Source organism: Candoia aspera, chromosome 1, assembly GCF_035149785.1.
Source record: "Candoia aspera isolate rCanAsp1 chromosome 1, rCanAsp1.hap2, whole genome shotgun sequence".
NCBI classification, from domain to species: Eukaryota; Metazoa; Chordata; class Lepidosauria; order Squamata; family Boidae; genus Candoia; species Candoia aspera.
The window spans coordinates 72,142,717-72,263,052 of NC_086153.1; the positions used below are offsets into that span (position 1 = coordinate 72,142,717).

Consider the following 120,336-nt stretch of genomic DNA (forward strand, 5'->3'; position numbering starts at 1 on the left):
TCTGTTCTTTATCAGAACCGCCAGGAACTTCAGTGTAGAGATCTCACTCATGTTATGACAAACCTGGAGGTTATGTTGTATTTGTCAACCGGATATGGGGGGAAATTCACAATATAGAATAAGAGTTTGCGTATGAGATCAGGCCTGAGGAACCTCCTGAGAATCAATGTGGCTGTCCTACATGAAGAGACCCTATCATACTGGGTGAAATTATGCCTTCATGTTCCCCAACCTTTGAGTTTTCAGTCCCATGCCTTGAGTGGAGACATGCTACAGCAGGAGGGATGACTGCCTTAAAGATAACAAAACAGAATAGTGGTAGATCAGAGATTTCTCCAAGAATGGAAAGAATGGAAAAGAAATATCTAAAACCAAGACCCAAGTGAATCAGAGATAAAGATGAGTGTGTTAACTTAAAACAGAATAGCAACTCTTTCTTTTATATTATCTACCTTTAGTGATAGAATTTTGTTTGCGTATGGTAGAGCTCCCAAAGGAATCTAGTTTTTAGAAATAAGTTTACTTATAAACAAGAAATGAAGAAGCAAAAACAGAATAGATAACACTCTTTTAATTTCATTAATTTTTAAATAAATTAAGAACTAGTGGGGGAAATTTTAGTGGCAGTGGATTAATTAGCATATTCAGAGAAGTCCAAAAGTCTGTCCTACTCAAAGTTTCTGTAAAGATAAAAGATAAAGCACAGGTGGGAACGCAGCTGTCATAAGATCCCTGGAGGAAGAATCTATTTGTTTGGCTGTAATTTATTTTTTTATTTTGAATTACTTTTAATCTGACTTATCGTAGAATACTAGAACATGTTACAAGGGGCATAAAAAAGCAAACAATGTCTTACTATTGTATATAAAGCAATAAAATGTCCAAATAAGTCCAAATAACAAAACAGCAAACTAAGGAAACTAACCTAACAGTTTAGAATGCCAGGACAAATAAGGAAATTCTCACCTTATTTATTTTTTTATTTCTTCATCAAATTTATATGGCCGCCCATCTCATGAAAGAGTGACTCTGGGCAGCATACAATAAAACTATAGAACAGTAATATATACAAAACAATTATTATCTAGAAAATTTTTAAAATTGTGATTAAAGGCTAAGAGAAGGCATCAGATGTCAACAACAATGGAGCCACATCAGTACCTCTCCCGTTGCCTGGGGCCCCCAGGCCTGATGGCAGAACAAGATTTTGAGGTACTTCCAGAAAATCAACAGGGATGGAGACAGCCTCACTTCGAGGAGGGGGAGGATGTTCCTCCTGGGTCCCACCAAGTGTAGCTTCCTAGCAGACAGGACCTGTACCGTACCTCTTCTGCTGGATCTGATGGGATAGGCAGATGTAATCGGGGAGAAGTGGTCCCTCAAATAACCCAGCCCCAAGCCATGAAGGGCTTTAAAGGTCAAAACCAGCACCTTGAATTGGACTGGAAGCAAACTGACAACCAACACAGCTAGTGGAGCAGAGGTGACATGTGCTGTTCTAGAGGTACACATCACTGCCCGTGCCACTGCATTTTGCACCAGCTGAAGCTTCCAGATACTCTTCAAGGGCAGCCCTATGTAGAACACATTACAGTAGTCCAATCGGGAGGTGACTAGGGCGTGAGTGACCTTGAGCAGAGCTTCCCAATCTAGGAACAGGTGCAGCTGGTGCACAAAACAAAACTGTGCAAAGGCCCTCCTAGCTATGACTGCAACCTTCTCCTTGAGCAGGAGTCACAAGTCCAGGAGGACCCCCAAGTTGTGCACTGGGTCTGTTTGGGGCAGTGCAACCCCATCTAACACCAAAGATGGCATCGTCTTAGAACTGGCAGGCCCCAAAACCCAAAGCTACTCAATCTTCCCAGGGTTCAGCTGAAGCCTGTTCTTCCCCATCCAGACCCCCACAGCCTCCAGGCATGGAATAAGACGTCTACGGCATCGCTTAATTTGCCAGGGGCAGAGATGTATAATTGGGTATCATCAGCATACTGATGATATCTCACCCCATGGCGACGGATTAGCTCACCCAGTGGCCTCATGTAGATGTTAAAAGAAGCGGAGAGAGCACTGAACCCTGTGGCACCCCACACAGTAGGGGCTTAGGGTGGGATCTCTCCTCCCCAATCACTACCAACTGGAATTGACCCCAGAGAAATGTGCCAAAGCAATAGTATTTCTGCCATTTGAACTTTATTGGTAAAGATGTTTTAGCAATGAGTCATCCTAGAGAAATTATTCTGTCCTTCACCACAAGCTTGCTTTGGAGACTGGTGGGAACTTTGGGAATGTAAAGAGGATGTCATGGATTTTTGAATAAACTGCCTGCTATGGAAAGAGCTTGTTTATTCATGAAATAGCTGCAATAGTGGGCATGGCCAGCAAACAGTTGTGATTGCTTCCTACCATGTCCTTGGTCCCCCCTGCAGATGCCCCCCTGCAGATGCCCCCTGCAGATACCCCCTTTGGCTCGAGTAATTATGTGCCATCAAGTCAATGTTGACTCTTAACAACCACATAGATAGACCTTTAGAATGACCTATTCCCAACCTGGACCTTCAGGCCTTCCAGTGGTCCATCCATCTCTGCTGTAAACTAGTCCATCGACCTTGCTGTTGATTATCTTCCCCAGCATTATGGATTTCTGAAGGGAGCTGGGCTTTTGCATAATGTGTCCAAAATATGACAATTTGAGCATGGTCACTATGGCCTATATCTTTTTCCTGGGCACTTTCAAATGAATCATTGGGTTTCCCACCATTTTTATTTTTTAAGAGGCATTGTTTGAAATAAAGTTGAAGGTAGAAGCTGGTATTATGTAATAGTCAAGCTTCCCATGCATAACAGTTGTTAATTTTTTTTTAAGTAATAAAGTCAGGTAGGACAAGAAACCACAGGATATCACATTGCCTTTATCAAACTCTATACAAAAATGTCCCCCTTGTTTGTAATGAGGAACCACAGAATATTCATTCTGAAATTCTTAGAATATGGACATGTTGTTGAAGGAGTATTTGCTTAGACAGAAGATAAATACTATCATCTTGTCTGGGGTTAGAAAACAAACAGGGAGCTGATAAAGTGATTCAGTGGTTAATATATTAGACTGGATGAAGAAGACTCAGGTTAATATATTAGACTAGATGAGGAAGACTCAGGTTCAAGTCTCCTATTCAACCAGAAGTTCACAGGATGAGTTTCAGACAGTCCAATCTCTCTGATCAGTCTTTTTCTTGGGTTGCCATGTGGGTAAAATGAGGTGGGGAACTCTCCCCCATGCATGTTCATAAAAGAAAGGTGGGATAAAAATAAAGGTTCTGCTGTAATGTGAGCCTTGCCATGTCCAACAATATAAATGCAATAAATCATCCATCCTGTAGAACCACTTCATCAAAATGCCTTTGCTGGTGGCACCTAAAGTCACTGAGATATCAAAATACAAGCCACCTGTTGGGCCCCTTAGCTTCTTGTTAAAACCAAGGCAGGTAAGAGTAAAGATAAAATATAAAGACTAAAGTATATTGGTGAACATCTGAGCTCCTGTAAACAAGATATCTACACTTTACACTAGAACAACTGAAACTAGACTAGGTAATGCTGTGTGCATCTTCAGAGAGATTGCAGAAAAGGAGTGATTTCACCCTTGAAGTATTTTGGAAAATTGTCATAACAGACCTCTCCAGCTTTTTCTGTTACAATCCTATTGTAAAATCTGGGTGTATCAAATATTTTATTCTGATATAACATTTTGACCCCAAAGTCCAAGATATCTCAGTATTTTCCTTTTGTTACTTAAACTAAGCCACAGTCTGTTTAACTGTAGTTCGTTAATTTAACCACAATTGGCTAGGGTCACACAATGCCAAATGCTAAGCCATAAGTTTATATAGCACAACTATGAATCACATTATGTTGCATTTGTGAAATGCATGAACATTAATTAGCAAAAAAAGAAAATCTCTTACCAGCCCAGAATCCTTGTGACTAAAATGACTGCTTCTCATTTTCGGATCACTTGTTTTTATCTAATGTATGGCTTTGTATAACATTTCTTACTCAATGTATTAGCTGGGTTCTTCTCAATTTGGGAGAACTATATGTGTTTGGAGGTGAAATTATAAGATTCTGAAGTTACATAATATGTTCCTGAAGTTAGTGTAAACATTAACATCTCTTGAGCTATGTTCACATGACATATAACCACAAATTAGCCAAGTGTGTTGGGTGAACTCAGCCAATGTAACCAGTGTTTCATTTAGTGTGCTGTATAAGCTTAGAGAGTTGGGTTAATTGAATAAACCATAGCTAGATTAATCATGGGTAAGCTCATCATGTGAACTCAGCCTTATCATCAGCCAGTTGGTTCCAAATAGCAGCCCAGAGCTTCAAAGTATGTGGGACTGACTTCAATTTTCCAAAAGCATGTTTGAAGTTAGGAACCAACCCCAGAGTCCTGTGAGCTGCTGGGACAAGATGGAAACCAACCTGTAATCATGGAAACACCACTTACTTTTGCTCCAATATTTCTTATTTTATGTGTGTGGGACAGGGAGTCCTGGTTTCCTTGAGCCTAGAGGCTGGGAGGTGGGTGAGGCAAGAGTTTTGCTTAGGTAGACAGTTCTTTCACAGGGATTAGGAAACTCATTAGAAGCCTTAAGACAGTATTTCTCAATCTCAGCAACTTTAAGATGTGTGGACTTCAGCTGGGGCCAGCTGAGGAATTCTGGGAGTTGAAGTCCATACACCTTAAAATTGTTGAGCCTGAGGAACGTTGCATTAAGACGATGCAGTTCACTAAGAAGATAGCCCATGAAACCTACTACTGTAGAGACCTCCAAGTTCAGACAGCGAAGGTGGGAAAAACAAGAAAAAGACTGCTGTTTTTCAAAGGAGAAACCCCCCCCAACAGAATTTGGTACAGTTCTAGTTAGTACCTAATGTTTAATCCTGACACATTCTGGATGTGTGAAAGCCTCTGAAGATTCATTTTCACTCCCCGCTCACTCACACATAAAATAAGAAATATTTTAGACTGCCCTGCTTTATGCTTTACACATCACATTGGAGCAAAGAGTAAGTGGTGTTTCCATGATTGCAGGTTGGTGTCATCTGGTCACAGCCACCTACAGGGCTCAGGGACTGGTTGCTCTCAGCCAGGTTACTGCTCTGTCTCTGAGCGCAGACATGCTTTTGGAAAATTGGGAGTGGTTTAATAACAGAAACCAGTAGGTGTCTCTAGAGTTACTTTTTTCTGCTGTGGAAAATCATGGGGGAGGGGGATTTTTCACATTTTAGGCATTGTGTGATATGTAGAGGGTTTTTTAATACATCCCACAGAAATCTGCAAATAAATAGCAGATGCTCTTCCCAAAACTTCATTCTAAAATTCCTGATCTTCAAGGATATGGTACCAGCATAGTATAGCGTAGCTGATGCAGCAGATCTCTGAATAGCTTGCACTGTTTCCTTCTTATGCAGAAACAGGATATGTAAGAGCTTTCAGTTCCTGTGTAACAACATTACATCGAAATATTGCCTTAATATCTAGCATATAGTCCCGAGATCAGACTAATCCAAATATATGCCATATACTGTCAACAAGGATGAAAACAGGAAGATGTTTCAATAATTGTTGAAGATTTCTGATTGAAGCCAAACACAAGCTGCTTATACTTTATAATTGGTTTGCTTGCCTCAAGTTTCATAATGTTTGTTGGTATTTCTTTTGGATCTCCTCAGGCTCCCTGGGCCACATGACTTGATTTGTTTTAGGTTCTTTCAATTAATAAATAGGAAGCTAGCTTGCTGCAAAGCAAAGCACTATCCTCCAACCTCACCTTTATCTCCCAAACTGCTTTCCATAGAAGGATTCTTTAAAAACGAAAATGCTTGTTTGCTTACATAAACCATGAAAAGCACATTGACCCAAGCTTGAGAAGGGGATGTGCCCACTTGCCCAGAAAAATGACTGCTGCAACATGGAGGAGAACATATTGGTGGAAGGAGAAAGGGGGATGAGGAAAGGCCTTTGCAGTTTGCCTTTTGGTAAACGGGCATTTTGTGACTGGCCTTACTTCCCATGACAACCATTTTGTGAGGACACGCGTGACACACGGTCAACATTCCAGAGCATCTGTTGTCCTCCAAAGGATCTTCTCTCTCTCAGCTTAGCCTATTTCACCTCTCTGTGCCTGTTTCATTATGCTGCCTTTAAACTATCGGAGGATTATAATGGCAGCATATAAATACATAAATATACTTTTAAAAACAAGCAAGTTTAGGACTGCAAACAATAAATGTAGATGTGTAGCTTCAGGACACTACAAATATATACAACACAGGTCCACTTCACTAAGTTCCCCCCAAATATTTTTAGTTTATAATATCCTGATGTCAAATAATGAACCCTTCAATTTTAAATAAGAAAGAAGAAAAGATAGGCATAGACAAAATGAATGAAAGTAAAGGAATGCAGGAGTTAGACACTTTTACAGAAGTCTGCATTTCTATTCTTGATCTGTATGTCTATTAACTCCATCTATGGGAGGTGGAGGTGGGAGGGGGAACAGACAAAAATATTAAATATGAGTTAATGGCTAAAGGGCAACATCATCTGAATGTCCCATGAATTATCATGATTAACCTCATCGATATACAGGTAGTCCTTGCTTAACTACCACAATTGGGACCGGAATTTCAGTTGCTAAACAAAGTGGTCATTAAGCGAATCTGACCTGACTTTACGACCTTTTTTACAGCGGTCATTAAGTGAATCACCATGGGTGTTAAGCAAACCACATGGTCATTAAGCAAGTCACATAGTTCCCCATTTTTTGCTTGCCAGAAGCTGGCCTTGAAGATTGAAAATGGCAATCACATGACCACAGGACATTGCAATGGTTGTAAATGTGAACTGGTTGCAAAGTGTCCAAATCATGATCACATGACTGTAGGGACATTGTGATGGTCATAAGTGTGGGGACTGTTCATAAGTCATTTTTTCCAGTACCATCTTAAGTCCGAACTGTCACTAAATGAATGGTTGTTAAGCGAGGACTACCTGTACATGACTGCACAAGGAATAAACATGATAACAACTTTACTGTGGTTGCACCACCTATTTTATAACAGTAATGCAAGTCAATAACAGCATCTAATTGACCTTGGTGACTTCAAAAGAAAAATTAAGCAAAGTGAGCCCTGTCTAATAGTTTGATGGGAGACCGCAAGGAAATCCCAGGGATGTAGGCTAGACTGGGAAGTTGAAAAAACTTCCTTGGAAGAAGATAAAGTAAATCACTTCCACATTGTTTGTAAGAAAACTGTATGGACATGTAGTCATCAGGAATTCTATCTGATGAGGGAGTCTTTAATGGATAACTTCTAGACCTGAAAAAATGGTAAATTGCTCTGACTCACACAACAGTTGTGTGCCCACACACACACACACACACACAGATTTTGCCACTTTGTAAATCCACACATTCTGTTTAAAGGCAATTGTTAACTTTCCACATAATTTGTTGTGGAACAATTGAGTGTTGAAACCTGTTTTTGTAGGACTGTTCAGCAGCAGATTACAATATGCAAGCACATATACAGTGTATACACACACACACACACACACAAATACAGTCTATATGCAATACTGTTCCCAGATCAGTCCTTCCTAAACAAATTCACTATTTGCACATGTCTGTGATCCTTAATCAGAGAAGCACTTCATTTAAACAGCAGACCTCTCTCTTAGCAGGAGTGTTTCATCAGTTTCCAATAAGTTGTTATTTTTAATCGAACATTTTGTTCTGTTGACTTCAACTTCAAAAATTCAGAATATTTATGAAGCAAGAAAATGGAGGATATATCTGAAGGCACATACCATGTTCAGTACCAGAAACTAGGATCAAAGAACGACGTGGGCTGCAAGATATTTTGCTGTTGGTCTCCCCATCTGACTGATACAATTATGTTGCACTAAAACAAGGGAAGCTGAATTACTTTGGTAATCTAAGAACAAAATCTCACAAATGTGTACCCTCCCCATCTTCTCAATCTATTACCTGTTTCAGTGGCACTTTAGTATGGGTTAACTAACACTTTGTCTTTGTTCTGCCCCCATATGGAGCCAGAAACATTTGGCTTTTTGATATTCTACTGTGTTGATCAGATAGAATAGAAAATGCTTCTTTGAAAAGACTGTTCAAACACATTATTTCTGCTTTTTGAAATCTCTGCACAGGGCTATTATTGTACGTTGTTTAAAAACTTATATTTTATAAGATTTTCAGATTTTCACAATTCTAGCTTCTGTAGTCTTTCCACCAATGAATAGCAGGCCTACAGGAAAATGTAGCATCAGTCTTCTTTATTGCAAAAGCTTGTGTTCTTTCTCAGGAGTTGATTGTCAAATAATTGCTTTACAAAGCAGGCCATTGCCTTAGGGCAAATGTACAGTGTGTATAGTCTACAAAAGAATGTCAAGCCATATTTGGAAAAATGTGTGGGTGTTTATTTTGAATTGTAACTTCTAAATAGAATGAGCTGCTTTATAGCCAAGAAGACTAAAGTCAAGAAGGATAAATAGTTGTAATTCATGGAATTGTGGTCTCATTCCTGGATCTGGACAATGTTATACTAAAAAATTTTTTAAAAGTTGGCTACATTTGAAAGTATATTTCTATCACAAGCTTAGCCAATAACACAATTTTATCTGGATATGTATTTAATCCATATTAACATGAATGCATTTTATTGAAAAGCAAATGGTCATTTAACACTTTCTTCTCTGATTGACAAAGACAGGATATAATAAAAATTCATTTTAGGTTTTTTTTTTTAAACCCAAGTCTAAACTGAAGGAATACAACATAACCTACTCTGAGTTCAGGGATACTGTTAAATACATTACTCCTACTAAGACTTGTCTTGCACAGTAACATGTTCAGTCTTTTGTTTGGAAAAACAACCACTTTAGGATATTATAGTTTTTCCCAATCCAGTGGCTTCCAAAAGTTTTAGGCTACAGTTCCTTGGCTGGTGCTACCCATGTCTTGTGCTGGCAAAAAACACTGCCATCAGGAATGTGGGTGTCTGGATCATCAATTCCTTCCTGGCTCTATAGCAGCTCGGGGCTGAATTGCACTGTCTTCATTGGAGGGTGTTCCCATGCACCCCCTACTTTGCCTCCCCTCCCTTCTGGTATGATCACCCTACCCATGGGGACAGAAGCACTTATCTTAAAAACATTGTGTTTTTTTGCAAGTGTTAGGCAGTTGCTTCGAAAGCCAGGTCCGTCTGTCTCCCCATGCTTATCCACATGTGCATGAATTTTTCTGGAAGGCTGGAGGGTTTCCTATCCCTGCTAAAGCTCAGGAAGTTTAGAGATACCTACCTAGAGATACCTACAAGTCTAGCAAGCTGCTGATTGATGAATATTCAATGGATTGGCTGCTGACTGACAGCTCCTGCCTTTTTCACAGTCATCTTGGTCTACTTCATACACCTATGCAGGAGAGAGAGAGACCAATAAAACGGTGGGGGGATGGAATGTGCTGTTCTAAAGAGAATTCTGCTCCCAGTAAGGATTGCATTTCTTCATACTGTAAATAATGCTCCAGAATACTGGAATGAAGAAAGTTTTTCCAGGAATCATGAAACTGTGACACACACGCTCTGTACTACTACAAGGACAAGCACCGTACATTTCTCCCTTTCTTTTCTTTCTCTCCACAGAGAAGGAAACAATTAATTTAAATGATGTAATGAATCTGAGGCTCCCAAATGGGAAATATCAGAAGGCTATCCCAATTTTATGGAGAATGTAAGCTTCTTAGATCTTGATTTCCTGGCAATAATTCCACAATGGCTTCCTTCCTTGATTTGAAGAAAGATACTGGCCTGTAAACCAGTAAACTAAGAGGAAATGGAATGTGGTGACTGTTTCCCACTCAGTTTATAATGAGCTGTGTTTGATGCATCAAGCACAATTCCTCTTTCAGTGAGCTGATGCCCCGTTCTATAGCAGCTTTTTATACTTGTCAAAGCACTACATTTAGTTAAATACTTTAAAACCAGGATGTTTGGGGGGTGGTAACTAGATACATTCTTGCAGAATTTCTTATATATTTTTCAACCAGCTCAGAAATAAATGCATTTCCATCCTCAAAAGAAGCTTCCATTACTGACCAGCAGAGACAGCTTGATGAGAGCTGCAAATATACTTAGTAGTTTTTAAGTAATAAACAATATAATTTGGTTGTCGTTCTCCTTATTCTTTACCCTGCTACAATATAGTCAAAATATGTGCTCAAACCCTAAACATTTTCCTAAACGTTTTTAAGACTGTACTTCAAGAAGTAATTTGTTCTTTTTTTCATTTCATCTTATTAAACTCAAACTCTGCTATAAAACTAAAAGTGCATGTGTTTATGTGTGCACACGCCCATGCAGAAGATGGGTGAATCATTTCACTGAGTTAAAAGGCCATGAGTGGGACACACAAGACTTCTGTCCACCTGGGATTACCTGATAAACAACTAATTGGGGGCAAAGGAGACTGCAGAAGTCAATAGATAAGGTTTAATTCTTTACTGCATCTGTATTTTGTCTGCTAGACAAACTTTTTCTTAAGTGTGTGGTAAACCAAAGTATATTTCCATCTTAAAGCATTTCAGGTAGCTAAAGGAATAAAAACAGACACAAATAAACATGGGTGTCCTTATTTAATTTGTATGCTGCTTTTCAATTTGAAATGAACACTCAAGATGAGTTGTAGTTTAAAACAAAATACACATTAAAACAAGTAAAATAAGTATCTTTAAATATAAATTATTGATCTTTAAAGGCTTAGTTAAAGAGGTATATCTTCTCTAAAGGTAGAGTGAGTGGGGAGCATCAAAGAGAATGCATTCTTAGAGAGACTCAGGAGAAGGTCCATTGGATGGGCTTCTGTGAGAATGGACATCTTTAAGGGTCCTCCTCTTGTTGCAAATCTCTGTTCCTGAGGTTGCTAACAGGAGAGGTGATCTTTCAAATAATGAAGCCCTAAGCTGTCTAATGCTTCAGAGGTCAGCACCAACACTTTATGATGCCCAAGCAGCAAAGAGTCCCTCTTTTGGGGGAGATGGGCAGTAATTAAATTTGAATAATAAATAAATAAATTGGCAAGCTGTTAATTGCCCAGAACAGTTATCAGCCTAGATCCTAGACTTTGCACCAGGTGAAACATCCAAACACTTTCAAAGGGAGTCCTACATAAAGCACCCTACAATAACCAAGACAGGATACAACTAAAACATGAATAGCTATTGCCAAATCCAACTGACTTGATATACTAGGATTGGTTGTAGAAATGATCTCCTTGCCACAACTACCACTGTTAGTGCCAAAATCTTGCCAAAATCCTGATGACCATTAGGTAGTAGCATGCTCTGACATTTAATGGTCATCCAGATTTTTGCCACCTTGATTAGTGAGCATCATCACTGTGAATCTACTGACAGTTGAGGATAAAGAAGTACTCCCAGGCTGCAGACCTGATTTTTTTTAGTGGGAGTGCCACCTTATTCAGAACAACCTTATTCATCCTAGAGCCCATTTTTTATAGATCAATGGCACCTCCAATTAATCTGGTTTAATTCCAGCTTGCTGTCCATCTCCATCATCATTTTCCCCAGCCTTGATATCTCCTAAATATGTGAAGCAATTCCAGGATGCTTAGCAGTGTCTTTGCTTGTTTAGGAATTCTGGGACTTGTAGTCAGTATATCAGGAGGGCAGAAAGTTTGGGGAACATTATTATATGGTGAGCCTTGCTCTTCATGCCTTTGCTAATTGGACCCTATGGACCATATATGTGCATAAGGTGGTCAGTGTTCATTTCTCTGGCAAAAAACATTTCTGTGATAATCAAAGCATGAAATTTGTACTGTAACCACAATGGGTATGTAAAACATAGATGTTAGGTTCTTATCTCATTAAAGCCTGATTTTTTTTGCAATTTTATGTTCTCGTCTTTCTTCAAGGGCCAGTTCCAGTTGGTCTTGATACGGGGAGAGAGAGATCTAGCCTAAGTCCCCTTCTTTGTGGTCTCCCTCAGGGCTCTATGTTCTCCTCCCTCCTATTGAACATTTACACAAAGCCGCTGTGGGATCTCATTTGCTGGCACAGCGTGAAGTAATATCAATATGCTGATATTACTCAGCCATACATGTCAACCCCAGGCGGATCAAGTGATGCGGTTGGGGTATTATGTCAGTGCCTGGAGGCTGTGGGGATCTAGATGGGGAATAACAGGCTTCAGCTCAACCCTAGCAAGACCAAGAAGCGTTGGATTTTAAGGTCTCCTGGATCTGATGATTTTCCATTGTTAGTTCTTTTTTTTTTAATAAAGCTTTATTAATTTTTTCAACGTATAAATAAAATACATAAAAACTAAAAAGAATGAAATAAAGAATACTACAAGAAAAAAGAAAACGAAAAAAGTGTGAAAATACAGAGAAGACTTACATGGTGGCTTCTGACTTTCTACAACGAAGATATATATAACTCATTATCAATCTCTTACTGTAATTTAAACTAAGATAAACATTTCTATAAAGCATTTCCATCTCTATATGACATTCTCCTCTAAAACAAACTCTCTCTCCCTCTTAAAAAAAATAAAAAAAACCTTTTCTAACATAACTATTCACCTAATAAGCAAATACTCAAATATTATCCTACTTCACTAAAATTTTATTCCTCTCTGCCTACTAGAATAACAAAAAATAAATTGTCTATATTGGTTAATGTCCTTTCACCCAAGGTAAAATCATTATCCCCAAAACAAAAACATCAGTCTAAACCTTTAAGGGACCATCCTGATAAACACATTTAAACAATTATCCCACTTCAAAATAGACTGAGGCATTTACATATCTCGGTATTACACACAAAGCTTTCCCCTTACAGGTCTCAAATTCAGCAGCCAGCCTTGATTCTCGGTCTCAGTTTTCCAGGAACTCAGCCAATCATATCTCTCCCTTTGCACCTGAAACTTTTCTTTCTTCAGAATCAACGTTAACTTTCCACAGTCCTATTTTTCTCCCTTCACTTTTTGACTTGGAAACGTTAATCTTCATTTTCTTCTCTAAAGAAGGAGCACTACTCTCAAAGAAGTGTCACTTTTGTCTTCTTCTTCAAGTTGTTGGTAGGCTTTAGGCTCCACAAGTTCTAGGAGACGATCCAGGGCTTGGGTGACGTCAAGACAGAGTTCTTTAAAGATCGCTTTCATTTCTTCCACGTCTCTCCACAGTGTGTTATCAGGAGAAAAAAGATGTAAACAAGAGCCGTTCTCACAGGAAAGCAGAGGCAGATAGCTTGAAATTCAACTCTGCAGATTAAGTGAAGTAGATAAATCCTTTATAATCCTCAAACATTAAGAAAATGGCACAAAACAGCAAAAATCTTTAAATCCCAATATTAGAATTTAAATATTAAAAAAGTCAACTTTCCAAATTAATACATTCCAAAAATAATGAAAATCACCAAGAGCTTCGCATTTCTTCGTTGCAAAAGGCCTCTCTTCAGTAACAAATAAACAAAAAAAACCCTTGGTGTTTTAGAAATGGGGGTGGCAAGATTTAGTGTCCATTTTACAGCTTTGGTGTAGCCCCAAACTTCATGACATCCATGCCTCCCAGCATTCTCAGTCACGGATTGATCGCAGGGACTCCGTTCCATGATACCCCCGCAAGAAAATGCTGTCCAGAGAACAAAAGGGGTGACTTCCTGGGTTCTCCTTACCTGGAGAATTCTTCAGGCTGCAGGGACCCAGCCTGCGCCCAGAAAATGCTGTGCTGTTGGCGCTGCTTCAAAAAGCAGTGCCACTCAGTCTGCCATTCCCCACAGGAAGCCGATCTTCCATTGTTAGTTCTTGATGGGGTAGCTCTGCCCCAGGCAGAACTGGTGTGCAATGAGGGAGTCATCCTAGACTCATGATTCCTGTTTGAAGAGCAGGTGGCAGCCTTGGCTCTTGCACAAACCCATCTTTTGTGCCAATTGTACCCCTTCCCGGATCAGGATGCACTGACCACAGTCACTTGTCTTGGTCACCTCCTGAGTGGAGTACTGCAGTGTGCTCTACATGAAGCTGTCCATGAAGGTATTTGGAAGCTACAACTGGTCCAGAATTCAGCGACATGAGCAGTTATAAGCAAACCTCAGTATGCTCTTGTTATACCACTGCTCCGTGAGCTGCATTGGCTTCCAATGGACTTCCAGGTACAATTCAAGGTGATGGGACCAGATTATTTGTGGGACCACTTCTCTCCAGTTGTTTCTGCCCATCTCACTAGATCCAGCAAAGTTTACAACTTCCAAGTCCCATCTATTAAACAGTGCTATGTGGCGGGACCCAGGCAGCATGCCTTCTCTGTTGCAGCATCTGCCCTCTGGAAGACCTTATCCCCTAAGATTCATGGATCTCCAACCCTGCCAGCATTTTGGAAGTCTTTGGAGACTTGAATTTATTTATTTAAGCATTTATATGGCTACTCAACTTAAACTATGTGATTCTGGGCTTTGTACAAACAAGGAGAAAACCATAATCAATTAATACAGAAATAACGTATTTCATTAAACAGTAAAATGGTGATGAAGTTAAATCTTCATTGATTGGGGACTCAACTCACCCTGATCCAAAGGCCAGGGGTGTTGCCTTGGGCATGAGGTGGTTAGGGAAGCCCATCAGTGTTTGTCTTTTATATGATTGGAGTTGGGTTTGGTTCTGGCCACCATTACTTTGGTTGGCTGGTTTTATCCCTATGTGTGCCGCACAGTGTCAGAATTGTCAGATGGGCAGCTATGTAAATTGTTTTAATTTAATTAATTAAATAATGTTTCTTCCCACACATTTACAGAGGACTCTACTGAATATAAAATCACTTAGTGAATGGTATTTGTACTCCTCATTCATTTCACTGGATGGTGCTGAAAGTAGTCAATAAATTAAAACAATGTGATTCAACCATGAAGATTAAACACATAAAACCATGCCATTAAAATAACAATAACTCATTTCCTTCCTCTTTACAAAAAATATAATGGATATTTAAACCTATGTGTTCAATGCATTTTGGGGGGCAGTTTACTGTCATATGATACAAAGAAATGCACAGGATCTCAGGATTACATAGTCAAAGTTGTTCTGTTCTTGAGTCATAAATGTTTGCAGTTTATGGTAGTAACAGTCTTCAGATTCATCTTATTGGAGCTGCCCTTATCATTAACAGTATGATTTTATACATGGCCATTCAAAGTATATCCTACTGTACTGTCTGGAGCAAAACTTATGCTTTTCTTTGAATTTTCTCAGTTATCTATGAAATAGTGTCATCCAGACTGGACTACTGTAAGCACAGTCTGTATAGAGCTGAAATTTCTTTTAGGGGGAGATTCCATCTTCCCATCCGACTTTGCTGCTTATTTTTCTGTACTTACATATAGTACAATACATACAGTAAAGTAATGTCCAGTTTAAAACTTCAGTTATTTTCTTTGAATTTGGGGAGTACTGATTCCCAGTTTTTTAATCACAACAACCACATGATTCCCAACCTCTGCCCTAAATTATACTGTTGAAATGAAGAAAGACTGAAGTAAAATTTACTAAATTTTCTTGCAGAAGAATCATGAGCTTTGCTCAGTTCTGATACTCAGAACAAAGACTTGGGCTGAGAATTCATTAATTTTAAGTGCATGTCTTAGTAGAGACTAGAGTAGATCTCTCATGTCTGAAGTAAGTACGCTAGCCAATATATGCAACCTGAGATGATGGATTTCCCATGTAAGTTTCTTGCACCATTCCAGAATCAGTTTGACACCTACATGATAAATCCTGTCATGTCCAGAAGACAATCCATGTAGCTCAGGCTTAAACTGTGGAATTCTTGGCGCTCTCTGAGCTTGGTTGTTGCATCCACACAAAAAAATGAAATTTTCTATTTGCAGGATGAATGTTTTGCAGCTTGTGGGTGGCTGTTTTCACTTTGGCTGGAACTTGCCTCATCCTGGTTCTAAATACCTGACTTTTCTCCCTTCCATTCCAGAGATTCAGCTGCCATGGTGCCTTGACATCTCACATTTCTCTTTATAAATAACAGCTACAGGTGTAAGGGCAGAAATCACACGAAAAATGCAGCCTGCATGAACTGAAGATGGAAGGGAGGACAAGAAACTGAATGCCATTCTTTACACATTTCTATTTGTCAGCTGGAAGGAAGAATAGATTTGCCTGTGCTGGTCCTCATTTGTTTTTAGATTGGTGACGGAGATGACAGTGGCTTGGCCACAAACCACTCATCAGGGTTTGCTGTCAAAGTGCCTCAAGTCTAAGATGAGATGGCCCTGAGCACTTTTTCAGCCAATTTTTCTGCCATTAATCTGAAAAGCGTTTCCAGATGCTTTTTCTAAAGAGAAGGGTTAAGCAAATCCACAGAAGATAAATGATCATCCTAACCTGAGCCATTAAATAACTACAAACAGGGACGGTTCATAATAGGGATGTTACTTTATTGGAGCTGCAAAAATTCAGAACATTCAAAACAATCATAAACGCTCAGCGAAAACGAGTCTTTTTTATTACAATCGATAGACCATAGCGTAATCCAGCCGGGCAGTTCCTCCGGCAAAAAATGACATATGTCCCATACAACTTTTTATATGCAACTATTCACGCGATGGATAGGAAGCAGAACAACCTATTTTACAGAATGTGAGCATAGGCGCTCGTGGAAGAAGGCGGGAAACGAGGACTGGTGAGACGGGAGGAAGGAAAATGATCCCACGCTTCGACTTTTTTTTCTTTTATGGATTTGGGATGGCGGGGGAGGGAAGCAAAAGCAAGTCCTCGCATTGCGATAGGATAGTTTTTTCTAAACCCTCTGTTGATTGGTTGGCTCCCCATTCTAGCAGCGTGTCCCCCTCCTCTTTTTTCTTCGCAGCCCCGGCGGGGTTAAAACTGGCTGTGTGTCCTGCCGCCTCGCCCTAGAGCTGACTCGAGAAGGAGCGGGATCATGGGCAGTCTGTGGGGGCTGAGTTTGTGGGCGCTGCTGGCGCTGCTGGCGCCCGGGGGCTGCTCTCCTCGCGAGGGGTTCCTCTTCCCCTTCGGCTTGGAACGAGGCGACGAGGAGTTGGAACCCGGGGACGATGTGAGCTCCGCGCCTCTGTTGCTCGACACCCCGCTGCACTTCTACGGCTCTAGCGTCTACTCCCTCTATGTAAGTGCCTGGAGGCGAGGGGGAGGGATCGGGCTGAATAGAGCTGGAAGAGGAAGGAAAGGAGGGGCAACGGCGAGGGAATTCGGACAAGAACGCGATCCTGAACGATGAGGGGGAGGGGGGAGGAAGGCAGTCTCTCGGAATGTAATTTCCAAACTAAGGAGCGCGTGAGGATGGGGAGGGGGGAGAGAGTGAGCCGGAGTTGCTGTCACTGGTGGGGGTCATACGTGTGGAGAGTCTGCTGCTGCCCAGGCTGCCGGCCAAGGAGGAACAAGCTTGCCTTGATAAGCGGCTGCTTCATTCCTAAAAGGGAGAATTGCTGGATTTGGTGTAGTGTTGAAGGTATCAGGCTAGAAACCGGGAGCCGTGAGTTCTAGTCCCGCCTGAGGCACGAAGCCAGCTGGGTAACCCTGGGCCAGTCGCGCTCTCTCAGCCCTAGGAAACAGGCAAGGGCAGACCACTTCCGAAGAACCTTGCCAAGAAAACTGCAGGGACTAGTCAAGGTGGTCACCAGGAGTCAAAAAACTGATTTGAAAGCATAATAATAATAAAATAATCCCATATTAGATTTGTGTCTTTCCAGTTTAGGGCAGCTAGCAAAACAGGGTTCAAAGTGCTTGGAGACCCCTAGGAAATGCCAGCCCATAGGTTAGTCTGGGGAATTGAAATCTTCGGTATTGTTCTCCAGAAAGCTAGGTAGATGTCTACCTCAACTCAAGGGAGACTTTTCCCTTCCTGATTCTTTGATGAGAATCTCTTTTCCCTATTGCAGAGGCATGGCTGCAGTTGGTTTGTGTCTTGGGCAAACCTGTCTGTGCCTGTGTTCAGGGCATTGCCTACAGTATGTTCAGGGCACTGTCATTCTTCCATCTGAATTAGTTGTAATTCCGTATGTGTAATAGAAGTAATAGAATTAGTTGTAATTCTATTAGTTGTATTCTGTACAGTTCACTGCTAAGACTCATAACCGAAAACTGAATCTTGGGACAAAACTTGGAATGTGGTTTTGTAAATAAACATTCTTAATACAGAAGAAATGTCTATGTTCTTTGTAGTTATCTGACATCAGGCTGTTCTAAACTGAATGGTGTCCCTTGAATTTCCTTGAACCTGGGGTGATCTGATATAAGTAGAGTTATTTCATTAAAATGTCAGTCCCTGAGAAATTGCATGGGATATCAGAAGGAGAAATTATGTAGGAGGAAGGCAAGGAGATGTTTTGGATGGGATGGGAAGGATTTGTTCAGAACTGTTTTGGCAACTAGGATAGCCTTTTGTTAATTCCAAACAAAATAGAAAGCAGATGGCCTTAGTTTTTTTCCAAGATTTACAGCCCTAGCTAGAAAAGGCATTGTTGCTATCATTTCAGCGGTTGAATCCCTTGCGCTGCAGGTCATGCAAATAAAATAATGACCATGCATGTCAGTACAAAAAGGCAGACCCTGTTCTGTTCTAAATATTTACATTCCTTTCTCAGCACTGTCTCAGCCATGGATGTAATCCATGGTTACTCTTCATGCTGAATGCTGGTTTGATTTGCTGTTTATTCCAGACTTGATCTCAGTTTCTCTCAGCATGGTAGGAATTGGAACTATGGTAGGTTAGGTTACCTTGCTTTTCTTCTGGTACTTAAAATTATGCATTCAAAGTTTTCAGAATATGTTGTTCTATGCTCCGGCACGTTCTAGTCTCATTCAAACAGCCAGATCCTATAAAATCTTTTTAACTATGCACCTAACTAGGCAGCACCTAACTGGCTTTGGCTGTTCTTGAAAAACTAAGCAGAGGTGCAACTTGGTTAATATTTGGATGGGAAGCCACTGAGAAATCATAGGTTTGTAGGCTGGACTGAGGAGCTGAAAAAAAAAATCCCAGAAGTCAAGCTCCTTCCATATTGCTGCTTAAAAAGTGATATGGACGTGTCACTGAAGTCACCAGGAATCCAGCTTGATGAGGAGGAAACTTTACATTAGTAAATAATGAAAGGCATCCATTTGGGGGGTGTATATGAGCTTTATTTTCATAAAGCTCTCTCATTCATTCATTCATTCATTCATCCATTCATTCATTTTTGTGCTAAATCTTCAGGAAAGCCCAGGTTTACACTACTCTTCAAAGCAGTTTGGTCTGTGATCCTAAATGGCAGCAAGGGTAAGCCATAATTATGTCAGTTTGGGCAAAATGACAAATCATGGTTTGTCCCAGGCAAGGATAACATGATGTGTAAAATAAAGGAGAAAGAAAATAGGAATATGCCAGCTTGACTCTTATACTTATTTGCTTAATGATATGGTATTGTTTGCTATTGTACTTAACAGTATTTCTTAGTGGCACTCTGTATGCCAGTGTTTATTCTTTGGAGATCTAGATTGCATGGACGCAGGAGTTCAAGGGATTACTGTCTTCTACTCAACATGCTTGTATATCAAGTTCCATGTATTAGTCCCTCCTATACTGGGAAGACTGTAAATCTCTACTAGTGTCATGTTCGTCGTTGCAATGTTCAATGTACATCGTAACATTTCGCATGCCATGGTGCTGACGCGCGTTCCGGTTGGGAGGGAGCTGCTGGGAGACCTTGTACCAGGCTTTCTATCTCTCTTCATTGGGATGGAATGTGTTTGGGTTATCATTTGTGTTCAAGGTCCTTTTTACCTGTTGATTAGCAGAACTCGTTAGGAGCACCTGGGATGGGGAATTTGAAACAGTTGTATGAGGGGGGAGGGATTACATTCGCACCAAGGGTTTTTAGTTTGTATTTGGCGTGCTTTTGCTCATTCTCAGCTTTCTTTGTACTTGCATACTATTCTTAAATAAACCAGATTTTATTCAAGCTCTTGCTTGTGAGTCTGAGAATACTTTAGGATAAGCAACCGTTACATAAAGCTGAGAATCTTTTTTGTGATACCCATTAACTCCTTCCAAGTGCAATTCTTGTGAGGAAAATAGTTAACGATGGCAGAGATGAAACCAACGTCCGGGGTACTGGAACCGCAAGCTGATCCAGTACCGCAGAGCCCCCTTCCCCCCGACATTTTGTCCTACCCGAGGGGCTTCAGCTCAAGCCCTGAACTGGGGGGATCTAGCGATGAGGGAGAACCCAAGGCAGAGACAGCTGGTGCTTCCTGGAAGTACAGGTTCCCACTGACCCCAGAGGGGGAATCGACCAAAGTGGCACCAGAGAGACAGCCTGACGTCTGACGGAGGGAGGAATCAGTGACCCCTGAAAGGATGAGAAGGTTGGAGGAGAGGATGGATTTGGTGGAGGACCTGTTGAAAACCCTGTCTATCATGATGGGTGACCAGGGAAGCCGAGACGAGAGTCCTCGCTCCACACAACCCTCTCCCCTTCCTCCCAATGATCCATTTGGAGGCAACATTGCGACAGAGCTTCGCCCCGAAGAGGGTCCTCTGGGGTGACCTGGGGCCCTGCCACTCAGCCCGCAGTTGGTTCCCCTCCAGCAGGGAAGGTGGTAAAAGACTTTGCTGTCAAATTCGATGGGGACCCCACCAAACTATCCTTTTTCTTAACCAACATGAAGACCTACATGAAACAATTCAGGTCATATTTCACATCAGAAGAGGCTAAGATATCAGCCATCACCCCTAAGCTGAAAGGCAGAGCAGCGGACTGGTACGTCCAATTGACGGAGGCTGATGCTCCTGAACTCAGGTCATTTGAAGACTTCATGTTCGCCTTGAAGCTGTTTTTTGAGGACCCCCTGGCCAAGGCCAGGGCTAAGGAAGCACTCAAGGAGCTTACACAAGGACACAGGTCAGTGGCCGACTATGCCCTAGAATTCAAAGCTTTGGCGGGCAAGGTTCCTGGCTGGTCCCAGTCAACGCTCATTGAGCGATTTAAGGCAGGACTTAACCGAGACGTCCTCAGATGGGTGCTAGGCAGAGACAACCCGGAGTCGCTATATGAGTGGATCTGTTTGGCCGGTAAGGCTGAGCATGCCCAACGCACCTACATGCAGATCCGGTGAACCGAGAAACCAACAACCCTGATGCGGGGACCCTGGAGCAGAGCGATGGCTGCCCCACCGGGCTACCAAGCAGGAGACGAGGAGAAGGATCGCTGCTATGCACGAGGACAGTGTCTCCGCCGGAAAAGGAGGCCATTGAGCCGCAGATTGCCCGAAGTTCAAGACCGGAGATCGAGCGACGAAAGTCCCAGCCAAGTCGCCCCCAGCATCGCACCAAATGACCGTGGCCAAGGGGGCTGCTGACGTCAAAGAAGACATATACCTCTTCGCAGAGGTCAAGGATGCTGCAAAAGAACCAGCGGGAAACACCAGCCACCTGCCCTGAACTGCACCCTGGAGCAGGTGGAGGAAGATGGGCATGAGGACGCTATGGTGAGTGCTGATCGCCCCACTCTAGCAGTGAAAGTGAAGCTGGGCTCCTGCACTAGAACCACGGATGTTTGGGCTCTGGTTGACTCTGGGTGTTCAAGGTGCCTCATCCACCCCGATCTAGTCGCTGCATTAGACCTGCCTAGTTTTCCACTCCAGCAGCCCTTGATCTTCACCCAGCTAGACGGGTCAATGGTGGGGGCTGGGGGTCCAGCAACTCATTTCACTGGAAATGTAGCAATGCAAAGAGGCAGCCACAAAGAGGCTTTAAAATTCATCATTGCGCCTGTGGGCGATCCCATGGTAATTCTGGGGATCCCCTGGTTAACTTGGTGAAGCCCATATATAAATTGGGAGCACTGGACCATTACATTTAGAGATGGGTTTTACCAAGCCCCTACAGTGGGGTGACCCTTAACTGTGGGGGGGCAAGGGCTGTGATCGCCGCGTCGCACCCCAGCTTGCCGCAGTTGGAAGGGCTGCCGGACCATTATCAAGACTTTGCAGATGTCTTTGGGGAAATAGAGGCAGACCAACTGCCACCCCATCGCAAAACTGACTGTGCAATTGAGTTGCTTCCCAACGCGCAACTGCCCAAACCAAAAATTTACCCAATGACTAAGAAAGAACTAGAGGCATTGCGCGATTTCATTGACAAAAACCTGTCACGGGGATTCATTGAAACTGCCAATTCCCCAGTTGGAGCTCCTGTGCTCTTCCGGGAAAAGAAAGATGGTACGCTCAGACTTTGTACGGACTATCGGGGGTTAAATTCAGTCTCCCTATGTAAGAAATATCCTCTGCCTCTAATGAAAGACATGTTAGCCCACCTATCAAAAGGGAAAATTTTCTCCAAGCTCGACCTTCGCGAAGCCTACTTTCGCATCTGCATACGAGCTGGAGACGAGTGGAAAACCGCTTTTAATTGCCCGTTAGGCTCCTTCCAATACAAAGTCCTCCTGTTCGGCTTAGCCGGTGCACCTGGAGTGTTCATGCAATTGATTAATGAAGTATTGCATGATCACTTATTTAAAGGGGTCTTGGTCTACTTGGACGATGTTCTTATTTACTCTGAAAATGAGAAGGAGCATGAACACCTTCTTAAGCAGGTGTTGGAAAAACTTAGGGCGGCCAAGCTGTATGCCAAGCTGTCCAAATGTGAATTCCACAAAACCCAACTGGACTACTTGGGCTATCGGGTCTCTGACAAGGGAATCAAAATGGACCCTGAAAAAATTAGGGCCATCTTAAATTGGGAATGCTCTCGTACCCGACGGCAACTGCAGAGTCTTCTGGGGTTCAGCAACTATTACCGCCAGTTCATCCAGGGGTTTGCTGAAATTGCCTTGCCCCTCACCGACCTGCTGTGCACGAAGGGGTTGGGGGAAACCCGCAAGGTGAAAAATCCTGAGGCAGTGTTAAATTGGACACCAGAATGCCAGGCTGCATTCGAGAAATTAAAGACTTTCTTTCCCGCAGAGCCTATTTTGAGGCACCCAGATCCTGAATGCCCCTTCGTAGTACAAGTAGACGCTTCTGACTTTTCTATTTGGGCTCTATTGTTGCAAAAAGACTCTGACAGCATCCTGAAACCCTGCAGTTATCTATCCAGGAAATTTTCTGAGACTGAGCACCGGTGGCATGTTTGGGAAAAAGGCTTTTGCTGTAAAAGCCGCTTTAGAAACTTGGCACCACCTCCTTGAGGGTGCTTCCTGCCCATTCAAAGTTTGGACGGACCATAGGAATTTAGAGGCTCTCCGCACCCCCCGGCGCCTTAGCCCAAAACAAATTCACTGGGCTCAATTTTTCAGTCGTTTTAACTTCCAATTGAAGTTCATCCCCGGCAAGATAAACTTTCTCGTGGACGCTTTGTCCCGCTTGCCTCAGGACATTGACCAAAGCCCTCAAGTGGTTGGCTGCTGTCACCCAAAGCCAGACTCACGCTCCGCCACCTCAGGGCTCCACCCCTTCCCCGGAGCGAAGGGCGCCGGTTCCTTGTCAGTTACAAACAGACTTTCTCCAGGCAGTGAAATCTGACACTTGGTTGCTGGCTAATAGAGACAAAGTTTCCTTCAAAGATGATCTCGCATGGGTGGTCCACCGCCTTTATGTGCCTGAAGCCTTGTGAGCTTCGGTGTTACAATGTTCCCATGATGATAAATTGGTGGGCCATTTCGGTTTCGTGAAAACCCTGCATTTAGTCCGCCGCCAATTTTGGTGGCCCTCGCTGCGGCGGGATGCTAAAGACTATGTTGCCTCTTGTCCTGTCTGTGCCATGTCAAAGCGAAAAATGGGCAAACCACAAGGGCTTCTCCAGCCTGTCACCAGCCCATCTCGTCCTTGGGTTGAGATCTCTATGGACTTTATCGTTGACCTCCCACCCAGTCAAAAGAAAACTGTCATTTGGGTCGTAAAAGATTTTTTCTCAAAACAAGCCCATTTTATTCCATGCACCTCTCTGCCTTCTGCCCAGCAGCTGGCTCGCCTCTTTCTATTCCACATTTACCGTTTACATGGCTGCCCCTCCCGTTTGGTGACTGACTGCGGCACACAATTTACCTCCCAATTTTGGCGGTCCTTTTTGAAATTAATTGGCACTGAACAAGCGTTGTTGACGGCGTCACATCCGGAGACGGACAGATCTACTGAGATTCTTAACTCAACCCTGGAGCAGTTTCTTCGTGCCTACACCAACTACCATCAGGACAATTGGGTCGATTTGCTGACCTTTGCAGAAGTGGCTTATAACAACGCTGTTCACCAGAGTACTGGACAGACCCCTTTCCGGGTTGTTTTCAGCCAGGACTTTGTTCCCATCCCTCAATTGCCACAGCCCCCCTCTGCATCCTACTCGGCTCACAATTGGGCTGCTCAGCTTGCTGATTCTTGGCTGGTAATTAAGCAAGCTCTGGGTGATGCTCAAGCTGCCTACAAACTCCACGCCGACAAACACTGTTCTCTGCAGCACACCTTCAAAATCAGGGATCAGGTTTATCTGTCTACTAAGTTCATAAAATCCCCTCAACCTTCCAAGAAGCTTGCCCCTAAATTCATCGGCCCATTCCCCATTGTTGCTCTTATCAATTCTGTTACTGTCAAGCTCAACTTGCCCCACAATTTGAAACGCTTACACCCTGTTTTCCATTGCAGCTTACTCAAGCCAGTCCACCACTCTGCCCACTGGCACCCCCAACCTCCTCCACCTGCTCCAATCATGATCGATGGCCAGCAACACTTTGAAGTCAAGGAGGTCGTTGATTCCCGCAAACTTCGCAACTCCCTCCAGTACCTAGTTCGTTGGAAGTACTTCCCCCAGTGGGTGCCTGCTCGCCATGTTAATGCCTAGTGGGAGCAAGTGGGTGCCTGCTCACCATGTTAATGCTCCTGATTTACTTCACCGCTTCCACTTAGCATACCCTTTGAAGCCTGCTGCTTATCTGTTCCTTTTTCTGTAATGGTTTATTGGATTTTCTTGTGCATTTTTTTCGGGGGGGCGGTATGTCATGTTCGTCATTGCAATGTTCAATGTACATCGTAACGTTTCGCATGCCATGGTGCTGACGCGCGTTCCGGTTGGGAGGGAGCTGCTGGGAGACCTTGTACCAGGCTTTCTATCTCTCTTCATTGGGATGGAATGTGTTTGGGTTATCGTTTGTGTTCAAGGTCCTTTTTACCTGTTGATTAGCAGAACTCGTTAGGGGCACCTGGGATGGGGAATTTGAAACAGTTGTACGAGGGGGGAGGGATTACATTCGCACCGAGGGTTTTTAGTTTGTATTTGGCGCGCTTTTGCTCATTCTCAGCTTTCTTTGTACTTGCATACTATTCTTAAATAAACCAGATTTTATTCAAGCTCTTGCTTGTGAGTCTGAGAATACTTTAGGATAGGCAACCATTACAACTAGATTACATATACCAGTCAGGACAGGGAAAAGTTTTTGTTTTTTATTGCTGTGGTTGCATTGCAGTTGAAGAATTATCTGCCCGAATTTACTCACCGGGGATCTTCAGTAATGTCTTTTACGTGCCATCAGATGAAGAAATCTAGTTTGCCATATATTTAAACTGTTGAGGATTTATCTTGTTCTTATTTTGATGCTGCTCTATATTCCTACATTATTATTGGTTGTTTGAGTCATTGTTATTTTATGAGATATCCTGAACATTTTCAAATCTGTAGAAAAGATTTAAGGTCGGTAAAATGAGTACCCACTTCAGCAAAGGATCGTTACCTTGTCGTGGTGCTGGAGCTTGACCACCTCAATGATGCCATGAGCTAAACCGTGAAGGGCCACCCAAGACGGGAAGGTCAGGACAGAGAGGTCAGACTAAATGCAATCCCTGGGGAAGGTAATGGCAACCCACCCCAGTATTCTTGCCGTGAAAACTAAATGGATCAGTACAACCAGAGATATGTCGGTATACCATCGGAAGATGAGACCCCCAGGTTGGAAGATGGTCAAAATGCTACTGGGGAGGAACAGAGGATGAGCTCAACTAGCCCCAGACATGATGACGCAGCTAGCTCAAAACTGAAAGGACGGCTAGCGGCCGACGGTGCTGGTGGTGAACGGCGAATCCGATGTTCTAAGGATCAACACACCATTGGAACCTGGAATGTAAGATCTATGAGCCAGGGCAAATTAGATGTGGTTATTGGTGAGATGTCAAGATTAAAGATAGACATTTTGGGCGTCAGTGAACTGAAATGGACTGGAATGGGCCACTTCACATCAAATGACCACCAGATCTACTACTGTGGACAAGAGGACCACAGAAGAAATGGAGTAGCCTTCATAATTAATAGTAAAGTGGCTAAAGCAGTGCTTGGATACAACCCAAAAAACGACAGAATGATCTCAATTCGAATTCAGGGCAAGCCATCTAACATCACAGTGATCCAAATATACGCCCCAACCACAAATGCTGAAGAAGCTGAAATAGAGCAGTTCTATGAGGATCTGCAGCACCTACTGGACAAGACGCCTAAAAGAGATGTTATTTTCATCACAGGAGACTGGAATGCTAAGGTGGGCAGTCAAATGACACCTGGAATTACAGGTAAGCATGGCCTGGGAGAACAAAACGAAGCAGGACATAGGCTGATAGAATTTTGCCAAGACAACTCACTCTGCATAACAAACACTCTCTTCCAACAACCTAAGAGATGGCTTTATACATGGACTTCCCCAGATGGACAACACCGAAACCAGATTGACTACATCCTTTGCAGCCAAAGGTGGCGGACATCTATACAGTCGGTAAAAACAAGACCTGGAGCTGACTGTAGTTCAGATCACGAACTTCTTCTTGCACAATTTAGGATCAGACTAAAGAGATTAGGGAAGACCCACGGATCAGCTAGATATGAGCTCACTAATATTCCTAAGGAATATGCAGTGGAGGTGAAGAATAGATTTAAGGGACTGGACTTAGTAGATAGGGTCCCGGAAGAACTCTGGACAGAAGTTGGCAGCATTGTTCAGGAGGCGGCAACAAAATACATCCCAAAGAAAGAGAAAAGCAAGAAGGCAAAATGGCTGTCTGCTGAGACACTAGAAGTAGCCCAAGAAAGAAGGAAAGCAAAAGGCAGCAGTGATAGGGGGAGATATGCCCAATTAAATGCAAAATTCCAGAGGTTAGCCAGAAGAGATAAGGAATTATTTTTAAACAAGCAATGCGTGGAAGTGGAAGAAGACAATAGAATAGGAAGGACAAGAGACCTCTTCCAGAAAATTAGAAACATCGGAGGTAAATTCCAGGCCAAAATGGGTATGATCAAAAACAAAGATGGCAAGGACCTAACAGAAGAAGAAGAGATCAAGAAAAGGTGGCAAGAATATACAGAAGACCTGTATAGGAAGGATAACAATATCGGGGATAGCTTTGACGGTGTGGTCAGTGAGCTAGAGCCAGACATCCTGAAGAGTGAGGTTGAGTGGGCCTTAAGAAGCATTGCTAATAACAAGGCAGCAGGAGATGATGGCATCCCAGCTGAACTGCTCAAAATCTTGCAAGATGATGCTGTCAAGGTAATGCATGCTATATGCCAGCAAATTTGGAAAACACAAGAATGGCCATCAGATTGGAAAAAATCAACTTATATCCCCATACCAAAAAAGGAAACACTAAAGACTGTTCAAACTATCAAACAGTGGCACTCATTTCACATGCCAGTAAGGTAATGCTCAAGATCCTGCAAGGTAGACTTCAGCAGTTCATGGAGCGAGAATTGCCAGATGTACAAGCTGGGTTTAGAAAAGGCAGAGGAACTAGGGACCAAATTGCCAATATCCGCTGGATAATGGAAAAAGCCAGGGAGTTTCAGGAAAACATCTATTTCTGTTTTATTGACTATTCTAAAGCCTTTGACTGTGTGGACCATAACAAATTGTGGCAAGTTCTTAGTGGTATGGGGATACCAAGTCATCTTGTCTGCCTCCTGAAGAATCTGTATAACGACCAAGTAGCAACAGTAAGAACAGACGACGGAACAACGGACTGGTTTAAGATTGGGAAAGGAGTACGGCAGGGGTGTATACTCTCACCCTACCTATTCAACTTGGATGCAGAACACATCATGCGACAAGCTGGCCTTGAGGAATCCAAGGCTGGAGTTAAAATTGCTGGAAGAAACATTAACAATCTCAGATATGCAGATGATACCACTTTGATGGCTGAAAGCGAAGAGGAACTGAGGAGCCTTATGATGAAGGTGAAAGAAGAAAGTGCAAAAGCTGGTTTGCAGCTAAACCTCAAAAAAACCAAGATTATGGCAACCAGCTTGATTGATAACTGGCAAATAGAGGGAGAAAATGTAGAAGCAGTGAAAGACTTTGTATTCCTAGGTGCGAAGATTACTGCAGATGCTGACTGCAGTCAGGAAATCAGAAGACGCTTAATCCTTGGGAGAAGAGCAATGACCAATCTCGATAAAATAGTTAAGAGCAGAGACATCACACTGACAACAAAGGTCCGCATCGTTAAAGCAATGGTGTTCCCCGTAGTAACATATGGCTGCGAGAGCTGGACCATAAGGAAGGCTGAGAGAAGGAAGATCGATGCTTTTGAACTGTGGTGTTGGAGGAAAATTCTGAGAGTGCCTTGGACTGCAAGAAGATCAAACCAGTCCATCCTCCAGGAAATAAAGCCAGACTGCTCACTTGAGGGAATGGTATTAAAGGCAAAACTGAAATACTTTGGCCACATAATGAGAAGACAGGACACCCTGGAGAAGATGCTGATGCTAGGGAGAGTGGAAGGCAAAAGGAAGAGGGGCCGACCAAGGGCAAGGTGGATGGATGATATTCTAGAGGTGACGGACTCGTCCCTGGGGGAGCTGGGAATGTTGACGACCAACAGGAAACTCTGGCGTGGGCTGGTCCATGAAGTCACGAAGAGTCGGAAGCGACTAAACGAATAAACAACAACAACAAAATGAGTACCCAGCTTGCTGGGGAAGGTAATGACGGGGAAGGCAATGGCAAACCTTGGCTATAGTCTGCCAAGAAAATGTTACAAAAGCGGCATCCCCCCAAGGGTCAGACATGACTCGGTGCTTGCACAGGGGACCAAGATTACAATAGCATACACTATTATTGCAGGTCACAGCATTGCTGTAAGGCTATCAATAGTTACTAGACAAAATGTAGATACTATATTGGTATAAAACAGTCAGGCTGGAGGCTGATATGGGTGGTTCCTGGGGCAGAAGTGGCCATTATGTGTGCATGCAACAGTTGTTTGGCTTTAAGAGCATTGAGTGCTATGCCAGGTATCCACTAATTCAGAAAGACAGGAGGAAGGAATCAAAAGTTGAAGCGTACAGTATATAAATCATTTACATCTTTTTACTCATGGTGAGCTATCAGTTGTTGTGTACTGTATAGCTTCATTCTTGTTTGCAATAAAGATTCTAATCTAGCTAAGCTGTGTCTTAGAGTCTTCTGCTGAATCTAGACAAGCTAAGTCTTGGAAGTATCAGGGATGTGATTTACTGTTGATAATGGTTGGGGAGTCTCACAAAAAGTTCTTATGTTGTTTCCTGGGACACACAAACGTGATAATGTAAAGAGGATGTCATGGATTTTTGAATAAACTGCCTGCTATGGAAAGAGCTTGTTTATTCATGAAATAGCTGCAATAGTGGGCATGGCCAGCAAACAGTTGTGATTGCTTCCTACCATGTCCTTGGTCCCCCCTGCAGATGCCCCCCTGCAGATGCCCCCTGCAGATACCCCCTTTGGCTCGAGTAATTATGTGCCATCAAGTCAATGTTGACTCTTAACAACCACATAGATAGACCTTTAGAATGACCTATTCCCAACCTGGACCTTCAGGCCTTCCAGTGGTCCATCCATCTCTGCTGTAAACTAGTCCATCGACCTTGCTGTTGATTATCTTCCCCAGCATTATGGATTTCTGAAGGGAGCTGGGCTTTTGCATAATGTGTCCAAAATATGACAATTTGAGCATGGTCACTATGGCCTATATCTTTTTCCTGGGCACTTTCAAATGAATCATTGGGTTTCCCACCATTTTTATTTTTTAAGAGGCATTGTTTGAAATAAAGTTGAAGGTAGAAGCTGGTATTATGTAATAGTCAAGCTTCCCATGCATAACAGTTGTTAATTTTTTTTTAAGTAATAAAGTCAGGTAGGACAAGAAACCACAGGATATCACATTGCCTTTATCAAACTCTATACAAAAATGTCCCCCTTGTTTGTAATGAGGAACCACAGAATATTCATTCTGAAATTCTTAGAATATGGACATGTTGTTGAAGGAGTATTTGCTTAGACAGAAGATAAATACTATCATCTTGTCTGGGGTTAGAAAACAAACAGGGAGCTGATAAAGTGATTCAGTGGTTAATATATTAGACTGGATGAAGAAGACTCAGGTTAATATATTAGACTAGATGAGGAAGACTCAGGTTCAAGTCTCCTATTCAACCAGAAGTTCACAGGATGAGTTTCAGACAGTCCAATCTCTCTGATCAGTCTTTTTCTTGGGTTGCCATGTGGGTAAAATGAGGTGGGGAACTCTCCCCCATGCATGTTCATAAAAGAAAGGTGGGATAAAAATAAAGGTTCTGCTGTAATGTGAGCCTTGCCATGTCCAACAATATAAATGCAATAAATCATCCATCCTGTAGAACCACTTCATCAAAATGCCTTTGCTGGTGGCACCTAAAGTCACTGAGATATCAAAATACAAGCCACCTGTTGGGCCCCTTAGCTTCTTGTTAAAACCAAGGCAGGTAAGAGTAAAGATAAAATATAAAGACTAAAGTATATTGGTGAACATCTGAGCTCCTGTAAACAAGATATCTACACTTTACACTAGAACAACTGAAACTAGACTAGGTAATGCTGTGTGCATCTTCAGAGAGATTGCAGAAAAGGAGTGATTTCACCCTTGAAGTATTTTGGAAAATTGTCATAACAGACCTCTCCAGCTTTTTCTGTTACAATCCTATTGTAAAATCTGGGTGTATCAAATATTTTATTCTGATATAACATTTTGACCCCAAAGTCCAAGATATCTCAGTATTTTCCTTTTGTTACTTAAACTAAGCCACAGTCTGTTTAACTGTAGTTCGTTAATTTAACCACAATTGGCTAGGGTCACACAATGCCAAATGCTAAGCCATAAGTTTATATAGCACAACTATGAATCACATTATGTTGCATTTGTGAAATGCATGAACATTAATTAGCAAAAAAAGAAAATCTCTTACCAGCCCAGAATCCTTGTGACTAAAATGACTGCTTCTCATTTTCGGATCACTTGTTTTTATCTAATGTATGGCTTTGTATAACATTTCTTACTCAATGTATTAGCTGGGTTCTTCTCAATTTGGGAGAACTATATGTGTTTGGAGGTGAAATTATAAGATTCTGAAGTTACATAATATGTTCCTGAAGTTAGTGTAAACATTAACATCTCTTGAGCTATGTTCACATGACATATAACCACAAATTAGCCAAGTGTGTTGGGTGAACTCAGCCAATGTAACCAGTGTTTCATTTAGTGTGCTGTATAAGCTTAGAGAGTTGGGTTAATTGAATAAACCATAGCTAGATTAATCATGGGTAAGCTCATCATGTGAACTCAGCCTTATCATCAGCCAGTTGGTTCCAAATAGCAGCCCAGAGCTTCAAAGTATGTGGGACTGACTTCAATTTTCCAAAAGCATGTTTGAAGTTAGGAACCAACCCCAGAGTCCTGTGAGCTGCTGGGACAAGATGGAAACCAACCTGTAATCATGGAAACACCACTTACTTTTGCTCCAATATTTCTTATTTTATGTGTGTGGGACAGGGAGTCCTGGTTTCCTTGAGCCTAGAGGCTGGGAGGTGGGTGAGGCAAGAGTTTTGCTTAGGTAGACAGTTCTTTCACAGGGATTAGGAAACTCATTAGAAGCCTTAAGACAGTATTTCTCAATCTCAGCAACTTTAAGATGTGTGGACTTCAGCTGGGGCCAGCTGAGGAATTCTGGGAGTTGAAGTCCATACACCTTAAAATTGTTGAGCCTGAGGAACGTTGCATTAAGACGATGCAGTTCACTAAGAAGATAGCCCATGAAACCTACTACTGTAGAGACCTCCAAGTTCAGACAGCGAAGGTGGGAAAAACAAGAAAAAGACTGCTGTTTTTCAAAGGAGAAACCCCCCCCAACAGAATTTGGTACAGTTCTAGTTAGTACCTAATGTTTAATCCTGACACATTCTGGATGTGTGAAAGCCTCTGAAGATTCATTTTCACTCCCCGCTCACTCACACATAAAATAAGAAATATTTTAGACTGCCCTGCTTTATGCTTTACACATCACATTGGAGCAAAGAGTAAGTGGTGTTTCCATGATTGCAGGTTGGTGTCATCTGGTCACAGCCACCTACAGGGCTCAGGGACTGGTTGCTCTCAGCCAGGTTACTGCTCTGTCTCTGAGCGCAGACATGCTTTTGGAAAATTGGGAGTGGTTTAATAACAGAAACCAGTAGGTGTCTCTAGAGTTACTTTTTTCTGCTGTGGAAAATCATGGGGGAGGGGGATTTTTCACATTTTAGGCATTGTGTGATATGTAGAGGGTTTTTTAATACATCCCACAGAAATCTGCAAATAAATAGCAGATGCTCTTCCCAAAACTTCATTCTAAAATTCCTGATCTTCAAGGATATGGTACCAGCATAGTATAGCGTAGCTGATGCAGCAGATCTCTGAATAGCTTGCACTGTTTCCTTCTTATGCAGAAACAGGATATGTAAGAGCTTTCAGTTCCTGTGTAACAACATTACATCGAAATATTGCCTTAATATCTAGCATATAGTCCCGAGATCAGACTAATCCAAATATATGCCATATACTGTCAACAAGGATGAAAACAGGAAGATGTTTCAATAATTGTTGAAGATTTCTGATTGAAGCCAAACACAAGCTGCTTATACTTTATAATTGGTTTGCTTGCCTCAAGTTTCATAATGTTTGTTGGTATTTCTTTTGGATCTCCTCAGGCTCCCTGGGCCACATGACTTGATTTGTTTTAGGTTCTTTCAATTAATAAATAGGAAGCTAGCTTGCTGCAAAGCAAAGCACTATCCTCCAACCTCACCTTTATCTCCCAAACTGCTTTCCATAGAAGGATTCTTTAAAAACGAAAATGCTTGTTTGCTTACATAAACCATGAAAAGCACATTGACCCAAGCTTGAGAAGGGGATGTGCCCACTTGCCCAGAAAAATGACTGCTGCAACATGGAGGAGAACATATTGGTGGAAGGAGAAAGGGGGATGAGGAAAGGCCTTTGCAGTTTGCCTTTTGGTAAACGGGCATTTTGTGACTGGCCTTACTTCCCATGACAACCATTTTGTGAGGACACGCGTGACACACGGTCAACATTCCAGAGCATCTGTTGTCCTCCAAAGGATCTTCTCTCTCTCAGCTTAGCCTATTTCACCTCTCTGTGCCTGTTTCATTATGCTGCCTTTAAACTATCGGAGGATTATAATGGCAGCATATAAATACATAAATATACTTTTAAAAACAAGCAAGTTTAGGACTGCAAACAATAAATGTAGATGTGTAGCTTCAGGACACTACAAATATATACAACACAGGTCCACTTCACTAAGTTCCCCCCAAATATTTTTAGTTTATAATATCCTGATGTCAAATAATGAACCCTTCAATTTTAAATAAGAAAGAAGAAAAGATAGGCATAGACAAAATGAATGAAAGTAAAGGAATGCAGGAGTTAGACACTTTTACAGAAGTCTGCATTTCTATTCTTGATCTGTATGTCTATTAACTCCATCTATGGGAGGTGGAGGTGGGAGGGGGAACAGACAAAAATATTAAATATGAGTTAATGGCTAAAGGGCAACATCATCTGAATGTCCCATGAATTATCATGATTAACCTCATCGATATACAGGTAGTCCTTGCTTAACTACCACAATTGGGACCGGAATTTCAGTTGCTAAACAAAGTGGTCATTAAGCGAATCTGACCTGACTTTACGACCTTTTTTACAGCGGTCATTAAGTGAATCACCATGGGTGTTAAGCAAACCACATGGTCATTAAGCAAGTCACATAGTTCCCCATTTTTTGCTTGCCAGAAGCTGGCCTTGAAGATTGAAAATGGCAATCACATGACCACAGGACATTGCAATGGTTGTAAATGTGAACTGGTTGCAAAGTGTCCAAATCATGATCACATGACTGTAGGGACATTGTGATGGTCATAAGTGTGGGGACTGTTCATAAGTCATTTTTTCCAGTACCATCTTAAGTCCGAACTGTCACTAAATGAATGGTTGTTAAGCGAGGACTACCTGTACATGACTGCACAAGGAATAAACATGATAACAACTTTACTGTGGTTGCACCACCTATTTTATAACAGTAATGCAAGTCAATAACAGCATCTAATTGACCTTGGTGACTTCAAAAGAAAAATTAAGCAAAGTGAGCCCTGTCTAATAGTTTGATGGGAGACCGCAAGGAAATCCCAGGGATGTAGGCTAGACTGGGAAGTTGAAAAAACTTCCTTGGAAGAAGATAAAGTAAATCACTTCCACATTGTTTGTAAGAAAACTGTATGGACATGTAGTCATCAGGAATTCTATCTGATGAGGGAGTCTTTAATGGATAACTTCTAGACCTGAAAAAATGGTAAATTGCTCTGACTCACACAACAGTTGTGTGCCCACACACACACACACACACACAGATTTTGCCACTTTGTAAATCCACACATTCTGTTTAAAGGCAATTGTTAACTTTCCACATAATTTGTTGTGGAACAATTGAGTGTTGAAACCTGTTTTTGTAGGACTGTTCAGCAGCAGATTACAATATGCAAGCACATATACAGTGTATACACACACACACACACACACAAATACAGTCTATATGCAATACTGTTCCCAGATCAGTCCTTCCTAAACAAATTCACTATTTGCACATGTCTGTGATCCTTAATCAGAGAAGCACTTCATTTAAACAGCAGACCTCTCTCTTAGCAGGAGTGTTTCATCAGTTTCCAATAAGTTGTTATTTTTAATCGAACATTTTGTTCTGTTGACTTCAACTTCAAAAATTCAGAATATTTATGAAGCAAGAAAATGGAGGATATATCTGAAGGCACATACCATGTTCAGTACCAGAAACTAGGATCAAAGAACGACGTGGGCTGCAAGATATTTTGCTGTTGGTCTCCCCATCTGACTGATACAATTATGTTGCACTAAAACAAGGGAAGCTGAATTACTTTGGTAATCTAAGAACAAAATCTCACAAATGTGTACCCTCCCCATCTTCTCAATCTATTACCTGTTTCAGTGGCACTTTAGTATGGGTTAACTAACACTTTGTCTTTGTTCTGCCCCCATATGGAGCCAGAAACATTTGGCTTTTTGATATTCTACTGTGTTGATCAGATAGAATAGAAAATGCTTCTTTGAAAAGACTGTTCAAACACATTATTTCTGCTTTTTGAAATCTCTGCACAGGGCTATTATTGTACGTTGTTTAAAAACTTATATTTTATAAGATTTTCAGATTTTCACAATTCTAGCTTCTGTAGTCTTTCCACCAATGAATAGCAGGCCTACAGGAAAATGTAGCATCAGTCTTCTTTATTGCAAAAGCTTGTGTTCTTTCTCAGGAGTTGATTGTCAAATAATTGCTTTACAAAGCAGGCCATTGCCTTAGGGCAAATGTACAGTGTGTATAGTCTACAAAAGAATGTCAAGCCATATTTGGAAAAATGTGTGGGTGTTTATTTTGAATTGTAACTTCTAAATAGAATGAGCTGCTTTATAGCCAAGAAGACTAAAGTCAAGAAGGATAAATAGTTGTAATTCATGGAATTGTGGTCTCATTCCTGGATCTGGACAATGTTATACTAAAAAATTTTTTAAAAGTTGGCTACATTTGAAAGTATATTTCTATCACAAGCTTAGCCAATAACACAATTTTATCTGGATATGTATTTAATCCATATTAACATGAATGCATTTTATTGAAAAGCAAATGGTCATTTAACACTTTCTTCTCTGATTGACAAAGACAGGATATAATAAAAATTCATTTTAGGTTTTTTTTTTTAAACCCAAGTCTAAACTGAAGGAATACAACATAACCTACTCTGAGTTCAGGGATACTGTTAAATACATTACTCCTACTAAGACTTGTCTTGCACAGTAACATGTTCAGTCTTTTGTTTGGAAAAACAACCACTTTAGGATATTATAGTTTTTCCCAATCCAGTGGCTTCCAAAAGTTTTAGGCTACAGTTCCTTGGCTGGTGCTACCCATGTCTTGTGCTGGCAAAAAACACTGCCATCAGGAATGTGGGTGTCTGGATCATCAATTCCTTCCTGGCTCTATAGCAGCTCGGGGCTGAATTGCACTGTCTTCATTGGAGGGTGTTCCCATGCACCCCCTACTTTGCCTCCCCTCCCTTCTGGTATGATCACCCTACCCATGGGGACAGAAGCACTTATCTTAAAAACATTGTGTTTTTTTGCAAGTGTTAGGCAGTTGCTTCGAAAGCCAGGTCCGTCTGTCTCCCCATGCTTATCCACATGTGCATGAATTTTTCTGGAAGGCTGGAGGGTTTCCTATCCCTGCTAAAGCTCAGGAAGTTTAGAGATACCTACCTAGAGATACCTACAAGTCTAGCAAGCTGCTGATTGATGAATATTCAATGGATTGGCTGCTGACTGACAGCTCCTGCCTTTTTCACAGTCATCTTGGTCTACTTCATACACCTATGCAGGAGAGAGAGAGACCAATAAAACGGTGGGGGGATGGAATGTGCTGTTCTAAAGAGAATTCTGCTCCCAGTAAGGATTGCATTTCTTCATACTGTAAATAATGCTCCAGAATACTGGAATGAAGAAAGTTTTTCCAGGAATCATGAAACTGTGACACACACGCTCTGTACTACTACAAGGACAAGCACCGTACATTTCTCCCTTTCTTTTCTTTCTCTCCACAGAGAAGGAAACAATTAATTTAAATGATGTAATGAATCTGAGGCTCCCAAATGGGAAATATCAGAAGGCTATCCCAATTTTATGGAGAATGTAAGCTTCTTAGATCTTGATTTCCTGGCAATAATTCCACAATGGCTTCCTTCCTTGATTTGAAGAAAGATACTGGCCTGTAAACCAGTAAACTAAGAGGAAATGGAATGTGGTGACTGTTTCCCACTCAGTTTATAATGAGCTGTGTTTGATGCATCAAGCACAATTCCTCTTTCAGTGAGCTGATGCCCCGTTCTATAGCAGCTTTTTATACTTGTCAAAGCACTACATTTAGTTAAATACTTTAAAACCAGGATGTTTGGGGGGTGGTAACTAGATACATTCTTGCAGAATTTCTTATATATTTTTCAACCAGCTCAGAAATAAATGCATTTCCATCCTCAAAAGAAGCTTCCATTACTGACCAGCAGAGACAGCTTGATGAGAGCTGCAAATATACTTAGTAGTTTTTAAGTAATAAACAATATAATTTGGTTGTCGTTCTCCTTATTCTTTACCCTGCTACAATATAGTCAAAATATGTGCTCAAACCCTAAACATTTTCCTAAACGTTTTTAAGACTGTACTTCAAGAAGTAATTTGTTCTTTTTTTCATTTCATCTTATTAAACTCAAACTCTGCTATAAAACTAAAAGTGCATGTGTTTATGTGTGCACACGCCCATGCAGAAGATGGGTGAATCATTTCACTGAGTTAAAAGGCCATGAGTGGGACACACAAGACTTCTGTCCACCTGGGATTACCTGATAAACAACTAATTGGGGGCAAAGGAGACTGCAGAAGTCAATAGATAAGGTTTAATTCTTTACTGCATCTGTATTTTGTCTGCTAGACAAACTTTTTCTTAAGTGTGTGGTAAACCAAAGTATATTTCCATCTTAAAGCATTTCAGGTAGCTAAAGGAATAAAAACAGACACAAATAAACATGGGTGTCCTTATTTAATTTGTATGCTGCTTTTCAATTTGAAATGAACACTCAAGATGAGTTGTAGTTTAAAACAAAATACACATTAAAACAAGTAAAATAAGTATCTTTAAATATAAATTATTGATCTTTAAAGGCTTAGTTAAAGAGGTATATCTTCTCTAAAGGTAGAGTGAGTGGGGAGCATCAAAGAGAATGCATTCTTAGAGAGACTCAGGAGAAGGTCCATTGGATGGGCTTCTGTGAGAATGGACATCTTTAAGGGTCCTCCTCTTGTTGCAAATCTCTGTTCCTGAGGTTGCTAACAGGAGAGGTGATCTTTCAAATAATGAAGCCCTAAGCTGTCTAATGCTTCAGAGGTCAGCACCAACACTTTATGATGCCCAAGCAGCAAAGAGTCCCTCTTTTGGGGGAGATGGGCAGTAATTAAATTTGAATAATAAATAAATAAATTGGCAAGCTGTTAATTGCCCAGAACAGTTATCAGCCTAGATCCTAGACTTTGCACCAGGTGAAACATCCAAACACTTTCAAAGGGAGTCCTACATAAAGCACCCTACAATAACCAAGACAGGATACAACTAAAACATGAATAGCTATTGCCAAATCCAACTGACTTGATATACTAGGATTGGTTGTAGAAATGATCTCCTTGCCACAACTACCACTGTTAGTGCCAAAATCTTGCCAAAATCCTGATGACCATTAGGTAGTAGCATGCTCTGACATTTAATGGTCATCCAGATTTTTGCCACCTTGATTAGTGAGCATCATCACTGTGAATCTACTGACAGTTGAGGATAAAGAAGTACTCCCAGGCTGCAGACCTGATTTTTTTTAGTGGGAGTGCCACCTTATTCAGAACAACCTTATTCATCCTAGAGCCCATTTTTTATAGATCAATGGCACCTCCAATTAATCTGGTTTAATTCCAGCTTGCTGTCCATCTCCATCATCATTTTCCCCAGCCTTGATATCTCCTAAATATGTGAAGCAATTCCAGGATGCTTAGCAGTGTCTTTGCTTGTTTAGGAATTCTGGGACTTGTAGTCAGTATATCAGGAGGGCAGAAAGTTTGGGGAACATTATTATATGGTGAGCCTTGCTCTTCATGCCTTTGCTAATTGGACCCTATGGACCATATATGTGCATAAGGTGGTCAGTGTTCATTTCTCTGGCAAAAAACATTTCTGTGATAATCAAAGCATGAAATTTGTACTGTAACCACAATGGGTATGTAAAACATAGATGTTAGGTTCTTATCTCATTAAAGCCTGATTTTTTTTGCAATTTTATGTTCTCGTCTTTCTTCAAGGGCCAGTTCCAGTTGGTCTTGATACGGGGAGAGAGAGATCTAGCCTAAGTCCCCTTCTTTGTGGTCTCCCTCAGGGCTCTATGTTCTCCTCCCTCCTATTGAACATTTACACAAAGCCGCTGTGGGATCTCATTTGCTGGCACAGCGTGAAGTAATATCAATATGCTGATATTACTCAGCCATACATGTCAACCCCAGGCGGATCAAGTGATGCGGTTGGGGTATTATGTCAGTGCCTGGAGGCTGTGGGGATCTAGATGGGGAATAACAGGCTTCAGCTCAACCCTAGCAAGACCAAGAAGCGTTGGATTTTAAGGTCTCCTGGATCTGATGATTTTCCATTGTTAGTTCTTTTTTTTTTAATAAAGCTTTATTAATTTTTTCAACGTATAAATAAAATACATAAAAACTAAAAAGAATGAAATAAAGAATACTACAAGAAAAAAGAAAACGAAAAAAGTGTGAAAATACAGAGAAGACTTACATGGTGGCTTCTGACTTTCTACAACGAAGATATATATAACTCATTATCAATCTCTTACTGTAATTTAAACTAAGATAAACATTTCTATAAAGCATTTCCATCTCTATATGACATTCTCCTCTAAAACAAACTCTCTCTCCCTCTTAAAAAAAATAAAAAAAACCTTTTCTAACATAACTATTCACCTAATAAGCAAATACTCAAATATTATCCTACTTCACTAAAATTTTATTCCTCTCTGCCTACTAGAATAACAAAAAATAAATTGTCTATATTGGTTAATGTCCTTTCACCCAAGGTAAAATCATTATCCCCAAAACAAAAACATCAGTCTAAACCTTTAAGGGACCATCCTGATAAACACATTTAAACAATTATCCCACTTCAAAATAGACTGAGGCATTTACATATCTCGGTATTACACACAAAGCTTTCCCCTTACAGGTCTCAAATTCAGCAGCCAGCCTTGATTCTCGGTCTCAGTTTTCCAGGAACTCAGCCAATCATATCTCTCCCTTTGCACCTGAAACTTTTCTTTCTTCAGAATCAACGTTAACTTTCCACAGTCCTATTTTTCTCCCTTCACTTTTTGACTTGGAAACGTTAATCTTCATTTTCTTCTCTAAAGAAGGAGCACTACTCTCAAAGAAGTGTCACTTTTGTCTTCTTCTTCAAGTTGTTGGTAGGCTTTAGGCTCCACAAGTTCTAGGAGACGATCCAGGGCTTGGGTGACGTCAAGACAGAGTTCTTTAAAGATCGCTTTCATTTCTTCCACGTCTCTCCACAGTGTGTTATCAGGAGAAAAAAGATGTAAACAAGAGCCGTTCTCACAGGAAAGCAGAGGCAGATAGCTTGAAATTCAACTCTGCAGATTAAGTGAAGTAGATAAATCCTTTATAATCCTCAAACATTAAGAAAATGGCACAAAACAGCAAAAATCTTTAAATCCCAATATTAGAATTTAAATATTAAAAAAGTCAACTTTCCAAATTAATACATTCCAAAAATAATGAAAATCACCAAGAGCTTCGCATTTCTTCGTTGCAAAAGGCCTCTCTTCAGTAACAAATAAACAAAAAAAACCCTTGGTGTTTTAGAAATGGGGGTGGCAAGATTTAGTGTCCATTTTACAGCTTTGGTGTAGCCCCAAACTTCATGACATCCATGCCTCCCAGCATTCTCAGTCACGGATTGATCGCAGGGACTCCGTTCCATGATACCCCCGCAAGAAAATGCTGTCCAGAGAACAAAAGGGGTGACTTCCTGGGTTCTCCTTACCTGGAGAATTCTTCAGGCTGCAGGGACCCAGCCTGCGCCCAGAAAATGCTGTGCTGTTGGCGCTGCTTCAAAAAGCAGTGCCACTCAGTCTGCCATTCCCCACAGGAAGCCGATCTTCCATTGTTAGTTCTTGATGGGGTAGCTCTGCCCCAGGCAGAACTGGTGTGCAATGAGGGAGTCATCCTAGACTCATGATTCCTGTTTGAAGAGCAGGTGGCAGCCTTGGCTCTTGCACAAACCCATCTTTTGTGCCAATTGTACCCCTTCCCGGATCAGGATGCACTGACCACAGTCACTTGTCTTGGTCACCTCCTGAGTGGAGTACTGCAGTGTGCTCTACATGAAGCTGTCCATGAAGGTATTTGGAAGCTACAACTGGTCCAGAATTCAGCGACATGAGCAGTTATAAGCAAACCTCAGTATGCTCTTGTTATACCACTGCTCCGTGAGCTGCATTGGCTTCCAATGGACTTCCAGGTACAATTCAAGGTGATGGGACCAGATTATTTGTGGGACCACTTCTCTCCAGTTGTTTCTGCCCATCTCACTAGATCCAGCAAAGTTTACAACTTCCAAGTCCCATCTATTAAACAGTGCTATGTGGCGGGACCCAGGCAGCATGCCTTCTCTGTTGCAGCATCTGCCCTCTGGAAGACCTTATCCCCTAAGATTCATGGATCTCCAACCCTGCCAGCATTTTGGAAGTCTTTGGAGACTTGAATTTATTTATTTAAGCATTTATATGGCTACTCAACTTAAACTATGTGATTCTGGGCTTTGTACAAACAAGGAGAAAACCATAATCAATTAATACAGAAATAACGTATTTCATTAAACAGTAAAATGGTGATGAAGTTAAATCTTCATTGATTGGGGACTCAACTCACCCTGATCCAAAGGCCAGGGGTGTTGCCTTGGGCATGAGGTGGTTAGGGAAGCCCATCAGTGTTTGTCTTTTATATGATTGGAGTTGGGTTTGGTTCTGGCCACCATTACTTTGGTTGGCTGGTTTTATCCCTATGTGTGCCGCACAGTGTCAGAATTGTCAGATGGGCAGCTATGTAAATTGTTTTAATTTAATTAATTAAATAATGTTTCTTCCCACACATTTACAGAGGACTCTACTGAATATAAAATCACTTAGTGAATGGTATTTGTACTCCTCATTCATTTCACTGGATGGTGCTGAAAGTAGTCAATAAATTAAAACAATGTGATTCAACCATGAAGATTAAACACATAAAACCATGCCATTAAAATAACAATAACTCATTTCCTTCCTCTTTACAAAAAATATAATGGATATTTAAACCTATGTGTTCAATGCATTTTGGGGGGCAGTTTACTGTCATATGATACAAAGAAATGCACAGGATCTCAGGATTACATAGTCAAAGTTGTTCTGTTCTTGAGTCATAAATGTTTGCAGTTTATGGTAGTAACAGTCTTCAGATTCATCTTATTGGAGCTGCCCTTATCATTAACAGTATGATTTTATACATGGCCATTCAAAGTATATCCTACTGTACTGTCTGGAGCAAAACTTATGCTTTTCTTTGAATTTTCTCAGTTATCTATGAAATAGTGTCATCCAGACTGGACTACTGTAAGCACAGTCTGTATAGAGCTGAAATTTCTTTTAGGGGGAGATTCCATCTTCCCATCCGACTTTGCTGCTTATTTTTCTGTACTTACATATAGTACAATACATACAGTAAAGTAATGTCCAGTTTAAAACTTCAGTTATTTTCTTTGAATTTGGGGAGTACTGATTCCCAGTTTTTTAATCACAACAACCACATGATTCCCAACCTCTGCCCTAAATTATACTGTTGAAATGAAGAAAGACTGAAGTAAAATTTACTAAATTTTCTTGCAGAAGAATCATGAGCTTTGCTCAGTTCTGATACTCAGAACAAAGACTTGGGCTGAGAATTCATTAATTTTAAGTGCATGTCTTAGTAGAGACTAGAGTAGATCTCTCATGTCTGAAGTAAGTACGCTAGCCAATATATGCAACCTGAGATGATGGATTTCCCATGTAAGTTTCTTGCACCATTCCAGAATCAGTTTGACACCTACATGATAAATCCTGTCATGTCCAGAAGACAATCCATGTAGCTCAGGCTTAAACTGTGGAATTCTTGGCGCTCTCTGAGCTTGGTTGTTGCATCCACACAAAAAAATGAAATTTTCTATTTGCAGGATGAATGTTTTGCAGCTTGTGGGTGGCTGTTTTCACTTTGGCTGGAACTTGCCTCATCCTGGTTCTAAATACCTGACTTTTCTCCCTTCCATTCCAGAGATTCAGCTGCCATGGTGCCTTGACATCTCACATTTCTCTTTATAAATAACAGCTACAGGTGTAAGGGCAGAAATCACACGAAAAATGCAGCCTGCATGAACTGAAGATGGAAGGGAGGACAAGAAACTGAATGCCATTCTTTACACATTTCTATTTGTCAGCTGGAAGGAAGAATAGATTTGCCTGTGCTGGTCCTCATTTGTTTTTAGATTGGTGACGGAGATGACAGTGGCTTGGCCACAAACCACTCATCAGGGTTTGCTGTCAAAGTGCCTCAAGTCTAAGATGAGATGGCCCTGAGCACTTTTTCAGCCAATTTTTCTGCCATTAATCTGAAAAGCGTTTCCAGATGCTTTTTCTAAAGAGAAGGGTTAAGCAAATCCACAGAAGATAAATGATCATCCTAACCTGAGCCATTAAATAACTACAAACAGGGACGGTTCATAATAGGGATGTTACTTTATTGGAGCTGCAAAAATTCAGAACATTCAAAACAATCATAAACGCTCAGCGAAAACGAGTCTTTTTTATTACAATCGATAGACCATAGCGTAATCCAGCCGGGCAGTTCCTCCGGCAAAAAATGACATATGTCCCATACAACTTTTTATATGCAACTATTCACGCGATGGATAGGAAGCAGAACAACCTATTTTACAGAATGTGAGCATAGGCGCTCGTGGAAGAAGGCGGGAAACGAGGACTGGTGAGACGGGAGGAAGGAAAATGATCCCACGCTTCGACTTTTTTTTCTTTTATGGATTTGGGATGGCGGGGGAGGGAAGCAAAAGCAAGTCCTCGCATTGCGATAGGATAGTTTTTTCTAAACCCTCTGTTGATTGGTTGGCTCCCCATTCTAGCAGCGTGTCCCCCTCCTCTTTTTTCTTCGCAGCCCCGGCGGGGTTAAAACTGGCTGTGTGTCCTGCCGCCTCGCCCTAGAGCTGACTCGAGAAGGAGCGGGATCATGGGCAGTCTGTGGGGGCTGAGTTTGTGGGCGCTGCTGGCGCTGCTGGCGCCCGGGGGCTGCTCTCCTCGCGAGGGGTTCCTCTTCCCCTTCGGCTTGGAACGAGGCGACGAGGAGTTGGAACCCGGGGACGATGTGAGCTCCGCGCCTCTGTTGCTCGACACCCCGCTGCACTTCTACGGCTCTAGCGTCTACTCCCTCTATGTAAGTGCCTGGAGGCGAGGGGGAGGGATCGGGCTGAATAGAGCTGGAAGAGGAAGGAAAGGAGGGGCAACGGCGAGGGAATTCGGACAAGAACGCGATCCTGAACGATGAGGGGGAGGGGGGAGGAAGGCAGTCTCTCGGAATGTAATTTCCAAACTAAGGAGCGCGTGAGGATGGGGAGGGGGGAGAGAGTGAGCCGGAGTTGCTGTCACTGGTGGGGGTCATACGTGTGGAGAGTCTGCTGCTGCCCAGGCTGCCGGCCAAGGAGGAACAAGCTTGCCTTGATAAGCGGCTGCTTCATTCCTAAAAGGGAGAATTGCTGGATTTGGTGTAGTGTTGAAGGTATCAGGCTAGAAACCGGGAGCCGTGAGTTCTAGTCCCGCCTGAGGCACGAAGCCAGCTGGGTAACCCTGGGCCAGTCGCGCTCTCTCAGCCCTAGGAAACAGGCAAGGGCAGACCACTTCCGAAGAACCTTGCCAAGAAAACTGCAGGGACTAGTCAAGGTGGTCACCAGGAGTCAAAAAACTGATTTGAAAGCATAATAATAATAAAATAATCCCATATTAGATTTGTGTCTTTCCAGTTTAGGGCAGCTAGCAAAACAGGGTTCAAAGTGCTTGGAGACCCCTAGGAAATGCCAGCCCATAGGTTAGTCTGGGGAATTGAAATCTTCGGTATTGTTCTCCAGAAAGCTAGGTAGATGTCTACCTCAACTCAAGGGAGACTTTTCCCTTCCTGATTCTTTGATGAGAATCTCTTTTCCCTATTGCAGAGGCATGGCTGCAGTTGGTTTGTGTCTTGGGCAAACCTGTCTGTGCCTGTGTTCAGGGCATTGCCTACAGTATGTTCAGGGCACTGTCATTCTTCCATCTGAATTAGTTGTAATTCCGTATGTGTAATAGAAGTAATAGAATTAGTTGTAATTCTATTAGTTGTATTCTGTACAGTTCACTGCTAAGACTCATAACCGAAAACTGAATCTTGGGACAAAACTTGGAATGTGGTTTTGTAAATAAACATTCTTAATACAGAAGAAATGTCTATGTTCTTTGTAGTTATCTGACATCAGGCTGTTCTAAACTGAATGGTGTCCCTTGAATTTCCTTGAACCTGGGGTGATCTGATATAAGTAGAGTTATTTCATTAAAATGTCAGTCCCTGAGAAATTGCATGGGATATCAGAAGGAGAAATTATGTAGGAGGAAGGCAAGGAGATGTTTTGGATGGGATGGGAAGGATTTGTTCAGAACTGTTTTGGCAACTAGGATAGCCTTTTGTTAATTCCAAACAAAATAGAAAGCAGATGGCCTTAGTTTTTTTCCAAGATTTACAGCCCTAGCTAGAAAAGGCATTGTTGCTATCATTTCAGCGGTTGAATCCCTTGCGCTGCAGGTCATGCAAATAAAATAATGACCATGCATGTCAGTACAAAAAGGCAGACCCTGTTCTGTTCTAAATATTTACATTCCTTTCTCAGCACTGTCTCAGCCATGGATGTAATCCATGGTTACTCTTCATGCTGAATGCTGGTTTGATTTGCTGTTTATTCCAGACTTGATCTCAGTTTCTCTCAGCATGGTAGGAATTGGAACTATGGTAGGTTAGGTTACCTTGCTTTTCTTCTGGTACTTAAAATTATGCATTCAAAGTTTTCAGAATATGTTGTTCTATGCTCCGGCACGTTCTAGTCTCATTCAAACAGCCAGATCCTATAAAATCTTTTTAACTATGCACCTAACTAGGCAGCACCTAACTGGCTTTGGCTGTTCTTGAAAAACTAAGCAGAGGTGCAACTTGGTTAATATTTGGATGGGAAGCCACTGAGAAATCATAGGTTTGTAGGCTGGACTGAGGAGCTGAAAAAAAAAATCCCAGAAGTCAAGCTCCTTCCATATTGCTGCTTAAAAAGTGATATGGACGTGTCACTGAAGTCACCAGGAATCCAGCTTGATGAGGAGGAAACTTTACATTAGTAAATAATGAAAGGCATCCATTTGGGGGGTGTATATGAGCTTTATTTTCATAAAGCTCTCTCATTCATTCATTCATTCATTCATCCATTCATTCATTTTTGTGCTAAATCTTCAGGAAAGCCCAGGTTTACACTACTCTTCAAAGCAGTTTGGTCTGTGATCCTAAATGGCAGCAAGGGTAAGCCATAATTATGTCAGTTTGGGCAAAATGACAAATCATGGTTTGTCCCAGGCAAGGATAACATGATGTGTAAAATAAAGGAGAAAGAAAATAGGAATATGCCAGCTTGACTCTTATACTTATTTGCTTAATGATATGGTATTGTTTGCTATTGTACTTAACAGTATTTCTTAGTGGCACTCTGTATGCCAGTGTTTATTCTTTGGAGATCTAGATTGCATGGACGCAGGAGTTCAAGGGATTACTGTCTTCTACTCAACATGCTTGTATATCAAGTTCCATGTATTAGTCCCTCCTATACTGGGAAGACTGTAAATCTCTACTAGTGTCATGTTCGTCGTTGCAATGTTCAATGTACATCGTAACATTTCGCATGCCATGGTGCTGACGCGCGTTCCGGTTGGGAGGGAGCTGCTGGGAGACCTTGTACCAGGCTTTCTATCTCTCTTCATTGGGATGGAATGTGTTTGGGTTATCATTTGTGTTCAAGGTCCTTTTTACCTGTTGATTAGCAGAACTCGTTAGGAGCACCTGGGATGGGGAATTTGAAACAGTTGTATGAGGGGGGAGGGATTACATTCGCACCAAGGGTTTTTAGTTTGTATTTGGCGTGCTTTTGCTCATTCTCAGCTTTCTTTGTACTTGCATACTATTCTTAAATAAACCAGATTTTATTCAAGCTCTTGCTTGTGAGTCTGAGAATACTTTAGGATAAGCAACCGTTACATAAAGCTGAGAATCTTTTTTGTGATACCCATTAACTCCTTCCAAGTGCAATTCTTGTGAGGAAAATAGTTAACGATGGCAGAGATGAAACCAACGTCCGGGGTACTGGAACCGCAAGCTGATCCAGTACCGCAGAGCCCCCTTCCCCCCGACATTTTGTCCTACCCGAGGGGCTTCAGCTCAAGCCCTGAACTGGGGGGATCTAGCGATGAGGGAGAACCCAAGGCAGAGACAGCTGGTGCTTCCTGGAAGTACAGGTTCCCACTGACCCCAGAGGGGGAATCGACCAAAGTGGCACCAGAGAGACAGCCTGACGTCTGACGGAGGGAGGAATCAGTGACCCCTGAAAGGATGAGAAGGTTGGAGGAGAGGATGGATTTGGTGGAGGACCTGTTGAAAACCCTGTCTATCATGATGGGTGACCAGGGAAGCCGAGACGAGAGTCCTCGCTCCACACAACCCTCTCCCCTTCCTCCCAATGATCCATTTGGAGGCAACATTGCGACAGAGCTTCGCCCCGAAGAGGGTCCTCTGGGGTGACCTGGGGCCCTGCCACTCAGCCCGCAGTTGGTTCCCCTCCAGCAGGGAAGGTGGTAAAAGACTTTGCTGTCAAATTCGATGGGGACCCCACCAAACTATCCTTTTTCTTAACCAACATGAAGACCTACATGAAACAATTCAGGTCATATTTCACATCAGAAGAGGCTAAGATATCAGCCATCACCCCTAAGCTGAAAGGCAGAGCAGCGGACTGGTACGTCCAATTGACGGAGGCTGATGCTCCTGAACTCAGGTCATTTGAAGACTTCATGTTCGCCTTGAAGCTGTTTTTTGAGGACCCCCTGGCCAAGGCCAGGGCTAAGGAAGCACTCAAGGAGCTTACACAAGGACACAGGTCAGTGGCCGACTATGCCCTAGAATTCAAAGCTTTGGCGGGCAAGGTTCCTGGCTGGTCCCAGTCAACGCTCATTGAGCGATTTAAGGCAGGACTTAACCGAGACGTCCTCAGATGGGTGCTAGGCAGAGACAACCCGGAGTCGCTATATGAGTGGATCTGTTTGGCCGGTAAGGCTGAGCATGCCCAACGCACCTACATGCAGATCCGGTGAACCGAGAAACCAACAACCCTGATGCGGGGACCCTGGAGCAGAGCGATGGCTGCCCCACCGGGCTACCAAGCAGGAGACGAGGAGAAGGATCGCTGCTATGCACGAGGACAGTGTCTCCGCCGGAAAAGGAGGCCATTGAGCCGCAGATTGCCCGAAGTTCAAGACCGGAGATCGAGCGACGAAAGTCCCAGCCAAGTCGCCCCCAGCATCGCACCAAATGACCGTGGCCAAGGGGGCTGCTGACGTCAAAGAAGACATATACCTCTTCGCAGAGGTCAAGGATGCTGCAAAAGAACCAGCGGGAAACACCAGCCACCTGCCCTGAACTGCACCCTGGAGCAGGTGGAGGAAGATGGGCATGAGGACGCTATGGTGAGTGCTGATCGCCCCACTCTAGCAGTGAAAGTGAAGCTGGGCTCCTGCACTAGAACCACGGATGTTTGGGCTCTGGTTGACTCTGGGTGTTCAAGGTGCCTCATCCACCCCGATCTAGTCGCTGCATTAGACCTGCCTAGTTTTCCACTCCAGCAGCCCTTGATCTTCACCCAGCTAGACGGGTCAATGGTGGGGGCTGGGGGTCCAGCAACTCATTTCACTGGAAATGTAGCAATGCAAAGAGGCAGCCACAAAGAGGCTTTAAAATTCATCATTGCGCCTGTGGGCGATCCCATGGTAATTCTGGGGATCCCCTGGTTAACTTGGTGAAGCCCATATATAAATTGGGAGCACTGGACCATTACATTTAGAGATGGGTTTTACCAAGCCCCTACAGTGGGGTGACCCTTAACTGTGGGGGGGCAAGGGCTGTGATCGCCGCGTCGCACCCCAGCTTGCCGCAGTTGGAAGGGCTGCCGGACCATTATCAAGACTTTGCAGATGTCTTTGGGGAAATAGAGGCAGACCAACTGCCACCCCATCGCAAAACTGACTGTGCAATTGAGTTGCTTCCCAACGCGCAACTGCCCAAACCAAAAATTTACCCAATGACTAAGAAAGAACTAGAGGCATTGCGCGATTTCATTGACAAAAACCTGTCACGGGGATTCATTGAAACTGCCAATTCCCCAGTTGGAGCTCCTGTGCTCTTCCGGGAAAAGAAAGATGGTACGCTCAGACTTTGTACGGACTATCGGGGGTTAAATTCAGTCTCCCTATGTAAGAAATATCCTCTGCCTCTAATGAAAGACATGTTAGCCCACCTATCAAAAGGGAAAATTTTCTCCAAGCTCGACCTTCGCGAAGCCTACTTTCGCATCTGCATACGAGCTGGAGACGAGTGGAAAACCGCTTTTAATTGCCCGTTAGGCTCCTTCCAATACAAAGTCCTCCTGTTCGGCTTAGCCGGTGCACCTGGAGTGTTCATGCAATTGATTAATGAAGTATTGCATGATCACTTATTTAAAGGGGTCTTGGTCTACTTGGACGATGTTCTTATTTACTCTGAAAATGAGAAGGAGCATGAACACCTTCTTAAGCAGGTGTTGGAAAAACTTAGGGCGGCCAAGCTGTATGCCAAGCTGTCCAAATGTGAATTCCACAAAACCCAACTGGACTACTTGGGCTATCGGGTCTCTGACAAGGGAATCAAAATGGACCCTGAAAAAATTAGGGCCATCTTAAATTGGGAATGCTCTCGTACCCGACGGCAACTGCAGAGTCTTCTGGGGTTCAGCAACTATTACCGCCAGTTCATCCAGGGGTTTGCTGAAATTGCCTTGCCCCTCACCGACCTGCTGTGCACGAAGGGGTTGGGGGAAACCCGCAAGGTGAAAAATCCTGAGGCAGTGTTAAATTGGACACCAGAATGCCAGGCTGCATTCGAGAAATTAAAGACTTTCTTTCCCGCAGAGCCTATTTTGAGGCACCCAGATCCTGAATGCCCCTTCGTAGTACAAGTAGACGCTTCTGACTTTTCTATTTGGGCTCTATTGTTGCAAAAAGACTCTGACAGCATCCTGAAACCCTGCAGTTATCTATCCAGGAAATTTTCTGAGACTGAGCACCGGTGGCATGTTTGGGAAAAAGGCTTTTGCTGTAAAAGCCGCTTTAGAAACTTGGCACCACCTCCTTGAGGGTGCTTCCTGCCCATTCAAAGTTTGGACGGACCATAGGAATTTAGAGGCTCTCCGCACCCCCCGGCGCCTTAGCCCAAAACAAATTCACTGGGCTCAATTTTTCAGTCGTTTTAACTTCCAATTGAAGTTCATCCCCGGCAAGATAAACTTTCTCGTGGACGCTTTGTCCCGCTTGCCTCAGGACATTGACCAAAGCCCTCAAGTGGTTGGCTGCTGTCACCCAAAGCCAGACTCACGCTCCGCCACCTCAGGGCTCCACCCCTTCCCCGGAGCGAAGGGCGCCGGTTCCTTGTCAGTTACAAACAGACTTTCTCCAGGCAGTGAAATCTGACACTTGGTTGCTGGCTAATAGAGACAAAGTTTCCTTCAAAGATGATCTCGCATGGGTGGTCCACCGCCTTTATGTGCCTGAAGCCTTGTGAGCTTCGGTGTTACAATGTTCCCATGATGATAAATTGGTGGGCCATTTCGGTTTCGTGAAAACCCTGCATTTAGTCCGCCGCCAATTTTGGTGGCCCTCGCTGCGGCGGGATGCTAAAGACTATGTTGCCTCTTGTCCTGTCTGTGCCATGTCAAAGCGAAAAATGGGCAAACCACAAGGGCTTCTCCAGCCTGTCACCAGCCCATCTCGTCCTTGGGTTGAGATCTCTATGGACTTTATCGTTGACCTCCCACCCAGTCAAAAGAAAACTGTCATTTGGGTCGTAAAAGATTTTTTCTCAAAACAAGCCCATTTTATTCCATGCACCTCTCTGCCTTCTGCCCAGCAGCTGGCTCGCCTCTTTCTATTCCACATTTACCGTTTACATGGCTGCCCCTCCCGTTTGGTGACTGACTGCGGCACACAATTTACCTCCCAATTTTGGCGGTCCTTTTTGAAATTAATTGGCACTGAACAAGCGTTGTTGACGGCGTCACATCCGGAGACGGACAGATCTACTGAGATTCTTAACTCAACCCTGGAGCAGTTTCTTCGTGCCTACACCAACTACCATCAGGACAATTGGGTCGATTTGCTGACCTTTGCAGAAGTGGCTTATAACAACGCTGTTCACCAGAGTACTGGACAGACCCCTTTCCGGGTTGTTTTCAGCCAGGACTTTGTTCCCATCCCTCAATTGCCACAGCCCCCCTCTGCATCCTACTCGGCTCACAATTGGGCTGCTCAGCTTGCTGATTCTTGGCTGGTAATTAAGCAAGCTCTGGGTGATGCTCAAGCTGCCTACAAACTCCACGCCGACAAACACTGTTCTCTGCAGCACACCTTCAAAATCAGGGATCAGGTTTATCTGTCTACTAAGTTCATAAAATCCCCTCAACCTTCCAAGAAGCTTGCCCCTAAATTCATCGGCCCATTCCCCATTGTTGCTCTTATCAATTCTGTTACTGTCAAGCTCAACTTGCCCCACAATTTGAAACGCTTACACCCTGTTTTCCATTGCAGCTTACTCAAGCCAGTCCACCACTCTGCCCACTGGCACCCCCAACCTCCTCCACCTGCTCCAATCATGATCGATGGCCAGCAACACTTTGAAGTCAAGGAGGTCGTTGATTCCCGCAAACTTCGCAACTCCCTCCAGTACCTAGTTCGTTGGAAGTACTTCCCCCAGTGGGTGCCTGCTCGCCATGTTAATGCCTAGTGGGAGCAAGTGGGTGCCTGCTCACCATGTTAATGCTCCTGATTTACTTCACCGCTTCCACTTAGCATACCCTTTGAAGCCTGCTGCTTATCTGTTCCTTTTTCTGTAATGGTTTATTGGATTTTCTTGTGCATTTTTTTCGGGGGGGCGGTATGTCATGTTCGTCATTGCAATGTTCAATGTACATCGTAACGTTTCGCATGCCATGGTGCTGACGCGCGTTCCGGTTGGGAGGGAGCTGCTGGGAGACCTTGTACCAGGCTTTCTATCTCTCTTCATTGGGATGGAATGTGTTTGGGTTATCGTTTGTGTTCAAGGTCCTTTTTACCTGTTGATTAGCAGAACTCGTTAGGGGCACCTGGGATGGGGAATTTGAAACAGTTGTACGAGGGGGGAGGGATTACATTCGCACCGAGGGTTTTTAGTTTGTATTTGGCGCGCTTTTGCTCATTCTCAGCTTTCTTTGTACTTGCATACTATTCTTAAATAAACCAGATTTTATTCAAGCTCTTGCTTGTGAGTCTGAGAATACTTTAGGATAGGCAACCATTACAACTAGATTACATATACCAGTCAGGACAGGGAAAAGTTTTTGTTTTTTATTGCTGTGGTTGCATTGCAGTTGAAGAATTATCTGCCCGAATTTACTCACCGGGGATCTTCAGTAATGTCTTTTACGTGCCATCAGATGAAGAAATCTAGTTTGCCATATATTTAAACTGTTGAGGATTTATCTTGTTCTTATTTTGATGCTGCTCTATATTCCTACATTATTATTGGTTGTTTGAGTCATTGTTATTTTATGAGATATCCTGAACATTTTCAAATCTGTAGAAAAGATTTAAGGTCGGTAAAATGAGTACCCACTTCAGCAAAGGATCGTTACCTTGTCGTGGTGCTGGAGCTTGACCACCTCAATGATGCCATGAGCTAAACCGTGAAGGGCCACCCAAGACGGGAAGGTCAGGACAGAGAGGTCAGACTAAATGCAATCCCTGGGGAAGGTAATGGCAACCCACCCCAGTATTCTTGCCGTGAAAACTAAATGGATCAGTACAACCAGAGATATGTCGGTATACCATCGGAAGATGAGACCCCCAGGTTGGAAGATGGTCAAAATGCTACTGGGGAGGAACAGAGGATGAGCTCAACTAGCCCCAGACATGATGACGCAGCTAGCTCAAAACTGAAAGGACGGCTAGCGGCCGACGGTGCTGGTGGTGAACGGCGAATCCGATGTTCTAAGGATCAACACACCATTGGAACCTGGAATGTAAGATCTATGAGCCAGGGCAAATTAGATGTGGTTATTGGTGAGATGTCAAGATTAAAGATAGACATTTTGGGCGTCAGTGAACTGAAATGGACTGGAATGGGCCACTTCACATCAAATGACCACCAGATCTACTACTGTGGACAAGAGGACCACAGAAGAAATGGAGTAGCCTTCATAATTAATAGTAAAGTGGCTAAAGCAGTGCTTGGATACAACCCAAAAAACGACAGAATGATCTCAATTCGAATTCAGGGCAAGCCATCTAACATCACAGTGATCCAAATATACGCCCCAACCACAAATGCTGAAGAAGCTGAAATAGAGCAGTTCTATGAGGATCTGCAGCACCTACTGGACAAGACGCCTAAAAGAGATGTTATTTTCATCACAGGAGACTGGAATGCTAAGGTGGGCAGTCAAATGACACCTGGAATTACAGGTAAGCATGGCCTGGGAGAACAAAACGAAGCAGGACATAGGCTGATAGAATTTTGCCAAGACAACTCACTCTGCATAACAAACACTCTCTTCCAACAACCTAAGAGATGGCTTTATACATGGACTTCCCCAGATGGACAACACCGAAACCAGATTGACTACATCCTTTGCAGCCAAAGGTGGCGGACATCTATACAGTCGGTAAAAACAAGACCTGGAGCTGACTGTAGTTCAGATCACGAACTTCTTCTTGCACAATTTAGGATCAGACTAAAGAGATTAGGGAAGACCCACGGATCAGCTAGATATGAGCTCACTAATATTCCTAAGGAATATGCAGTGGAGGTGAAGAATAGATTTAAGGGACTGGACTTAGTAGATAGGGTCCCGGAAGAACTCTGGACAGAAGTTGGCAGCATTGTTCAGGAGGCGGCAACAAAATACATCCCAAAGAAAGAGAAAAGCAAGAAGGCAAAATGGCTGTCTGCTGAGACACTAGAAGTAGCCCAAGAAAGAAGGAAAGCAAAAGGCAGCAGTGATAGGGGGAGATATGCCCAATTAAATGCAAAATTCCAGAGGTTAGCCAGAAGAGATAAGGAATTATTTTTAAACAAGCAATGCGTGGAAGTGGAAGAAGACAATAGAATAGGAAGGACAAGAGACCTCTTCCAGAAAATTAGAAACATCGGAGGTAAATTCCAGGCCAAAATGGGTATGATCAAAAACAAAGATGGCAAGGACCTAACAGAAGAAGAAGAGATCAAGAAAAGGTGGCAAGAATATACAGAAGACCTGTATAGGAAGGATAACAATATCGGGGATAGCTTTGACGGTGTGGTCAGTGAGCTAGAGCCAGACATCCTGAAGAGTGAGGTTGAGTGGGCCTTAAGAAGCATTGCTAATAACAAGGCAGCAGGAGATGATGGCATCCCAGCTGAACTGCTCAAAATCTTGCAAGATGATGCTGTCAAGGTAATGCATGCTATATGCCAGCAAATTTGGAAAACACAAGAATGGCCATCAGATTGGAAAAAATCAACTTATATCCCCATACCAAAAAAGGAAACACTAAAGACTGTTCAAACTATCAAACAGTGGCACTCATTTCACATGCCAGTAAGGTAATGCTCAAGATCCTGCAAGGTAGACTTCAGCAGTTCATGGAGCGAGAATTGCCAGATGTACAAGCTGGGTTTAGAAAAGGCAGAGGAACTAGGGACCAAATTGCCAATATCCGCTGGATAATGGAAAAAGCCAGGGAGTTTCAGGAAAACATCTATTTCTGTTTTATTGACTATTCTAAAGCCTTTGACTGTGTGGACCATAACAAATTGTGGCAAGTTCTTAGTGGTATGGGGATACCAAGTCATCTTGTCTGCCTCCTGAAGAATCTGTATAACGACCAAGTAGCAACAGTAAGAACAGACGACGGAACAACGGACTGGTTTAAGATTGGGAAAGGAGTACGGCAGGGGTGTATACTCTCACCCTACCTATTCAACTTGGATGCAGAACACATCATGCGACAAGCTGGCCTTGAGGAATCCAAGGCTGGAGTTAAAATTGCTGGAAGAAACATTAACAATCTCAGATATGCAGATGATACCACTTTGATGGCTGAAAGCGAAGAGGAACTGAGGAGCCTTATGATGAAGGTGAAAGAAGAAAGTGCAAAAGCTGGTTTGCAGCTAAACCTCAAAAAAACCAAGATTATGGCAACCAGCTTGATTGATAACTGGCAAATAGAGGGAGAAAATGTAGAAGCAGTGAAAGACTTTGTATTCCTAGGTGCGAAGATTACTGCAGATGCTGACTGCAGTCAGGAAATCAGAAGACGCTTAATCCTTGGGAGAAGAGCAATGACCAATCTCGATAAAATAGTTAAGAGCAGAGACATCACACTGACAACAAAGGTCCGCATCGTTAAAGCAATGGTGTTCCCCGTAGTAACATATGGCTGCGAGAGCTGGACCATAAGGAAGGCTGAGAGAAGGAAGATCGATGCTTTTGAACTGTGGTGTTGGAGGAAAATTCTGAGAGTGCCTTGGACTGCAAGAAGATCAAACCAGTCCATCCTCCAGGAAATAAAGCCAGACTGCTCACTTGAGGGAATGGTATTAAAGGCAAAACTGAAATACTTTGGCCACATAATGAGAAGACAGGACACCCTGGAGAAGATGCTGATGCTAGGGAGAGTGGAAGGCAAAAGGAAGAGGGGCCGACCAAGGGCAAGGTGGATGGATGATATTCTAGAGGTGACGGACTCGTCCCTGGGGGAGCTGGGAATGTTGACGACCAACAGGAAACTCTGGCGTGGGCTGGTCCATGAAGTCACGAAGAGTCGGAAGCGACTAAACGAATAAACAACAACAACAAAATGAGTACCCAGCTTGCTGGGGAAGGTAATGACGGGGAAGGCAATGGCAAACCTTGGCTATAGTCTGCCAAGAAAATGTTACAAAAGCGGCATCCCCCCAAGGGTCAGACATGACTCGGTGCTTGCACAGGGGACCAAGATTACAATAGCATACACTATTATTGCAGGTCACAGCATTGCTGTAAGGCTATCAATAGTTACTAGACAAAATGTAGATACTATATTGGTATAAAACAGTCAGGCTGGAGGCTGATATGGGTGGTTCCTGGGGCAGAAGTGGCCATTATGTGTGCATGCAACAGTTGTTTGGCTTTAAGAGCATTGAGTGCTATGCCAGGTATCCACTAATTCAGAAAGACAGGAGGAAGGAATCAAAAGTTGAAGCGTACAGTATATAAATCATTTACATCTTTTTACTCATGGTGAGCTATCAGTTGTTGTGTACTGTATAGCTTCATTCTTGTTTGCAATAAAGATTCTAATCTAGCTAAGCTGTGTCTTAGAGTCTTCTGCTGAATCTAGACAAGCTAAGTCTTGGAAGTATCAGGGATGTGATTTACTGTTGATAATGGTTGGGGAGTCTCACAAAAAGTTCTTATGTTGTTTCCTGGGACACACAAACGTGATAATGCTGTTGAACTTGGAAGATGTACTTGAGAGTTTCTATAGCATGTGGTTGGTCATTGTGGGCCACACAGTGCTGGGATAGATAGGCCTTTTACCTGACTGAATATTATTTATTTATTTATTTTCTATCCCGCCTTTATTATTTTTATAAATAACTCAAGGTGGAGAACATACCTAGTACTCCTTCCTCCTCCTATTTTCCCCACAACAGCAACCCTGTGAGGTGAGTTGGGCTGAGAGAGAGTGACTGGCCCAAGGTCACCTAGGTGGCTTTCATGCCTAAAGCGGGACTCCCTGGGCTTCTCTCCAAGTCTTCTGCTCAGCATGGGATACGATCAGGCCAAAGCACATATTAAAAAGTGTATAGCAGATACAGAGCACCAAATGGATCTACCCAAATGGACCCCAAGCTTTATTCCCAGTGAATCCAACAAGTACTCTGTCTCCCCTATGGCATACCTAATGTACCTAAACACCAAAGGGCCTGTACTCTGGCACAATGTCATGCCCTCTCCTCAGCTGTCCTTGAAGGCTGATACAGGAAGATTCCTTATCCGGAGAGACAGTGCCCCTGTGACTCTGGACACACAGAAACAACAGAGCATGTGCTTCTCCAGTACCTGTACTATAGAGACATTTGTACTAGCCTTATCTCACCGTTACTGCATAAAGACCTAGGGTGCACAGGACAATTTTACACCACACTACTGCTTTCAGATACCAACCCTGCTACAAAATACAGTGTTGCCAGGTTCTCACAGCAGTGCTCAAAATACATCCGTTGATGACTTCTGATATAAACTAGATTTAATGAGCATCTACTATGCCATATTAGAGTGCTCTGCAACTTGATATAGTCTTCCACATACTAACCTTTTATGCTCTCTTACACTCATCTAATGCTCCTACCCTTTTAGAGTCTTTTAGAGTCTTGTTTTATTTATTTATTTATTTATTTACACACACACACACACACACTTTCAGTTTTTAATTCATGTATCAGTGAATGCCTGAATCAATATATTCTACAGTGTAGTTGGTTTCAGGCCAACGTCTGAGAGCCAAATAGCTTTGGTTACTGAAACCTGATGGTCCTTTTGGATCTCTTGATGGCCTTCAATAGATCACTTAAGCTTGGTAGGTTAAGATTCGAGGTACACTCTGCAGTGGTTTTGCTCCTATCAACAGAGAATGTTTGTTTGTTTGGCTCCATGACTGCTAGGATGCCTTTCCCATATAGCTATATGAGACTAAGACATAAGGTGTCATCAGTACTGAATTCCCTCCCTATCCGAGAGATCCATGAGTCAGTGTCAAATACTGGACTGTTGTGTGTTATGAACTGGATCTGAACCAGTAATGTGAAGCTGATTCCTACAAAGAGGGGTTCTGTGAATTAGTGCTTCCCAGGTATTGGCATTGGGTAAATGCCAATTGAAGTGAATATGTAAATGTCCTGTTCTAAATGGTACTGCATTCTTATTTAAGGACAAGTACAAGGAGTTTTAGTTGAATCATCTTGATAGTGGAAGTTCCTAGACAGGAATAATCTGGCTACACTAATTATTCCTGATTAAGAGTCTCTGGGAGTTTAGTAGCATATATATTTTAATAATAGTAATAATAATAATAATAATAATAATAATAATAATAATTTCTCTTCTAGATTATTGGAATGTGCTTTATGTGAAGCTGCACTTGAGGATGACAGCAAGACTGTAGCTAGATACAGCAGCTGGGTACTCTCAGGAATAACTCATAAAACTTAGATTCTAAAGAAATTGGTTGAAGTGCATCAAGTTCACAATTTCACAGATGGCATTTAAAGCACTGAATGAATTGTGTTCTTTATCCTTGAGAGAGTGCAATTCTCTGTCTGCACATGCCTGTCCCAGTCCCTCATGTATTAAGGTGTATTGAAGAGGCTAATTTCTGTAGACTACTGTTAGGAATCATAAATTACACAGGGACCCAGGAGGAAGGGAGAGATGGAATATATTTGTTCTGAGTAAATGCTTTCCTTTATTCCTATGGTCACCAATCTAAAGTATGATTTTCTAGAAGCCTTCTTCTGAAATCATTCCAGTGAAAACTTCTTGGGATCACTTATATTTTCTATATAAGCAATATTGTATATTAGAATTGGCCTTTGGGATGATAGAGTTTGGAGGCATTCTGTTCAGAGTAATTGTTTTTCATTGTCATTGGAATTAAGTGGGACAATGAAAGTCAGAACAAACAAACATGCATTCCAGAATGAGTAGTCAGTATATGAAAATGTTTTATTTAATTGTTAATAGATTTGTAAATAGGTGTCATCATTTATATTTTTGAAAATAATGATCACCTACACCTGGACCATTATAACATGGGTTAGTTTGTACTATGTCCAAAGTTGAGCAAAGTTTTTTGTTGACCTCACACCTACCGATCTGTACAGTCCCTGCTCTGGAAATGCACTTGCTCATGCGAAGTGCAAATGAAGGGGGAGTTAATTTTTCTTTTAGAGAGATAGCATTGTATATAACTCAATAGGTCTGGAAAGCATTGTGTATTTCAAAATGTTAGCTGCATTTTCAGCTACAATAAACACTTTAATAAGTATTCATTCATTGTGAATGCAGAAAGGAAACTGCTGTACGGTGAATGAGATAATTGACCCATTGTCACTGTTGTTTGTTCTGGTAAGCAGCAACTCCTCACAATTTGAGATAAAAATCTCTCCCCACCCTGCCTGCCCTGTTCCTTGCAAGCTTTTTAATTGCCAAGTTTTGATTATGAGGTCTGCTACACACAAAGTTATGGCCCTTCCTCCATAGTCTCTTGAAATATAGCCTCTGATGGCTCACGTATATAGTAATGTGCCTCTACTGTGTGGCTGACTTACTAAGAATGTCATTGTTTGAAACACTGGACTTCTTCCTTCAAGTCTCACATTTTCTCTTCCGCATTTTTTCTTTTTCTTCTTGCTGCTTTTCATAAATTCCTTTAGCTAACAGAGGCAGAACTAAGCATAGTGTATGCAAGAGACGTGTTTACTTATGTCTGATAAATGTAACTTACGGTGGTGCTTAAAAGTTTGTGAACCCTTTGGATTTTCAATATTTCTGCATAAATATATCCTAAATGTGACCTGTTTTCCACACAAGTCCTAAAACTAGATAAAGAGAACCCAATTAAACAACTGAGTCAAAAACATCATACTTGTTCATTTACTTATTGAGGAAAATGATCAAAAAATCACTTGAAGGATAGCAGAGTTGGGGCCATATGGACATTGGGGGTAATGTTGCTCCAGAAAGCAGGTACATCAACAAAGGAGACATGCTTCACATCTATGAACATGACATGGAATGGAATGAGACATCTGTATTTGATTGGCTGCCCATTAACATTAATCTAAATCTATCAGGATCAAATCCAATTTATTATTCATTACATCAGCCCTCCCAACCCAGAAAAAGATGCTTTATTGCTTCAAAAGAAGGGTTCTCATTTATTAAGAAACACCCCTTTCAAAAATTTTGCAGAGCCTTTTGTCAGGGTTGAGGCAAAGAAACAATGTGGAGCCAGGAATTAAGCTCTAGTCTTTATTGTTTCTACCATACACAGAATCTTGCCAAACTCAGTAAAGACAAAAGGTGCTAGGAAAAAATACTCCAGGCAATCTAAGGTGGGCCCTGTCTCAGCTTCTTGGCTGGCTGCCCAAGGTCCTCCAAACTGTTCGTCTCTCCTCCTGGAATACATCCCCTTCTTCCTCTTCTGCGATCTCCATTGCACCACCTCCCTCCTCAGAGACACATTCCATCACACCTTGGTTTTTAATCTCTGTGGCTGCAAAAATATATTCATAAGCATATGAGTAATAACTGCTAAAATCACAGTTGACTTCACATCTGTGACTGAAAAATTAAGTTTCAGTATCTTAGTTCTTTTTTTGTGCTACAAAATTTGGATTTGTGGCCTGGGTACAGAAATTTTACTAATTTATTTTGGTTTTAGCGCCGCATGACTCTGGGTGGCCCACAGTATAAAACAGAATACAGATATAGCAACATAAACTTTAAAATACAATAAGAGAAATAACACAGTGACATAATACAATATTATGACTTTAATTTACAACTGTTCTTAAGAATATTTATTACATTATAATTGACACTTTCTTCATTCCATGTGATAAGGAACCTCTTTCTACATTAGTGAACATTTTGTGGAAAAATCAGATGGAGACATTGATCAGCAACAGCACTTAGGTTTAGACAGGTAAAAAACTTTGATAATTATTTTCTTATCAGAAGCAAAGTCTGGAATAGCTGTCTTGTTTCAAAGCACGATTATTCTGTGGCTAATCAGTATCTGATAATGAATAGGCACTAGTTAATGTCTCAATCTTAGCTTTTATAAAATATAGCGTTACATTAGTATTTTTTGTTGTTCTTGAGTCATACCATTTAAAAAATCCTAATTTATAAACTGATGAAGAGATGGATAAATAATTATTTTTAGTTATAGTAATTTACACAATTAGACTTCAGCAAAGGATCGTTACCTTGTCGTGGTGCTGGAGCTTGAGCACCTCAGTGATGCCATGAGCTAAACCGTGAAGGGCCACCCAAGACGGGAAGGTCATGACAGAGAGGTCAGACTAAATGCGATCCCTGGGGAAGGTAATGGCAACCCACCCCAGTATTCTTGCCGTGAAAACTAAATGGATCAGTACAACCAGAGATATGTCGGTATACCATCGGAAGATGAGACCCCCAGGTCGGAAGATGGTCAAAATCCTACTGGGGAGGAACAGAGGATGAGCTCAACTAGCCCCAGACATGATGACGCAGCTAGCTCAAAGCCGAAAGGACGGCTAGTGGCCATCGGTGCTGGTGGTGAACGGTGAATCCGATGTTCTAAGGATCAACACACCATTGGAACCTGGAATGTAAGATCTATGAGCCAGGGCAAATTGGATGTGGTTATTGGTGAGATGTCAAGATTAAAGATAGACATTTTGGGCGTCAGTGAACTGAAATGGACTGGAATGGGCCACTTCACATCAAATGACCATCAGATCTACTACTGTGGACAAGAGGACCACAGAAGAAATGGAGTAGCCTTCATAATTAATAGTAAAGTGCTAAAGCAGTGCTTGGATACAACCCAAAAAATGACAGAATGATCTCAATTCAAATTCAGGGCAAGCCATCTAACATCACAGTGATCCAAATATACGCCCCAACCACAAATGCTGAAGAAGCTGAAGTAGAGCAGTTCTATGAGGATCTGCAGCACCTACTGGACAACACGCCTAAAAGAGATGTTATTTTCATCACAGGAGACTGGAATGCTAAGGTGGGCAGTCAAATGACACCTCGAATTACAGGTAAGTATGGCCTGGGAGAACAAAATGAAGCAGGACATAGGCTGATAGAATTTTGCCAAGACAATTCACTCTGCATAACAAACACTCTCTTCCAACAACCTAAGAGACGGCTTTATACATGGACTTCACCAGATGGACAACACCGAAATCAGATTGACTACATCCTTTGCAGCCAAAGGTGGCAGACATCTGTACAGTTGGTAAAAACAAGGCCTGGAGCTGACTGTAGTTCAGATCATGAACTTCTTCTTGCACAATTTAGGATCAGACTAAAGAGATTAGGGAAGACCCACAGATCAGCTAGATATGATCTCACTAATATTCCTAAGGAATATGCAGTGGAGGTGAAGAATAGATTTCAGGGACTGGACTTAGTAGATAGGGTCCCGGAAGAACTCTGGACAGAAGTTGGCAGCATTGTTCAGGAGGCGGCAACAAAATACATCCCAAAGAAAGAGAAAACCAAGAAGGCAAAATGGCTGTCTGCTGAGACACTAGAAGTAGCCCAAGAAAGAAGGAAAGCAAAAGGCAACAGTGATAGGGGGAGATATGCCCAATTAAATGCAAAATTCCAGAGGTTAGCCAGAAGAGATAAGGAATTATTTTTAAACAAGCAATGCGCGGAAGTGGAAGAAGACAATAGAATAGGAAGGACAAGAGACCTCTTCCAGAAAATTAGAAACATTGGAGGTAAATTCCAGGCCAAAATGGGTATGATCAAAAACAAAGATGGCAAGGACCTAACAGAAGAAGAAGAGATCAAGATAAGGTGGCAAGAATATACAGAAGACCTGTATAGGAAGGATAACAATATCGGGGATAGCTTTGACGGTGTGGTCAGTGAGCTAGAGCCAGACATCCTGAAGAGTGAGGTTGAGTGGGCCTTAAGAAGCATTGCTAATAACAAGGCAGCAGGAGACGACGGCATCCCAGCTGAACTGTTCAAAATCTTGCAAGATGATGCTGTCAAGGTAATGCATGCTATATGCCAGCAAATTTGGAAAACACAAGAATGGCCATCAGATTGGAAAAAATCAACTTATAACCCCATACCAAAAAAGGGAAACACTAAAGGCTGTTCAGACTATCGAACAGTGGCACTCATTTCACATGCCAGTAAGGTAATGCTCAAGATCCTGCAAGGTAGACTTCAACAGCTCATGGAGCGAGAATTGCCAGATGTACAAGCTGGGTTTAGAAAAGGCAGAGGAACTAGGGACCAAATTGCCAATATCCGCTGGATAATGGAAAAAGCCAGGGAGTTTCAGAAAAACATCTATTTCTGTTTTATTGACTATTCTAAAGCCTTTGACTGTGTGGACCATAACAAATTGTGGCAGGTTCTTAGTAGTATGGGGATACCAAGTCATCTTGTCTGCCTCCTGAAGAATCTGTATAGCGACCAAGTAGCAACAGTAAGAACAGACCACAGAACAACGGACTGGTTTAAGATTGGGAAAGGAGTACGGAAGGGCTGTATACTCTCACCCTACCTATTCAACTTGTATGCAGAACACATCATGTGACAAACTGGGCTTGAGGAATCCAAGGCTGGAGTTAAAATCTCTGGAAGAAACATTAACAATCTCAGATATGCAGATGATACCACTTTGATGGCTGAAAGTGAAGAGGAACTGAGGAGCCTTATGATGAAGGTGAAAGAAGAAAGTGCAAAAGCTGGTTTGCAGCTAAACCTCAAAAAAACCAAGATTATGGAAACCAGCTTGATTGATAACTGGCAAATAGAGGGAGAAAATGTAGAAGCAGTGAAAGACTTTGTATTCCTAGGTGCGAAGATTACTGCAGATGCTGACTGCAGTCAGGAAATCAGAAGACGCTTAATCCTTGGGAGAAGAGCAATGACAAATCTCGATAAAATAGTTAAGAGCAGAGACATCACACTGACAACAAAGGTCCGCATCGTTAAAGCAATGGTGTTCCCCGTAGTAACATATGGCTGCGAGAGCTGGACCATAAGGAAGGCTGAGAGAAGGAAGATCGATGCTTTTGAACTGTGGTGTTGGAGGAAAATTCTGAGAGTGCCTTGGACTGCAAGAAGATCAAACCAGTCCATCCTCCAGGAAATAAAGCCAGACTGCTCACTTGAGGGAATGGTATTAAAGGCAAAACTGAAATACTTTGGCCACATAATGAGAAGACAGGACACCCTGGAGAAGATGCTGATGCTAGGGAGAGTGGAAGGCAAAAGGAAGAGGGGCCGACCAAGGGCAAGGTGGATGGATGATATTCTAGAGGTGACGGACTCGTCCCTGGGGGAGCTGGGGATGTTGACGACCGACAGGAAGCTCTGGCGTGGGCTGGTCCATGAAGTCACGAAGAGTCGGAAGCGACTAAACGAATAAACAACAACAACACACAATTAGAGCATGTTCTTAAACATTTATTCAATGGCATAAAATTGTTTTACAACTTGTTAAATGCTATGTCTTTTGAGTTTTTAGAATTTGATCTACTAGAATAAATTTTATGATTTCAGATTAAAATTTTTAGACAATTTAAGGAAATTATATTTAAGGGAAAATACAATCTTCTGATGTGATATGAATAATTGGCAAAGCTAATTCTAGAGCTGAGGGATTTATCTATTCCTATCTTCAGTCTGAAGTTAAAAAATCATTGCAAAATTCCTTTATGTTGTCCCTTCTTCTACAACAATATGACACAGTACCCATCATATATCAGCTGGAAACATGTAACAAGAGTTTCTGTTATTTACCAAATATACCTGTTCACTGATATCAATGTTTTCAGAATCATTTTTACAAATATCCTTGAATCAAAACTTCTGGCTTCTTTGAAATATGTAGCTTTGGTTATTTTACCAGACAAGCTGACTGGTTTTTATCTGTTTGGCATCCTGTATGTATCCAGAAGCATTACTGCTGCATCTGTTTGAGAAGTTTCATCTCAGCCATTCTGGGAAAGTATGACTATAGCAGTTATCTTATCTTGGTATGGAAAGGCCAGAGTTGCAAAGTAAATAGCAAAGATGGAATCTGTTCTGTTTTCTTTTGACATCCTTATGAGGTCTGTGCCTCAGAGCCAAGTAGCAGAATATTGAAAACACAAGCCTAGTAAATCAACATCTAGACCAAGGGAAATGGTAGAATGGACTGTGCTAGTTTAGATTGAGGGTGCGGGGGCCAGCAGATCACTAGTTGGTAGCTGGGAGAGGTAGACATAGTGACCTATTATGCTAAGCCAAAATGTGATTTGGCAGTGCTTGGCTTAGCATGAGTAATGAATTCAGCTATTGCTGTCTGCAGATCATGGTTTTTGTAGCTTAGCATGATGTATGAATCCATCTAGTAGTTTCTTAGCAAACCATACTTAAACTATAGTTTAGCATAGTGTGTGAACCAGCCGGTTCAATGATGTCACATCAAGTCACATTCTAAAACAGGTACTACAAAAAATTATCTTTTTACTTATTTTACTTGTCTGGACCACCAGGAGGCAGTACATGACCAGTTTCATCCTAAATTGGGACTTGTCAGGCATATGTAGGCAAATCTTTTCCTTGTACTGGGAACTGAACTCCCGTGAATTGTATATACCATCCTGATAGATATGAAAAAAGGGGTGAATGGGAGGGAATGGCATTTACAGTATTAACGACAGTAAATCTGGGAAGAATAACCTGACAGAAATTTCTCTTCCACCAGTCATGCTATTTAATAAAAACAAGGTTGTAGACACATAGCGGTTAATGCACCATACAATTCTCCTAAGTATGTGCTGAGGCAGACCCCCACTCTCCTGGCCTTCCAGAAAGGAGTGAAGACCTGACTCTGCCAGCTCGTGTGGGGTGTGAGGAGGAGCAACCAACCCTGCGGGTGGTTAGCACCCTGAAGGCGCTCTCATAAATTAAGACCCTTTTAAGACCTCTGTCTTGGAGTATACTTTTGTGTAAGAATATTGTTTTATTGTATTTTAATGATTATTTATTCTTGTTTTTAATTGTAAACTGCCCAGAGTCGCTCCTTGAGTGAGATGGGTAGTGACTAAATTTGAAGTATAAATAAACAAAAATAAATAAAAAATTGCAGATGCAACAAAATGAGGAGGGACTGAAGTTGTAATAGAACAATGAAATGATGGAGTAGACCAGGGTTTCTTAACCAGGGTTCCATGGAACCCTAGGGTTCCACGAGAGGTCACTAGGGGTTCTCTGGGAGATCACGATTTATTTACAAAATTATTTCCAATTCAGGAAACTTCACATCAAACAGGTAAGTTTCATTCTTTATTTTTAGTTTAAGAACACAGTTAATGCATATATATATAGGTCTATACATGACAAGAATATAATAATTTTGTAACTTCTGGCCTATATTTGAGCCTGAATGTGCAGGGGTTCCCTGAGGCCTCAAAAATATTTCAAGGATTCCTCCAGGGTCAAAAAGTTGAGAAAGGCTGGAGCAGACAGTAACATTTCAAGCTAGACATGAAAGGAAATCTTATCAAATTTATGTCTACATTTATTTTTTAAAATAAAAGCAACTCTTTGTAAATAGAAAAATGGGTTCTACTCTAACTTTTTGTCCGTTGTGCTTCCTGAACTGGGGTTAACATGCACCATCACTTAAAATCAAAGTAGCACCAACAGTGAAGCATACAAAATGACATATGTAAAACCAGGGATTTCTGGGAAAAGAAGGGAATAGTCGGTATCACGTCAAAGCAAATGAAAGGCAGAGATTGCTTTAGCTTGATGTGTCAAAAGGTTCTAAGTTGCAGGTCAAAAAAGTGCCAGTTGTGTCATGCAGTTGCTTAAAAAAAAAGTGAAAGCAGTTTTAGGCTTTGTTAACAGAAACATTGGTCTGTCTGTAGTTCATCAGCAGCTAGCGTGGCATGTCCCCTTGCTAAGCTGGCAAAAGCTTAGGTCACAGTTTGACTGGGCGACTGCACGAGGAGGCTGTGTGCTACGGATTCTCTACAAAAAGGAGCAATATCCGTCTCGTGTGGTGCAGAGTGGTAGGCAGCACTATTGCAACCAAAACTCTCCCCTCGACCCAAGTTTGATCCCAGCGGAAGCTGGATTCTCTCTCGGGTAGCCGGCTCAGGTCGACTCAGCCTTCCATCCTTCCGAGGTTGGTAAAATGAGTACCCTGCTTGCTGGGGAAGGTGATGACTGGGGAAGGCAATGGCAAACCACCCCGCTCTATAGTCTGCCAAGAAAACGTCGCGAAAGCAGCATCCCCCCAAAGGGTCAGACATGACTCGGTGCTTGCACAGGGGGCCTTTCACCTTTCACACCAACAGAAACATAGTGCCCATATCATAAATGCTAAAAAAAATAAAGTTGAAACAGAGTTTGTTAACCCATGAACTGTACCCTTCTTTTCCAGCCTTCCCAGCTGAATCTAAAAAGCCTGAAGAGAACCCATAAAAGTGTTTGACTAAGCCCATTTAGAGTCTAGTATGTGATCCAAAGTCCTCTGAAATTAAAGTTTCCTCACACATATTTCATATCTCCCATAGGCTTACAATTTTGTAACATCTGAAAAGAGCTATAGTTCCATTCTGCTCAGACCAATGCTGAACATTGCAGAATATAATTATTAAATTCTACTCTTAATTGCAGTTGTGTTGAAGGATTTTATTTAATTTGACTTGGAATGGATTCACACTGGTTTATATTATTTGAATCTAGTTATGTATTTCTTGACTGCTCTATGTATTTAATGCTGTAACTGAATTGCTGCCCAAGTTACTATCATATAAAAAAAAATTAAAGGTGTTGCTGAGTCAACTAAATTAACAAATCCATACTTTGGTAACACAGTATCTTTAGACCAACTTGAGGACACATTAAGTGGTATGAATGCTTTTGACTCCTTCATGAAGCTAGACGATAAACAAAATGTAGTTTGTGTTAACTGCAGATTTCTTCTGCATCTGTTGCAGCCTTAAGTTCCAATATGGATCACAGATATCCAAGTTAAGGTTTGCCAGTGCTGTGATGGTTTCAGGTTATATCTTGGACTGCCCTGAGAGCTCCTGGACCAATGGACCTTTCCTTCATTTTGGAAAATACACAATCTGCCTATTATTCAGATCTAGTAAATACACCATTTTCTTAGATTTTATATTTTCAAAACGGGAGGTAAGCATTGTCTGTACTGTATTTGAGCATTTGTAACACATATTTTTTTTCTTTTAACTAGGTTCTTACTAATGGCATCATTGCAGTGAGTGAGCCATCAAGAGAAGAAGACTATCTTGGTCAATTTCCTCTTAGTTTTGGAGGTCTCGCTCCCTTTTATGCTGACTTGGATACTACAGGTGGACATGGAAATGTGTATTACAGGGAAGATTCATCCCCTGAGGTCCTCCAACTTGCTGCCAAATACATCAAAAGGGGCTTTCCAAATACTGCCTTTGATCCAAAGAGTGTTGTCATTGTTACCTGGGATTCTGTGGCTCCTTATGCAGGATCTAGACAAGATGCTGCTTCACAAGTGAAGGTAAGCAGGTAACAGCCTACCATTGAAAGAGTACATTCAATAATTGAATGTATTTTTTTTAATGCAGAAACTGTAGACCATCCTGTGCATGTTTAATTGGAATTAATTCCCATTGAATCCACGTGGTCTTATCTCCTAGCAAATAGATTTAGGATTGCAGCCTTAATGTGGAATCTTATACATATCTCTTCAGAAAACAAGATAAGATATTCTAAGAATAGCTAAAGAGACATGCTAGAAAAAATATAATTGTAAAAATACTCCATGACTCCTAGGCTAACCTTGGTCATATTTAGAGTTTTGACTGAGGGCATATTTTTGAAATATATGACTTTGTGATGTTCAGTGTTCAGAGAAATACCTGCTTTGGCATGAACAATTTTAATATTTCCTATAAAAATTCTTAATTTTCTAGCTTTCTTTCCTTAAAGTCTTGATTCTATATTCCAGTTTTTCCTAATTTGGAGCTTTCAGAAACTCCCAGAATTTCCAGCCTGTGTGGGAATATGGAATCCCGTGCTAGCTAGGAATTCTGGGACTTGAAATTAAATGGAACATGCTAAGTTGGGTAAGTGTATTGTATTCTGCAATAAATAATTACACAAGCTGCCTTGTTTTATGAAATATATATCATTCAGGTGTCTGTGTTTTTTTTAATTTTTTGCAAATGAAATTTAAATCTTCCCCACAGAGAAACACATTCCAGGCTGTTTTAGCGCCTTCTGATTCTACTTCCTATGCGGTTTTCCTTTATCCAGAAGATGGCTTGCAGTTCTATAGTACACGTTCCAAAAACGGCGACACAGTTGTCCCAGCAACTGTTGGCTTTAGTCAACCTTCTACAAATTACTTCTTATGGGTAAAACCTGGATCGTACAATATAATTGCTAACGATGAAGAGATCCTTAGGAATCTGTGCAAGTATGCTGTTTTCATTATTCTTCCAAAATAATTTTCTGCTGCTTTCTGGTAATTAAATAAATCCTGTCAGTGTTCTTCTCTGAATAAAATAGTACTCGTTAAGTTGTAGCACATGGAGAACTCAGAAATTGTAGGTGGAGAGACCGCTATGAATTTGTAATGCGCCTAATCCTTTTGCTATTATAAAAGGCAGGTTTTTAAAGGATAGCCTAATGGACAAGAGAAGAAAGGGTAGAGGAGGAAGAGGCCCTGCAGGACGAGTGCCTGTGAACGTATTAGTTGTTCTTACATATATTGCTTGGAAGTTACAGAGCCTGTTCAGAGTCGATACCGTGTGAGTCACATTTCATAGCGGAAACTGCGTGGTGAAGTGCAGTGGCTGTACAGATCTCGCCTGAAGCAATGGGCTGGTGTAATAACTGCCGGCATGGATCCTATGCAAGTTTATTGGGATAAAACTTGCAAGAGAACAAAATTTATTTAGTTAGAAACATTCATACTCTACTGGGGGGGGGGGGTTAGCAGAAAAACAACGCAGATTGATCGTTCTTCTTAATCCAAAGAGAGGAAGGCTTGTAACATTTCCCAGTCCAAGTGTTCATAATCATACTGGGAATTCCAGTTGCTCTTCCTCAGACAACACCAGTTCCAAGAAATGGGACAACACTTGTGAGTTTCCAGCTTTTACTCTGCAGCTTGTAAGGCATGATTCTGAAAGGAAAATATATATTCAACAGAAAGGCCTCCTTACAATTCAGCCCTGTGGTACATGCTGGTATATGCATGTATATGTAGATATTTACTTTCTCTAACGTGGTAAGTAGCCCTTAAATATTATCTTCTCCAACAACTCTTTCCCTCAGAACTACCCCTTTAGGGCTGTTCATGAGGATTACCTTAGCCCAGCTATTCTTGTAATTTGTGGTGTGGAACTCAGTTTTTTGAAATACAAAATATATAGTGCTTAGCATGCTTCCGTTAGTGTATAGTCAGAAATGTCTTGTTTTTTAGGGCCAGCAATTTGGGACAACCTGGAATTTGGGCATTTGAGGTTGGTGGCTCAGATGATATCCTATCAGCCAAAGGTACTCAGTCTCCTGCCACTGTAGAATACAGTGACTATGAGCAATTCCAGGAAGTGACGGTAGACCCTTCCATTCTTCACCAAGATTCTGTTGAAATAAGCCAACCAGAAGTCTCCTATGATGTTTCTGACAGAGGAGATAATTTGCAGACTGGATACAGCTTACCTCAGCCAGCAGTAGAAGATGATTTTCAGCTTCCATACCAAACTTTAACCGAGCAGCCTCCAGCTGAATTTCCACTCCCAACAGGGAAAAATCCACCTCTCCAGTTTCCAGTCCACCAGTTTCCCAACCAGCATGCTCAGATTATTGAAGTAGAAGAAGATGATGAAACTGGAATTGGTAAGATGGCCTGGCTAAATCTCTATTGATTATCTTTCATAAATGCTATAGGCTGTTTCATGAGATACAAAGCATTTATTTTTAGCATCTCCGTTGTTTGACGAACAACAGATATGAAGGAATCTCCCCTATTTCTAAATATGCACTAGTAAATATGGGTGTAGGAAGTGTTGAAGGTTCCACAGCACATCTCTTTCACTTGCAAACATGCGAGGAGAGGCAACCTGCAGTTCAAAGGCTGAATTCATCCTCCTAAACACTAGGAATTGGCCCTGCCTGTTTACGTGCTGCCACATTGTCACTGACTTACCTCTTATGGCCCTCAGCTGCCTAAGAAAATAACCCTTCTCCAGTGCAAGTACAAAAGTTGCCAAGGGCATAGGGAATGGCCTTTAAGGATAGGAAGAAGAACCACTACCAAGGCAACGATCAGACAAGCTTGAATCCATTCCAAGAGACTAGTTTGAGTAAATGTCTCAGGCAGGCCCCTCCCTGGTTCAAACAAAGATAAAGTGAGGGAGGGGGAAGCACATTCAGACTTGCATGATTCTGTTACTGTAGCTATTACAATAAAAGTAGCTTGACTTAATTGCTTTGATTTCTTAGCCTGGTCTACATTGTTGGGCTGAGAAAAGCTTTGTTCTCCTTGTATTTGATAGAGAAAATAGTATTGTTACCTAACTGAAAGGAGGGAGCTGGAATACTCAGTAGTGCACTTTGAACAACTTGCATTGTTCTTTGTGGTCAAAGTCCATTGGAACAATCCTGGCATGAACATCAGAATTGGGGCAGGTTGTAGGGATGTACTCTTGTCAAACATACTGTATGTCCTATAATTTTGGATGTACTGTATTCCTTCTTGCTCGTGGAGGCAATAGTGAGAATTAAAATTCATAATAAAATAAATACCAATACCTCCTAACAATTGAAAGCATGGCAAACCATTTTGAAAAGCTTGAGGAATGGAGGCCAAATGCAGCTCCTGAGAGAGGACATTCCACAGTCTGGAAACAATGCAAGAGAAAGCCATGTCCCTGGTACCAGGGATGGAAAAGCATCTTGCCATCAGTAAGTGGCAATTGTAAAACTGGAGTTGAATCCTGCCATCAACCTGTCTCTTCGGGCTCTACTAGGCTGAATTCCTCTTCTGTTTCACAACCAGAAGAGGTCTGGGTACCAGAGAGCTTAATGTGGCAACAGTAATGTAGGAGACATCGCTCCTACAATAAGAATCATATTCTTGTATTATGTTGTCCTGCATTCTGTCCATTTTACAGCTTCCTGACAAATGGGAAGATAAAATGCACCGCACCTGGCTTAAAAATCTCTGTGAGCCTGACCAGCCCTCTACAGAAAGCACTGAATTTTCTTTTTTCCTACCCACAGTGTTCCGTTACAGTACAGATGTCCAGCAAAGCTGTGCAAACAACCGCCACCAGTGTTCAGTTCATGCTGTTTGCAAAGACTACCCAAATGGCTTTTGTTGCAGTTGTATTGCTGGCTACAAAGGAAATGGCAGGCAATGTGTAGCTGAAGGTAAGTAGTTGTTTGGAAAGTTGTTTCAAAGCTAAATGTCTAAAATATAGCACAGCACTTTTCTGAAGTCAATGTAAATGTTACTTTCTTGGAGTAGACTAGGCATTGTGCAAGATCTTGTACAATATCCAGTCCAGGATATATTAGAGAACTCTGAAGTACTTAACATTCTGCAATGGTTAAAGAAAATGTTATTAGCTACCACTCTTTCAAATTAATACATAATTAATTTTAAAATTGTTAATCTGAAAAAGGGATGAACCACACAAATTCAAATATCTTTATTACAGTCTTTGATTAGCCTTGATGAACCACACATTTTTCATGGTGTTCTTAAATGTCTTATAAAAAGAAAACCAACTGCTAATTGGTTAATCAAGATCTACAATACCGTAACTGTAAGAAACTTGATGACCAAGTAGATCACTTAATTAATCACACAGCTAGTTGACAAATTAATACTGCTGAATTTTAGAAACAAGTAAATGAAATGGTATATTCCAAACTGCAAGAGCTGTTAGTTAGAACCAATGTTGTTTTAACTAATCTGGGGATTCTTAAGTAGTAAAATAGTGGATAAAGTGACATGCATTTCAGTAGGCTTAAATAGTGTGATTAAACAGAAAATGTTTTATACAGTTTTATAAATGTAGAAGCTCTAATACAAGACACAAATTTTAAAAATAAAATTAGCATGAATGATTATAACTTCTGGTAGCTGTTCCTTTAGATATAAAGGAATCTAGCTATTAACAATGGGAAAGGAGTGTGGCAGGGTTGTATACTCTCACCCTACCTATTCAACTTGTACGCAGAACACATCATGCGATGTGCTGGGCTGGATGAATCCAAGGCTGGGGTTAAGATCACTGGAAGAAACATTAACAATCTCAGATATTCAGATGATACCACTCTGATGGCTGAAAGCGAAGAGGAACTGAGGAGCCTTATGATGAAGGTGAAAGAAGAAAGTGCAAAAGCTGGATTGCAGTTAAACCTCAAAAAAATCAAGATTATGGAAACCAGATTGATTGATAACTGGCAAATAGAGGGAGAAAATGTAGAGGCAGTGACAGACTTTGTATTTCTAGGTGCAAAGATTACTGCAGATGCTGACTGCAGTCAGGAAATCAGAAGACGTTTAATTCTTGGGAGGAGAGCAATGACAAATCTCGATAGAATAGTTAAGAGCAGAGACATCACACTGACAACAAAGGTCCGCATAGTTAAAGCAATGGTATTCCCTGTAGTAACATATGGCTATGAGAGCTGGACCATAAGGAAGGCTGAGAGAAGGAAGATCGATGTTTTTGAACTGTGGTGTTGGAGGAAAATTCTGAGAGTGCCTTGGACTACAAGAAGATCAAACCAGTTTATTTCCATACTCCAGGAAATAAAGCCAGACTGCTCACTTGAGGGAATGATATTCAAGGCAAAACTGAAGTACTTTGGCCATATAATGAGAAGACAGGATACCCTGGAGAAGATACTGATGCTAGGAAGAGTGGAAGGCAAAAGGAAGAGGGGCCGATCAAGGACAAGATGGATAGATGACATTCTAGAGGTGACGGACTCATCCCTGGGGGAGCTGGGGGTGTTGACGACCGAGAGGAAGCTCTGGCATGGGCTGATCCATGAAGTCACGAAGAGTCGGAAGCGACTAAACAAATAAACAGCAGCTATTAACAAATGGGCCAAGTTTGAATGCCAAGGGATGTCATACTTAAATAAGTCATGCTTTCATATTGTGATCAATGTTCTCCATCTAAATCATAATCTTGAGTATTGTCTGAGTTCTGATAACATGCATAGTGTGATATGAGAAACAGAGGTTCTTTTTTCCTTTGATATTTGTAATAAATCTGTAGTTACCCTATGAAAAGCTACTTTTTTATTCATATGGATTATTTTGTTAATTCTGCATTTTATTTTAATAATTGGGGTGAGAAAACCAAAAAGAGATAGATGATCCAATCAACTAACTCTGAGAGGGTTAGATTTAGCCCAAAGTGGATCCAATCTTGCAGCTAGCTCTAATCAGCCATGTTGTGGAAACACCAAAACTCAGCCTGGTTAGCCCTCCAGAAAAAAGAATTGGAAAGAAAGAATTGAAAGACCCATCTATTAGAGAATTCTTACAGAAAGAATTTTCTACTGTTTCAAGACAGAAAGGAGTAAGGCAGAAGATGTTTGAAGTACAGGGCCTGTTTGTACATCATGTCAAGCAGGAAGCTCTAGAGCAGTGTTTCTCAACCTTGGCAACTTTCAGATGTGTGGACTTCAACTCCCAGAATTCCCCAGCCAGCAAGTCCACACACCTGAAAGTTGTCAAGGTTGAGAAACACGGCTCTAGTCTTTGAATGTGTATGTCAAGCTATGTTAGTAATTTTACTGTTTTATTTTACCGTTTTACTGTTTTATTTTACAAGGTTCTCCTCAGCGAGTCAATGGAAAAGTCAAAGGACGGATTTTTGTAGGAAATAACCCGGTACCAGTTGTATTTGAGAACACAGACCTCCACTCTTATGTTGTGATGAACCATGGACGTGCATACACGGCCATTAGCACAATTCCAGAAACTTTGGGTTACTCTTTGCTTCCTCTGGCTTCCATTGGGGGTATCATTGGATGGATGTTTGCCGTGGAGAAGGAAGGTTACCAAAATGGATTCAGTGTTACTGGTAATTTTTAACATTTGTTCTTAAATTAATGGGTTATTTTTATATGTTTCAATATTTGTTATGAGTATATTTATTACGAATTTTACATTCCCAGGAAGGAGGCTTTGTAAGGTCATTATAACAAATTTCAGCAGAAGACAGGCAGCAAAACCACAGTATAATATACCGTCTTTTCTTTCATGAACTATTTTTGCATCATTTTCCCCATCCTATTAAAGTGAAGGAGACTTGCCTTAAAAAATAAAAGCAAGGAGACACCAGAAGCAGAAAGTGAGATTGTAGGCTTCAAGGATGGGCAAGAAAAGTAGACCATGGGTTGTGTAGGTGGAGTTTGAGTCCATATATCCTATTAAAAGATGGTTTGTTTAAACAATTGTTAAAACAATTTTGTCTTAGGATTCAGACATAATTCTTTTAAACCATAGCTTGTTGACAAAGCCTTAGCTGGCTATGTTTATACATAACACTAAGTCAAACGCAAGCAATCCACTTAAGGTTTAGCTGGTTATGTGAACCATGCCTGTTAATATTTCAGCATAGAGGATGGCTCTTTCAACAGATAAATAAAAAATAATGTAATTAATCTTCTAGGTGGTGAGTTTACAAGGCAAGCAGAAGTTACATTCCTCAACAACAATGAAAAGCTGATCATTAAGCAGAAGTTCAGTGGGATTGATGAACATGGGCATCTTACAATCAGCACGGAACTTGAAGGCAAAGTGCCTGAGATCCCATTTGGCTCCTCCGTCCATATAGAACCGTACACTGAGCTCTATCACTCTTCTAGTTCTGGTAAGTTAAATACTGTATGTTTGTAGGCTTATCGCTTGGAAAGCCTGCAGTCAAATCTAATAATGCAGCATGGAAGCATCTATTCAGTCTCTGGTCTCTGCAGGCTAGAACTTTTTTTTTTTAACCAAAGGAGGTATATCACACTATTAAAGGAAACTGATTGACATTAAATGGCTGGAACCCAAATCAATATATGCAAAATACAGCCGTTCAAAGCTGACTTCCCACCCCTTCCCCTTACCCAGTAGCTCCTTCAGCTTGTCCTAAAGGCTCCTCCAAAAAAACCTGTTAAGGACTATTGAAAAAGGGAGTAACTCTGATTAATGGCAACCATTTTTAATTCAGAGATTTGCCTAACTAGTCAGGAATTTACGACTTCTTGGCAGAGTTGTTGTGGGTTGTGGGAGCTTGGGGGTTGCTTAGTGAAAAGGGGTAGGTAAGTCAGCTTCTGTCAACTCTGTTAAATATGTATTTTGTTCTAGACCTATCACATTGTGTTTTATTTTTCCCCCCATATAAGTGTGATGTATCTGCAGACTAGCACAACTGCACCATGTTATAATTTCACCACCAGCCATGCATCTTTGATTTATGGCAAGGAACTGAAATCGTCACACTTATTGCAGTGTTTTAGCCAACAAGTTATCTTTATATTTGGTAAAAAAAATTATCATAAAATGATTAGTTTTCAGTTATATGTTGAAAATGAGGGATTATCTTGAGGCTTTTGAGTGACATGCTAAGGACTACACTCCCCAGATATAGTTTATTTCAACACAGTTTGTATTTAATAATTTCCCCTTTCTATCTCATGACCTCTTTCAGGTTGGTTGGCAACATTTGGAGAGGTTATGAGAACTTCACTCAAAGCTTTGGGAGAGCCACAAATTCTATGCTTCCCCAGATTATATTACAGGAAACCCTATGGGGTCATTTATAATTATAGATAAAGATGACACTTCACATTCTTCCTAGTACATCCATTGTGTGGAAGATGCTTTACTAAAAAGTCTTTGCCAGAGAAATCCTTCTGTAATGAAATCGTTCAGTGCTAAAGTCTGCACTCAGATAACTGAGGATGCGACCTGCTAGGGTGACCAGATCTGGGCTGCAAAAATCCAGATGACCACTAGATAACAGCAGAGTGTTGAGTTCTCTGTGTCTCTTGGCTGTTAGCTAGTAGTTGTCCAGGTTTTTATAGTCCGGATCTGATAGACCCATGATCAATTGCTTAACTGTTCAGTCTTGTTTACCATTTCATCAAAGACTTTTAGAGCTTGCTCTCAAACGAATCAATTTATTTGCTGGATGGAATTTAGGATTACAGAACAAGAAATGATAAAAAATTGAACTGTGTGATGCAACGGGAACTATGTCTGCCTGATTTATTATGACTCCTGATGGAAAAAAATGGAAGATTATATCACTTTAAGAAGAGTCTACTGAAGCAATTCTCAGGAGATTTGCTGCTTTCCTTCAGCCTAATTCAACATTTTGAACAAGTCAACTGTAGTCTTTAGTTGTTCAATATAAGAAGTTAGACTTTTCAACATTGCGAAGATAGCATCTTTAGTTGAATAAAAGAGAATTGAATATAAATTAGACACAAGCTGACTGATGTTGTGTGAGACTTGGCTTGAACTATTGTATAATTTTAAAAAAAATTAAAATAAACATTAGCCTTTTATAAAGGAATGGATTGGACCCCCCAAAATAGTATTCTACTCATAGTGGAGAAAGAAAGAGTGAAGCAATTTCTGTTATTAACCTCCTTCCCCCATGACTCCTGAAAAGCTATTCTGAAGAAGCGAAATAGTTCTGAAGCAGCATGAAATGTGACTCAAAAGATTGCAGGGGCATGAGAAAATAAATTATTTTCCCCGCCCCCACTTCCTCTTTCAGTAGGAAGAAGATGTCTTTCGGAGTCTTCTGTGAATGAATTATCAAGAGTCAGCCCCATCATTATAGCAGATAGATTGTCTGTGGTATTTTAATATTATTATGTATACAGTTAAATGAAATATACTAAAATGTGGCTAAATTCTAATTAATATGAATTTATTTCATTATTTCAGTTATCACATCATCATCTACCAGAGAGTATACTGTGACAGAACCAGAAAGAAATGGAGTATCACCAACATATACCGTTTCTTATCAGTGGCGACAGACAATTTCATTTGATGAATGCATCCATGATGATTTGTATCATTCTGTTTTAGCCACTCAGCAGCTATCAGTGGACAGTGTCTTTGTCTTATATAACAAAGAAGAACAGATTTTGCGATATGCAATGAGCAATTCAATTGGCCCAATTGGTATGTTGGGAGATAATTAGCATGGTTTACTTCTGCACTTGCATAGAAGCCTGTCCTTGATTTTATATTTGTGGATTTTCAGATGGAACAGTCCATATGAAAGAGCCCCGCTCTTTGCTAGGCCACCATCTTGCTTCCCACAGAGTCAAATCAGATGTCTCCAGAAAGTCATATACAATATCTGAAGGCAGCGGTCAGCCTCCCTCGGGGTTCATTTCTAGCAACTAGTTTCTGGCGTATTGACTTTGATCCTGGAAGTTCCATTAACAGATACTGTGTATTATTTATGAATTTCACAAATCCTTGCTGAAAGTGACCTAAGCTAGTGGCCATCACTGCTTAGTGTGCCAATGAATTCCATACATGGTGAAGAATTACTTTCTTTTGCCGGCCTTGAACTGCCTGTGCCATTCAGTATCAATGAATTACCCTGAGTTCTAGTAATATGAGGAGAAAAAGAGAACTCTCTATCCATCCCCTATGTATAAATCCATAAATTGCTGTTAGTTGCTCTTATTTGTTTCCATCTGATAAATCATCCATACGGGTGAGGTAATCGGCACTAGCTAATGGGAACATCTGCAGAAAATTTACTGTAATAAAATTGGTTTGCAGAAAAACCAATTGACTAGACATACTGCATGTTATTTGTGAATAGAATACAGCTATAATTCACTTGATGACTTTGAATTGAGAGAAACACTTAAGAGTTTCTATATTTAGAAATAATGCATGGGCTTAAAAGAACTTAGAGCTTCTGTTTATTGCCTTTAAGATACATTTCCATAGTTTGTCTTAACCATTGCAGTCATGAGGAGTGTAAACTTTTTGCTGAGCATTTTAAAGCGGTGTGACCTAGAGCTTACAGACCCATAGGCATCCTACTGACTTGAAACCATTCAAAGATTAATTTAAACCACATTTTCAGGAGCACAGTTATAGATAGGTTATTGCTTTAGATATTCTTCTTTAAGTATTTTCTGTGGTCTCTTGACAGATGGTTCGGGAGAGATAAACCGCAACCCTTGTTACACAGGCACCCATGGCTGTGATATTAATGCAGTTTGTCGCCCAGGAACAGGCAATCAATTTACCTGTGAATGCTCAGTGGGTTTCCAGGGAGATGGACATACATGTTATGGTAGGAAGTTTACTTTTGGTAGAAAAGAATTGGACTTCTGTAGAATTGATTTGATTTTTCATCACTGCACTTGCTTTTAGAATCTATGCTTTACTGTTTGATATCCTGTTTATTATAAACTTACTGTACGTGGCAAATTCTGCTGTATTTTTCCCTTGTTTCGTGTGCCACCTGATTCCTCAACAGTAATAGCAGTGTGATCAAATTGTACTCTGTACAGTATGCTCTATCTTTTTTACAGCATTTCTGCTTACCCTGAAGCTCTGTAAATTAGGGCAGAACTGCCCGTGAACTATACACATGTACATGATTTGTATAATCTGAATTGTACCTGCTGGGATTTTCTTAACTAAATAGCAACTGGGAGGGGACCAGATCCAGGTCAAGGAAGACATTTTTAATCCTTTGTTCCAATTGGAAATGGTGTTTTGCCCATAACCCTAAGGGATGTTATCCAAATGGGGACCACAATGCGAATGATGAAGATAAAGCCCCATTCCTACCTATCTAGATCAGAACAGTCCACAGAAAGGAGGGTGGGTGTGGAGGGACCCAAGCCAACCCACACAATTAATACTCCATGGAGTTTTGCTCTTACTTTCTCAGAGCCAAACTGAAGGTGATTTGCAATAATAGCTATTGTTCCATTTTTTTAAACAAAACAAAAACAAAAGCAAAATGCCATCTTGGGAGGTTGTCTATCAAAGCTGATGAGCAGCACTACAAAAATGCTGCTGGCCTGCTTGAGTTATGTTTCTGTTTAGAATTATTCACAATGGCTGCAGAGCAACCTGGAGATAATTTTGAACAGGAAGGTGGCTGGAGAGAAAAGGATAGATTAGCCATGTCCCTCCACAATTTATTTATGTACGTAAGGCTGCAATCTTCTGAGGTGCTTTGGGCTTAAAAATAAATGCCCATCTCATCTAGTGCAGACCTTGATGTAGTCATGATACTAAATTACTGTGCTGAGATACTAGGAATCTGAAGGAGTAAAAACAAACCAATATCCTAATGTGGCAAAATCAGACGTTAGGTTCTTCATCACTTGTGTCCTGACAAGTCATTTGGCTAGCGCTTCTAATCTTTGCTGTAACAGATTTGCTTGAAGCACAGAGATGCCCTTTCAGCTGAACTGAAGCTGAACTACAGACATGTCATGTTCTTCCTTTAAAGAATTATGAGTGACAGTTGCAAAATAATGTTGCTTTTCTACACAGATGTAGATGAATGCCTGGAGCAGCCAACAGTGTGTGGCAGTAATGCTGTGTGTAATAATCAGCCAGGAACTTTCCGATGTGAATGTCTAGAGGGTTATCAGTTTTCAGCTGATGGGCGAACATGTGTGGGTGAGTTTATTTCAAAACTTCCCTTTATTGTTTTGGGAAATCCAGAACAGCTCAAGAAAGTACTAATGTGCCAGCTTTAATTCTTCCTAATTTTCTGCTTGCTTATTTTGGAAGGCCTTGTTAAAGCGAAATAATTATTTAAGCTTTTTATTTAGCAATTATCTTTTCTATGTGAAACAGCCTGTCAGATCTGCTCTTAAGTACTGTTAGAAAAGCACAGTGGGTTTGAGATCTGTATATTTGAGACAGCATTCAAAGAATGCTCAGCTAGGACTCTAACACAACAAAATGCTCATCTTTCTTCCCAAAGCCTCCCTCTTGCTGCAGATCAGAAAAAGCATTCTGGAATGGCATATCTGACTCCTGTTCTACCATTTCAGGTAGTCCTCACTTAACAGTGATAATTGGGACCGGAATTTTGGTCACTAAGTGATGTGGTTGTAAAGCCAGATGTCGTGTGACTGCTTTGCTTAGCAATAGCAATCCTGGCAATTCCCCTTGCCGTCATTAAGTGAATTTTATCAGACGTTAGCTGAGCACCACCCCAATCCAAGCCATTCTGGCCTTGGTCCCTCCCAGCCCCAATCCTCAGCTAGGTAAGGGACTGCCTTCAACTCTCCCCACTCACCTATCTCCCACATCTCTGCCCTTTTGGCTGCCTGGCACCCTGGTGGCAAGCAGACCCAGAACCATGTGGCTCTGGGGCTGCAAGAAGCCCTGAGCCACAGCACAGCACAAAATTGCAACTGCCACAGCCCAGCCCTGCAAAGCCACCCCAGGAAGCTGCAGCCGCCCCAACCCACATTTGTTCACCCAGCTGCCTTCTCTCCCAGCTCCCTGCACTGACCTTTCACTTTTTTCGCCCAGCCACCGCGGGCAAAGCAGAAATGCCTTGCTGCCTTTGCTTTTTGGACGCAGCTTCTCCAGAGAATATTTCCTCCATGTGGCTCCCTTTGGAACGCTGTCTTCAGAAAGTTGTGCTCTCTTCTCAGAGTCTTTGAAGTCTTGCAGAAGGCGTGCTTGTGAGGCTTCGGGCAGGGTGCACCTCATCAGCAGTGGGAGGAGGAAGACAGCAAAGGTTGGCTGGGGGTGGGGCAGCAGGGGTAGGTGGTGGAGTGCAGGGCGGCCAGAAGGGCAGAGATGGGGGGAGATAGACAGATGGGGGGAGTTGAAGTGGAGGCGAGTACAGCAGAGCAGGAGGAGCGTAAAGTCCTTGCCTAACAACAGCACGGTCCTGGCCTAATGACTGCAACCAGGATTACTGGAACTGCCGTCGCTAAGCAGTGCAGTCACATGATGTTTCACCTAAAGACCCTTCTGGTCCCAATTAGGGACATTAAGTGAGGACTACCTGCACAATAAAAGTAGTCCTGACCTACAGTATATGGCATTGGTTTCTTAAGCTGGTCTACCTAGTTGGGCTGAAACTTCATGACATAAGCTCCATCCTGCCATACTTGCATTTGATGTCACACACAAGTAGATAAGGGGCAGAATTCATATTGCAACACACATTTTATCAGTTACACACACACACACACACCTGCTCCCCTTGTGGATGGCTATGGTCTCTGGTCTTCTTTCATTTATGTATAAAAATGCCCCATGCTGCTGTGTGGTTCTGGGGTCATTCCAGTAATGCTAGAAAAGATGAGGACACATGGCAAAGAGCACCTGGGACATTTTTACAGCTAAATAATAGAAGATGGAAGTTGCTTAACCAACAAACACATGTAAAACAGCAAAACCAGTCCCCCTATGCCCCTTTGTTGATTATTTTAAATGGGGAAGACTAATACTAGTCTTAGATTTCATGGCTAGTAACATCTGTTCTATAATGGATCCACTAGTAAAGAAGTACCCAGATGCAATCCCAGCAGAATCTGTGGTGAAGTGTCTTTTTAACCTCTGCTGACTAAATTATTTGTGTATTAAAATTGTCCTGATGAAGCATATTGAGGGAAGAGGAGAGACATCAAACTGTGGCTGAGTTAAGACTAAACTTTTAATAAAGGGAGACTGAATAGTTTATGGTGACGGCATGTAATGTGATATGGTTTCTAGAAGTTTTAGACTCATACATTTTTTATTGTTTGCCAAGCAGCTGTATTAAACATTTCCTTTCTTGTATTTTAGTAGCTTCAACATCTGTTTGGAAGAAAGTTTAGTTCAGGACTGTATGTTAGGCATGTCCTAAATTATTTTCTTTCTTTCTTCCTGTCAGATGCAATTGTTTAGTTAATTGTATGTCTAGTAAAGGAGGAGGAAGGAAAAAAATAACCCTCTGAAATCTGGAGATAGTGTTGGTATTCAATGCAGACAATACTGAGCTAGATGCAAATAAGACAACTTACAGTATATTCTCTATATATGACTAAGGAGGTGGAGGGGGTATATCATCCTCTACATTCTGCTCCATTTACGTCTCAAAGGACACCAAATAATTTGGGTCTTAAAATGGCTCAACTTTTGGCATTATCATTATTTGAGGAGCAACAAATACTGTAACTACAATAATTTAAAGAGTACTTCTTGCAAGTGGAAGCATTTTATACTATTGAGCGTTTTATACTATTGAGGATATGATCAAGGAAACAAGAATCACACAGACTTCAATCATGAGTTTTAGTGCAAGAATTGGGGATTTAGTACAGACCCTTGGAAATGCAATAGGAACCTCCAGCCCTCTTTTACTTGTGAGTTTGTTAAGGTGAAGTGTCTCTTCTGAAGGTTTTAAATCTCTTCTTCCTGTGCTTTCTGTGCCCTGGACTGAACTGTTGTTAATCAGATAAACCACTAACAAACTCCACGATCTGTTGGTTATTGATGTCCAGAGTTCCTCCCACCTCTTTCTCAACCTTCTCACTCTCTTCTCACACAGTTTTTCCCTTTTTTTTTAAAGCTGTATTTGCTTCTTTTCCTGAGTTATAGCCATCTCCTCTCTAAGGAAAAGAATCCGTTTCCAGTCTTTTCAGCAGTTGTATCAGAAAGGTATGACCTCAAGAATGTATAGTCAGAAGATAAGATCAGCATAAGGAACAGATCTGGTAACCTTAGCTTATGCAAAAGAGAATCTAAGCAGCTGTGATAAACAATGTGAAAACTGAAGAGGGAAAAAATATTTGAAGAGGAAAGAATCCAAGTGCCCATCAAAACATGCAATTATTATAATCAGGGGAGAGACAGAGGATGAAATTTGTACAATGACTGAATGTAGAATTTTAATGTGTAAATGAGAAAGCGCAAGGAAATAAGTCTCAACTAAAAGTGCAAATGAATAGAAGAAAATAGTGAGATAAAGAAATTGAGAATTGTTTTTTAAGAAAATCAGAGAAATCAGAAGAAAATTTACAGCTAAGATAGGATTTTTAAAGGGAAAGCATGGAAGAGATTAAAAAAAGATTAAAATGAATGTAAAAAAAGTAGAAGGACAATACTGGAACCATTTAGGAATAGTATTATAGAACGACAGAAACATTTGCAGAGAGAGTGTGTATTTTCAGAACCTATTCCACTACAAGGTGACTTACAAGATGCAGTACCTGCTAAAATATAGGAAAACCCTGGGTGCAGGTGGAATACCCATTGAACTGTTTAAAGCTGCAGGAGAAAAGGCAGAAGAAGCTGTAGGAGAAGAGGCAGTTAAATTGCTATCAGCTCTGTGTCAAAAGATTTCAAGCAAAACTGGGTGGCCTTGAGATTGGTGTCTATTCGGTACCTGCAAGAGAATGTGCAAATTACTAATTCTTAGTACAAGCAAAGTTTTGCTTAAGATGTTACAAAGGAAAATAGAACCATGCATGGGGGGACTTATCTCTGACAGCAGATCAGATAGCTACAATAAAATGGATAATGGAGAATATAAGTGAAATAATTATTTAAGTTTTTTATTTAGCTAGAATAAAGGATGAGAATAAAGATAGTATGAAAGAGAAGTAAAGAGGAAATTAATTATGAGAAGGAAATCAGCGACAAACTTATACAAGACATGAAAGTTAAAGATTTATTTATTTATTTATTTAAATAAAGATACTTCTTAGACAACATATGAACATTAAAGATATTTCTAAGAAAGCAAAAACTTGAAGGGTTAAAGCAGTGGTTTTCCAATGTTAAAGAAGGAAGATGAATGCCTTTGAATTATGTCTCCGATGTTGGTTACCTAGAGTACCATGGGCTGCAAAAAGTACCAATCAATTGGTCCTGGGCTAAATAAAGACTGTTTCAGGCAGAAACTCACAGACTTTGGGAATATGATTTGAGCCGACTGACACAAAAAAAACTACTATGCTTGGAAAGACTGAGGGAAGTAGAGAAGGGGGAAGACATTGGATTAGATGGATGGGGAATCAAGGAGATCACTGGCTGTCCTTGGAAGTGCTGTGGGCTATAACTGCAAGTGCAACTGTGGGTACAAGTGGAGATTGTAGACATTTGTTCATCTAGTCACCGGGGGTCAGGCCCAGTTGATACATAACTCTGAAGGAAAGGAAAACAATTAGATGTGCTTTGCAGTATTGTATGGGAAACTCAGACAATTTTGTCTTATGTATTTTGGAGAATATGGGCTATAGTCAATATTATTGGAGTCCAATCATGCAGTTTTACCAGAAGTCATGGAGAATTGTAGGAGAGAAATCTGTTCATCTGCAGTTTCTGTTCTCCTGGCCTACAGCCAACATTGGATATAGCCTTATATGTTGCTGGTGTCATACAGAATACTTTAGAAATAATAATTGATTTAATTTTAATTAAATATAGCATATATTTATGTGATTACTTAGTGATTTAAAATGGAAAAATAGTTTTCATGGTAGAAAGAGTTAAGTCAGGTTCAGTGTTCCTTTGGATGTTTTGCAACATGGATGAAGATTTTCAGTTTCTAGCATTTTAAAAAGAATGTTAATGAAATGTTTCATAAATACATCATGTTATGAACAGTATTGTTTCTGTCATGTTTCAGAGACAATTTAATTCCCAAATGACAACACTTAGTGATGAGTGTTCAGTTTGGTAATGTTCTGTATTTGTTTTAAACTCATTACTCTGCCAACATTTTTATATCTCACTGAGTTGCAGCTACGGTCAGTTACCAAATTGTAATTCTGGGTCAGCTGTGGCTTAACTTTTAGTAAGGTAGTAAATCATTCTTTGTGTAAGCAACTGAGTTTGCATGGGGCCTTTCATGGTTTTATTCTTTCTCCATATGGAGCCATTGCTAACCAGCAATTATGTTTTAAAAAGTGCTGTGTTTGATGTTATGATTATCTATTGAATCATACAGAGCTGAATAATTTCCAAGATCTAAATACTGCACGCAACAGTACAGAGTTTCAAAGAAATATTCCACTCTGGAGATGCTGTCACAAATATGTCTGAGCAAAAATGGGTTGTAAAATTGTGATATATACTGCATGCATATCTGTCTGTCTGTCTGTCTTCCCCAGGTGCAAAACATTAACTGGTAGTGGATGCCACTTAGAATAAAATATGGAATGCCTGAGTACATGCTAGCACAGCAGTAGTACTATATTTATAGTGCTACACATGTAATTTTGGAAAAATATATATCCCAATGACTATCATATTTGCTGGTATTTTCTCTTTGTTCAAGATACAGGCTTTATTATGCAAAATAAAGCTGACATTCTCCTATTTCCCCATTCATTTTCAGGCAGGAATAGAATTCTGTATGAAAATTCACGCCTAGATGCCACAGGAAAAGAAGGGTGTGAGGGATAACTTAGATAGTAGGATGAAAAATTCTCCATAACATGTTATGAAGCTCAAATGTTGGATTCTCTGATATCTCCAGTCCTTGTTAATAACAAATCAGGATAGAAGCAAAACTTGCCAAGCTTCTTTTTCTCTAAGTCTGGAGATTGCCATCTTGACTATTATCTCAGACAGCAAAATGTATTGAGCTGCATTGAATCGTAGAGAAGTGAGACATCAAGTAGATTTGTATAAAATAATGAGCTAAAGAGATTGAGAAAGCTACCATGATTGTGAGAATCTATACTTGAGAAAAAAGCAGAGTCCAGGAAAAGTGGCAAGTGGTTTGGTAAAAGCAGCAGCTAAATCAATGAAACCAGAAGATGACTCTAGCATCAAAATATAAATTGCAAGACTGATAGGGCTGAAACCAAAATACATCTGATAAACACAAGAAAATAAATAAATACAGAGTACTGGTGAGCTAGCTAGATGCCATATGTATTCTTCTAAGTAATGATTTGGCTACCCAATGTTTTTCATGATTTCTCCCAAAGTTTGTAATGTTCTAAGGTGTAAAGTCAACAATACTTTGAAATCCCAACATGCAAATATTACTTTTAAAAAATCTCAATTTTTTCTCAATTTAGTTTCATCTCCTCAAAAATTCTTTTGCTGAAAAAGAAAAAGCTTGAATTTTAATCTTTATATATGCATTTCTAATTTACAGCTGTTGACCGTGTAGTGAATCATTGTTTAACGGGTACACACACATGTGATATCCCTCAGCGTGCCCGCTGTATCTACTCTGGTGGATCCTCCTACATCTGTGCATGCATTTCAGGGTTTTCTGGAGACGGACGTACCTGTGTGGGTGAGGGATAGCTTTGTTCTCCTTTTTGGTCTATGTAATTCTGTTATATGGTAATTGTATTCAGTTCCTTTTGTCATAATAATTTTTTGGTGTTGAAGAAAATAACTTTTGAGTGGGGTGAACTGCCAAAAAGAAGCTTTTTCATTGCTGGGGCCCAGTGTTCTACATTTCATATTTTTTAAAATTATTTTTCCTATTAATATTTTGAAAGCAAATATGACCAGTGTTGTGCAACGAAAAGGTTATTAATTACAAATATCTTCAGAAATTCTAAAAACACAGAGATAAACAATTATTAACAGCATGCACTTATCAAATGTTCACAGATTCCATCTAGAATTTGCAGGATTTGCATGCATATAGCAACAGTTTATTTCAATATTAACATTTATAAAAGAAATCTGATTGTGGATATCATAAAGGAATTATTACTAGAAATGCACCTTTTATGTTGATGGGAAAAAAATTAAGCCCATTTGGGCTTATCACTGACTATTTGTTTATTTATTTGTACATGAAATGCATGGAATGCTGGTATATTCCAATTTTGGATTGTTGTTTTTCTCTCTAAAGTACCTTAATTGATCCTTTGGTTGGCTAGTTTTTAGAACACTCTTGGAAACATTTGTCATGCTCACAGTCTATACGTGCTTAAATAACTGTTGTTCATAAACTATCAAATAGTTATTATTTGAGTCAGAAGACACAGTCATTGCACCAAAAAGAAAAGGGGGTGGGGTTGCAGATTCAAATTGTTTACAGAAGAGTTAAGTCTCTTCCATGCATATATATCTTACTGTAAAGCACAACATTCTTCCCTACTCTTATAAAAATAGATGTAGATGAATGTCAACTGAACCGCTGCCATCCAGATGCTGTCTGCTATAACACCCCAGGGTCCTTCAGCTGCCAGTGCAAAGCAGGTTATCATGGAGATGGCTTCCAATGTACATCAGAAGGTAAAACATCCTTAGAGTGGCAAACACTAAAGGGTAGTTCCACTGAATAGTAGAGCTGCAGCAATTATGTTTTGCAAACTATCACTAACCAAGCTTTGATTGAGGTATAATTATTTGATACTGCTTTTTGCTCTTTCTTCAGATCTGTTCTTGTCTGTTCCAGCACATTGTTCTCTGTAGTTAGGGAAGTAAAAAGATGAGCTATCCAACTCCATTTTCCTTATAATACTATAACAGTATCCTACATATAGCTGCTAGGAGAGAACTACAAGGTCATACTCTACACTTCTGTTACCTTTTTTAAAGAGTTTTTCAACAGTATTATAGCTGAAATATTCTAAAACAGCTTTCTGCATCTTTAAATTTAAGCAAAAGTATTTGATTCTGCAAATGCAGAAATTGTTTTTATTTAAACTCATTTTTTTAAAGAAGCTGCAGAATTTTGCATAACTTCATATCTGGCTTGCTAGTAAAAGAGGTACTGATGTAAGAGGAGCACTCGAATAGCTACTAAGAGTGTCTATAATTAAGCTGTGCAGAGTTGTCACTACATGAGATGGGCACTGAACAAATATGATAAATAAATAACTAAATCATTATATCCTCACACTCCATTGTTTCAGCTCAAAAAGAAACAGATGTCCGAACTCTGTCACCCCTTTCTTTTCATAGGTTACCATATAGAAACAAACCTGGATACTCTGGCTAGAGGCTATGATTACTAAGCATCATTCACCAAAACTGTTAAAGTGTGTTATCCTTCACATGGTAAATGAATTGCTGGTAAAATTTCACATCATATTGGTAATGCTTAGTAACAGAAGCAAAACTGAATGGATTACAAGACTAATATTGAAGTATTAATCAACTCTGCTTTGAAATTCTCCTAAGAATACCACTTTAAAATGACAGGTTGCTTCCTAGAGCTATCACACGAAGGATGACTCCATCTTACACCAATCTTCCCCAGCTTGATGTCCTTCAGAAGTGTTGGGCTACATCTGCAGAATATGCAGCCAATATGCTGCTGGGAATTTAATCTAAATACCTTTAGGGGACACATGGTTAAGAACTTAAGAACAGTCCTTCCTACTGGATCCCTATCTTCCTTGAGTATCCCTTTCATTTCTTTGTAGTCTAATGACTCAAAAGTTTCCCAGACTGGTTTTCTGCTTTGAATCTATTTAAATGTGTTATTTATAGCTCTGGAAAAATTGGCCGTTGGGTTTGATTCTGTTCCCCCAAAACCCAAAAGAAAATAACAACAGCTATTTCAAAACACTATCCCTGCAGAAAAAGAGAAAGCCAAAGAACATCAGAACTTAAGCAGTGCTCAGCTGGCCCATCTAGTCCAGCTGTCTGTTCTAACAGTGGCCAAGTAACTGCACAAGGAAGCCCACTAGTCTCTCAGTTGATGGCCTTCAGAAGTAGTCACACTACCATCAAAGTTAATAGCCATTGATCCCCATGATTTCCATGAACTGATCCAACCCTTTTTTGAAGCCAGGCAAGCTGGTAGCTGCCACCACATCTTGCGGTGAATCCCGAAGTTTAATTACATGTTGTGTAAAGAAAAACATTATTTTTTCTCTGCCCTTCAATTTCAATTCAATTTCATTGGGTGATCTCTGGTTCTAGTATTTTGGGATGGGGAAAATAGCTTCTCCTTGTCCATTTTATCCATACCATGCATAATTCTGTACACCTCAATTATGTCCTCTCTCATTTGCCTCCTTTCTAGACTAAAAAGCCTCAAAAGTTCCAACTTTTCCTGATAGGAAAAATCCCACTATCTCATAGTATCTCCCATCATATGGAAGTTTGTATCTTCTCACTGCAATTCTAAACTTTCAGTGAGTAGTCTGAATGACAGATCGTCAGCCATTTCTGATGCCATCTGTATGGACGCCAGCTGACTTTGCAGAACTCATAGGGTTTATGTTGGGTAGAATATGGGATCAAGTAACTGATCTAATCGAAATGAAGTTAAAGAATATTTTTTCTTTTTATTGCAGAAGTAGAGAAGACCAAATGCCAAAGAGAACAAGAACAAATTCTGGCTTTGGGTCCAAGGGGACCTAGGCCAGTTGGCCAATTTATTCCTCAGTGTGATCTCTATGGGAATTATTTGCCAACCCAGTGCCACCCTAGTACTGGCTACTGCTGGTGTGTGGACAGAGATGGTAATGAGGTGGATGGTACCAGAAGTGGCCCAGGAATCCAACCTCCATGTAAGTTGCTTCTAAGCCAGTAAGTTAGTGTAATAGTTTTTCTTCATTTAGATTTTGCCTATTCTTACTCTCAAGGTAACTAAGATAGGTATTTACAAGCCCGAGGTATTTGCAATTATTTGTATATCAAATTGTGATTAAGTGAAAGGTGTATTTATACAGCAAATGTGATTTGAATTACCTGGTTTTATGTTATAATTAGGTTTGTATTTCCTATAGCAGAAGCTTCAGTAGAAAATATAAATACTGCCAGCAGGAAATGTTTTGCATACAACCTTTCCCAGTCAATACTGCATTTTACCCTAGTTGATAACAGAAAGTGAAAGCATAGGCCTCTGGTACAAACCACAATGATGAAACATGTATTTGACATCATATAGCAAACTCTGAACCTTCGGACTTGCATCCTGATGTCAGACACAAGTATGTAAGTCACGTAGTCTATATTGAGATGTCTTAGTACACATTTTGTCACTTGATTCCCTGTGTTCCCCCCGTGGATCTCTATGGATGGACTTTGGTTGGAATTATCCTTCTTGGTTCTTCTGGATTATTCAGTGATTTTGATATTATTACCAATGCGTGATTGGGATAGCAGGGAAGTAACTTTGGACCTAAACTTCATTGCTGTATAAATAAATAAAAGAGGATCATCAACTGTAAAAATAAGTAGCAGTTCGAAAACATGCAAATGTGAGTAGATTAATAGGTACCGCTTCGGCGGGCAGGTATTGGCGTTCCGTTTAGTCATGCCGGCCACATGACCATGGAAGTGTCTAAGGACAAATGCCGGCTCTTTGGCTTTGAAACGGAGATGAGCACCGCCCCCTCGAGTCAGACACGACTGGACTTAATGTCAAGGGAAGCCTTTACCTTTACTATTGTACATAAGTGTGTGGATTGGCCACCTTGTTTTTCTAACGGCTCTATCCCTTAAGCAAGAAGTGTAGTATGCAATGAACATTTATGTCCTATAGGTTTCTATGTGTGTGTGTGTGTATGTTTGTATGCATGCATGCATGCATGCATACAGTGGTGTAAACATGATTAAGTTTTGCATTTACAATCTCATCACTTTTTGTGGAGGAGACATGCAGTGCAATCTGAGGCCAAGCCAGCTAAGCTCATTGGACCTAACTCTCAAATAAAAATGCACCAAGTTGCAAACTTTTATGCATGTGTTTTAGCAACACCTTAAGTGTGCTAAATTGCCAGACTTGTATCAGTAAGACTACCTGGCCTTGTAGATATGGCAAGTCTGGTGTCTGAATAACCTAATAATATGTGTTTTATATTATTGGTCAATAAGGTCTGGGCACAGTTGCCCCTCCTGTTACAATTGGACCTTCCGTAAAACCAGATGCAGTTCCCCTGCCTCCAGGAAGCCACTTACTCATTGCTCAGAGTGGGAAGATTGACCATGTCCCTCTGGAAGGAAATGTTATGAAGAAATCAGATGCAAAAGCTTTGCTGTATGTGCCAGTAAGTATACTGTGAACATGATGCGTTTCAATATATTGAATTAATGGCTTGAAAAATGCCTCTTAAATCCAGTGTTAGGAACAATTGCATATTGAATGGTTGGACTTAACCTAATGCCTGGTACATTTTTTGAACCCTGACCTTTTTTTAAAATAAATTGTAGCATTGTATTTTTATTTGTAATTTGTGGTTAAAGGCAGGGGATCTCCAAAGAAAAATATGTCCCTGTAGCATTGTGTTTTATAAGTTTCCTTGCTTCTGAGATAATCATGCAAAACTGCTAGAAACAGACTTACTCTATGTGGAACTAATTTTTATTGGCTTCCTAAGCATGTCAGGGTCTTCTATAAACTTTCCATGTTTGGGACTCTTGGATTTTAAGTGCTCATAGTAGATAGCTATAAAACTTTATGTGGCATATAAACTTCCTCCCTGAGTATGCTCTTTATCTTCTCTTTCTTGAAGCACTTACTTTTCCTGCTGTAAATGGTATAATTTATCTTGATAATTTCCTGTACTGTGGTCAGTGTCTATATTCTGGCATATGTTCCTTTTTAGTCTCTTCCCTGTGTCTGACCTGAGTAAGTATTTTTCCACTCACCCATCTTCTTCTGCAATTGCTCTGAGTTTCTTGCTGTGTAGTAGGACCTTAATCTTTGAGTTCAGATCTTCTGAATGGGTAGCTTTGTGTCTTAGCATTGCATTTTTTAAAAAGATTATAGAAATCATTGATATTGTATGTTCAATGGAAGCTGCATTTTTCTCTTTAATTCTCAGTATCTAATTACACATTCATGTCACAGTTGTGCACATCTTTTTTTCCATGGTTGAGAGACTAATTAAACAGGGCAAGGAAAGGTAGTTGATCATAGTGTTGGTTAAATGGCAAAAGGTGTTAGAATGACAAATCTGGATATGGAGAAGACAAGAAAAGAGCAATATAAAGACAGTAACATCAGTGGGGAGGGCAACTAAAGAATAGAGTGAATGTAGAATTTCTTCAAGCACAGAGATTGAGGGGAATGGATCTTTATGCTCATTTTAATGTTAATTAGAACACTTATTGTCTCATGATTCTGTGTAATATATTTGGATTCTTCCAGAAGCCTAATCTAGCTATAATTGGTATTTGGTGTTTAAATATCTGAACCTGCCCTATACAGGGTCAAAGTATTGACTTCCCTAAATATGCATTACTTATTCTGGCAGATGGCAGCATCCTGAGGCCTCATCCTGAGATCTTTCATAGCTCTAACAAGATCCTTTTTCATTGCACAGAGCAGAAATTTGGAACTTCTGCATGCAACTGAATCACAATCCTTGATGTAAAATTTAAAAAAAATGCTGAATATTATGTCTCTATAAGGGTTCAGTGACAAGTTGTTTCCTTTGGATGCAAGCTATAGGCTTAGATTATAGAAATGGGAGTAGAATTAACATAGCACAGTGTGAATTTGCAAATATCAAGTCGGGAAAGACTGAAATAATTATTAGATGGAAAAGTCCTTCTGTGCTATTATTTCAGGTTATTTTTAGCTGGACTGTAGAGGTCCCAAGCTTGAGGTGGTAATCTACTCCTTTCCTATTGTTGCAATGCAATTTGTTTCTGACCCTGGGTATCACCTTAAGCCAGGAGGCAGCACCTAACCCACCTGGACTGATCCCCAAATGCTAAACAGAATCAGGCTTGATTACAACTTGGATGTAAGACTTCACCTTTGCATTTTCTCACCAGTCTTTTTATTATTCACTGTAGAATTTTCAAGCCATTGAATACTTAGCCATTTCTTTAGCATTAGAAGTGTGATATAATAGTTTGTAATAGTTTGTCTAAAATGCAGGATAAAGTTGTTATTGGAGTTGCTTATGACTGCTTGGAGAAGATGGTTTATTGGACAGATATCAGCAGCCCATCCATCAGTAGAGCAAGCCTTGGTGGAGGAGAGCCCGTATCCATCATAAAGACAGGTAGGGGTTATAGATTTCCTTCCTCACCATGTCACATTGGATCCAATGCATAGTGCTCTGCTGGTGGACTCTTGGGTCCAAATATGGGTTCCACAAGTTGAAAAAAGATGGAAGATGCTTTTCTACAAGTAACCCTGAAGTCCTTAGCACAACGTCCCATAATGTTTTGAAAAACCCTGTGGAGTAAGTTTGAAATTAGTGCAGGGGACAGAGAGTGGCAGAACTTCTTTTTGCTGAAAATTTGCTCCACATTCTGCTGGATCAAAAAGCCTTCCAACTGCAGAAAAGCCCCAACATTATCAATTGTTTCCAATCTCTAGATTCACTTAGGGTCTTATGGCCATCTCTTCTGTTGCTCTTAAAAAGAAGTATTGGAAGACAGACAGGCATGTGGAAAGTGTAGGGAGGAGGGAAAAGAAAGGAAAAAGAAGGAAAATAAGCTAAACATCCTAAATATAAAAACAAAACTACTATCCAAGTTCTCATACAAGCAACCAGACCCAGGACACTTAGCAAACATACTTTAGTGTAGAATGGTACCAATGCCACTCTGTTCAGATAATTTATTGGCTGTTATTTTATTAGGTATAGCCAAGAATTTTGGAAACTTGTACATATTTGAATGGACATGTCGGTAAAGCAGTTGTTTTTATCCTGTGAGCCTGTGGTCAAATATCCTGATTGTATGGATGAATGTTGGGATAACTTTGTTCATGTGGAAATTGCCAGTCTGAATACGAATTTGATTTGCTATTTTTAAAAATCTTTTGGAGTAAAATGCTGTTCAGTATGTATTGTACTTTTAACCTTTTGATAGTTTTCAGTATTGCTCATTTTACTATTATAACAGACAGTTGAAGAAAGCATATGTGTATCTAATCGAATTTTGTTATAATATTGTGTGTGTCATTTTGATTGCGTAACTCAAATCTATTGCTTACAGGGGCTTATTTTATTATCTGTAATTTGTGCGTACAGTGCAATCCCTTTATGTGTAACTCAGAAATAAGTATCCCTGAGTTCAGTGAGATTTACTGCCTAGTATGGATAAGTAGGTTTCAATCTCAGTCACAAAAATCAACCTACTGACTGTTTAGAAGAATTCTATAAAATGTGTGTAAGTGAAGTGTCAACTTGGATGAAGCTCTCCTGACTGCTCATCTCTCACAAGGCCACTGAGCAATAGCACAGCTGCCTCTGTGAAAGAGTTTGCACAGGGAAGTCTGCATGTTTTGACTATTAACCCCTTCTAAGGCCTAATGAATGGAAGAGGCTTTGCACATGTAAAAGCCCATTAAATCCTATATTCCATGACAGCTGAATAGCCTGTGACCTTTATGATCATCTGCTCAAGTTCCACAGCTGCAGAAGCTACTCCTTGGGGAGAAATGCTTTCTCGTGCTCTGACCCTTCAATTCCTTTCCATTCTTGCGTAATCCTAACATTGCAATCAAATGGGGAACAGTTACTATTTTGTAAATTTCATTGCATTCAGATATGGGCTGACCTTATGCCTGACTGATTATCAGCTGGTCTGGAAATAAAATTTATCCCAGGGTATGTTAAATCCCTGGTTAGTAACCCCAAAACTAAAGACAGCTATGGAAGAGATTCTCTCCCCTAATATACTCCAGATGCAAAGGCTTAACATTTGTAACCCAGCCACCTTTTTAAAAAGTTAGGTCAAAAAAATCAAAAGTGACTGTATGATTGAGCAGCAACCAAATTTTGTAACAGCATTTGAAGGGTTACACAATATGTGTTTTTTAAAAGGTTATATTCACTTCAATAACTATGTGGGCAGAGTCATATAACTTAGAGTGGCTTTTACTGGCCTGTTTAATCAACTAGAAATGATTTTCTGCCTAGTATGGGTAAGTAGGTTTCACCACAAGAAGTAGAGTTTGAAAACCTGGCAAAGAAAAGAAAAAGTTCAGTATTCTTTTTTTCTTCTTTGAAATAAGAAATGGAGTATGGAGCGGGACTGAGGAACAGTCTTAATGTTGTGAGGTTTATACATGGAGGAAAGAGTTAACATTTTTTATATATAGACTGCAGTATACTTTTTAAAAGAAAAGTTGTATAACGTTCATCTAAAATGGAATGTGCTTGCAGTCTTGGCCTAAATTGTGGGCAGTCTGTGTTGAACAGAACAAAACCCTTTCTGAGCAGGAAAAAAAAAAACACAGTTGGATGAATATTGGACCTTTAAAAAATTTCTATCCTCAATCTGTGTTTGTGATCAGCAACCCTTGGAGCCAGAATAGAAGGTTATCATCTGCTATTTCCTGTTACTTTGGCCTGGTCACTGTCCAAGGGAAACTACGCACATACATTTTTCAGAGTTCTTCTAAGCTGAAATCTGTTTTCTGAAACAATTAGCTACTTGGAGCTCTAAATTTTCTCCTGATAACTAAAAACCAGTTGATTTTTAAAAGTTTATTACTTCTCAGAATAGGTGCTTTTCTGTTGTTTTACAGTCAGTAGCTTAAAATCATAGTACTGTACTACCTTATCACAAAGATATGTATCTTTTATCGACATATTTAAGTATAACTTCATCCCAATTCTTAGTGAAGCCTATTTTGTTTGCTTGTTTGTTTGACCAAAAAACAGAACACAGAGTTTGTTATATTTGTGTAATGATCCAGGCACCCACTGCAGATCTTTCCTTGCAGGTCTCTACATGGAATGAACCTACAGTATCTGTTTTCGAGTAGAATGTTAACAGTCACAATATAAGCAGGAATGATGAGTACTAATGGGTATAGTGACTTATAGTATACCACAATATATTATACCACTATAATTTAGGGATGGGGAGACCTGCGTTTAAAGCCTCACTGAACCATGGAGTTCACTAGGTGACTTTGGGCCAGTGACACTTTTTCAGCCCAACCTATTGAGCAGAAATGTTGTGATGGAGGAATTGTGTTATTCACTACTGTGAGCTCTTGAGGAAATGCAGAACAAAATTGTATCAGTCAATTAACAAAAGGAATCTATTCCTTCTAGCATTGCATTTATACCACTTAGCGTCATTGGTTTGAAGATTAGGGCATAGGAATAAGTGATTGGTCCAACATCTATTGTAAATCCATGATTAAGGACTTTTAAACTGAAATAACAATTTAAACATTAAGTGATTGGTCCACATCTGTTGTAAATCCATGACTAGGAACTTTTAAACTGAAATAACAGTTTCAATTCACCAATCCACTAGCTAGTTTCCCCCTTTTACTTTCCCTTCAGCAGAACAGATATTTTTCTTTCATAATTTCTCCCATGTAGTCCCTTGGTACCTTTAAGCATAATATTCTGCTTTTGTCTTACCATTAAAGAGTTATGACTGTGATTTTTAGTGATAGGTGAATCCTATTCACAACTGACAAATATTTTCCTTGAATCTGTCTGGAACAAGATGAGGTATTCCACTCCACAGGAAATTGGCTGAAAATTAGCCAGCTAAGTAAAGAGTATGATGAGGTTTAATCTTTGATCCATCCTCAATGCCAACATTGGATATGCATGGAAATAATGGCACTAGGTCTTGGCACTTTGCCCATTATTAAGAACCCAGCATTTCTGATGGGACATTGTGCTCCACCAGAGGCCAATTAGATGCCTCAAGCCCTCTTCAGGAGTTTGGTACCAAATGTGGAAGGGAGATCTCATGAACAAATGAAACTTCCTCAATAGTCAGGAGTGGCTTTGAATGTTGGCCATGCCCTTTGACTGATGTCTTTATATTTCTTTCTTCAAGATTTGGAAAGTCCTGAAGGAATAGCGCTGGATCACCTTGGCCGTACTATCTTCTGGACTGATTCTCAGCTTGACAGAATAGAGGTAGCCAGAGTAGATGGCAGCCATCGACGTATATTGTTTGATACTGAACTGGTGAATCCTCGAGCCATTGTTGCAGATCCTGTGAAAGGGTAGGGATATATAAATGTCCTGTTATTTTTAGAACTTTTTTCTCACAGTCCATACTATTTCAGTACCTATATCATATTCTTTTCACGTGCTGAAACTATAAGTCCAAACCACCCAGTTGCTATATTCTTTTGTTTAAACAAAATAAACACGTATTTGTGAAATATTTGCATAAACTCAAAACTTTGTTAATGTTTTATCATAATGCTGTGTAAGTATTAATAAGTAAGTAAGTAAATAAGTTTATTGTTGTAACCACGGGTCATAACATAGCTGTGTAAGTATTCGCAAATTTAAATAGTTATGAATGATGAGTCATAATAAGAAAGAAGTGAGTGTTTGATTTTGTACTGTAAAAATTCTAAGGCACATTCCAAAGGTTTGCATGTATATAATTATATATTCATCTGGATGCTATGGCTGTTGTCCTTTGTGAGATTTTTTTCTCAATAGCTTCCTCCTAGAGCTTCTTTGGATGGTTCTCACAATATGCTAAACCCTAAACCTGAGTTAACAAAACACAACATAACATGTTACATCCAAATAAATAAACTGTATTGTAGCTTAATATGATGGCATGAATCACATAACATACTAAGACAATGGTAGGATCCCATAGCACCCTGACTACAAATTACCCAACCCATTACAGCTTAGTCTAGTATGTTGTGTGAACCTAGCCTCTGAGTGTTGAATTTCTTTCACTTTAGGAACAGCTTGGGGATTTCCTGCTAATATTGCACACTAGCTGAAGTTGCCAGTGTAAAGTCATGTTTTCTGTGCAGATAGTCTTAACCTTGAATACAGGAGTAACCCAAGACTAGAAAAGGTGGGAAGGGTATCTCACATCAGGTACAACTGGGTCAACCTGGAGCAGTGTTGCATGGAACAGTACTGTGTGAAACACACCGAAATCAAGTTGACTATATTAATGGTACAAGGAAGTGGAAGAGCTCAGTTATAACAGCAAAGGCATGGACAGGGGCTGACTGTGGAACAGATCACAAACAGCTCATGAGCAAGTTCCAAGTCAAGCTAAAGTGGAAGCCCACCATTTTACACAATATGAGCTTGACCATACATGCACCATTTTCAAGGAAAATATCAGGAATTGCTTCAAAGTATGGCAAACTGTGGAATGTCCTTAGGAAGGTAGGAATCCCAGGTGAAACCTATACACAGGATGAAACATGACAAAACAGACTGGCTCCAGAGGGAGGCTGGATTGGAAGAAGTTAAGTTTGGTTTTAAATTGGAAGAAGAAACATCTGCATTATGCTGATGACATTACTCTGATAGTTGAAAATGTAAATGATCTGCAAGCTCTTTAATAAAAATTAAAGAGTACAGTGAAAAAATGGGACTACAATAAAATATAAAGAAGCTCAAAACAATGATAACAGGTACATAGTCAACATAGACTCGAAGGCACAACTATACACACATACACACGGGTCCTTATCACTACAACTACCAGCCTTAGAATTGAGAGTAAGATACTGAACTGGTGGATAGCTTATGCTTTTAGAATCAACTATCAACAGGAAATGAACCAGAGTCAAGAAATATACCACAGACTAGCACTTGATAGAATAGCAGTGAAGGCCTTAGAAAAGATATTCAGATGCCAGGATGTGTCTATACCTACAATGGTTTTTCCTGTGACATTCTAAGGACATGAAAATTGGACTTTGAAGAAGCAAGATTGAAAGAGTATTGACGCTTTTGAACTTTGGCATTGGAGAAGACTCCTCAGAATACCATGGATAGCCAAGAAAATAAACAAGTCAAATTTCAATCCAGAGTTCTCACTGGAGGCACAAGATATACGAAGAGCTTTCAGTTCTGTCATGATTGCAAGATAGACAATACTATATTTATTAAGAGAGCAGTGAACTAACATCATGCATACACCTGTCCAGCCCTACCATAGTTTTGCCCACTCAGGTGCCTTTATGACTTATCAGGGGTATAGGGTAGTCCTCGCTTAGCAACCACAATTGGGACCAGCAACTCTGTTGCAAAATGCCACAGTCACTAAGAGTAAAATCAGGTGACCAAAATGGGCTTATGATGTAACTTCTCATTCGGTCATTAAGCGAATCACCTCGGTCATTAAGCAAGATGTTCACTCAGTATGCTGACATAATAGCTGGTTCCTTATGATATGCTGAACTATAAATTACCCAAGCCCATTCAGATTCAATCTCTGAATCATAAATTTATCACAGTGGCTGTGGTACACCATTAACTACCTGACTTAAGTTTGCACAATGCCTTAGATTAAAAAGTGATTGATTTGAGGCTCATTGTACTATGTAAACAGCAGGTGAATCTTGAATTTTATAATATCAGTGATAGAATGGTTAACAAAACAAAATTGAGAGGGAAATCCTGTGCAAAGGTAAAATCTTCCTTCAGTCAAGCTTGACTCCTGGTGACTTAACGGAAATACCCATGTAATTTTATTAGAAACAATACCAATGTGATATTTCTTTTCATGATACTCTCCTTATGTACAGTTATATTTATTTATTTGTATATGTGTCTTTTTCAATACACCCAGAAACCTTTACTGGACAGACTGGAACAGAGAAGCTCCTAAAATTGAAACCTCATACATGGATGGTACAAATAGAAGAATCCTTGTTAAGGATGATTTGGGACTGCCAAATGGGCTGACATTTGATGCCTATTCTTCATTGTTGTGCTGGGTAGATGCAGGTAAAGTCTTACACTATAGAATGAACTAAACTGAGAGTCAGTTTGGTCTAGTGGTTAAGGCAACGGGCTGGAAACCAGGAGTCTGTGAGTTCTAGTCCCACTTTAGGCATAAAAGCTGGCTGGGTGACCTTGGGCCAGTCTCTCTCTCTCTCAGCCCAACCCACCTCACAGGGCTGTTGTTGTGGGGAAAATAGGAGGAGGAAGGAGTATTAGGTATGTTCCCCACCTTGAGTTATTTATAAAAATAATAAAGGCAGGATAGAAAATAAATAAATAATAAAAAAATAACTAAATGAACAACTGGATGCTTAAAATGTCAAGGTGGATCTCTAATTGTGATGATGTTACTTCCAAGTATAGAAAGTACTCAACAATTATTGCCACTTTTCTTTTTCTTTACTGTTTCAAAATAGCATTAGTTTAAAGGTCACTCCTAACCTCTCATCACAGTCCAGTTTTAATTCCTCATGTCTGAAGGCAGAGCTATGAAAGTCTACTGACTGAAATTCTCAGGACTGCCAGTCATTATAAAAAGTATTAAGTTAAATTGACCCATGATCTGAATGTAATGTCTACCTCTAGGACCACTCAGGCATACAGAAAGGGTCAATGAAGACAAATCTTAAGAACTGTTTGTTTATCTGCATTGGTCTTTGGGTGTTCAACCCAAAACAGTTTGGCAGCAGCAAGCAAAACTTGTAATTTGTTTTCAAATGATTATCTGGAAAACGTGGGCAGGGTTTGACATGGGCAAGCATAGAAGAACTGAAAAGAAAACCACAATTTCATACATATTGTATTTATCCAAGAGAAAAAGAAATCCCCAAATAATTAGATATGAATTATATGTGGAGAGGTCATCTTATATTAGCTGAGAATATATTAACATTAAACTAAAACCTTACAAAGAAAAGGGTCGTCTGTTTCTTGCAAAGTCCAGCTTATTTTTTCATATGCAGGGACCAAAAGGGTAGAATGTATGGATCCCAATCAGCATCGTCGTAGAAAGGTCCTTGAAGGAATTCAGTATCCTTTTAGCATTACAAGCTATGGGAAGAATTTATTTTACACTGACTGGAGAAGGTATGATATGACCTGTTTTTTGTTTGCTTTGTACTGCTTTTTAAAAAAGCTTGTGCTTTACTCCCACCCCCACCCCGACCCCCCAAGCCTCCTGTAATTGATAAAGACTTCAAATATTGTTTGGGCAAATCTGTATACCTCTAAAAAAAACTCCTGTATTCCCTGCAGGCAAATAACAGGGAGGGAGGGGGAAGGAGAGAGAGAGTTAACTGTTTTCTTTGAACATGGAAGAATGGGAAGCTAACGCTCCTGTATTGTTTGCTCTAGGGAGTGAAAGAGGAGAGTGGAATTTTGAAGACATTCTTCTGCCTAGTCAGTATGCAGCTTCTGAATTTTAGCTATGGAATGTGGCAGGCTTAGGGTTTAAAGGAAGAGCAGCAATTTTTTTGCAGTAAGGGAGTGCACTTTTAGAATCATCATTGTCAGTCATCCTCATCTATTCATCCAGTTAATATCACAGTCTTTAGACTGGATATTTCCTCATGATTTGGGATCTAACCAAGAGCCTAGGATGATGATGATGATGATTTTGTGTTCAAGAACTGTGGAGGATAGCGCCATGACAGAGTCAGAGTGACTGTATCACACTTTTTGTATCTGCTTTCAAGAGATTGGGAGAATTTCTTTTTAAGATGTATTAAACATGGAAGAATGGGAAGCTAACGCTCCTGTATTGTTTGCTCTAGGGAGTGAAAGAGGAGAGTGGAATTTTGAAGACATTCTTCTGCCTAGTCAGTATGCAGCTTCTGAATTTTAGCTATGGAATGTGGCAGGCTTAGGGTTTAAAGGAAGAGCAGCAATTTTTTTGCAGTAAGGGAGTGCACTTTTAGAATCATCATTGTCAGTCATCCTCATCTATTCATCCAGTTAATATCACAGTCTTTAGACTGGATATTTCCTCATGATTTGGGATCTAACCAAGAGCCTAGGATGATGATGATGATGATTTTGTGTTCAAGAACTGTGGAGGATAGCGCCATGACAGAGTCAGAGTGACTGTATCACACTTTTTGTATCTGCTTTCAAGAGATTGGGAGAATTTCTTTTTAAGATGTATTAAACCCATCAAGAGGCTTGTGCAATGTTTTATTTTGAAAATAAAATTGATTTTGAAAATAAAATTGACTCTAAAATTGATTTTCCACAATTCGGTGGTTTGCAATTTATAGTCGTGGTAAGAAGTTTTGGTTTGTTTAGATCTAATTTTTTTTCCTCCCTCTTTCTTTCCCCATTATCTCATGTTTTATTTATCTATGTTATTGTTTTGTGCACTACAGAGATGCTGTAGTAGCGGTGGATCGCATAATCTCAAAAGAGAACGATAATTTTCAACCGTATAAGCGCACTCGTCTTTATGGAATAACGACAGCCTTGGCTCAATGTCCATCAGGTAATTGTGTGGGTTTGTTTTTTTTTACTTTATAAGAAGCTCTAGAAGCTGAAATACAAAAGGAGATATACCATGGATTTCAGAAAATTCCCCAGAGAAATTCCACCACTGGAAATTCCACCACCAATAAAAATTCAGCCTAATTTCTAATAATAGAAATTTAATTAACTTATTGCATTTCTTTCCTTCTCTTGATTACTTTAGAAAACTAAAACAAATAGAGATACTAGCTTTTTTCTTGCTTGGTGACTATTATGGTATTTTAGTAGAGACTGAAGTATCCTTTGTAAATTCAGGCAGTTTTCATGACCGATCAGTGCCATCAAGAATAAAAAGCTTTTGGCATGCTTTCTGCTGAAATTGAAAATAGAGAAAGATCTTGAATTATTCCTGTTGTTGATCTTGTTTACTCTTGTTACCTTGTTTATGCAGTTGTTAAACTGGTTGTCTTGATTATTTATTTATTTTTTAAATTCTGGAGTGATTTTGACATAGTTAAATAATTTTGACCTTTTCCCTACCACTGTGGTTCCCTGTGAGGGTTGGTATGGAGGATTTCTGCACTACTTCTTGGTGCCTGTGCTATGAGATCCCTCATCCACTGTCCCAGATGTTTTTAACAGCTTTCTGAAATCAAGGAGAGGAACTGGGGAGATAGAAACTGTCATCACCATGCTGATTTCCCTGAATCTGAAATGAAGCAAAGGGAATGTTGAATTGGTGTCTCAGTTTGATAATGGTCTGGGTAAAGTTTAATCCTGTTACAGCAGACATCCTATGAGTAAATTCCCTAATTCAGAAAGGTTATACTCAATCAGTTCTGGGCAAAGTTGCCCCCAGTATATCCATTTTGTTTAGACCTCTTTTAAAGACCTCTGGCATAAAGTACCATTCACCAATTACAGCTGAGACTTTCCTGGAAAGACTGTGTCTGTCATACTTTTTTTATTAAACAGTAATGTCCTCTTTTGATTACTGCGGTATCTTACAAGTCTCCCTCCAAAAACAATTCAGAAGATTCAGATACTGCAGAATGCAGCAGCATATATTAAAAGCAATTCATTGGCTCAAGTCATCCATAAACGATTTGGGAATTCTAAAAAGTACCTCCTCCCCTAATTACCAAGGTAATACCACAATTTCATCTTGGTAAACATGGAGAAAGGCATTGTCTCATTCATTAAGATGAGACAATGCCTTTCTCCATGTTTACCAAGATGAAATTGTCACAACAAAGGACTGGACATTTTTAATAGTGACATTCCAGTTTGGAATTTTTTCTCAGGATGTTATGTCTGCACCAATTTTGCTGTTTTATGTATTGGGCATTTTTTTAAATGCAGGCATTATTAAAAATTTACTATCTTAGGTAAAGTAATAACTCAGCTTGTTATACAGAAATGCCATTTCAGAGCTGGATAAAAGTGAACAGAGTTTTGGCAAGTATAATCCAAAGAATACTGAGAATTCTAGAAACCCAAGCTATACATCCCATCCCCGTTATAGGTGGCTCGCTCATAAAATACACAAGATGATCCTCCTCCTCCTCCTCCTGTTTTCCTTCCCAAGTACTTATGTGAGATGTCTTTTTGTGATTTTTGAGATTTCTAATATATACAGTAGAACGAAATATTTTTAATTCTTGGGAGAACCCCTGGGGCAGCTTTCAGTACAGATGAATGCAGACTTTGTATGCTTGCTCAAAAAGTCTCAAGGAGAAGGAAGCCAGAAGAGAAGCAATGGTGCAGAATGAGGTCCTTCATCTGGAAATAGGGGGAAGCAACTGATCCACCCTGTGAAGACAGTTCACATGTTTCATTGTTAATTATAGCCTTTTCTAATGCTATTGCTACATGCAAGAGAAGAGAAGATCAGAAGTACTTGCTTCCCATATTAAAATAATCCCTATTCTCTATTAGCTCAAAGAAGCCAGAAGCAAACTCTGAAAGAACCAAGGTCCTCAGCTACTCACTTTTGTATGCAAAAAGGAGGACAGCAAGGGAAGGAATGCATGATCTATCCCAAAGTGCATCATGGCTTATGCATCCAAACTGGTCCAATATTTGTTTTACCTCTAATGTCTTTATTTAATAAATAAAGTACTTGGATTCATTAAGCTTGCATGTATATTTTGCAGGACATAACTACTGTTCCGTGAATAATGGAGGCTGTACTCATCTATGCCTGGCTACCCCAGGAGGCCGTTCTTGCCGATGCCCAGATAATACCCTTGGAGTGGATTGTATAGAAAGGAACTGAGAACTGTAGCCGCCACCTTGGGGAAATATACTGCCACAAAGTACACAGCAAGTTTTCTTAAGATAATGGAAAGATCCTTAAGATAATGATTGCTCTTTCCCTTGGAGCTGGAAGCACACCTGTAATCCAATATTGGCACTTCTCTCCAGCCATTTATTATACATTCCTTTATTAAACAAAACAAACAAAAGAACACAAAGCGTAACAACCACCTGTAACTGGGCCAGTTAAATAAAACCTCCTAAATCATTTATTGTATGAATTATAGTAGTGGGGTGTTAAAAAGCGTAAGAGAATCAGATATTAAACATCCATGTTTATTTAGCATGGAATCATATTTTGACCATTCCTGTATAATTTTTAACTAGTGCAGCTGAATGCTGGGCAGTAAAAACCCCGAGAAGGAATTTAATGAAATGACTTGAAACCCAAATGTAGGAGTTTATTTGTAATGACAATCAGCTGCCTAAGCCAAAGAGAACGTCATGTTTTTATGCCAAATATCTTAAGTACAATCACTATTCCACAAAACTCTTGAGAATACAAATAATATTGGATGCTCTATTAAGACAGATTAAAGCAGTGTGATGTTCAAAATGAATGGTTTCTCTGTACAATTGTCTTGATGTTATCTCTTCCCCAACTTTTTCCTGGATTTTCCAGAAGTTTATTGGCAAAGCAAAAGGATATATATGAGACATTGGCCATTTGTATAGGTCCAGTTCCTCTAGTTACAGTAGGAGAATAGCCTTTAGCAAACTAGGGCAGAATCACTTTGCTCTTTGGTATGGCCTTGTGGATGTCTGTATTGAACAGCAAAATGTGAGCGGTGGAAAAATGATTTTCAGATGAAAATTGTCGAATATTCTTTATTAATTTGTATATCTTTTTCTTCTAGTACAGGTAGTCCTTGTTTAGTGACTGCCTTGGATAGCGACTGTTCATGAATAGGATGGGAATAAATGTGAATAAAAAATTCATTTTCCAACCAATGTATACATTTATGACAACAAAAGCCTTTAGTGTGAAACTGATTAAAGTCTGGTCAGTTTCAGGCAGCAGCTGCCAGCAGGAGAAGAGGCTGAGCTTCTTAACTTGCAGTTAGCACTTTCTAGGGAAGGGCTGGGCTGCAGGGAAAAGCAGTTCAGGAAAAAAGAGCTTGTTTAAGCAATCTCTCTGCCCTGCAAGGAAGCAAAAAAAGTAAAAAAAATGGGTCAGGCACAGGGCACTGTACAAGAGAACTTTATCTGAATGAGATGGCAGATACTAGTGATCTTCGCAGTCTCTCTCTCAGTTGCATGTTCACTTAGCGATCATTTTGCTTTAACGACCAAGTCTTCGAAACCAATTGCCATCACTAAACAAGGACTACCTGTAGTCTCTTTTAGTTCCAATTTAGCTGTGCTTTTATTTTACATATGGCAAGAGCAATTGCTATTGTGAAACAACCCACTCGGTAAATGATTTATTTTCTTCACTCACTGTGTTTCTTCTGTAATTTCCTTGATATTAGTAAACAAGTGGTAGAGTTTCTGTGCCACTTGCTGGCATTCAAATTAACAAAGTAGAGTGTTATAACCCACAGTGTATGGGTTAATAAAAAAATATTTCCAAATGTTTTAGGAAGGTTTGCTTCTGTTGGTAAAGTATGTCTACAGCCCAACAAGCAAATCAGATTTGTCAAAATAGCTGTTGTAAAAGGCAGCAATTTATTTTTTTAAGAAAATAAAATATGTATCAGAATCATAGCTTACCAGACTTCCATGTGATGAAAGCAGAGCCAATATTAAATCTCTGCGATTATATTTTCATGTTATATTTATCATTAAAATATCAAATGCTATATTAAATGTTTAAATTTGATATAACTCTTGTATAACTTTAATACATTTAATTTTTTCTCCATTCGGTTAGAAATATCTGAAACTGTAAATCCAAACAACTGCTGAAACAAACCAAAGGTGCTTTTTAATAATTTGTAACCAGTGTTATTCCAAGTTCAGGTGACAAACAAAGTTTACACTGTACAGCTAATCAAAACACTGCCAATAAAATAATTTTTTGTAAAAAAAATGTTGTCCTTGAAGTATAACACTATGTCTGAATATTCTTTTTTATAAGAAAGTTTTAAATGTATTTTTTCAACTCATCTATTACTTTTGTTTCCCTGTAGCTGAGATTTCTGTCAGACAGTCCTGTAAATTACTACTAGTCCTATTTACAAACAGAAAGGAAACTTTCAACATGAGATTTATGTACTATGCTGTTGGAAAATGTCACCTGGCATATAAAATATTTGTTGCAGGGGCTGCTGGCAGCTAGCTCTTGTATAGTTTACCTTGCCATCAATTATAACAGATAGAGATGGATGGAAACAACAACAAAAAATTGCCCATTTTGAAACACAGAACAAGGGTTTTAAGATATAGTTGACAAAATGTGTAAACAGTCAAGCTGTAGAGAAACAACAATAAATATATCCCCCCTGCCCTTAGTTCTTTTTAAAGACCATGCCTACGGTTTTTGTGGACTCTGCAATGCTCTGTGAGCAGAACTGGCCTTATTATTAGGCATAATAAGGCAGATATCTCAGGCAGAAGATGCTGTGGTGTTGAATTAAAGAACTACCCATCAATTCCACATGGCTTTTCCTATGCCTTCTGAGCTAGGCTATTGGAGGGCAGTTTCTCAGAAACTCTTACAACTTTGCTCTTATAGATTGTGGTTGGGTAGGAAGAGCAGATATTTAAGCAATTCTACAAAAGGAAGGAAAGGTCTTAAATGTCCTGACTAATGGAGGATGCTTATCAAGCTTTATTGGTCATACTAAAACCTTACAGAGAAAACTCAGTTTCACCCCAATGCATTTGACATCAACTTGGCAGCATATAATGACAACTGATTATTAAATGATAAGAGGTAAAATTGTCCCTCAATAGAGTACACAGTAATACTTAACGGGTTCAGGTTTAATCTAGGATTGTATGTGGTGTATTTGAAGATAACCTGCCTTGTATCCAGAGTAGGGATGGGAAAACTAGATTATCAATATTCCTGTCTGCCTGGAACCTCCATTGCCATTACTTACCTTCTCCAAAAGCTCCTGCAGCAGATTGTACAATTTGTGTACAGCATGTGCACAAAAGAGAAAGGGGACTGGATTCAGCTCTAGTGTAATTTGCTGGCAAGACACAAAAGGGATTATTTTTGCTAGGAAGAATCCTCTTTTTTTATTAAATGACTATTATTTCAATTTATATGACCACCCATCTCACATTCATGACTCTGGATGGCCAACAATTAAAAAATCATAAAACATGTAACTAGAAAAACAACACAAACAGAATCAATAGCCAAGATCAAAACAGAACAGACCACCACCAACAAATGAAATAACCATTGCACAGGCTCTGCAACACATCTAGATCTCCAAGCCCCATGACAAAACCATGTCTTTCAGGCCTTGCAAAAGGCTGGCAGAATTGGGGCAAATCTAATCTCCAGGCAGATGATGTTCTAAAGGGCAGGTGCCATGACAAGCTCTCTTCTTTGGGTCCTGCCAGATGACATTCCCAAATTGATGGGACCCAGAGCATTCCCCTTCTACTAGACTTGATGGGATGGGTAGACATAACTGGAGAGAATCAAATAACCTGGCCCCATGCAATGAAAGGCTTTATAGGTCACAACCAAGGCCTTGAACTGCACATGGAAACAAACTGGCAACCAGGGCTTCCAATGGTGGACTGAGCAGCTTTGCCCGCAAGCTCTGCGGGCAGAACTGGCATCGTGGCAGTTTTTCTGGGCACAGGCTGCTTTTTCCTGCAACCCAGAGCATTTTTCCAGAGCAAGGAATCAGCCCATTCATCCTCCAGATGGCGAGTTGCAGCCAGGAGATCATGGACAGTGTGTGTGATCAACCGGTAAGACTTTGCCAGGAGGCTGGGATTGTATCATTTCCGAGCCGTATTGTAGCCCTTAAAGGGACAGTAAGTCCAGCCACCCCATTTCTTAAACACCCAATTTATTGCTTTTTTTCATGCTTTTGTACCCCAAGAGAGGCTTTTTACAGAAAGAAGCAGCTGTCTCTCTTGGTGCTTAATGTTATTTCTGGATTTAATTTTTAAATGTTTAAGTTTTGGCTTGTTTTCCCATATAAAGATTAAGGAGGACTGAGAATAAAGAATTGCCTTCCTGTTATTTTTGTATTGAATTTGAACAATTGAATATTTCCCTACACATTGGATTTGTTGTTTTGAATCTTCAGTCTTCTGGTCACTTTCCCTGGGATTGCTTGTTAATGTATTTTTCTTTGTGCCAGTTTCATTCTGAACTTTTTCCTGTTTCAATTTCATTTGGAGCTTTGTATTAACTCATTAACTCCTATCTGTGTGAGTCAATTATCTAGGGGGCACCATAATTTACTGCCTGAAAATGGAGGATTTCAAGGAGGCTTTTTCAGAGTCATGTTATGAGCCTGAGCAGAACTCCAAAGACTTTTTTTTTAAGAGTGTTGTCAACCTATTCTGCAGACTATTCAGGACTTTGGGCAAGAAATTATCTCCAAGCTGTGTCATCTGGCTGAAGACGTTTTGGAGGAAGATGAAAATTTTGATGAGGAGGAAGATTTTTTTACTGACAGTAAGACTGAAGTGATGCCAGGTGAAGACTACATTTTGGTACTGAAGGGGTTAAAGTGACAGTCTGGGCTGCAGATTACATGGAGAGTTGCAGATTACATGTGGGATTGTTATGGCTTTCTGGGAGATCAGACATTCTGAGATGTTATGGCTATATGAGAGAAAATATTTTTGTTGAGAAGTTTGAGTTTTTAAAGGGGGCAGTCAGGCTGTTTGATTTCCGCAAGAAAAATCTTTGCTTTAAATTTGATAAAATTCTTTAAAAACAACAACAAACAAACAAAGTGTTAACCAATGCAGCTCACAGAGCAGAGGTATAACATGTCCATCCAGGAGTACACATAACTGCCCATGTTGCTGCATTCTGTACCAGCTGTAGCTTCTGGATGCTCTTTGAGGGCAGCCCCATGTAAGGCCCATTGTAGTAGTCCATGTAAAGCCCTTCCTGCTTGTCTCCCACGTTTTTGAGACTCTTGCTCTCCTAGCTATTAACTTCGGTGAAAGGGTTGCTGCTGTTGCATATTCTTCTTCCTTATTTTCCACTTAGTTTTCCCTTTTATTTTTGTTCTAACTCCTTCATGTTTATTTTTTATATAGATACCCTGCATCTCTTTTGCAGGGAAGGCATTTCTCACTTTTATTTTGTTCCTATTTGTGTATTGCTCTTTGCTGATACTAGCATTCCAAAACAACTTGTAAACTTCTTACCTAGAGCCTTCTGTTTGCTGAGGCTTCATCACATCTGCCATTAGAGGGCACTCTGGTTCTAGAAATTAGAATGTCCTCTCATGTTTATAAGAAGAATGCTTTCTGTTCATTTTTCCTTCATGTTACTCTTCTTATATAATAATTTCTTGTCTTGTCTCACACTGGCCCCTTTCAGTGGTCTCTGCCATTGCTCAGCAATTAAGTATTGTCGTAAGATAGGGCTGGAAAGGATGAATGGTTCCAACACTGCCTTAGTAGTCCTGACAAAGAAAGTGGCTTAAAACATGCTTAACAATGTTGGCAAAATTGTCAAGTATCTCCCTTGGGAACAAAGTGGCTCATTTTTATTCTTTCTGTAGCTGTTCATAGACTTCCAGAGGATAATATAAAGATGATAGAATGACTACTTTGGCCAAGAAAGGGAAGAAAGAAAAATAGTCAAGAAGACAAAAGAGATTGGCTTATTTTTATGCATAACAGCACATATAAGTTACATTCACATGATACATATGATCTCTTAATCATTGTTAGTAGCCAACATCTTGTGTACAACCAGCCCATGATACAAGATGGTTGGACCTCTCATAGAGCAGCCATTTTTTTAGATCTCCCACCTCCTGCAAGGGAAGATGAGAAGCCCATAACTGTTGCACACAGCTCAGGAACACATGATGGCAAAGTATATAGAACCTCAATCCTTTGCACCATAGCAGAGGCTAGACAATTTGTAGGCCTGCACTGACTGCTGCCCAGGTCCCCCACTGTGGATGGACACCTTCAAGGCCCTGCTTCTCCCTGTTCATAGTTCTTTCTCTTTAAACCAGGCTTGGACTGGAAAAACCTTCCAACAGTGGACATCCATCAGGACAGTAGGTTATTTAAACAAGAGACCGAAAGAGGATACCTGGAAAGAGAAGGTACCACAGTTTTGGGAGCGGGGGGTGGGGGTGGGGGTGGGGGGCAGCCAGAGGTCCTTTTCTGAGACATTGATTCTAGAAACACTCAGTGATGCCAAGCCTTGAAATCTTCCCCAAGTCAGTTACAACCCTTGAATCTGGGTCCTCCCCACAAATATTTCAATAAATGAGTCATTTACAGTGCAATTCCATGCATCCCTATTCCAAAGAAAGTTCCTATTGAGTGTAATGATACTTACTTCCAGATAAATTGATGAAGAACAGTACAGGTAGTCCTCATTTAGCAACCACAAATTGGACTGGCAACTTGATTGTTAAGCAAAGCAGTTGCTAAGTGAAACTGCAACTATGCTTACACTCTTACTTCAGCTGTCCTTTGCTTTACAGATTTGTGAAGGTTGTGAATGCAGGCATTGGTTGCAACGTTACTTCTTCATCATCATCATAACTGCGAATGGTCGCTGTATGAGGCAGTCGCTAAACAAGTACTACCTGTAATCATAATCATTCACAGTAGAAACAAGGCTGCAAAATGGCTGTATTGTTATGAATGAATATCTTTATTATGGTCTTTGGCCAGCCTTTACAATGAAAGAAAATAGTTTAATCCAACAATTCATTGTCAGGAAATAGGAAAACAATAAAACAGTGAAACAATATATCTAATTAAAAGTTTTGCGGAATTGTATAACTTGATAAAAATATTTGGCCACTTGGTGTGTGAGTGTAGAGTCAGCATCCCTCAAAAAGGAATAAACGTAAAATCTGCCAGTATGACCCTCAAATTTAGAGATGCTTGGAGAGATCAGAGCACTTCTTGGGGCATCATAAAAAGGACACTTTATGAACATGTGGGCAAGAGTTTCTACCTCCCTGGATCCACAAGGGCAAAGTCTCTGTGAATAAGGAGTCCCATGAAATCTTCCTGCCAGCAGTGCTGAAGGGAAGGCATCAAAGCAGGCTCTGGAAAAGGCCCATCTATATTTGCTTAAGGTTAGATTGTACAGATACCCTGCAGTAGAGGGTTTGCAGCTATCTCAAATTTGACAATAGAATTTAGGCTGCACTGTAATGCAAAAGCAGTCTCTGTTGGTCTCTTCTCTTGCTTCTTTAAACTGCCAATAGAACCTATTCTAACATTTGTCATATGTGATTATTATGCTGCCATGTTAACAAAAAAGTGAAGTATTAAATAAGTCAAAAAGGGTTAATCCATCAAGATTATGAAAGTCAACTAAATAGGCCACACTTAAAAAAAAAAGAGAAAGGACTATAAATATTGTGCCAGCCCATCTGTTATACTGCCTTGCTTTGCTGAGAGATCACATCCCTGTATGCGTCATTGCAGAGGAAAGCCAGGAAGATCATTTGGAAAATATAATAGAGTGTATTCTATGTAGAGTGTAAAGTTCATACAAAAATAGAACAGCATATAGTGCAATATGAAACCAATTGAAAAAGCAAAACAAAACAAATGTTTGCTGTCTTCAGTTTTCTTTGCCAATCTGCATACTATACAGGAAGGAAGTGATGTACAGAAGTAATATATTGTTAACGTTGCTGCCAAATACCTGCAATAATTCTCTTTGGAACTCAGTAGCATCCTAAGAAATCTAGGACTTTACAGTGTAAAATTCCTTAAGTGTAGTCACAGCAACCTACAGTAAATGAGATGAAGAACCACTGCTATCTAATCATACATAGAGACATAAGGCATAATGCAGAATTGAATCCTGGGTTTTGTTCTCTTGCCTCTATCTCTCAGAAGACTGGTAGCCACCATTTCCTCAGGTGGTTATGGCCCTCTTTCAATAACACAAATGTGGTATCTGTCAGCACTTGATCATTCGAGCATTCACACAATCACAGTCAGGAGGCTGGGATTCCTTTAACTGTTTTAATGAAGCGAAATGAATGGTACAGAAGGCAAGCTGTGAATAAAGATTTCCTGTTCAAACCTAACTTAAAACTACATTCCCTTAGTTAGTCCCCCTTCCCATGAAACCATGTCACCCCCCCTCCCATCCAGATGGTATTCCTGGCATATCTCAACCCCGTGTCCTTGATGTCTTCCATAGCCATAATAAACCACTTCACACTCCAACTTCACACCCCCTCCCATCTGGTGACACAGATTCCATTCCTTGGAGAACAAAATGATGGTAGATGCTCTGATAAGGGTTTTTGTAAAACCTTTGATCAGGGGGATCTGACAGTATCTGTCAGCAACACCATAAAGCAGCTGCACCCTTTCCCAGTAGCTGTGGAGGGTAGCCAACTAATCCTAGGAAAAGAGGCAGCTTTTAATTTAATTTTCTTTTGGGGGCCTGATTCTGAAGCACTGCACAGTTCTAGTACTTTTTTCTCAAGCCAGCATTATCCCCACAATTTCAAGATGTAACAAACTGTCATCTGTGGTCTGGGAGATAAAGCCGGGTGACCCGTTATTGGCATACTTGAGATGTTCCACCTTTATGTTGTTTCATAAGGTTGCTTATATTATGAGCTAGATGAGGATCACCCAGTGGCTAGCAGCGAAATTATTTCATATCTGCATGAAATCATGCCAGTGGGATATCCAGGGACTCTGAGGCACCTTATAGCTTATGAAGAACCTTATGACTCAACAAGTGAATCATTAGCTATTGTTCTTATGAGTTGACTCTTTTAACTGTTGATCAGAAATTCCTCAAGATGACTAACAAAAACTTCAGGTTTGCAGGGGGAAAAAACCCTGCTCTTTCTGCATTTTTGGCATGTGAAAGAATGTGTGAGAACATAACACAACGGGTGAGAACATAACACACTCCCACACAATGTTGTAATATTCTACATTAAACTTAGGATTGGAATTGGAATTTCCAGTTTTTCAGGAAACACTGTAAGAATAAAGATCATTGGTTATACTTTTTAGTTTAAACTATTTGTTTTCTTTCAATCTCTTGTAGAAAATCCTGTTTCTAAAAAAGAAGAAGAAAGTACTTGGAAGCTTTCCTATGATTTCAGGGTGTTTTGGATGAGGCCAACATGAAGAAACAAAAACCATTCCATCACAATAAAGCAGACCATTGAAAACAGATGACACACCTAAACTCTTTTTTCTGTGACCAAACCAGGGCCTAATTTCAATGGGCTTGGCTTGGCTTGGCTTGGCTTGGCATGGCATGGCTTGGCATGGCATGGCATGGCATGGCATGGCATGGCATGGCATGTTGAGAGTTATAGACAGGGCCAGGATCCACTTTAGGATGGGATTTCAGGAGCTTTAATGGTTAAATTGCTGCCTTAAATTTCTGCAAGGCCTAAGGCACCTGTACTGTGTTGCCCCCAATTAGAATTTCTGTAGTCAGGATGCAAAAATCTGAGTGACCACCAGATACAGAGATACAGAAAACTCTAACACAGATCCAAATATGGCAATCTTACTCTTAATTCCCCAACTACAAAAACGAAGCCAAATGTAGTTAGTTATTTGTCTCTGCTACTCATTCAATAACTTTTGTTCAATTCTTATTGGAATCATTTGAAATAAAAAACCTGATTCTTGGGAGAATATTCATTTTCACTTTCATATTCTTCATAACCAGGACAAGTTTAACTTTTTCTGTCTTACAATCTGTCATCATATTTTTTCAAAACTTGTAAATAGTTGTTCTTGGCTAAATCTTTACTGTATTTTGTTAAGTAGATTCCTAAGTATGTACTTAATTGACTTAACAGCAATATTGTTATATTATCATTAGTCTTGTTATTAATATTGCTGATCTACATCTACATTTTCAACAGTTTAAAGACTGTGCAGAAAACACCACCATGTTGCTTAGAAAAGCTCTATCATTCAAGAAGCTTTTCTAAGTAATGTGGTGGTGTTTTCAGCACAATCTCTGCACTGTTGAGAATTCTGAGAGTTCCAGCCCAACACATCTGGAGCATGCCTACTGGACAAGGCTGCCATAGAAGCATCATGTTAAACGTGACTGGGCAAGTGTCAGAGTAGTTTTTAACCACTGCCTGATATTTCACTAGTCATCAATCTGCCCAGCTCATATCTCCCCATAAAAATACCGCTTTTTAAAAACTGTGATTTATATGAGCCAACACAGGCATGCATTTGTGAGGTATCATAGGATAGGCTCCAGATAGAGCATAAACAAAGTTATTTAGGCTTATCAGGGAAAGAGGCATGAAAAGAACGAATTAAGTTGGGAGCTCGGACATGGTGACTGTTCACCCATTCGCTGTCACTTTTAGGGAAGTGTTTCCACTGAATGAGGTACTGAAGGTGACCTCTGTGTCATCAGGAGTCCAAGATTTCCCGAATTTCAAAATGTTGCTCGCCATCAATCATGACTGGGTTAGGAGGAGGGAAAACAGGATGCCATCAATCCGAGGAGTGGAAAGGTTTAAGAAGGCTGCAATGGAAAACGGTGAATACGTTGTGTATCTTTGGGTAGTTGTAGCTGTACTGTAACAGGATTTATGACTCTGGTAATAGGAAAGGGTCCGATGAATTTAGGGCCCAACTTCTTAGAAGGTTGAATTGATTTAAGGTATTTAGTTGAGAGATAAACTTTTTGCCCTACAGAAAGGTCCCATTCTGGGGTGCGTTTGCAATCCGCAAATTTTTGTAAGTATCTTTAGCATCTTGTAAGGTTTGGAGCATGAGGGGCCAGTTATGTCAGATACATGCAATCCAGTCATCAGCCATGAGAGGCTGCTCAAGAGTTTGAGGTAATTCTGGAATAGGAACAAAGTCTTGTCCAGATACAATGCAAAAAAGGGAGAACCCAGTGCTCTGGTGGATAGAGTTATTATAAGTGACCTCAGCAAAAGGAAGTAGCTCCATCCAGTTGTCCTGTTGATGACTGAGATAACAGTGAAGATATCTCCAGTACAGCATTCAATCATTTCGTCTATCCGTCCATTTGAGGATGAAAGGAGGAGCTTAAGGCTTGCTCCGCCCCTATGAGCTTAAGAAAGGCTTTCCAAAATTTGGAGGTGAATTGGGACCCGCGATTGGAAATGACACGTGAGGGCACCCCGTGGAGATGGTAGATGTGTTGAATGAAAAGATTAGCTAGCTGGGGTGCCTTGGCAACCCAGAGGAGGGAATAAAATGTGTTTATTTGGAAAATAAGTCAGTCACAACCCAGATAATCATTTTTATTTTGCTCTTGGGTAAATCAACAATGAAATCCATCGCAATTTGTTCCCAGGGTCAAGTGGGATTGGCCACAGGCTGTAGTAACCTGGTAGGTTTGCCCCCTTTACGTTTGGAGGCAGCACAAACAGGACAAGTGGAGATACAGTCTTGGACATCTTTTCTTAAAGAGGGCCACCAAAATTGTCTGCGAATCAAATGTAGAGTCTTTGTAAAGCCAAAATGACCAGCAGGTTTGGAATCATGGCAGCACTGTAAAATTTTCTTGCGTAAAGTGTCAGGGACATAGATTTGAGCTCCACACCACCAAATTCCATTGTGCTCTGTGACATTAGTTTTGTTTTGCAGCAGCCATGTATTTCATTGCTGGGCAACAGTCAGCTCATGTTGCAAGTCAGCCGGTGGGGAAGGCGGAGTAGTTTTAGCGCGAATGACAGCAACCAATCCCAGCGGAGGGATGACAGAGTCCACAATCTCCTCCCTGTTGCTGGCAAGATAAGGCATCTGCCAAGAAATTTTTCCCCTCTGGAAGATATTTTAAAGTGAAATTAAAACAGCTGAAAAACTGTGCCCAACGAAAGTGTTTGGGATTCAATTTCCTAGAAGACTGGAGTGCTTGGAGATTTTTATGATCTGTCCACACCTCAAATGGGTGAGGCACTCCCCCTAATAGGTGGCATCAAGTTAGGAGTGCATAACGGAGAGCAAAGGCTTCCTTCTCCCAAACATGCCAGCACTGCTCAGTATCGGAAAATTTGCATAAAATGTATGCGTAAGGGCATAGAACCCCCTGATCGTCTTTCTGTAACAGTACACAACCAATAGCAACTTCAGAAGCATCAGCTTGGATGACCAGGGATAAGGAAGGGTCGAGATGTTTTAAAATAGGTTCTGCTGTAAATAGAGCTTTTAGGTGATCAAAAGCCTGTTGGCATTCTGCAGTCCAATTGATTGCAGCCCTGGGGTTTCTTCTACTTCTCCAACCAGAAAGATCCAACCTTGCAGGGTGGTTGGTTTCTCGCATGCCAGAGCCTACTCCAAGATTTCTGATTTCAAGCCAATTAACACAGGATAGTAATCAAAGCTCCAAGTGAGATTTTGGCACCAAGACATTCAAGGTGATTCTTTCCCTCCTCTGATCTCATCCCTCCTCCCTGTCTTGCAAACAAGCTGTTTCTCACTCCTGAGTTCCCCCCTCCCATCTCGGCAGTTCGTTAGAGTGATTAACAACGCAGGTGTCTTATCAGCAGCAAAGCATCCTTGGCTGAAACGGCTGAGGCAAAAGAATGTGAAGTTAACACAGGTTAGTTCTCTGGGAATGCGGTGAATGCGTGAAGCCAGCTAACACGTGTAGAAACTTCTAATGGCAGGTGAACCAAGAGAAGGGAATCTGACATTTGTATAGTTAATAATAAAGCAAGAGTTTATTAATGGCAATTGCAAAAAAAAAAAAAAAAAAGGCTGGCTAGAAATACAATCTCTGGGCATCTCCGGAATCAGTAATTGCTGTAAAATGTGAACAAATGGCAGGAGATAAAATACTTTTTTTAAAAGTTCCCCTGTGATTTCCTTTTTGCGTCCATTGCAAAAAATGGAGCATATTTTGAATGCCTTGAGTTAGCCATGGGCAGCTTTGGATAATGAAGCTTGCTGTTTGAGTAAATTAATTTTATGATCCATGTGAATGATCATAGCCAAGCTGCCTTCCATAAATAATTGACAAAGGCATTCTTTTCATTATGAGGAGCATGGAAGCTGGCACACTGCATAATGTAAAACCTCAAACATAGTCTGCAATCTTCTCTTGGCTTCATTGGGACAATCTGTTTGGACCATGACAAACTGAGCTTCAGTTGAAACAGGGAGAATGAACTTCAATCAGCTAAAATATATTTATGCGTTGTTCCAAAGCAGATAAATATCTGCTTCCTCTGGACTAATATGAATTTCACAGCATTCATTAATGCACAAGGCCATTTGTCACACAAGGAAAGATCCTGTACTAGAAAGCTAAAATTTATCCACGTTCTTAGATCCTAAATAGAAATACACTGAATTCTCATTAGATCAACTATTCTACCTGCTGAGTTGCATTTAGAATTTAACTTTTTATTTCTCAGATGGTTATGCTGGCAGGGATAATGAGAGTTGTATTCCCACAAATGGTACATGTTAGGAAAGATAGATTTCTGGATACAACAAAGTGGTTTATTGCTTATTCTCCCAATGTCAATTTCTTAAGTCTTTTCATAATAGCTAGTCTCATCATATGTACCTCAATTCTTCCTCTGAAAGTTGTATTTATTGGTGCTATTGTTAGTCTGTCCTATGACCTGTGAGAACTTAGTTGTAGACTAAGAGATACCTGTCCTCCCCAACCCGATTTTGTACATATCATCTATTTTTACCCCAGTTAAGATAGAATATAATCCAAAATAAAACCTATGTACCATCTTTATTTACTATGTGCCACTAAATTATTATTGTAGTGTGTAGATTTCTTACTTAGAGATGGAACCAAGAACCCTAACACTCACTGGGGTTCCTTGTTCTCCAGTCAACTTTCTACATCTACTGCTGATTGCAAGGGGGAATAGTATTGTTTTTACAGTTTCACTTAGATGTAAATCTTCATAGGGACAGTAGTACCACATACAATCCCAATTCATTCTGTATCTATCTTCTTGGTTACATTATATCTGCACAATTCTAGCCAGCAAAGCTTTTCTGAATAATGGAAAATGTGATCTCTGTGGGCTCAGGAAATCATATCAAATCTCTGAAGACCTGCTAAGGCAGATTTGCATTACATTTTGCAGGCAAAATAGTTTGCAGTTCTGCTGACTTGTATGCCATTGTTTTGACAGCAGGATGACTCAGCCAGGATTCCATCCAGTCATATTGGTTTAGATTGTGTCTTTACGTAGTCCGATGATGTGGACTAGTTATTTGGAGATTTGAGGGGCATTGCCTGTTTTTTGGATTTGTGCCCTTCCTGGGCCACAGCATCTGCCAAAAACACCTTTACTATTTGGACTTCGGCACTTATTAGAATGGCTGCGCAGATACCTCTAATTTGCTTCAAGGCTGGATCCAGTGCTTAGGAAACAGCCCATCCTACTTTGAATCCTGGGTGTGCTCTAGGCCTAGTCATTCCTGATTCTGAAGCATGAGTCAGGAAATGCAGA

General features: G+C 40.5%; 1 protein-coding gene across 1 annotated transcript; it reads left to right on the forward strand.

Annotated features, from left to right (window-relative positions):
• The first annotated feature begins 44,383 nt into the window (after nt 1-44,383).
• Nucleotides 44,384-107,814, forward strand: NID1 (nidogen 1). Its single transcript, XM_063306529.1, has 20 exons — nt 44,384-44,646; nt 68,640-68,939; nt 69,631-69,860; nt 70,872-71,287; nt 72,674-72,823; nt 75,253-75,504; nt 76,096-76,296; nt 78,372-78,614; nt 79,612-79,755; nt 80,976-81,104; nt 87,550-87,693; nt 88,530-88,652; nt 90,668-90,883; nt 92,193-92,365; nt 94,207-94,333; nt 98,097-98,268; nt 100,833-100,990; nt 101,950-102,073; nt 103,351-103,463; nt 105,601-107,814. The coding sequence occupies exons 1-20, from the start codon at nt 44,443-44,445 to the stop codon at nt 105,720-105,722; spliced, it is 3,741 nt and encodes a 1,246-aa protein (XP_063162599.1). The 5' UTR covers nt 44,384-44,442; the 3' UTR covers nt 105,723-107,814.
• The last annotated feature ends 12,522 nt before the right edge of the window (nt 107,815-120,336 follow it).

Excerpts from the sequence above, each read along its gene's own strand:
- NID1 (XM_063306529.1), top strand. The coding sequence starts at position 44,443 with ATGGGCAGTCTGTGGGGGCTGAGTTTGTGGGCGCTGCTGGCGCTGCTG. Across the intron at positions 68,940-69,630 it reads ATGCTGCTTCACAAGTGAAG|AGAAACACATTCCAGGCTGT; the intron begins GTAAGCAGGTAA and ends TCTTCCCCACAG. Across the intron at positions 92,366-94,206 it reads AAGCTTTGCTGTATGTGCCA|GATAAAGTTGTTATTGGAGT; the intron begins GTAAGTATACTG and ends TCTAAAATGCAG.